This window comes from Ceratotherium simum, chromosome 8, assembly GCF_057802395.1.
Source record: "Ceratotherium simum simum isolate JZ-2026a chromosome 8, ASM5780239v1, whole genome shotgun sequence".
NCBI classification, from domain to species: Eukaryota; Metazoa; Chordata; class Mammalia; order Perissodactyla; family Rhinocerotidae; genus Ceratotherium; species Ceratotherium simum.
Genome location: NC_141907.1, coordinates 9,950,684 through 10,094,862, shown reverse-complemented (window position 1 = coordinate 10,094,862; position 144,179 = coordinate 9,950,684). Strand labels below are relative to the sequence as shown.

Here is a 144,179-nt window from a genome sequence, read left to right as displayed (position 1 = left end):
TGTGTGACCTTAGGCAAGTTACATAAGCTCTCTGAACTAAATTGTGGCTCTGCCATTTACAAGCTGTGTAGACTTGTACAGACTACTTCATTTTACTTAATTTCTCCATGCCTCAGTTTGCTTATTTATAAAACGGGGATAATAGTAGAGTTATTCTGAGGGTTAAACAAGTTAATATATGAAACATGCTTAGCACAGCACTTGACTTGTAATAGGCTTTAAATAAGCATTTTTGATATTATTATTATTATTTTGGTGAGGAAGATTAGCCCTGAGCTAACATCCATTGCCAATCCTCCTCTTTTTGCTGAGGAAGATTGGCCCCGGGCTAACATCTGTGGCTATCTTCCTCTATTTTATGTGGGATGCCGCCACAGCATGACTTGATCAGTGGTGCATAGATCTGCGCCCAGGATCCGAACCTGTGAACCCCGGGCTGCCGAAGCGGAGCGTGTAAACTTATTATGCCACCGGGCCAGCCCCTTAATATTATTATTTTTTTTTATCATCAGACTACCTATGTTTAAATTCTGGCTGAGCCAGCTGTATGGCTATTGGCAACTAAGTTATCCTTCAATGCTTCCAGTTTCCTCACCTGTAAACATGGAAATAATAATAGCATATCCCAAAGGTTTGTCATGACTGTCACAAAAATAACACATGCAATGTGCCTAGCACCTAGTAAGCATTTGATAAAGATGATCTGTTATTGTCTTTCCTCCTTGTTCTATAAAAGAATGTAGCTCATTTTTCCATCTCTGAGAGTCAATAGAAAATTTGAATTTGCATTATAGAAATGACTCTATATATTTCTATAATTTTATTGGAACACTTCCATTCTAACCCTAGCCCATTTCACATGGCTCTTTTGTTCTATCATGATTTGTTTCAGTAAAAACAATCTTGTTGAGGGGCCATGGGTTGTAGTGGAAAAGCCTGAACTCTGCAGTCAGTCGGAGCTGGTCTTGATTTTCTTCTCTACCCCATGTGAATTGAGGAGTCTTGAAAAGTTACTTGCCTCCCTGACCTTCAGTTTCCTCATCTGTACAATAGGCATAATAATGCCTCTCTCACAGTGTTGTCAAGATGATGGAATGAAGTAAAGTACACTGACACTCCTTCCCAAGTGCTTGCCACAGAGTGAATATGAACTGATGCTTACTTCCTTCTTTCCATAGACATCTTCCTCTGACCATTTCCACCACCTTCTTTTCCACTGCATGTAGTACAATAATGTAGTAAGGATTTGTGAATTCTGCCAGTTAATTTGTTTCATTCAGAGTTGCTGGGTGGCTTAATTCCCCCTTCCTAGCACTCCTGGGACTATGTGAAATACAAGAAAAGCATTCTTACCATAAAGTTATATTGAGGAATTTAATGAACAGAAAATGCTATATACCATCTGTATCAAAATTAACTATGTAGCTTGTGTGTAGACATAGAATTCCTAGGTGACCTCATTCTGTAAAACCTCTTTGCTCTGCCTGTGCATGACTCTTGGCAGTGTGAGATGTTCCCTGATGTTGGCCTCATGGCTTCCTTGCTATCAGATTTCATTGCTGAATGAAGGGACTTTGTTCTCCCCAGAGCCCACACTTGTAGTGGGTTAAGCTCATGGGCTCAGGCTGATTGCCTGAGTTCAAATGCCAGCTCCAATACCAACCAGGGCTAGTTACTACAACTGTGACTCAGTGTTCTCCTCTGTAAAATGCTTGCATTAGCCAGGGTAATTAATGCCAGTTGCTGTAACAGAGCAACTCTTGGTGGCTTGACACACTTATACTCTCTTTCTTTCTCACTTTACTGTCTGATGAAGGAGAGGGTAGAAGATTATGAATGACAGTCAATTAGGAGTCATACCTGGAAGTAGACGCATCCCTTCTGCCCACGTTCCAACAGCCAGAATCCAGGCACAGGGTCCTTTTTTGAATCAAGGGAGTAGTGGTGGGAAACATGGTGTTTCTGTGTGTTGGAGGAAAATACAGCAGTGAGATGAACTCCTGACATTGTCTTTGCTACAATGGAGATAACAGACCTTCTCTTTCCCATGGATGCTGTGATGATTACTCACGCTAAGTCCACATGGAGTATTTAGAGCACTGCCTTCTGCATGGTAAGCCCTCAATGTGTAATCTCTAACTCTACGCTTGCTCTCTTCATCAGCATCAGCATCAGGTTGTCTCATAGTCCTTCCCCATGCACACTAGCTGCAGGGACTCCAGAGGAGGTAGACATCACTCTTCTTGGAGCCATGATCTCAGGGCTACTGCCAGATCCTCGACTAGGGGACATGCTAAAATTTCCCCGACTTGCCACCTTTTGGTAATTTGTGCCTCTTGCCATTGCCTTGGGCTCCTCAGTTGGCTTTAGGCGACTGGTAGTTCCAGGTTAACTTCTTGCTGATTTCATGGATGTGGAGAGTGGGGAGGGGAACTTGATTAGCTTTTGGGGAAGAATGGTCACCAATTTAAGCTTTCCCATCCCTTTCCTTTGCCTAAGACTTATTTCCCATCTCCATTGGGTTCTCTGTTCTCCAATTAGTCCGCCAAAGAGTTTTAGGCTACTCTGGTTCATCATTCATTCATTCAAAAAATGCTTACTGAGTGTCTGTTATGCACTAGGCATTGCTGGGGAATATATCAGTAAACAAAAGATAAAAAAATCTCCGTCCACATGGGTCTAATATTGTGTCTGTGTCAGGAATGAGTTGGGGACCAACAGTAAACATAAATATAATAATGCTATATCAGATAGTTATGGGTCCCATGGAAAAAATAAAAATAAACATTGTGGGCAAGATAAGTGTTTGATGTGTCCCCAAAATTCATATGTTGAACTCTAACCCCCAATCTCATGGTATAGGAGGTGGGGCCTTTGGGAGGTAATTGGGTCTTGAGGGTAGAGCCCTCATGAAAGAGATTAGTGCCCTTATAAGAAAAGACAAGAGAGCTAGCTTGCCTTTTTTCTGCCATGTGAGGATACAAGGAGAAGTCACCTGTCTGCAACCTGGAAGAGGGCCCTCACTGGACCCTGACCATGCTGCATCCTGCTCTCAGATTTGCAGCCTCTGGAACTGTGAGAAGTAAATGTTTGCTGTGCAATCCACACAGTCTACGGTAATTTGTCATAACAGCCTGAGCTGACCAAGACAGAATATGTTGTTAGGCGTGGTAGAGATGGGGAGAGCTCTAGTTAATTTTTTGTTGTTGTTGTTTGTTAAAATTAATTGGGTATTTTTAGGGCAGTTTTAGGTTTACAGATAAACTGAGCAGAACGTACAGAGAGTTCCCATATACCCTTTGTTCCCCTGCACACAGTTTCCCCTATTATTAACATCTTACATTAGTGTGGTGTGTGTGTTACAATTGATGAAGCAATATTGATATATTATTATTCACTAAAGTACAAAATTTAAGTTAGAGTTCACTGTGTTTTACAGTTCTATGGGTGAACTGTAGTTTTAAAAAGGCGAGGTAACAGACACCTCTTGTGCCTACCTGACATCCTCTCAGCTCTCCTTTTTTTTTTTTTTTTAACAGTTTTATTTATTTATTTATTTATTTTTGTGAGGAAGATCAGCCCTGAGCTAACATCCATGCTAATCCTCCTCTGTTTGCTGAGGAAGACCGGCTCTGAGCTAACATCTATCACCAATCCTCCTCCTTTTTTTTTCCCCCAAAGCCCCAGTAGATAGTTGTATGTCGTAGTTGCACATCCTTCTAGTTGCTGTATGTGGGACGCGGCCTCAGCATGGCTGGAGAAGCGGTACGTCGGTGCGCGCCCAGGATCCGAACCCCGGCTGCCAGTAGTGGAGCGCGCGCACTTAACTGCCATGGCACGGGGCCGGCCCTCAGCTCTCCTTTTAATTCCACCTTGATTGAGCTATGGCTCTTCTACCTGCTTCCTGGGACACCTGCTGGTCACCACTCAGCCATTCTGATGAAGAAGTGTGCAAACGTGGATGTGCAAGGGTGTTAAGCATCTCACGGGGAAAACTTCTACCAGTGGCGGGTAGGAGCTGGTGGATGACAGCCTAAAACCACTGAACACATAGGCTGAAATGGATCTAATGTTCTCCTTGATCGCTTGATGACACAAGCCCAAAGAGGCTAAGAGATTTCTCAGGAACACACAGCTCTTCAGTGGATGTTCTGGGGATGAGATCCTTGGCCTCTAGGCTCCCAGTACAGTGCTCTAGGGCGGGAAATAAAGAATGAGAGAGCATGGTGTCATTGAGCTCCAGCTGAATGCACAGATCAAGGATAAGCATTCTGCTGTCCAATCTTCTCACCTTAATTTACATCACTGTTATTTTTTGCCTTGTTATTATTACTAAGCAATATATTCAAACTTTTATAAAAAGAAAATAAATACCTGCTTTTTAAAGAGCAGTTTCCAGTGACTCATTTAGGAGGAAATCTCCTTAGGAACTAGGATATTGAAAGATTGAATAATTTGAACTATGTTTGTTTTTCTGTCCTGGACTTAGATCCTGTGAAGGTTTCTGCATCGATTGCTCAGGTGGTTGAAATATCATTTTCATCCATTTTCCATGCTCCAGTTAAGGTCTCGACACCCAACCTTCCATTATCCTGGAATGACCCAGCACGACTTGCAGGTGACCCAGACTGACCACATCTCGGGAGTTTCAAGCCATTAGTTTCCATATTCATTTTGTCACTGGGCTTTTATGTGTGATTTTTGGTGACCATGAAATTGAGAGATGAAGAGGCCTGGATGCTGCCAAAAACCGTGCGGCCAAGGCTCCGTGTGAGTTCCCCGTGCTCTGCCAGCGCACTTTATTCCTGACTGTGGCTCTCCTCCCGTTCTGTCCTCAGCCTTCCCAGCAGTGCCAGCAGCGCTCAGCAGGCCTAATTGATTTGCGAGGTCCAAGAATCACGGGTTTTAGGGATTAGGCAGAACAACTGTCCCCTCGTGTGACCGGAAGTAAATGTTAAGTTTTCAGCTTCTGTTTATCGCTCCTTTATTCTGAAATACGGAAATGAGACAGAAAGAGTTAATAGTATGACCCCCAGAAATATTTTTTAATTTTTATAATGTGATAGAACTAACTTTTATATAGGGATTACTATGGGTCTGTTCCTCTTCTAAACACTTTACATAGAATATGTCATTTAACTGTCACTATAAACCTCTGAGGCAGCATCTCTCATCATTATCACCATCATCATCATCACTATTTAACAGACAAATAAAAGACTGGGATTTGAACCCCATCAGTCTGGCTCCAGAGTCCATGCTCTAAAGTGCTGCATAAAATATTAGAAGGCAAAGGGATCATCACAGCCAATCTTCTCATTTACTCATGTAGAAATTTACTCATGTAGCACAGAGAAGGAAATGGACTCTCCTAAAATCACACAGCTAGTTAGTAACTGCTCAGTTCCAGCCTGCAATTCTTTTCCTTGCTGTAGAATGAATCTCTGTCTCTGAGGTTTGGAGAGAAAGCACTAGACATCGAGGATTAAAGCAGCTATTGAATGACTTTTTATTCGGGATAGAGTAACCTGCCTAGAAAGGCAAGAAGGAGGTGGTGGAGCAAGTGGGGAGTATGTGTGTGGGGGAAGGAGGATGCTGAATTTAGAAATTGTGCTGCATTAGGCTGTGGCCAGGTTCCAATGATTTTTATTCGTTATTATTATTTTTATGGGAAAAAGAAACTGCAACAGTTTAGGCTCAGCTATTTGCCTTCAGGCATTGATTTGTCCACTTTGGACACAATGCCAGTTCAGCACAGTGGGTGTTCATGGGTGCTGTGTGTGTGTACGTGTGCTCAGGTGTTTGCACATGTCCTTCTCTGTGTGTGTCCATGGTGTTGGCATAAAAGGCAGTCCATCCCAGGACTTACTCACTACTTCCTACCTCCAACCCACCTCCCTAATGTGTCAAGAATTATAAATTAATCACCTGGCTGGTTTGCGCTGAACTTACTAGTGTTTATGAAAGGGAATTCATTGGATATGCCTGTTAATGGAACACGTGTAATAATAGTAAAGCCTGTGATTAAAAAGAAATTTAAGGCCCATGAGTTTCTAATAGAAAAACATGTCATTTGAGTGTTTATTTGCTGGTGTAAAATGGCTGATTTTTAAGGGGAGGGGTTCCTACTTTAATTTTAGAATGACCATGGTATTCACACTGAAAGGTAGCAAGGCTTTTGCAGAGCCCTTTTTGACTGTGTTTAGCAGAGGAGCCTTCGATAAAACAGAAGCTGTTTATTGTTTCATTCTCTGACGGAAAATATATGACAGAGTAGTTCCACTCATGGGTTTCTTTCATTCGTTCATTCATTCATTCATCAAAAATAGGTATTTTTTGATACGTATCATGTATCAAGCACAGGGCTAGGTGGGATTCAGAGATGAGGCCTTTGCCCTCAGATGGCCCATGGTTTGATGAAGGGCAGACATGTGAAGAAATAGTCCCAATACTTGTTCTGATGAAGGTGTGGAAAGGGCAATGAGGGTACACCAGGAGTCAGAGTCTTCTTAGAGGAGGCAAGATTTAAGCTTAGACTTATCCAGTCAATCAAGATAGGGGAGGCCAGTCCAAGGATACTATTGCAAATTCATGGGGTCTTGGAAGCAAGATGTGTTGGGGAGAATTATAAGTTGTTTCTACTTTTGAAGTGTAAGTGCCAGTTATCTAAAAAATAATTATTGCTTAAATTCTCTCATTCATGCATTTATTCATTCAGTTGCATGAAGATGCTGTTCTTGTTCATGTGTGTGTGTAGATGTATACATACAGACATATGTATATATATGTACACACGTGTATGCATATATTAATGTTCCTTGGTGAAGTGTGGTACCTTGATTTTCCTAAATTTTAGTGAGATTTAATCATCCACATTATTTTATAGTGAGGTGTAGAAAGTTCTGCATGTAAAATGAAGCTAGTTGATTTTGGCTTTTCAGAAGTTTGTCTGTGGGTTTTTAAGAAATCTTTTTATTTTCCAGGGAAACTTTGCATAATTTCTCCACAAATCCTATTTATCTTCCAAAATGGCAAAGACAACAAACTGCTATGGGTTTCACAGAATTGGAAGACTGCAAAATCTCTACACTTTTTCAGGACGTCTGAATATAGGTTTAGGAGTTTGGGATGTATTTAAGAGAAAAGTTTTAGTTTCACTTTTTATTTTTAGCCTTGATGTTAGATTTTAGGAAAGTCAAAACAAAGCCTGGTGCATTTGGAATTTCTAAAACTCACACAAATATGCATTCATTAATTGCTCATTCACTAAATATTGATCAAGCACTTATAATGAAATTTAAGAGGGGATGAGAGATGAAACCAATCCAATCTCTGCTCTCAAGAATTTTATAATCTCTTGAGGGTGAGGGGCAAATAAAAGGGTTAGGAAGAATGGTGGAGATTGTTATGGAAAAATTCTTGAAAAAGAAGAGGCATGAGCTGAGTCTCAAAGAACTAATGTGGCAGAAGCACGGATGGGCATTCCAAGCAGAGAAACAATCATGAACAAAGACAGTGAAGTGAGTCTGAACTATCATCTGATTTTTGAAGGATGGGTAACATGTCAGAATGAGATTGTAAGTTAATGTTTTGAAGTCACTCAACTCTGCTGCTTCTCAGAGAAATAATAGGTAAAATATAATAAAAGGGGATAAAAGACTCTACAATAGCTCAAAAATAGGATACACATCTCTGTGGTTCAGAAAAGGAAAAGAAATATGGAGCTGAGAGCTGTGATGGAGCCCTGATGGCCTCTGGATTCCCAAGGAGGCAGAGGAGGCTTGGAGTTAAGACCCTGTGGGGTAATTGGGACTAAACTGCCCTAATGGTGCCAGAATCACTGCTTCTCAACAGTGCTGGGATGTGGTTCTCCCTGCTGGTATGAAAAGTTGCTGCTTTTTAGTTTGTATGAAGTTGTATACCTTTCAATTATGGGACAAGAGAATCACCTGGCTCAGTGACTGTATCTGTGAGTGCTTCTAGGGGCAAGAGCTCCTAACTTCCCATATAAGAGTTAGTTCTTGCCAGGAGCTCCAAGGGGCCCGGGTGAAGGCAGAAAAAGCTAGACATGGAGGAGTAAATGAAGACAAACATATTTTCCCCACCCTCAGAGAGAAAAACAATAATACTTCCATTCAAAATGTACCTATAAACCAAAGTTATAAAACACACGAATATATTAAAAGAAGGTCAATAAAATCCATGATTGGATATGTCAGGGCACATGAAATAGAATTAATAAAAAAATCTGAAAAAGACTTGCAAAAAATATGTGAGGTATGATCAGGGATACATAAAGGAATATATCATGAACAAAAACAGGCTATTGTTAACCAAGAATATGTGTATATTAAAAAATTTCAAAAAATAAATTGGAAATTAAAAATATAATCATAGAAATAAAACACTCAATAGATGGAATAAACTCCAGACTGGACAAGGCTTAAAAACAATTAATAAATTGGAAGACAGTGTTAAGTAATTTACCTAAAATATAGAAGGAGCTATAAAGAAATAAAAATTAAAGAAATAGTGGAGAAAAGATTTTTGAAGATTTAATTCCATGAATTTCTCAGAGTTGAAGAAAAGACAGGAGAACTGAGTATGATGAATAAAAATAAATCTAAACTTAAACCATTATAATAAAATTGTAGAATGTTAAGTATAAAAAGACCAATCTTTAAGCTAACAGAGAGAAGAGGTAAATTAACAACAAAGTAATGACAAATCCACTGGCAGTGATTTTCTCTTTATCAGAATAGATGCCAGAGGCAGTGGAACAATATCTTCAAGGTGATGAGAGAAAGTAACTGTCAACTTATAATTTTATACCCAAATAAACTATCAGTCAAGAGGGAAGCTTAAAAAAAATTTCAGACAAAGATTAAGAGAATTTACCATCCACAGCTCTTACTAAAATAAACAGTGAATGATGTATTTAAAAATACTTTAAAAAAAAAAAAAAAAAAAAAAAAGGGCCGGCCCCGTGGCTTGGTGGTTAAGTGCGCGCGCTCCACTGCTGGCGACCCGGGTTCGGATCCCGGGCTCGCACCGACGCGCTGCTTCTCCGGCCATGCTGAGGCCGCGTCCCACATACAGCAACTAGAAGGATGTGCAGCTATGACACACGGCTATCTACTGGGGCTTTGGGGGGAAAAATAAATAAATAAAATCTTTAAAAATGAAGAAAGGTGAACCCAGAAGGAAAGAATAGATACAAGTAAAAATAGTGAGCACCGAAATGAACAAAATATCTTAGTGTATTTAATGAAGGTGAAAAATAGCTTAAAGAAGATAAATGTCTACAGAAAAAAAACTAAATGTCTAGGTAATAGAAAAAGAAGACAGATATTGGGCTTTAGAAGGATAGTTAAAACATGATAAAGTCCTTGACTTCTTTGTGGGTGGACAAAAATAGTGAATAATTTTAGATTTGTTAGAAAATTATAAAAGTTTAATGTTAAGTACTAAAATTGAAACACAATGTATATTATATTGCAAATCAGCAGTGAAAAAAGAAAGGGATGTGGACATCTCAGACAATGGAAAAAATTAGAACAAAAGAAGTAAAGAAATAGAATGATGTGACGGTTAATTTCATGTGTCAACTTGACTGGGCTAAGGGATACCCAGAGAGCTGGTAAAACATTATTTCTGGGTATGTCTGTTGAGGGTGTTTACAGAAGCGATTAGCATTTGAATTGGTAAACTGAGTAAAGCAGACCCTCAACCCCCAACCCCATGTGGGTGGCATCATACAATTCATTGAGACCTCAGAGCAAAAAGGTGGAGGAAGGGCAAATTCACTCTCTGCTTGAGCTGAGACATCCATCTTCTCCTCTCCTCAGACATTGGTGATCCTGGTTCTCCTGCTCTCAGACTCAGACTGAATTAACCACCAGCTTTCCTGGTTGTATAGATGGCAGATCTTGGGACTTCTTGGCTTCCATAATCATGTGAGCCAATTCCTATAATAAATCTCCTCTTATATAATATCTTTATATATATCCTATTGGTTCTGTTTCTCTGGAGAACCCTAATACAAAAGATAAATGGAAAACATAAAAAAGATAGGAGTTATTGTCTTGAATAACATGAAAAAATCCTGAAAGTTTGATTTTAAATACAAAAAGTCAGTTATAGAATGAAACATATGGTATGATAATATTAAATTTTACAAACTATGCAAAACAATGTTATTTTAAAATGAATAAATGTATATCTTATATGTATAAAAAATTTTTTTAAAGGACAAGCAAGACCAAATCAACATCAAGATAGTGGTTATATCTAGAGTGGGATGGAGGATAATAAGATGAGGAAGGAGTATAAAGGGGGCTTCAATTCTATCTCTAATGTTTTCTTTTCTTATAACAGCAAATTAAGCATATTTTAAGGTGTGTTCAATCTGGGTGAGGTGTACAAAGGTATCATATTTTCTATTTATTTAAATATTTCATACACGATTTGATGTGAGGACAGTGTGGGAAGTGTCTCTGGTTTCGCTCTTCCCTGGCAGTGATTTTAAGCCATGGTGAGATTGCTGTAACATCCTTCATCTGTGCCACTCTGCCTCATCTTCTCGTCTGTCAAGTCTTAGTCAATTAAAAGAGAAAGTCAGGATTGGTCTTTTCATGATTGAATCAACCAACTTCTCAAGAAGGCCTTAGTTTCTATGACATCTAAAGAAGACCTTATATACTGAATATTGTCCTTAGTGTCCATCATTTTATGGTCAATAAAGTCCATGAAGGCTGAGATTCCACCAGGCTTGTTTAACCCTGCATTCCCAGTGCCTGTGCCTTGGCATAAATATTGGTTTAATAAATGTATAGGCGAAAGGAAGGGCTGCTGGATTTACCCAACAACTAGTTCCACTCTTCCATATGCCCGACTCTTCCATACCTCTGTGCCTTTGCACAAATCATCCATCCCCTTTAGGAATGGCCTTTGCCTCCTGTCTACTGTGAAAATTCCTCTCCTAGTCTTCCTATTGCCTGTAGAGAGAAGCTTCATTAGGGTAGAGATCCTGTCTGTCTCTTTCAGTGCTGAATGCCCATCACCTGTTGCACTTGTAGAATAAATGTATTCTTATTTATGAGCTCAGAGTAGATGTCACATCTCCTTGAAGACTTTTTTGACATAGCGTCCTTAAACCCCACAACTTCTATTCCAGGCAGAGTTAATTATGACAATTTTTTAATGACACTATACTTAGTACATATATTTCCATGGCTGCAGTAATTGTCTCCCTCATTAGACGTTATTACTCAAGGACCAGGTTCGTACCTTTTTATCTCTACATTCCTAATTACTTGTCTGACAGATGTGTACAACAGAGCAGGCTTTTGATATGTACTTGTTGAATTGAGTGATATCCATTTGCAAGTAGTGTTCTGTGCATTTCCTGAAACACTCAAAATCCTCCTGATGGCACTTCCCTTCTCTGGAGGACAGCTAATTGATCCCAGCACACAGTTAAATCTTCTACCACTTCTGAGGGAGCATGGGATTAGATGCTTAAGATGGATGCCTAGGAAAGGTTAAGATAATGTGAAAAGTGGTGAGAGGGAGCAGTAGTTAACCTCATCTTATCTACCCAGGTCTGTGACCAATGAGTCGTTTGGGATTCGGCACAAGCTCTCATGCAGGGAGGACTCTTTTGCTCTCTCAGTCCCCTACTGCTGCCATCTGTTCATCATTACTGTCTGGTCTCTGCTGAGAATGTGTGATATTTAATATTTCCTCACCACTTGAACAAACATGCGGCAATAACAGAAAGGTACTTGGCCACAGGAGTAGAAAGATGTATTTGCATGAAAGAGTCAGTGTACACCTTGGGCCAGGCAAACAACTGCCTTCTTTTTGAGAAATTATAAGTCCCCATGTTTCAGAACCTGGAGAATAGGTACATTGACTTAGGTTGTATTTTTGGAAGAAAACTCTTAAAAATCCAAAATATCAAGAAGATTGGAAAACAAAACATAACAACCTCTTTTTACTACTGATGTGATTTTCTTTTAATGAGCAATCATGAAGTTTTCCCAGGTAACTTTTCAGTATTTTTAGAGAAATTTGAAACTCTTGCCAAGTACTAAGAAAGAAGAAAAGTATTTTGTATATTTGAAAAAGAGTTCTCCTAATTGAAAGACATTTTTTTTCCTAGTCCTTTTGGGGGTGGGGAGAAGAGGTTTCTGGTTTCACTTGCAGGTGGGGAAGTTCAATCTTCCTGTTTCAAGAATAACAAGAAGATTCAACAGGGACAAGCTCTCTCCCCTGCTTTGCACATACAACAAACTCTGGATTACTGATGTGATTGGGAATAGGCTGTTTGGGTTCACTAGGTATTTGGATCTGAAGTAGAGAAAGGTGGGGCCACCAATGGCATTTAGATACACGTGGTTCATGTGGTTCACGAGCCTTCTTTAGTGAGATGGCAGCTGGGATTGTGGAGTGAGGCAGGAGGGAGAATTGTTTCCAGTACTAGAAGAGAAAATAAACCGTTCTCTGATCTTATTCCTCCTCCTCATTCATTTCCATTTGTGAATAGTCAATACTTATCATGAATGCTTTTTTCTCCCCAACATCTATTATGAAAATTTTCAGACATATTGAAACGTTGAAAAAATTTTACAGTGAATACCAATAAACCTACCACCTAGATTCTGTCATTAACATTTTGCTCTGCTTGCTTTATCGGTCTCTATTCATCTCTCTCTCCTCTATACATCTATCACTCCAGATTATTATTATTATTATTATTTTCTGTGAGGAAGATCAGCCCTGAGCTAACATCCATTGCCAATCCTCCTGCTTTTTTTTCCCCAAAACTCCAGCAGATAGTTTTATGTCATAGTTGCACATCTTTCTAGTTGCCGTATGTGGGACACGGCCTCAGCATGGCCCGAGAAGCAGTGCGTCGGTGCGCACCCGGGATCTGAACCCGGGCTGCCAGTAGCGGAGCTCGGGCACTTAACTGCTAAGCCATGGGGCGGGCCCCATATTATTATTTTTTGATTCATTTTATTTTTTTAAATTTTTTGTTTATTGCAGTAACATTGGTTTATAACATTGTATAAATTTCAGGTGTACATCATTATACTTCTATTTCTGCACTAATTACATCATGTTCATCACCCAAATACCAATTACAACCCATCACCACACACATGTGCCGAGCCATCCCCCTCGCCCTCCTTCCTCCCCTGCCAGCAACCACCAATCTGATCTCCGTCTCTATGTGTTTGCTTATTGTTGTTACTATCTACTACTTAATGAAGGAAATCATAGGGTATTTGACCTTCTCCCTCTGACTTATTTCACTTTGCATAATACCCTCAATGTCCATCCATGTTGTCACAAATGGCTGGATTTCATCGTTTCTTATGGCTGAGTAGTATTCCATTGTGTATATATACCACATCTTCTTTATCCATTCGTCCCTTCATGGGCACTTAGGTTGCTTCCAAGTCTTGGCTATTGTGAATAACGCTGCAATGAACACAGGGGTGCATGTATCTTTACGCATTGGTGTTTTCAAGTTCTTTGGATAAATACCCAGCAGTGGAATAGCTGGATCATATGGTAGTTCTATCCTTGATTTTTTGAGGAATCTCCATACTGTTTTCCATAGTGGCTGCACCAGTTTGCACTCCCACCAGCAGTGTATGAGAGTTCCCTTCTCTCCACATCCTCGCCCACACATGTTGTTTCCTGTCATGTTAATTATAGCTATTCTGACGCGCATGAGGTGATATCTCATTGTAGTCTTGATTTGCATTTCCCTGGTAGTTAATGATTTTGAACATCTTTTCATGTGTCTGTTGGCCATCTGTATATCTTCTTTGGAGAAATGTCTGTTCAGGTCTTTTGCCCATTTTTAAATTGGGTTGTTAGTTTTTTTGTTGTTGAGATGCATGAGTTCTTTATATATTTTGGAGATTAAGCCCTTATCAGATGTATGGTTTGCAAATATCTTCTCCCAATTGTTAGGCTGTCTTTTCGTTTTGTTGATGGTTTCCTTTGCTGTCAGAAGATTTTTAATTTGATGTAGTCCCATTTGTTTATTTTTTCTATTGTTTCTCTTGCCCGGTCAGACATGGTGCTTAAAAATATGTTGCTAAGACCGATGTCAAACAGCGTACTGCCTATGTTTTCTTCTAGAAGTTTCATAGTTTCAGGTCTTACATTTAAGTCTTTAATCCATTTGGAGTTAATTTTTGTGTATGGTGTAAGGTAAGGGTCTACTTTCATTTGTTTGCATGTGGCTATCCAGTTTTCCCAACACCATTTGTTGAAGAGACTTTCTTTTCTCCATTGTATGTTCTTGGCTCCTTTGTCAAAGATTAGCTGTCCATAGATGTGTGGGTTTATTTCTGGGCTTTCGATTCTATTCCATTGATCTGTGTGTCTGTTTTTGTGCCAGTACCATGCTGTTTTGGTTACTATAGCTTTGTAGTATATTTTGAAATCAGGGAGTGTGATACCTCCAGTTTTGTTCTTTTTTCTCAGGATTCCTTTAACTATTCGGGGTCTTTTGTTGTTCCAAATAAATTTTAGGATTCTTTGTTCTATTTCTGTGAAAAATGTTATTGGAACTTTGATAGAGATTGCACTGAATCTATAGATGGCTTTAGGAAGTATGGACATCTTAACTATGCTAATTCTTCCAATCCAAGAGCACGGAATATCTTTCCATTTCTTTGTGTCTTCTTCAATTTCTTTCAGCAATGTTTGATAGTTTTCTGTGTACAGATCTTTCACCTCTTTGGTTAAGTTTATTCCTAGGTATTTTATTCTTTTTGTTGCAATTGTAAATAGGATGGTATTCTTAATTTCTCTTTCTGCTACTTCGTTGTTAGTGTATAGAAATGCAATTGATTTTTGTATGTTGATTTTGTATCCTGAAACTTTACCGTATTCGTTTATTACTTCTAAAAGTTTTCTGGTGGATTCTTTAGGGTTTTCTATATATAAAATCATGTCATCTGCAAATAGTGACAGTTTCACTTCTTCCTTTCCAATTTGGATCCCTTTTATTTCTTTTTCTTGCCTGATTGCTTTGGCTAGGACTTCCAGTACTGTGTTAAATAGGAGTGGTGACAGTGGGCATCCTTGTCTGGTTCCTGCTCTTAGAGGGATAGCTTTCAGTTTTTAACCATTGAGGATGATATTAGCTGTGGGTTTATCATATATGGCCTTTATTATGTTGAGGTACTTTCCTTCTATACCCATTTTATTCAGAGTTTTTATCATAAATGGATGCTGTATCTTGTCAAATGTTTTCTCTGCATCTATTGTGATGCTCATGTGATTTTTATTCTTCATTTTATTAATGTGGTGTATTATGTTGATTGATTTGCAAATGTTGAACCATCTCTGCATACCTGGAATAAATCCCACTTGATCATGGTGTATAATCTTTTTAATGTACTGTTGTATGCGATTTGCTAGTATTTTGTTGAGGATTTTTGCATCAATGTTCATCAGTGATGTTGGCCTGTAGTTTTCTTTTTTTGTATTGTCCTTGTCTGGTTTTGGTATAAGGGTAATGTCGGCTTCATAGAATGTTAGGGAGTTTCCCCCCCTCCTCAATTTTTTGGAAGAGTTTGAGAAGGATAGGTATTAAGTCTTCTTTGAATGTTTGGTAGAATTCTCCAGGGAAGCTGTCTGGTCCTGGACTTTTATTTTTGGGGAGGTTTGTGATTACTGTTTCGATCTCCTTAGTGGTGATTGGTCTATTCAAATTCTCTACCTCGTCTTGATCCAGTTTTGGAAGGTTGTATGATTCTAAGAATTTATCCATTTCTTCCAGATTGTCAAATTTGTTGGCATATAGCTTTTCATAGTATTCTCTTATAATCTTTTGTATTTCTGAGGTGTCTGTTGTAATTTCTCCTCTTTCATTTCTGATTTTACTTATTTGTGCCTTCTCTCTTTTTTTCTTGGTGAGTCTAGCTAAGGGTTTGTCAATTTTGTTGATCTTTTCAAAGAACCAGCTCTTGGTTTTATTAATTTTTCTATTGTTTTTTTAGTCTCTACTTCATTTATTTCTGCTCTGATTATTATTATTTCCCTTCTTCTACTGATTTTGGGCTTCTTTTTGCAGTTCCTTTAGGTGCATTGTTAGATTGTTTATTTGAGATTTTTCTTGTTTGTTGAGATAGGCCTGTATTGCTATAAACTTCCCTCTTAGAATCACTTTTGCTGTATCCCATAAATTCTGGCATGTCGTATTTTCATTTTCATTTGTCTCCAGGTACATTTTTATTTCTTCTTTGATTTCTTCATTGACCCAGTCATTGTTCAGTAGTGTTTTGTTTAATCTCCATGTATTTGTGGCTTTTCTGATTTTCTTCCTATAGTTGATTTCTAGTTTCATACCGTTGTGGTCAGAAAAGATGCTTGGTATTATTTCAATCTTCTTAAATTTATGGAGACTTGTTTTGTGGCCTAATATGTGATCAATCATGGAGAATGTTCCATGTGCATTTGAAAAGAACGTGTATTCTTCGGTTTTTGGATGGAATGCTCTATATATATCTACTAGGTCCATCTGTTCTAGTGTGTCATTTAAGGCCAATGTTTCCTTATTGATCTGTTTGGATGATCTATCCGTCAGTGTAAGTGGAGTGTTAAAGTCCCCTACTATTATTGTGTTACTGTCTATTTCTGTTTTTATGTCTGTTAATAATTGCTTTATATATTTAGGTGCACCTACATTGGGTGTGTAGATATTTACAAGTGTTATATCCTCTTGTTGGATTGTTCCCTTGATCATTATGTAATGCCCTTCTTTGTCTCTTTTTACAGTTTTTGTTTTAAAGTCTATTTTGTCTGATATGAGTATTGCTATCCTAGCTTTCTTTTCATTGCCATTTGCGTGGAGCATCTTTTTCCATCCCTTCACTTTCAGTTTGTGAGTGTCTTTAGGTCTGAAGTGTGTCTCTTGTATGCAGCATATTTATGGGTCTTGTTTTTTATCCAATCAGCCACCCTATGCCTTTTCATTGGAGCATTTAGTCCATTGACATTTAAAGTAGCTATTGATAAGTATGTACTTACTGCCATTTTTTAACTTTTTTTTTTCTCAGTGTTTTAGTAGTGCTACTCTGTTCCTTTCTCCTTCTATACAGAATTGATGGTCTCTTTAGTTTGACCTCTGTCTGAAAGCTCTACTCTTTAACTCCCCTCCTCCCTCATTTTCTGTTTTTGATATCATATCTAACCTCTTTTTTGTGCATTTGTATCCATTACCCTCTTATCATGGAAATAGATAATTTTTCCTATTTGTGGTCTTCTCTTTTCCCCTTAAATCAGTCCCTTTAACATTTCTTGTAGCACTGGTTTCTTGGTGACAAACTCCTTTAATTTTTGCTTGTCTGGGAAATTTTTGATCTTTCCTTCCTTTTTGAATGGTAACCTTGCTGGGTAGAGTATTCTTGGCTGTAAGTTTTTTCCTTTTAGCACTTTAAATGTATCGTGCCACTCTCTTCTAGCCTGTAAGGTTTCTGCTTAGAAGTCAGCTGATAGCCTTCTGGGGTTTCCTTTGTATGTAACTTTTCTTTCTCTTGTGGCTTTTAGGATTCTCTCCTTATCTTTAATTCTGGACATTTTGATTATGATGTGTCTTGGTGTGGGCCTCTTTGGGTTTATCTTGTTTGGGGCTCTCTGTGCTTCCTGTACCTGGATATCTGTTTCCTTCCTTAGGTTAGGGAAGTTTTCATCTATTATTTCTTGAAATAGATTCTCTGCCCCTTTGTCTTGCTCTTCTCCTTCCGGGACACCCATAACACAGATGTCAGTGCACTTGTGTTGTCCGTAAGGTCTCTTAGACTGTCCTCACTCTTTTTAATTCTTTTCTCTTTTACCTGTTCACCCTGGGTAATTTCTTCTAGCCTTTCATCCCACTTGCAGATCCGTTCTTCTGTATCCTCTACTCTGCTTTTGAGTTCCTCTAGTGAATTTTACATTTCCAGTATTGTATTCTTCATTTCTGATTGGTTCTTTTTTATATCTTCCATTTCTTTGTTGACATTCTCACTGAGTTCATCTATTCTTCTCCCCAGATCAGTGAGCATCCTTAACACTCTTTGTTATAACTCTCTGTCAGGTAGGTTGCTCATTTCTGTTTCATTTAGTTCCTTTTCTGGGGTTTTGTCCTGTTCCTTTACTTGGAATGTATTCCTTTGCCTCCTCATTTTGCCTCTTTCCCTGTGCTTGTGTCTACGTATTAGGTAGGTCAGCTACGTCTCCTGCTCTTGGATAGGTGACCTTATATAAGTGATGCCTTAGGAGGCCTGTAGTGTGCTTCCCTCAGTTCTCAATGTTCCAGGGGTGACCTCCACGTGGGCTGCGTGTGTCCTTCTGTTGTCGCCTATTTGCTCTCCCTGTAGGCGCCCAGGGAGTCTGAGTCATGCTCCTGGCCAGTTGTTGTAATGCTCAGCTGCTCGTAGTTGTTGTGGGCCCTTCAGTCTCTTTATCAGGTGTGGGGAGCCCCAGCACAGTTGGCTGCAAGCTCTAATACCACATTTGTGTTGCAGTATTTTCTTTTAAGTGAGTAGGCCCCCAGCGTGGCAGGTTGTTAAGCTCAGGGCCTTACAATTGCTATAAGCCTCCAGCCTTTAGGTCTCTTGTCAGCTCTCTGAGGATTGCAGCTGGGTGGGGCTGGCCTCAGGCACGGTATCACCCAATTGTTTCCGGCTTTGGAAGGTAGGGCAAACCCCCTATGTGGGTCTTTGAGAAGCACAAGTCCTCTGCAGCTGACAAGCCCTGCCACCCACAGGTCCACACACACAGTCAACACAGTCCTGCCCCGTGTGCGCACCCCGATCTCCTGAAGTGGACCCAGTCTCTCCGCGGTGGGAGCCCCACACACTCCACCACCGCCCCACACTCTCCACCCACTCCTTGTGCATGCCCTGCCCCACTGAAGTGGGCTCAGTTGCCAGGCTGCAGAGAATCCAGTCACCAATCTATGCAGGCCTACAAGTTGACTGAGGCCTTGTTGTTGGGTGGGGCCAGTCTCTAGGGTGGGCTGCCTGCCCTGGCTGAGCTGGATTAAATTGGTGCCTTAGTGGGTGGGGCAGACCTCGGCTAGCAGCCCCCAGGGAGAACTCCAATGGCATCTGTGTCAGCACGCCCACGTCAGGCCACAACAATGGCCTCCGCCAATGTCCCAGTCCCTGGAGAGGTCTCACCTCTCACCGAGATGCACTCAGGGCCTATCAGGTGAGTCTCTTTTCACCAAAGCACTGTGCACCTTTCTTTCTGGTGATTTTAGGTTGCTTTCTGAAACGGGTGAGTTTGCGCCTGGGCCCTTTAAGAGCCGGTTTTAATTTCTTTGTGAACCAGCTTTTCTGGGGGCACTCCCCACTGTTTTAGTAGCAGACAAAGTCAGATATTATGCCACTCATCTCGATTGTGCTGGGTCCACAAAATGCCCGCAGCGGGGGTGCTCCCCGGCTCAGGGCCCCGCGCCTCCAGGGAGGGCTGTGTACCTTTGGGCTGCTCCCTGGCGGCCGTGAAGGACTGTGGCTTGTGAAGGTGGCGTTTTTCCTCTCCAGAAGGGGATTTCTGCCTCTTCCACCTCAATTAGGATTGTCCTTTGTTGCAGGAGTTCCTCTTATCCAGTTTTCAGTTCTGTCTCAGGGGTAATTTTTCCATGAGTAGCTGTAAATTGGCTGTGTCCACTGGAGGAGGTGAGTTCAGTGTCTGCTTACACCGCCATCTTGACATTTCCCCCTATTTGTTGATTCATTTTAAAATTTCCAGTCACGAATTGCTGTCCACTGTCACCCAAGATAGAAAGTTTAATTATTTGAGACACCTTTTCTATTACCCCAAAGACCTACCCCAGTGATTGTAGCAGGCATTGTGCTGGGCCCTGGAGAGTCTGTGTTCAGATATGGAATTTATTGGCCACTGGGAGGCAGAAGTTAAAAGATGATAAAGACAAATAAATACAAAATTACACGTTGTGATTATACTCATGAAAGGTAAAACAACTAGAACGAAATGCCATTGAGAAGACAGTCTCCTTTCCTTCAATCCACCATCCTGCTACCAAAATGACATCCTGGATCACTGCTTGGATGATGCCATTGACTTCCCACAGCCCATGGGATAAAGACCAAAGCCCCCAGCTGGATATTGCAGTACTTTTGTGACATGACTTGACAAGGTTTATTTCAACTCAAGAAATATTTATTGGTTTCCTACTATGTGCTGGGTGCATTGGTATAGATGTTATGAATATTAGAATAAGCACATCATGGTCCCTAGCATTGAAAAGTTTATGATCAGGTTGAGGAAACAGATAATTTCAATATGATGCTTAAAATGCTATGCAAGCATAGAGGAGGGGCAACCCAGTACAACCTTGAGTCTGGGTTAAGGAAGCTTCCTAAGGGAAAAAATACTTGCTTTGAATTCTGAAGAATAAAGACATATCCAGGTGAAGAAAGATGGGAGAGTATTCCATCAAAGAAAACAAAATATTTAGGCAAAAAAAGCTGTGGGGTAAGGAAACAACAAACCATTTGGCATTTACTAGAGCATAAATTGTGAGGTTAAGTGATGAGGCTTGAAGGCTGGCTCACAGAGGGCCTGAAAGAGGGTGAGACTTTTATCCTGTAGGGAAGGAGGATCAACTGAAGCAGTTAGAAATACAGTACAAAGGATGGCTAGAGTGTGGGGGGAATGGGCAACACTGTAAGCAAGAAAAGAATTTAAGAGTGTGCTGCAGTCATCCAAGGAGGACAGGCTGATGTTACTGGTAGTAACCATGGAGAAACAGGGGACTAATTTAGAGAAGCCTTAAGAGGTAAAGTCAGAAGCATTTAAGGAATGGAATGGGTGAGCACAGACATGAAGGAAAAGGGAAAGTCAAGAATGAATCCCGATTTTCTGACTTGGATGGATGGGTGAGTGAATGGTGCATCCAATAATTAAGATTGAAAATATTAAGAATGAGAGGAAGATAATGAATTTAATTTTGGAGGTTAAGCTTGAAGTGCTTGGGAGAACCCAAGTGGAGGTGTTCACGGCCTGGTGGACTTATAAATTTGACGCTCAAGAGAGAACTTTGCACATCTAGATGGATGCTGGTTAAAAACATAAAAGTGGATGTGGCACCTCAGATTTATCCCACCTAAGAGATGAGGGAGCTGGAACATTTTTATGCCATCTGTCATCAGCCATTGATTGAAGGCTTCTGAGGAGTTGGGTGAGTTACACACATCTGGCCTGCCTTTATAGTTAGATATCAACAAGAAAATAAGTTCAAATTCCTTGTCTTTACTGACTTGACTTGGCTAGAACCTGGATCTCCTGATTTCTACTTAAGTTATCTTTCTTCTGCATTCATCCCCACTCCATCCTCATAGGTACACTATGCAGCCATCTGTTCATCCAGTCATTCATTAATAACCTCAACAAGCACCTGCCATGTGCCAGGTCAGGCTAACTGCTGCCTCTGGAGATGCTGGGAGTAGAAGCTTCCACATACACATCCTTGAAGAACCTCAACTTCACTCACTTTCAACTGTTTTCACTTCCTGAAAGGGGAGTTATGTTTAGACTTGGAGGAAGACCTGAAGATAGGAGAACCAGAATGACATCTCCCAAGGGCCCTGGGAACTTGAATGACTCGGTGTTGAGGTGATGTGGAAAATGATCTCTCTCTGAGACAGCATGCTCTACTTCAGCTTATGCAAAACCATAAAGAACTCCCTGTCTGCATTTACAAAAGGAAAATTCATGTTTCCAATGGCCTTTAACTCCTAATCTTTAGTGGTTACAAGAGGGTATTCTAGGCAGTAGAGTGCTTAATAAATATTATATTGTTTGCTAATGGCAATGTTATTTGGGGGTGATATTTCCTTCCGAATGTGCTAGCCTGGTTTAACAAATCTGCTGTGTGTAGTTTCACCTTTCATTGTGTTGGTTGAAATGTCTCAGGGGCACCTTCAGCAGAGGCCAAGGAACAGCTCAGAAATGCAGAAGTAAATGAGTCTGCCGGATGCATTAATCGTTTTTGTCTGTTCTGACTTCCCCTTTGTTGTAGGAATGTAACCAATATCAAGGGGCTCCGCTATGTTAAGTAAATGTGTGCATTCTCACTGTGAAGATGTGAGATACTTGAAGGGCTGGCAGGAGCATTTCCCTGTACACTTGTCTTGTTTTTATACCCTTTTGTATGCACTGATAATCAGTTCTAATCTAACTCCTCTCTCATCCAAATCCAGCTTTTTAGAAATGGTGTAGTTGGATAATTGACAAATCGTATAGATATCTTTTTCATACTTTCCCTTGCTCCCAAAAGAACTGAACGCCACTTCTGGGTAATTGTTACCTTTAAGGTACAAAGGCATGGAATTCATGAATACAGTCTACTTGGACTCAGACTGGATATTGAATCCTGTTCAGCCTCTGTCTGTTCTCTCTCCACCTCATTTTCCTCATCTGAAACACGGATAACCACCAGCACCTGGTGTAAATGCTTAGATCTCCATTGTCCTTCCTCCCTTGTTCTCTCTCTCTGCATTCCTTGCCTCTCTCCCTTTTTTCCTTCCAATATATGTTGAGTCACTCTTTTTCTTTTGGATAATCTGTATGAGCTTTCAAAATCATCCAAAAGAAAGTTCATCTTAAAAGCAGAAAAACAAAGCAAACTTTCTTGACCTCATGTCTTCCTGCCACTGTCTTATTTTACTTATCCCATTATAGTCAAATTTCTTGAAGAGTTGTCTATACTTGGCATCTCTAACTTCTCATTTCCTACCTATTCTTTAGTCTTCTGCAGCCTGGCTCCAGCCCCTACTGTTCCACTGAAAATATTATCCTGGAGGTGAAAATACTTCCTGTAGATCAACTAAACATCATGTTGCATTTACTGAGGCAAATTTGTGTTGATAACATTTTCCATTTCTTTATGGGTTTGTGTTTACTAGTCCATTCAGGGAGAAATTTATTTTTTCCTGGACATTTTGCATGTAATTTGGGTAAATTCTCTTGTCTTAGGCCACTAGTTATTGTTCAGTAATATGAATCCATGAGAATATCAGAATCTTGGTCAATGGGGAAATAAGTAAGATTGCTTCCACACTAAACTGTGCTTTTTCTTAAAAAAAAAATAGAATAATATATTAAAGGAGGTAAGCATAGAAATTATAACATTAGTGCAAACGATATATTTAAGTAGGACACCCAATTTAAAACAAAATATACAGGAAAACACACCTTTATAAAATGATTTGTTTTCACTGATCCTTTAGCTTTCTCCATCATTGTTTAGTCTAGCTCAGGTTTTCTTTTTGACTTAATTAATTATTAACTATGAATGTTTCCTTCAACCATCAGAAACTATTTATACTTCTTGGTCAAATTTCTGCTTGGATATATAAACATGTGAGTGTACAGAAAAGGGTCACAAGAAGAAATTGATATGAACTCATCTAGTTGATTCTCTCGCTAATCTGAAGTCTGTTGACTTCAACTCCTCTTGGATCTATGAAGCCTAAGAGCTCAAACTGCTGGTTATAGCATTAGGAACAAGGCTCTTAGGCTCTTATTTTTCCCCGACTCCTGGTTTTAGCCATTCTTTGACCTTAAATTTAGTTTTAATTTTGATTACAGTTATATGGACAACATAGTTTGAAGATGTCAATAGCTCAGTAGGACTAGAATAGTGTGGTTTCCCCACTATACGTCTACCGGACCTCACTCTTGCAGCAGCTCTCACAATTTTTGTTGCCCCTTTGGACGTTTGGCTCCATGTAACTCGATAACATGCTTATCCTGTTGTTTCTGAATTTGTCAGTTTCAGGCCTTACTGGCTGATTTCCTACTATGGAAGACAAGACCGAGCTGTCTATTGTGCCTCCCCTCAGCCAACATGTACACTTCTCACCATCATCCACCTACAATTTTCCATTATATTAGATTGAACCCTATGAAATTGCCATTGTTCTTGGTCAAAAATGTTTGAGTGTTGGCAATTTCATTACCTATAGTTATACTATAATTTTAGTTAAAACAAAACTCAATATTTTTAATAGCTGAGCCATGTGGCATATTATAAATCCTTTCACTCTATTGGAGAACTTTTATTTTGTTTGTTTGATCGATTGGTTGGTTTTTAAAAGATACTTTATTACTAAATCTTCCTCAAGCTCTGTCCCAATTTGCTGAATCTCCTCCTCTTAACACCATCAAACAAATGTAGCATTAGATTTTTATCACCTGGGAGACATCTTTGTTCGAGTCTTCTGATTTACTCTAGTGGACTAGTTACTTGCTAGAACTGCCACTAGGATCCTCTTAAACCATCATTCTAGGAATGCCCTTGTCTCCTGTGTTGGGGTCTCTTTTTCCCATATCCATGACTTTCACATTTTTGGTCCATTCTCCTTGGTGCAGGCCCTACTTATCTAGTTTTCTGAGAAAAGGAGAAAAAGAGGTAACTTTTGTGGGATCTGATTTGTCATTATTATCTGTTCACACTAAACTGATGTTTCACTGCTTAAGTCGATATTAGTTAAAGTTCTCTAGAGAAAGAGAACCAATAGGATGTGTAGGTAGGCACATAGATAGATAGATAGATAGACAGACAGATAGATAGATAGGTAGATTTATTATAAGGAATTGGCTCATGCAATTATGAAGGTTGGCAAGTCCCAAGATCTGCAGGGTGAATTGACAAGGTGGAGACCCAGGAAAGCCAATGGTTTAGTTCCAATCTGAGTCCAAAGGCCTGAGAACCAGAGCCGATGGGGTAGTTCCCGTCTGAAGGCCAGCAGGTTCAAGGCTCGGGAAGAGCCCATGTTTCAGTTTGAATCTGAAGGTAGAAAAAAAGCCAATGTTGCAGCTTAAAGGCAGTCAAGCAGGAAGAATTCTCTCTTACTCAGGGAAGGGTCAGCCCCTTTGTTCTGCTCAGGCCTTTAGCTGATTGGATGAAGCTCACCTACATTAGGAAGAGCAATTGGCCTTACTCAGTTTACCAATTTAAATGTTAATGTCATCCAAAAAAACCCTCACAGAAATACTCAAAATAATGTTTGACCAAATGTCTGGACAACTATGGCCCAGTCAAGTTGACACACAAAATTAATGATCACAGCAACCACTTTCCTTGAGTAATTTGAAGGCACTTCTCCACTGTCTTCCAGATTCAAGAGTACCTCTTGAGAAGTCTGATGCCTAATTCACTTTTGGAATCAGTCTGAGGCACACGGCTGGGCTGTTTGGCCCTGGTCCTCATTAACAGGTGCCATAGCTGGGATTTTTGTAGAGGGATCTCTGACATGAGTACCTTTAGATAATATTGGGCTGGTAGGATTTCTTTTAGTATCCTATCTGGAGGGTAAAAGCCTGGCTTCTAGAGACTTGAGAGCCTAGGAGATATCAATAATTAGAATGTAAACTTATATGTAATGTCTTTGCTTTCAGTGCACCAAACCTTAACTTTGCATGATGTCCCCTGGTCCATATCTTCTGTTTCATCTTCCCTAGAGAGTATAAACTTGCATTTACTGCCAGGGTTGGAGTGGTGGGAAGATATGAAGATCCAATGGCTTTGTAAAGAGATTTTTAACCTACCTACCTATTTTCACTTTCACGTTTACGCCCATCTCCATAGCATCCTGGGGATACTAACTTCTGAACCTTATAGAGAAACTGTAGTGCAAGTTGGCTACCTCTCATCAATCTTGAGTCTTCTAGGTCAGTTATTACTCATCTTTCTGTTTTCTAGTTCCAAAAATTCTGTGGCTACTGTTTATTTCCAGTTCTCTTTGTCCTTAGTCTATGCTTTAAAACATGCCTTTATGGTTATTTTAGTGAGGTGTTCAGTTGAAGTGATGCTAACTGTGTGTTCAGTCTGAAGTCTTCACTTGGAAGTTAAGTCTTGCTCCTTTTCTTACTCTCTGGCCAAAGGTGGGGAAGGTGAGGAGGAATTACATGGTAGTGTGATGTTTCTAAAATTCAAAGTCGTTGTTTTTCTCCTAATCAAAATGAATAATTTTTGCTTTTAATCACCTAACTAAATTGCTCCATCCTTCGAGTTGAACATTTGTGAAAAAAAATTCCAGGTGTACTTATTAAATTATGAACTCTACAATATAACTAGAACTTTTATAAGTAATCTAAAAATATTTCCTAAACATTCATCATGTACAAAATCTTATCTAACTATATTCTCAAACATTTTATGATCTGGTATGAAAAATTGGTCTGTAAAGTAAAAAGAAGTAATGAATCAAGATAGCAACACAGGGAGTTTTATTAATTTCTACATTACTACATTCCACATACCAAGATGCAAATAAACCATCATTCATGTGACTATATGATGACCTCTTCAGATCTAGATTCGTTGGAATCCATGAAGAAAGTACACTTTATGATGATTAAGTGCCTTCCTTAGCATGTATTTGTGATTTCTACCTCTTTGGGGGTTTTTAAATTAAAGCCATGTTGTCTCTCAGAAGTAAGTTAAGTGTAGCCCAATCTGGAAATGATGAGATTTTTAGTGACTGTTTTTGTTATGACTAGGTTCATTTACATGTGACAGATGATCTCAAATTTCCTAAACATAGCCATTTTATGAAGATAGACCAGTCTTTCTTGTTTAGGTAACAGAATACTGGGTACAGGGCTCATGGCATCATAATTACCTGACATCAGGACTCTCTGTCTTGCCACTTCACGATCCTCAGGATGCCATCTTATTGTCCAAGATGGCAACATCAGCTCCAGCCATCGTTTCATCATTCCAACCAACAGGAAAGAGGAAGGGCAAAGCAGGAGTTGTCTCGTCATTTTGGGAACACTTCTAGGAAGCTACACACATCCCATCAGTCAAACCTGGGCACATGACATTTAGGTACAAGGCGTGGTGAAAAATGAATGTATTCCAGGCAGCCTGGAACCCAGTAAACATCTGGGCTTCTATTTCTAAGGAAGAAAGGTAAAACAGAAATAGGAGAGAAAGAGCAGTCTCTTTCACAGGAACACATATATTCAACTTACGATTCCACACTTTTTGTAATCTGGAAAACACTGTGATGACAAGAGGTGGTGACAAGTGACCAGGATGATGGGCATCATGTCAATGGCAGGACCAACAATCGAGTATCTGTTTTATGGCTATTGATTCTATGCTGGGATCCAGCTTGGAAGTTAATGAATATGCTTAAAAATTACATATTTTGGAGTCAGCCCAGTGGCATAGTAGTAAAGTTCTGTGCTCCACTTTGGTGGCCCGGGGTTCACAGGTTCGGATTCAGGGCGTGGCCCACTTGTTAAGCCATGCTGTGGCAGGCGTCCCACATATAAAGTAGAGGAAGATGGGCACGGATGGTAGCCCAGGGCCAATCTTCTTCAGCAAAAAAAGAGGAGGATTGGCAACGGATGGTACATCAGGGCTAATCTTCTTCACCAAAAAAAAAAAATGACATATTTTAATTATAAAATATCACAGACACACAGAGAAGTCTGACACCCATTATCCACCACTCAATTTTAACAGAATTTGTCACTCTTGTCCTTCCAAGAAACAGAAGTGCCACACCTCCTCCATCTCTCTCCCTCTCTGAGTGTTGAATCTTTACCAGTGACGTGGGCTGTTTGCATTGGAATCCAGCTTATTTCACTTGCAACATTATGTGGGTGCACATGGCGATCAGGGGTAGCTTGGCTAATAGGGGACCAAAAGGCACTGTTTTCTCAGGTGTGATTACTGATCCTAACATGATACAATCCAATTAATGATGCTTGTTTCTATTAAAAAATATTTTTTTCAGCTTAAAAAAATTAGAATACTATTTGCACACATATTTGAAGGGTATAACCTGTGATATAATTTAAAGAAAAATGAACTCTAAAATATGTATACATATATATAGCAAGAGATGTATGTTTATTAACTAATCTACTTGACTGCATTTTTTACTGTTATAAATCATTGCCTATCTTGTTTAAATTTTTTTTTTTTTTACTTAAGAACCGTCCTTTAATGACAGATCTTACAGTTCTAAGTGATACAGCTGCAGATACTGCCTGTCTTGGGTTGGGTTCCCTGGAAACAGACTCTGAGACTCAGAGATTGCATGCAGGGGGTTTCTCGCAGCGTGTGAGGGAGCCAGGGAGGAAGAGTTGAGCAGAAGGAGAAGTTGGCCTGAGATGCAGTTGAAATAAGGTCTCAGTTAATCCCACAGGGGTTCTGGAGCTGGGCTGGCCCTTTGGAGCTGTGCCATTGAGGCTTCTGTACCCTTGCACAGGCCAGTGATTGGACAGGAGCTGCATCTAGGAAGGGGCATAACCTTGGACGAAGTAGTAAAGGCTGTGAGACCCCAGAGCCAACCTTCCTCCATCCTAGGGGGCACCTGGGGGGCACACCGCCCCCTCCACTTCTGGGTGGGGCACATCCCCAGTTCTTGTACCTTAACCAGTCCCACTCTTCTTATATTTTGCTGTATTCTTGGCCAGTTCTAAACCTGATTCTAAAAGGATGGTTCATTTTCATCAAGCACAATTGATGTCAGGGTTTAGTGTAATACTGTTCAAACTTCTTTAAAAAGAAATCTGAAGGGGCGGGCCGTCGCTGAGTGGTTCAAGTTGTGCACACTCCGCTTCGGCGCCCCAGGTTCGTGGGTTCGGATCCCGGGCGTGGACCTACATCACTCACCAGCCATGCTATGGTGGCAACCCACATACAATATAGAGGAAGACTGGCACAGATGTTAGCCCAGGGGGAATCTTCCTCAAGCAAAAAAAGAGGAAGATGGCAATAGATGTTAATGCAGGGCGAATCTTCCTCAGAAAAGAAAAAAAAAAAAAAGAAAGAAAAAGAAATCTGATAAGGAATCTCAATTAAAAAATAGATAAAGGGGGTGCACTATTTGTGACTGAATTTTTTTAAGAAGTTATTAAAAATTTTAATAAAATATCTTTTAATTTTTTCGTGGAAAACACGTTATTGTTTCTGGAATCCCTCAAGCATCTTTAAGGAGGCAAGGTTCTGAGACTATGGTCTATTGGAAATAGCCTGCTTTTGGAATCAGATGTACCTGAATTTGGACCCAGACAGTTAGTTACTCGCTGTGTCACTTTGGCAAGTCACACAACCTCTCTGTGCTTCAGTTTCCTGAATAAAAAAAAACACTTCTTCCAAAGTCTCTTTGGACTTCCAGACTCCCTGATTTGTGAGGGAATGCAGCCAATGCTTCCAGTGGAGTGAATCTAAGAGCTGTTGTAGGCTTGACCAATTTCCTGGCCATCTGTCAATAGAATTAACCTATCATCGAGGGTTTCTTCATTAGGCAACACTCACACCACGAGTGCCCTGGGAGAGCTGTTGAACGTGACTTCATGTCAGGACCTCCCTACTGCCAAGCATGCCTGAGGAAAGACTTAATTCTTTGGCTCCACCTACAGTAGAGAGCAAGGGAAAGACCTGAGGGGAGCACAGGCAGGTGCCAGCAGGAGGAAGTGCAGCCTCAGAGCCTGGGTCCTGATCACATTTCAAACACAGGGGTCCGTGTGACTGGATTGCCATTTGCCCAGTGCACACCCACCCTGGCCGTCTCTAATGAGTGGCCCCCTCACTCCATCAATGTGGAACACAGGAGACTTTAATTAAGATGGAGGGGCAGCCCACAGGGAAGATATTGGAGTCTGTTCAGCTCCTGAGCTCAGTAAGCATGACTCATCCCCCTGAGCCAGGGGCCGGCACATTGAGACTTGAGTCCCTGCCATCAGGTCCCCTCGCACATATGCTCCCCTCTCTTTCTTTCCATTTCTAATTGAGAGAAGATATGCTTTATTTGAAGTGAGAATCCCCCTGTGTCCATGAATGTCCTCCACTCCTGCAAATTACCACAAAGGGAATAATAACTCAAGTGGTGCAGACAGAAGGCCGTTTAGTGATCTCATAGAGGAGTCTGCCGGGCAAAGCAGGGGGCAGGGGATTAGGAGACCTTGGCTGCAGAATGCTGATTCTGAGCTACATGAGCTTTCTTCTCCTGCTTCCAGCAAGAAAGAGCATGGCCTGCACTCTCCACCTCCTGGGGCTGTGGGTCAGGTGCGTGACGTGGGAGATATGTAGGGGCACTCAGCCCATGGAAATCCAGGACCAATCAATCTGTCAACAAAATCTACAGGATATTTATGGAACATCTGATATACGAGTGATGGAAATCCAGTGTACATTGTGATTCATTATTTAAAAATATTCTTTAAAACATTCTGTGGGAAAAAAAGTTTGTCCCCTCTAAAAACTGAGAGTAAGTTTCTGGCATTATTGAGAATGTGAAACTGGTTGGAAACATGCCCATGTGTAGTGTGGTAAGGAGACAACTTAAGCATTTTTTCCCCCTGAAGTGGCAGTTTCATTTATTCATTCAGGTGTTTACACTGTGAGTAATGACTGGGTTAGGTGTAGCAGCTTCATCTGCACCTCTCTGATCTCTCACCTCCGGGGCCCTGCTTCCACCCAACCCCCTCTTCATCATTTGTCCTGGCTTTGTACCTGCAAAACAAGAGAGAGGCTGGCAGGTGGGCATTTCTCATCTTGCAAACCATAGCCATCAATCCTGTTGTCCTTCCCATCCTAGAGCAAGTGTGTTCTTCCTCTTGACCAAGGCTAATTCCTTCACTCAGGGCTGGTGACAGACTTTGCAGGGGCCCAGGGCAAAATAAAAATACTAGCCAGGAAGTCAATCTCCCCCTTGTCCAGCCTATTGCCTCAATCCACAAGGACGGGGACCCCTAAGCAATTGTCACCTCCACAGCAGAACATGCCCAGTACTGGGGTCGGGGGTGCGCAAGAGGACTGCACTGCATTGTTCACTGAACAAGCCCTGGTGCTCCAAGATGCTGGAGGGAGGCCCCTGCTGAGACAAGAGGGTGATGGCACACAGGGCTTTCCCCTATGAACATAATCTGGTCCCTGCCTTGTGCAGAGAGTGGAAGTGGTTGTGGATGGGTGGGGGGACACCAGGAGGGACCCAGGACCCCAGCGGGCAGCCAAGAATCCATCCTGGGGAAGTGGAATGGCTTGTTTGCCAATGCTGCATGCCCCAGCACTTGCAAAACAGAAAATCAAACATAAAATTGTAAGGAGTTTTAAGACAGCAACCACAGAGCTTTAAACAAAGTGCAGGGACCTTCTGAACTGCACAGGTCATGTGCTCACAAAGTTTGTCCTGACCCTGCCTCTCCTCTGGAAACCACTGTCTCACATGTTCTCCTAGAGGGGATTGTGCCAACGACGCCCTCTCCTCCTGTATCTCACTCCATCTCCTTCCACTGATTCTTCACCCTTTGAATATATGTCCAAATTCCACCTATTTGTTAGATGCCTCCCCACCTTTTCTCTCCATTGTCCTTTTGACTGCTCCCTCTCTCTTCACAGGTGGACTTCTTGAAACAGGAGTCAACATCTATTAAGTGTCTCTACTGCTTCATGTCTCATTCACCCTTAGTTGCTTCTAATGAGGCAAACTCTTTTCTCAGTCCACTAAAACTGCCCTTGCAAAGAACATCATCGAACTCTTAATCACTCAACCCGAAGGTCAGATTTTCAGTTTTTCATCTTCTCTGACTAAATATATGATATTTGACAGCGTTGCTAATGGCTCCTTTTGGTATCCATAGCCCTCTCTCTTCTGGCTCCTTCTCCTCAGTTTATTCTCTCTCAGTTCTGGAGGCCAGAAGTCTGAAATCAAGGTGTTTGCAGGGCCACGCTCGCTCCGAAGCCTCTAGGGGAAGATAATACCTTGCCTCTTCCAGCTTCTGGTGGCCCCAGGCATTCACTGGCTGGTGGCAGCATGGCTCCAATTTCTGCCCCTGTCTTCACACGGCCATATTCTCCCTGAGTGTCCATGTTTCTTCACATGGCATTCTTTTTATAAGGACACCAATCATATTGGATTAGGGACCCACCCTACTGCAGTATGACCTCATCTTAACTAATTACATCTGTAGTGACCCTATTTCCAAATAAGGTCACATTCTGACCTGGAGGTTAGGATTTCACCGTATCTTTTTTGGAGGACGCAATTCAAGCCGTAACATATTGTAAAAGTAAAGTAATATTGATAAAAAATGCATGTCATTTAATTTCTCCATCTTCAGTTTTTCATCTATATAATGGATATAATAACACTCGCTCTGCCCACCACATGTATTAAAGATCAAATTAAATATTGAAATGGAAGCCATTGGAAACTCAAGCACACTCTGCAAGTACAAGGGTTTATCACGATTGTGAATATGATCGCCTTTCATTTTTTTGTGATTGCTGGGTTGTGCGTTCTCAGACACACTGCTTTCCACTCTCCATGTGAAAGGTACTGATTAGGGATTGCAGCACATCCCTGGGGTTGCTTTCTTCCAGAATGCCTTGGCAACCCCACGTTTCTTAGCTCTGACTGTGTTTTCCTAGCTAGCAGGTACTGCTGGGCTATGAAATGGGGTGAGATTTTATGCCACATGGAAGGGCACATTGGAGGAACAGTGGGGAAGGTGAGCAGAGGGACCAGGGCTTTAGGGGGTTAGGGATATAAGAGCCAAAGCCCAGGTCAAAATGCAGTGCTTCCTTGCTCTGTGACCCCACTCACCTCCTGCCCTCACAGCTGGAGCCACTTGACCAGTCAGTCCTGGTTCTGGACCTTGGGGGTGTTGGGCTCTTGCACAGCTGAATTTGAGGTGCTTTCAGAGTCCATATCAAAACAGCCTTCCTGATCTTGCCGGGAATAAGCTGCCTCGTGGCTATTATAATAAGAGTATTTTCTAGGCTCTCGGTAACCAGCCTCTTGCCTCCAGAGCCCTTTTACTATATTCCTTTCCAAAATGACCTCCCCTGTTGGCCTTGCTGTGGTGCCTGAATTCCACCATTACTCACACTTGAGTCAAAGCACTGAACTGCCTTGTTAAATAGCAAGCCAGAGGAAGACAAGCTTTATTAGCCACAGAGCCCGCTGCTTGTTCCCTGCAGCTCCTGATCAGGCAGACTCTATGTAGTGCAGCAATATCTGTCCAAAGTTTCCCATGGAGCGATAATCTAAGATGCTCTGCAGGGGGAAGGCTTTCTGGTAGCACGTGGAATAGGGTGGTAAAACATAGCTTCAGATCCTGGCTGTATCACTTGCTAACTGAGTCATCTTGGCCTTTATCTTGGTTTCCTTAGCTGTAAATCAGATTTTCCGACTCTAGCAGAGCTCCGTGAAGAGTGAAAGGAATAAATGAGATAAAGTACACAAGGTACTTACAGAGTGTCTGGCATGCGTGTACACGCTTGCACACACACACAAGTTCAATAGTCTGTGGAACTGCATGTGAAAAGCAGTATATTAGTCATTTTTAATAAAACCAAATTGGAAGTACAGTCCATTGTTCTGAATTCTCCCCATGTCTAACACCCTTTATTCCTCACCTTTTTAGACCATCACTCTGCCACTAGCTGACCCTGCTCCCCTATGAAAATTTGCTCTGTGGTACAACTGGGTTTTTCGTTGGCTTAATACAACGAAGACTTTTCTGTGGCCAGAGCTGCTTAGAGATGGAGTGGAATGCCTCACAAGATGCCCACTATTATAAGGAATGTGTAAGCAAGAGCCTGGATAACCACTTGGCAGAAATGTCAATTTTTAATTATTTATTTGACAAATATTTACTGCACACTCACTATATACCAGGCATTACACTAAGCACTGTGAAAACAAAAGCAAAGAAAACTCGTGGGTCTAAAACTCTGGCTGTGGTTTTAGGCTGGAACTATAGCTACTGCTCAGCACACATCATGCTACTTCTCAGTGCTTTCTCTTTTTATGGTTTTTTCCATTTTATTCTGTTTACAGCTTAGTGAAGGCATCTCTCCTTCTAGAAAGTCTTATCTAAGTTGCATTGGTTTGGGTTCAGTCCCCTTTTTGTGTGTTCCCAGAGTACCTGGATTTATTGTTGTGTGCTACGATCCTTGATACATGGTGGGTTCTTTGGGTCCAATAGGATAATATTTTATAGTCTTAATATCTCAGCAATTAGCACAGAGCTTGAAATCAAGTAGATGTACAAATGGCATTTGTTGATTCAATGTGATATGAGAATATACCTGCTCAGATGATGACCAGAGAAGGAAAGATATTTTCTTTTATTCTTATGGCACAACACATTTTTTTCTCCTTACGTAATTTTTGAAATTATAAAATCAATACATGTTCCTTAGAGAAAATTTGAAAAATCCAAAATAGAGGATTAAGAGAATAAAAATCTACTTGCAATCCTACCACCCAAACATATTGATAACATTTCCTTCTGACTATACATTGTATATCTTTTATATACGCGTTTTTTAAACTATTGTGTACTATTTAATGTATTGCTATGTGCAAAAATAGAGAAACCTCCAAATGTCCATAGGTTAGCACAATGAAATTTTATTTCTCACTCATGTAAAGTCTCAAATGAATGTTTCTGGTTGGAAGGTGTCTCTCCTCCCAGTAATGATGCAGAGGCCCAGGTTCCTGCCATCTTGTGGCTCTGCCATCTTTAACCCAGGGCTTCCAAGAGCATTGGCTTGGGGAAAAGAGCTGGAGGATCTTTAAGGGAACTTTTTCTTTTTTTTTTTTGTGAGGAAGATCAGCCCTGAGCTAACATCCATGCCAATCCTCCTCCTTTTGCTGAGGAAGACCGGCCCTGAGCCAACATCCGTGCCCATCTTCCCCCACTAAACATGGGATGCTGCCACAGCATGGCCTGACAAGCGGTGGGTCGGTGCACACCCGGGATCCGAACCAGGGCTGCCAGCGGCGGAGCACGCACACCTAACCACTATGCCACGAGGCCAGCCCCTAAGGGAACTTTTTATAGGAAGACCTGGAAGTAACCACAGCACTTTCTTTCATAGTCCATTGTCTAGAACTTAGTTGTAAGTTAATATTATGTTAAGTAATAAGTTAGTAATATGGTCACAGGTAACCCCAAGAAATGTTGAGCAACGTGGTATGGTTGAGAGACCAGAAGGAAAAGAACATAGGTTTGATGAACTTATAGCAGCCCTCCCACAAATTCAAATAATTCTCTAAGTACATATTTTATAGATTATGTTTTTAATAAAAATAATCATAAGCCTTTTCCCATATTATTATGGTCATGTGCTGCGTAATGATATTTCAGTGAATAATGAGCCGTATATATGATGGTGGTCTCATAAGATCAGTACCATATAGCCTATGTATGTAGTAGGTGTGTAGATGGTGTCTAGGTTTGTGTAAGTACACTCTATGATCTTTGCACTCTGACAAAATCACCCAGTGATGCATTTCTCAGAATGTATCCTCGTTGTTAAGTGACACATGACTGAACGTAATTCTTCTAAAATTTAAATAAACATTATGTTTCTAATGCTACAGATGAAGACTGTGAGAGGTGAGCCTCCTCAGCCAATGCACGTTAGAGCTGCTCCTCAACTCTTCATCTCCAGACTTCTTTTATGGTGCTTTGTAATGACACGCATTCAGAACTGCAAAGGGAAGAAGGATAAAAAAAAACATTCTCATGGCAGAAACCAGGAAAATAATCTAGAGAGTATCTTGAAGCTTGATTGAGTAAGAGATACCACTGCTTAGATGTTTCAAACCAGACACATACATATATATATATATATGCTTATATACTTATATATATATTTATATATACATACTTATGTATATATATGACAGAAAAAAATAAACCAAAAGCTCTCAACAAAATGCAGTATGGACGAGGCCTGGTGGGTTGTAAGTGTTTAGAGTGTTCATCACTTAAAGTAAGTAGTTGGTTTGGCCCATGGCCACTGTTCTTTGAGTTAGCTTTGACCCTTGACAACTCGGTTGACTGATTGGCTAGCATGCAAAGCCGTTCAACCCATGCTTGAGATTTCCAAAAGAACTGACCTTGCCTGTTTGTGAAGAACAACATTGACTCTTGGAACCAAGAAAATGTTTTGTTAGGCTGACTATATCTCTTTCTCACAATATCCCATTGAGGGTCATGGGTTCTTGAGGTGTGAAAATAACTGGGAGAATTCAGAATTCGGCTGATACCTATTTGCTGGATTCTGAGCCTACATAAGGCTTGTAGAAGCCAAGAACATGTTTATCAACACACAGAGCAATGTTCCATTCCTCCTGTAAAATGACCTCTCGATGTGATATATGTATATTGAGTGCCCTGCTGTGACTAAGAGCTATCTAAAAAAGAAAAAATATAGCCACCTCCTGAAGCATGTATAAATTGCTTTTTTAGACTCTATAAAATTTTAGCTAGCACCAAACATAGAACTTCATTCATCATCCTGCAAGTGAGGATTGCCAAGGGAAGCCAGCTCTTCCTGAGCTGAAAGTGGCAACACTCCAGGATTGGCAAAAATCAAATGAATCATTTCCTGCTTTTAGTTTTAGATAAATAATCAGAAAAGATTGTCTAGATTGTGATCCAAAAGCCATTTTTCATAGCTCTGAGGACACAGAATCCTTAAGAAATTCATGTAGAAGCCCCTTTTTTCTAATTATTTTATTGTATAGTACTGAAGAGATGGTAGATAAATCCATCAAGTCCAAGCTAAATTTTTTACACAGTGAAGACTTATGGTCTCAGTGTGGTAAGTATATTAAGCATGTCTTTTTATTTCTGTATTTTAATGCTTTGACATCTGGGGCCTTGCTGACCCTGGAGGGACTGCCCCTCCCAGGGTTAGAAGATTCCTAGAGACAGTAAACTACTCACCTGGGAGTGCACCTTTTGTACGCAAACTGAACCATCCAGAGCTCATATCAGCAACCACCTCCTCTATGGGGCTTTCACACTCCAGGCCACTATCCACCTGCCCTGATCACCTCAGGGCCAGGTACCAGACAACAAGGGACAGTCCCTATACCCTAGAGCCCACTAAAATTATTCAAAGTAGCCAATCCTAAACCTGCTTACTCTACCTCACCTGCTCCTTCTGTGGAAACCACAATAAAGGGTCTTTCACATGTTTCTCTGCCTCTGCCTCCTGACAGACCCTGGTGCTTTCCCGTGGGGCCTCCCATGCCATGACATGCCCTCTCCTCTTTAGAACTGTGATTATAACAAACTGTCTTTTCAATGGTGGTTGTTAGCATATCTCTTGGCCTTGCCATACCTGAATAATAATAAAACCTACATTTTAAAACAGTGAAGTGAAAGAGCATGAAAATCAGAATCAAAGACTTGGGTTCCAGTCCTGATTCTGTCACTGCTCTCTTGGGAGATTTTGAGCAAATCACCTAACTTCTCTGGGCTTCAGTTTTCCTGTCTCTAAAATTAGCTAGCTGGATGTCTCAAGATGGATTCTAAAATTTCTTCAAATGCTCAAATTTGATGAATTTATTCCTTTAACATGCAATAGGCTATTTATTCTATAGACTTCCACATGATGTGATTTCTTCATTAAGCATTTACTGAGTATCTGCCATTTGATAGGCACCAAACTAAGCACTAGGGATCCAAAGATGGATAAGAAAAATTTCCTACTTTCAAGTGCATAATGCTAGTTTCACATCCATGATGATACCCGTAAAGATATAAGAAACATCCCTGCTGGCTCTCTGGAGAAGACCTGCCATGCCCCAAAGACACTGGAAAGCAGTCACGTTAAAACATTAAACATAAGCTGAGAAAACACAGAATTAACATTGAATATATAGACTAGATATAATGATGAAATGCCCTTAACTTCCCTTTTCCATTGCACATGTGCAGACATTCATAAACTGCATAGTCAAGCAAGAGGAAAGGATGTCATTTGGCTCCAGAGGTTTCCATATTGCTAAGCTTCTATCTGAGCTTGGAAGTTTCTTAATTTTTGATTCCCTGTTATTATACTTATTGCTCAAGGACTCCAGTTTCCTTGGGGAAATACTTTTCATACTAATGGTACCTTCTACCTTATTGCACGCACAAAGTGTTAGATGCTCTCCTCAAGTGTAGAGGAGATTTTTCTGGGATTTCTGGGTTTTTTTGGCAAGAAGAGGATAAATTCCATTCCAAATTCTACTTTTCAGAGTTTTCATCCATTACATTTGCCTCCTCCTGATTCTATATTTTCTTTATCTTCTGTGGCCCCCCCACTGGCATTAGCCACAGTTAAAAGTTTCTATTGCTGCCTCTCTGGGATTTTGCTGTTCCCCCTTTCGGGTACACTTTCCTAGGCTTGTAGCAGGGATAATATTTTCAAAAAATATTAAAACAAGGTATTTTTTCCTTCCCCATAAACTACGTTGCCTAGCAATTCCCTCCGCTCAATGAATCAATGCCATTCATTGCTTTGGGGAAATTGTGGCTACCAACTGGAACAAAGAATTCATTGCTCAATTTTGAGTTTCATACTAGATTTTTTCAAAAGTGCATAGAGAGATAATAGTCTTGACAGCCTACTTTTCATGGAGAGAGAAGAGATTTTTTTTTTTTTTTACTTTAAGTTTCTCAAACTTCCATTTACATGTAAAAAATAAGGCTGAGTATCTAATCTATATTTGCCCTTAGCCATTGTGTAGAGAAGACAAGGAAGAATATGTAAGTTTGTTTCAAACAGGAAGGGAACAGCTACATGAGGAGGAGAGCCAGGAGGCGAGGAGGAAGATGCTGCCTAGGGCTTGTTGAAAGCAGCCCAGAGTGTTCACTCTCTGAATCTGCGCTCACATTGGGGAACACACTGGACATATCATTGGTCAGCTAAGGGAGAAACTGAAACAACAGAAAGCTTGCTTCAATTTCCTTTTGAAATTCTGGAAGGAGAATGTTTGAGTGTCCAACATGCACAAAAGGTGACAGCAGTCAAGCAACAGTGAGGTTTGGCCGAGGCCGGAGAAGGGATCTACAATGGCACCTCCAATTCTCCTCAAAGACTGCAGGGGACGTGGAAGGAATCTATAAGTTCTAAGGTGGCCCTGTATGGGACAAGGAAGGTAGTGAGAAGCGAGAGACTGGAGGGTTCATGGTGGCATGGGCATAGGGTTGTGTAGAGAGGCTGAAGGATGGACAAGCCCAAGGAACCCAGCCAGATGAACAAGACAGTGGTGTCAGAGGATCCATCATGCCAGCAAGAGCAGAGATGAAGAGCCCGCCATCAGGGGCAGATGCCTGAGCTTCCTGGGGGCAATCACTCTAGAGCAGTAGCAGGTACTTCTTCTGCAGAAGGTCTGAGGGTAGAAGCCAGCCGTTAGAATTTAAAATGACTTTGAAACGGGAAGTATGAACTCTCCTTAAACCAGAGGTTAGTGGGAGCCAGCAAAGAAGGATAATACACAACCCAGACCCCCCTCTCCTGCTTTCATATTTTTGCAAACTTTCCTCTGGCATCCAGCTGTATGGAGAGATGGGAAGCAGAAGAGCTCTGGGGGAGAAGCACTAAGAAGTGAGCATTTACCCCAAAGAGTCAAAGTTTACCTATGTGATATTTGTCTTATGTTAATTAGTTGGCCCTCTCTTGCAGCACAAATGCTTTTAAAAAAATCTGTGTTTAGTGAAAGAAGGGTCTGAAAAACACATGAAAATACACATCTATACGTATAATTGTAATGAGACCATGTGGTCCAATAGCATCATTCTACAAGCATGAACACACCAAGTGTGACTTGTTCTAGGTTGCAGAGCCAGTTCACAGCAAGGCCAAGACAGATCCAGATCCTGAGGAAGTTGGGAGGGGGCTGGGAATCTTTTCATGACATTAGCCCCTCTGAAATATTGTACATGTGCATTTTGGTTATGGCAGTTCTGCTATCGTTCTCGTAAGACTTTATGAATTCTTAGAGTTTTTTATAATATCTTCCTCCAGTTTCAATCCTTAGAAGCCTCTAGACATAACTAAAATGAAAACATTTTACTATCACAGTACTTTGTAAAGTGTTATTCCCAGACCTGCAGCATCAGCATCACCTGGGAATGTGTCAGAAATTAAAATTCTTAGGCCCCATCCCAGACCTGCTGAATCAGAGACCCTGGGGGTGGGCCCAGCAATCTGTGTTTCAACAAGCCTTCCAGATACATTCTAGGGAAATAATGTACAGCATGGTGACTGTAGTTAATAATAAGGTGTTGTACATTTGAAAGTTGCTAAGAGAGTAGACATTAAAATTTTTCATCACGCACAAAACAATTTGTAACTATGTAAGCTGAGGGGTGTTAACTAAACTTATTGTGGTGATCATTTTGCAATATATACATATATAAAATTATTATGTTGTACACTTTAAACTATTACAATGTTGTATGTCAATTATTTCTCAATAAAATTGGAAGAAAACCCCAAATCAATAAACAAAAAAATAAGCCTTCCAGGTGATTTTGATGCACAACAAAGTTTGAAAATCCACTATATTATCATACTATAATCAGCAGTATATCCAGAAATTTATCTATTTCTTCTTATACAGGCTCATAAATAAAATTCATATACATACTTTTAAAACAGAAATATGGCTGCCTATTAAATTGGGTAGATAAAAGAGTATTTGTGTTTCTATCTCTTTCTTCAAAACCCATTAGAAACAGAAAAAGAAAATAGAATTTAAATCAAAACGTATCTGCTGAATAATGAAAGTGTGGATTGGGTCAGGAAGGGTACTGAGCTAAGACACATTTGCTTTCATGTTTTGAGCAAGACACAGATTTCTCTCCAGGTAAGTGTCACATTGGGCATTAGGATTTCCACACATGAATTCTGGGGGGACACAAACATTGAGATCATAGCAGATGTCCTCACTAAGGGGGTATTATTTAAATAAAGACTAGAAGAAGGTGAGGGAGTGAGCCATGTAGACATCTGAGGAATGAGCATATCAGCAAGAGTGAAGAGCAAATGCAATCAAATGGCTATGGTATGAGTGCCCCTGGTGTGACTGAGATGCTGTAAGGGGCCAGTGGGGCCAGGTGGCTTGAACAAGGAGGACAGAGTTGGAATAAGTCCCAAAGTGACAGAGGCAAGGTCCCATAGGACTTGTAGCTTGCTGTAAGGACTTTGGCATGTCCTGAGTGATGTGGGGCCCCCAGAGGGTTCTGAGCAGAGAGGGACATGATGTAGGTACTGTGTTGAGCGGAGACTGTAGAAACAGATTCAGAGACCATTGCAACAATCCAAGTGAGAGATAATGGTGTTGGTGGAGGAGGCGATGAGGAGGGGTCAGATTCTGGATATTCAGTCTTACTTTACAGTATGACTATTCATTTCACAACTTTTCACCATAAAAACTTTTGATAAAGAATCCCACTTTTTACTGACTCTGTTTATTTGATATAACTTTTTTACTTAAAAACAAATGAAATAAATGTGTTATAAGTAATGGTATTGCCACATTACACTTTAGGCAAAGGCATGCTCAGCAATTTAGTCAACCCAAAGTCTCCAATCAGAATATCATCTGGAAATATTAGAATTGCACTTCATGTTTGCAGAAACCAAAACCATTTTGTGTGGGATGGAGAGGTTGCGCTTTCCACAACTCCTCAGTCTGTTGTGTGCATGCTCCATTTATGAGTGTCTCTAAGAAACTTCAAATTTATCTTTTAATTTGTCCTAAAAATGTTGCTCTGTTCTATAAGTTTATTTTTAAGAACAGTTTGAGTGAAGACCAGCAAAAGTTAGAAAAATTAGTGAAGAAACTAATGCCCAAAGAAGAGGACACTTTCTAAAGTGTCATCGCCCCGTACACTGTCAAGATTTCTCTTCCCCCTTTGGCGAGTTCAATAAGCTATCCTTGCTTTACATTTCATGTACAACTATATTTATTTACTTTCATATTAACATTTATTGCTCATATAAACATTTTTAATTAATTTTTAATATAAATATTTCTTTTTTATTTTTTCATTGATTTATTTTTTGATTTGTAAAAATTATTTGGGTACCTTGGGTTGGGGTGGAATGCATAATAACTTTCCCATTAAAATGAACAAACATTAAAAAAAAATTAGTAGCAGATTTTCAAGTATAAATTAAAGTCATTTAAAAAAGACAGGCATATTCTGAGGATGGAGCTCACAGAATTGGTGCTAGTGTGTGAAAGAAAGAGAGGAGTCAAGGATGACTCCAAGGCTTGCACATTGAAAGAATGGAGTTGACATTAATGAGATGAAGAAGGCTGTAAAAGGAAGAGAGAGAGTGTGCAGGGGGAGATAATATCAGAGTCTCAATTATGGAAATATTAGGTCTCAGAGACAGACAGATAGATGATAGATAGATAGATAGATAGATAGATAGATAGATAGATAGATAGATAGAAATATATGTTAAGTGGGCAGTTGGAAAGGTAGTCTAGAGTTAAGGGAAGTGGTCTAAACTAGAGATATAAATTTTAGTGTCATTAAATATAGATTAAAGCTATGAGTCTGGATGTAGGTGCAGAAGAGAAAAGCAACTTTGAATAACTCCTGGTGTCTCCAAAGTGAAAAAGCTGGGGAGATGAGGAGGAGACAAAAAATGAGACCAGGGAGCAGCAGTTTCTGAGGAAGGAGCAAATCACATGTGTGGGGAGTACTGGAAGGCAGGCAAAGAAGAGGGTTCCAGAAGACACGAGTGTCCACTGCTGTTATAGGTCAAGTAAGAGGAGGGCTGAGATTTAAACATCAGATCTAACAGTTGGGAGGACTGATGACAGTTTAACAAGATAGTTTTGGAAAAGGGGTGGCGTTGAAAGTGGCTTGAAGTGAAGACATTGGAGACATACGCAAAAGGCTACAAATGATATGATTGTGTTTATATGATATTCCAGAAAAGATAAATCTATAGGGACAGATCACTGGTTGCCAGCCTAGGGTTATGCGGGGAGACGACTACAAAGAGGCACAAGAGGAGTTTTGGAGGTTATGGAGCTGTTCTATATCTTCATGTTGTAGTGGTTACACGATTATGTCCATATATCAAAACTCACAGATAATAGGAGTAGAGATTTAGAAACAGTGAGTATAGACACCTGTTTTAAGGGGTTTTGTTCTAAAGATGAACAGAGAAATGGAGCCAAAGCTTGAAAAGAAAGTAAATTCAAGGGAGATTTTCCTTTAATTAGATAAAGGAAGGCTGTGGAAGAATTTGAAGTCTGATAGGAATAATCCAATAAAGAGGGAAAATTGGTGATGTGGGAGAGAGAAGGAAGAATTGCTAGAGTGACGTCCTTGAGTAGGCTAGAAGGATGAGGTCTAGGACTCAGGAGGAGAGGCTGGCCTGAGACAGTTTGTCTGTGACAATAAATGCTGGGATTGGGTAGATGTGGGGGGGCGAGGGAGCATGTACGAATTCTCTTCTGACTGCTTTTATTTTCTCAACAAAATGGGAAGCCAGAGAGTTAGGCAGGGAGAAGGTGGCAGAGTTTTGAGGAGAAAGGAGAAGATAGGAAGCAGTTGTCTTGGAGAGTGGGAAATGGATGGTAGGAAAATGTATCGTGCTCGCCATGGAATTGGAGCTATGAGTTAAAGGGAGTTCAGGGAATGTGATTCTGTGGTTTTCTCTAGCCACTGAGAAAGGTGAGAGCTGGATCTAACCAGGGCTGTGGCTCTGCCAGAGGAGTACAACATATAGCGAGATGGGCAAGAAGTTGAGGGTGACTTCAAGGGGGTGATTTTAATGACTGACTGGCCTCTCCAGCTCCAACTGTATCAATCCCCTGCTATGGACTGAATTGTGTACCCCAAAATTCATATGTTGAAGCCCTAACCCCCAATGTGATGGTATTTAGAGATGGGGCCTCTGGGAGCTAATTAGGTTTAGATGAGGTCATGAGCGTGGGTTCCTTGTGATGGGATTAGTGCCATTATTAGAAGAGACACCAGCCAGCTTACTCCTTTGGCACCTGAAAAGGCCATGTGTGGGCACAGCAAGAAGGCAGGAAGAAAACTCTCACCAGAAACCAAATCTGCCAGCACCTTGATCTTGGACTTCCAGCCTCCAGAACTGCGAGAAAAATAATTTCTATTGTTTAAGGCACCCAGTCTATGGTATTTTGTAATGGCAGCCCATGCTGACTAAGACATCCCCCTTCTTTTTACCAAACATGCCAAGTACTATTTATGTACTTGAGACGTCTTCTCAAGACGTCTGTGTTTTCCTGCTCCTTTGCTGAGAACGCTGTCTAATTCAGTTATCTGCATTTTTTTCAAGTGTGTGCTCTAATGTCATATTTTCAATTGGGTTTTCTCTAGTCACCCATTTAAAATTGCAGTCTCCTCCCTACATAATACCCCTGTATTTGCTATCTCCCTTACCTGCTTTATTTTTCTCATAGCATATAAACTTTCTAACACTCTTTATACCTTACTTATTCAATTTTTATTATCCGTCTCTTCCCACTAGATTGTAATCCTGATGAACTCAGGGGTAGTTGTTTTTAGCTCGCTGCTGTATCTATAATGTCTCCAACACTGCTTGGCATGTTAACAGGTATTCTGTAAATAGTCGTTGAGCCAATGAATGAAGTCGGGACATTTTTACTATTTGACATTATGTCTGAATTAGAAATTAACATTCAAACATTCCACACTGTTGTTGATGCCTCTGTTGAGTTTTGGTTTCTCTTCTTGGGTGCTGAAGCATTCCCTGCCTCTGTGGTTAAAGGTATCTCCTAGGAATGATTTTAGGTACAGCCTACCTAACTTCTTAAGGCTGTATATTGAGAGACTATAATATGTGGTTCCTGCACAGAGCTCTCATTAGAGAGAGTATCCAGGGCTTAGTTGATTCCAATTCCATTTTCATCTGTGGTTGTTTCTTGCAATTCCAAACCTGAGGTTGACTTTGGAACATCGTCTTTCTTGAGTTCCCACAATATTTGCTCTAGACTAATGAAAAAATGAATGATCATAAATATAATTACTCTGAAGGCCTGAGGATATTTTTGGTACACTTGGAAGGATGATGGATTTGAAAGCAAAGAAATTGATGGCAAAGGACTTTAGGTAATTTTTCTGTCGGAGATTATGGACACCAAAAATAAGTAGCATTTCTCATCCTCATTTATGTTCTGAACAAATGGAGAAATAAAAAATAAGGAATATGACATATATGGGCCAAAATATAACCTTAAATACAATTAAAAATTGAGCGGATAGCTTACTGCGAGGGCCAAAGAGGCCTGTGCCCAGGATGAGCTAGACGGTACCACGTTACCACTGTAGTGGACAGCATTGGTCTCGGCCTGTCCAGCAAGAGTAGGACTCCCCTGATGACAGCAGAGGCCATTGGATCCCCAAAGTCAGCCTTCTCCAAAGAGGAAAAATAAGGAAGGCCAGGACTATACTCAGGGGGCTCTCATGACATTTCTTTCCTGTGGAGGGAGCATTTCTTAAATTTATCTGTTCATCAGTCTTTTGATCATGTAGGGTCTTATGGGACTGTGAAGCAAGGAAGTCACTTTGAGAAATGCTGGTATTGATAATTGAGGTGCCCTCCGTCTCTATCATTCCATGGACTAGTACAAGCGTCAGTTCTCTTTGTTAAGTTCTATTAATTCCTCCCATTGGCAAACATTTAATGAACACCTATAATATGCTGGGCGCTGTGCTAGGCATTGGGCGGGTAAGGATAGGAGAGAAGAAGACACAAGACAAATAGGACAAAACCTGGCTTTTAAAGAATCTATAATCTAAGTGGGTGAGATGGATACATGAACTCTTAAGACCACTTGTGGATGTAGATAGAAGAGATGTTACAGTGTAATATGAAGGATGCCTCTTAATTTTATGTCAGTTGACTTGAACAAGACAGAGAGAAAGTTCTTGATTTTGTTTCTTGATATTATCTTGATTCTAAAAGTGGAAAATAACCTCAGAAAAAATCCAGTTACTTACTGTACTGGTGAGTTGAATTTTACTTAAGATTTTTACTAGACTACAAAAATAATCCCATGGGAACCAAGTCACACATGGGCTCAATCTCTTGCAAAATGTGGGTCAAAGTAATGTGGAGTAAACAAAGGGATCTGAATTCAAATCCGTGCTTCATTAATAGCTGGCTGTCTGACTTTAGACAAATCACTTCACCTGTCCCCAAACTTTGCTTGCTTACTGTAAGATGGGGGTGTTATGACAACAGCCTTCTTATCTTCCAGCATCCTGAAGGGCAGGTAAGAGAAGGGATGTGAAATCCACCTAAATGGATCCACCTAAATGTAGCTAAACTAAAGTAGCTACATTATCACATGCATATGAAGTTTTCTGGGATTACAAGGAAGTGTCCACAGCCTATTTCATATCCTTGATTCTGAATTTTAATGCAATCTGGAAATATACAGATAGTACTCATCTCAACCATGGTTCATTTTTCTCTCCTAAATTTTGGGGTAAGGTCTATGATTTTTTATGAGAAGTCTTTAATATGTGGATTATTTAAAAGGCACAGAGAAGATCACACAAAAATCCTATGAGAAAAATATTTGTTTTATGCCTAATTTTACAAAGTCAGTTTTTCTTTAAACGCATTAATACAGCATTAATACTGAAAAATAAACCACCACCAACAAAAAAGGCTTCTGGAAGGAGAGATATTTTACCCAAAATATCAGCATGAAGAGATTTTTATGGCTAGTTTAAAGCCCCCTTAAATTAGGGAGTTGTAATGGAAAGTCTGACAGGCTCAAATAAGGCAATTCAAAAATATATTCTTAACACTTAACACATACGGTACATGAAATATATTTTTAACATGCTAAATGTTTATTACAGATTAAATACTTAAAAATGGAAAAACAGCCCAAATGTTTCTTAAATATTTGCTTAATATAGTCAGAACACATTGCGAATTGTAACCGTGAAGAGTACACGTTAAGTGTTTAACTAACATCAAATGCAATGAAACGTTTCATGTTGAAATGTTAAGCAGGCGATAAAAATGTCATGTGAGACGACAGATTACAGTTTCACCCCAATTCTTTCTAATTAAGGTGAAACTATGGAGAGACTCTCAACTGGCTACAAGTCCTGAACTTGTGAATATCATGGTCTGATTTGTGCCTTGATCCATTTTCCCTCCAAGAGGCCTGTTTAAGGGCATCTGAAAGAGATGCCCAAGCGTCTTGAAAGAAAAGGAAGATATTGCCTCCTCTGGGAAGCCCTTCCTGAGTGCTTTCAGGAGGGTTTAGGCACATCTTTTCTGCACCTTGTGTCAGCCTGCATTATATGGCAACACATTTTATCACATTAAGTTGGACAGAGAGTGCTAACTCTATCGTTACTTGTGGGGTGACCTTGGCCAAGCTGCTTATTAACGTCTCTGTGCCTTAATTTCTTCTCTTGTAAAATGGAGATGATCCTAGGACCTAGTTCATTGGGTTGTTGTGAGGATGAAATTAACTGAAGTGTGCAATGGGCTTAGAACAGGTCCCAGCACACAGTGTTAGTTCAACACTTAACATGTACTCTTCATTCTAAAATTTGTGATGTGTTTTGGCTATAGTAAGAAAATAGTTAAGAAACATTTGGGGTTCTGCCCATTTTAAAGTACTAAATATGCAATAAAAATATAACGTTAAAATATTGTTCATGTATAGTATATGTTGTGTTAGTTTTTTAATTTTTAATGGTTGTGGGATTATCTATTTAAAAGTTCTGTTCATCTCCTCCACTGGACTATCATTTCATCATATTTTCTGCTTATTTCTGTTGGTGCTATGTTGTAGGGGCTCAATAATTGTTTACTGTATAAATAAGTGAATGAATGAATGAGTATAGATACCACACTAGATGCATGTTTGCTTAATCAACCTGATTAGTTTATTTTTTTTTTTTGCAGTTTCTAGAGCTTCAGAGATTCCTGATTAAATACCATTAATTAGAGAAACCACTTCTAAATTGCAAAAGGCTTGCCTTTTGAGCCAAAAAACTCATAGCAATTAATGTCTCCATAAATTAATGTCTCAAGCAAGGAAAGTGGAAAGGAGTTTTGGCAACAGCTGCAGATATTGGGAAAAGACTTCCTACTTGTGTGACCCTGGCCGGTTATATCAACTTGCTGTGCCTCAATTTCCTTATCTGCATGGTGAGAACAATAAAATATCCACTTCACAGGCTAAATGAGTTAACACTGAGGAAGTGCCTAGAACAGTGCCTTGCATATAGAAAATACACAATAAATGTAAGTTAATGTTAATATATTATAATTATCACACAATTACATAATAATTATATAAATGATAATTATATAAATACTTATATAATTATAAGTAATAATTATAATATATTACATGTATTACTAAATAATACTGTTACTATTATTTAACATACTGAAGATATTCTATTTTGTTTTTGCTCTTGTATATTTTCATTCTTATTTTCCATCTCTATTTTTGTTAACAATCTTCTGGAGGGAGCGAGATTGCATACTTTAGTTCCACTGAAACTCCCAAAGTCTCTCCGCACGATTCTGATTGGCATAGCTTCTTGAAAGATGGCTACTTTCCCCTGTCTCCTCCACCTTCGCACACAAATATTGCCACCAAGCGAGGAGCCAGAACGTTAACTTCTTAGGTGAAAAATCTTCTTAAGAAAACTGATAAAAATTCTCCTTCCTCTTTTTTGAAAGAAAATATTGGTGGCTTAAAAACAATTAAAATGAGACAAGTAATTGAGTCCAGCTGGCTCAGCTGCCAGCAGAAGTCTGTCTCGTAGAGTCAGTGTGGCTCAGAGCACTTGGAAATTAATGGTGTGGAATTAATTTGAAGTTTACAGCAATTTTACACACAAGTGCTTTTACACTAATCTCAAATTTGGAGATTGTTGGCATTGGCATTGGCTCTGATCTCATCCTTTTATCTCTGCGTCACTAATAGGCCCATTATTTTATTTAGAAAATTTTCAAAATTTCAAGATAAATTATCACAGTTTATAACTTAATCTTTTCTTTTCTCAAATTCCTGTATTGTTGTTGTTTAACTTTAAGAAGCCTTTCCTTGCCTTTCTTTCTTTATCCTAAACATATCAGTGATTTCTAGGACTGTGGGCTAAAAGTCAAATAGTTTCTGAAATCCAGCTAATAATTCCTGCAACTAGTCTGCTTCTAAGGCAAGCGCAGGGAGGGCTTATTGAAATTTAGGCACTTTACCTCGTATACACTTGACAAAACTAATGAAAGACCTTTGAGGACTGTGAAGCATATACACGTCACAGATTTTTAAAATAACAGCTTTATTGAGATATAATCATATACCATAAACTTCACCCTTTTAAAGTGTACAATTCAGTGGTTTTTACTCTATTCACCGAGGTGCACAACCATCACCATTATCTAAGTTCAGAATGTTTTCACCATACCCAACAGAAACCCCATGTCCATCAGCAGTCACTCCCCGTTCCCTTCTCTCCCAGCCTCCAGCAACCACTAATCTACTGTCCATTTCTACGGATTTGCCTGTTTTGGACATTTCATATAAATGGAATCATACAATGTGTGGCCTTTTGTGTCTGGCTTCTTTCACTTAGCATAACGTTTTTTAAGTTCGTCCATGTTGTAGCATGTGCCAGTAATTCAATCCTTTTTATTGCTGAATAGTATTCTGTTTTGTGGATATACCACATTTTGTTTATCCATTCATCAGTTGATGGGCATCTGAATTGTTTCCTTTTTTTTTTTTTTTGCCTATTGTGACTAATGCTGCTATAAACAGTTATGTAAAAGTTTTTGTGTGGACTTTAATTTCTCTTCTGTAAATACCTAGGAGTAGAGTTGCTGAGTCATATGTGAACATACAAAGGGAAAATGGCCAGACTGTATATAAAAACAGGACTTGGACCTGTAACCTGCAGCAAACTGCCTGGGAAATCAATCTATTTATCTACAATAAACAGCACAGAAAGCCAGCCTGCTGTAAGTAGAGCTTGCAGAAAGCAGATTTCTATCTTTAGTAACACTCCAGGAAGATAAATAATAACTTCTGTAACAACTGACCCCAACCAACCAGGGTTTGGTTAATAACTGACAGCTTGCCTAATTTTTGTCCTGGCTTCCAGTGTAGGACCAACCAGAGAAAGCCAAATATGCACCCCTAACCAATCACATGGGACTCTGAGCTTCTAGGTGGCCCACCTCCACCTTTCCCATGCCCACAGCCTCCAATCAGGCACACATGCAACCTTCCCTGTTTTCCACTATAAAGCTTTCCCTCTCCTCTGCCTTGCTTTGAGTCTCTGCCAAACACAAGTGATGGTGGGTGACTCCCTTGTTATAGAAAACTCTGAGTTAACAGCCTTTGCTTTTCTCATTTGGTTGGTCTTCTTTTATTTCATTTGTTTACTCTGTGTTTAACAATTTGAGGAACTGCCAAGCTGTTTTCCAAAGTGGTTCACACGTCACAGATTTTAATTCTCCTTTGTCTTATTATTGGTGCAAGCAAGGGGCAAAAGGAAAAGAATGCAGAATGACTGAGTTTGCTGGAGCCAATGGTTTCATTGTGGTATTGTTCCATTACCACGGTGGATAACAGAGCTGACTTCAAAAGCTGAGACATTTGGTTTTGGGAGTCATAGTTGGATTCTTGAGGAGGTTCAGGTGAAAATGTTTAGGAGTTAGTTGAAAGTTCAGTATTCGAGTTCAGGAGAATAGTCTAGTCTGGAGAGAGTGACTCTTTTACTTCTTTTTTAAAGTCACATGTGCTTTTCCAAAGTCCTTCCTGTTGCCTCTCACATCTTTACTCTGAGATTCTTCCTCATTGAAGGTCATTCTTTGAATCAAGTTCCTCCATGATTGTAGCTTCCTCTTGGCTCATTAAAAAATGTAATAATTCTTTTTTTTTCCTTAATAACTGAGTACTAGTACAGTGATTTGCAGCTTTTGGTAGGAAAGGTCTGGGAGACAGGACCATAAACTAGGGAGGTAGCATGGGATGGTGAAAGCCTGGAGACACCAGTACCAGCTTTTACGAAATTGGTGGCTTTTTGTTTGGTTGCTTTTTTTTTTTACAGTTATTCAGAGCTAACAACGTGACATGTGTTTCAAAACTATCTCCCTATTTAAGCCTCATTTTAACTCTAAGATGTAGTTTTTTTAATTCCTAATTTATGTTAGGGGTTTTGGTCATTTTATGTCCACTGGTATATCCCAAGTGATTAGAACAGCGCCGAGCACATAGTAGGTGCTCAAAAAATTCCCATTGAAGGCGGACATAGGCTCTTTTTTATTTGCCTACATCACACAGTAGCTCCCAGGTGGTAGAGTTGGAATCCAGCGTCAGGTCATTTACTTTCAAAGGCTGTGTGTACTGCTCTATCCCACATTGTCTCCAGTTTCCACGTCATTTTGTTGAGGGGAATACACCAAATCAGAGTTTCCCAAACTGGTGTTCCACCTGCAGGACTTGATTCATCTGTATCTTTATTGACGTTTTGCTCAAATAAATTGAGAAATGCTGAGTGATCGGTTAGATCAATTTCTTTACCTGTGGATTCTCGATGTCTTCCATATGTTAAGGCACGTTGTGAGTCACCAGGGGAAAAAGTTGTACATTTGTCTATAGAGGTCTCCTACATCTCTACCCTTGTATATACATGGGTGTGTGTATACGCATGCGTGTGCATGCACCATCTATTATCATCTCCTAGGAATGCAGTTTTAGAGTAGATGGTCTCAATTTCTTGAGTTCCTTTTGATTGGTTACTTCTAGCCCTATAATTGGTTGACTTGAATTGTGGTAAAAGAACAAATTAAGGTCAAATCTTATTATAGAAAATATGGTTAGAAAAATATTACTATAACAAAAATATTTTAAAGACCTGGCCATAGGCCTAGAGTAATAGGGGTTTGCTGATTTCTTTAGAGTAAAATTCACTGCTACAAATAATTTAATACAATAAATGCTTTTCTCCTGCCTTATTTTTACAATGAGGGGGGAATAACTAGCACCTTGTTGTGTGGTATTTATTCTTCCAATGAATATTCATTAAATGTCTCCCAAGCAATGCAGTGCCCTGTGGGGGACACCAAGGTATGCCCTCCAGGTATTCATAATTTGTTGAAGTGATGAGAAGTATGTACGATTATAGAGTTAGTGGTAAAGCAGGGAATAAAATTCTCTCTATAACAGACACACAATTAAAAAATTAAGAAATTACTCAAGACAAAAATTTAAAAGATATGATAAGATTGGACTTGAAGACCAAATAGACTAGGTCATAAGCTTTCTGAGGCAGCACTGATGTTGCTATTACACCCTCTCTGCTTGGCCTGGGGCTGGCAGAGAGTGGGTTGGAGTGAGACAGCACTGCAGGTAGTTACCACCCTAGCCTTGTTCCTCTTCTCTCTTCTGTCCAGGGGCTTCACAACTGAGTCTGCTCATAGGCCCCACCTAAAGATGCAGTCACCCTGGCTTCTGAGCCACCTACTTTCAACTTGCCACCCTCCACGCACAGGCCCTGAGGCTTAAGGGAAATGAAGGATGTCGATTCTGTAGTAAAACACAGCAGGGCCTCAATCCTGGCACCACAACTCTGCTACTTTAGCCTTCATAAACCTCTCTTTCTTCCATTGTGAGATATATATATATATATATCTCCAGTCCATTGTGATGGAGATATATATATATATATATATAATTTATATATGATATAGTATATATCATATATAGTGATATATCATATATAGTAATATATATCACAGGATATATATCATGTCACATATATATATAATGATACATATACATCACAATGGAAATATTATATATAATTTATATATATATATATAATATTTTAAAGTTTTATGACAATGATTAAATGGGATCGTTCATGGAAAGCCCCAAAGCCCGTCAATGAGTGCCAGTTGTTTTTACTATTCGGTTAGACCTTTAGGTTCCACCATGGCTGCTGGGTTCCCCTCTGCCCATCTCCTCTCCAGCCCCCTGCTGTGGCAGAGCAGGAGTCTGAGAGCTGGCACCTCTGAATCATAGCCTTTCTTCCCCTCCTGGTTGGGTCATTTTGTCAAACCAGACTTCTGCCTGTTTTTCCCTGCTTTGTTTTCTTTGCAGTTACCCTGCTAGGACCGTAGCCCCCTCAGATCAGCGTTCTCTGCCACACATGGGTTGGCGCTCTTATATTAGTTGGCATTCTTTTAGTTGCAATGGACATAAACCACTCAAATTAGCATAAGCAGATAGTAATCATAGTGATGATGATGATGATAGGAAATTGAAGACTCATAAAACTGAGAAATCGTGGCTGCATTGAGGGATGCAAATTAGATCAGAAAAGCTCTATCCCTGCATCGTTTGGCTCTGCGTTTTGCTGTGTTGGCTTCATGTTTAGGCTCACTTTTTCCTCTGTGGCAGTTAAGATTGTTTCTGATATCTCTAAGCTTATAACATTTCAACTAATAGGAATCCCAGAGAAAAGAATGTAGCTCTCTCTTCTCCATTATCTATATCAATCCCCTAAAACCTCTCTAATTGGCCCACTTTGGTTCCTCCTCTTGGACCCACCATTATTCCAAGACTTGGCCAATCATGGCTATGCCCCCTACAGCTGGAAGGGTGAAGCCATGAGATTGATAACCCCATCAGAATCATACTTTGCAGGGAAAGGGCAATTCCCAAAGAAAGGTAAGCAGACCGAAAAAACCCCCACACACACAAGTATCCATGATATGGACACCACCTTATCTAGTTCTGCACTGACTTGAAGTTTAAAGTCTCTGGGTTTCTGGTGATGAGAATGGTAGGAATCCTATAATAGTTAGCCATGCTCTTTGTACATCACAGCTTGGGCCTGCCTGGCTGGCCTCACCAGGCTTGCATGCTTATCTGTTTAGGAAGAGTCTCCTCCATAGCTTTCATTAGATCCTCAAGCATGTCCAGGACCCAACATGTTTAAAGCAACACTGCCCTAGAGAGTAGATCCAAAAATGTGGATCCAAAAATACTATGTGCCAAGTTTGTTCTAAGCACTAGGGACGCAACGTTGCATAGGACAATGCTTAAGGGGCTCTCAGCCAGGTGGAAATTTCCCCTCCCTGCTGGCCCCCTGCTGCTGACATCTGGCCAGCAGGAGATTTGAAGGGAAAGTTGGCTTTAGGGAGGCAGAAGGGAATTTGCCTCAAAGTGAGAAAGCCCAGTGGGAGTTTGTGGCAAAAGAAGACAGTCAGTGAAACAAATCGAAGGGTGGGTTGGGGAGGGGAGGAGCATCCATGTGATGTTGGAGCCAGGGCCAGGTAAATTGTGATCTCATTGTGGGGAGACCTGAATGCCACACAAAGGGCTCATAGATCATAGGATTTCAGAGCTGTGAAGGTCCTTAGACATCACATGGAGAAAGAAATTGAGGTGTAAAAAAGATGAAATGAGGGGCCAGCCCAGTGGTGTAGCGGTTAAGTGCGTGCTCCTCTGCGGCGGCCCAGGGTTCGGATCCTGGGCGTGCACCGCCGCACCGCTTGTCAAGCCGTGCTTTGGTGGCATCCCATATAAAGTAGAGGAAGATGGGCACGGATGTTAGCCCAGGGCCAATCTTTCTCAGCAAAAAGAGGAGGATTGGCGACAGATGTTAGCTCAGGGCCGATCTTCCTCACAAAAAAGAAAAAAAAAGATGAAATGATTTACTCTAGGACCCACAGGGCCAGGAATGCAGACACCACACTGGAATTCTTGTCTCCTCACACCTCAGCTCTCTCTCTGCAGTATGATGTTGTGTTGAGATCTTCTGGCAAAAGTCTCCACGAGCCTTTGTGTGCCTGGCAAAAGCCCGTTGTTCTTTGTGTCTCCTTCCATTAACCCTCCCTCTGTGTGGCCAACTCCAGGAGAATGGGTGGATGCAGTAGAAATGATTGACCCCATAATGAAGTGTGTAGATGTCACTGAGAAGCTGACCAGGAAACTGAGGACTCAGTGAGGCTGGACCACCATGTCCTGGCTTCTCCCGCAGGCCCCTCCTTCTGGCAAACCTCCCCAGGACCCCTCCCATCAAGCAGGACCCTCTCTAGGCACATTTCCTCCAGGGTCCTCTGAGGGAGTCAGAAAGAAACAGCATGCACTTTTGATAGTCCTGGTCTTGTTCCAAATGAGAACGCCTGCTCTAGAGAAATGCAGATGCCTTCTGCCTATTTGTGCCAAAAATGTTCACCCCACCTACAAAATTACAGAATTATTAGTTCTTGAAAATGCACTACTTCTACCCCTTCCACTGAAATTCAATCCAACTCAATTAAAACATTGTGGCAGCCTCTACAAGGGTACAGATGCCCTGGAAAATGATTTTGGGGGTGTTTTCCCTGGCTGTGAATAGTTCTTCAATGTGGAGGCGACCACACACGTGCTTAAAAACGAAAACAGTCCTGATGGTAATGGAGCAATTCAATAATATTAACTTGCATTTTGAGAGCAACTTTCTTTTAAGGTTAAATTTTGTTTGGGGTGATCATGAGTAGATATAACCTGGGCTTTGTCTCAGCCCTAAGCTCTCTCATTCTCTTTGCTCACTCCTCTCTCCTAGTGCTTTCCTCTGCTGTTTTCCTCAGTTTCTCTCTCAGTCCCAAGGCCATCTTGCCGGTGACTAACAAATAAGCCACTCTGATGGCACAATAACTGTTACTGTAGGAATTCTCCATCCAGGCAGTATTTTCAAGGGGCTGCAGACCAGGCTGGTGACCTCACACCAAGTGCCATTGGATTAAGGCTCCATCCCCTTAATAGACTGACCAACTTATCACAGAGCAGGGTTCCATTCCTTAACTTGGAATTCTGGATCCCCACACTGACCCTCACCCATCATATCTCGTATGTCCCACCACTTCAACCAAGCCTGGCCTTTTCCTCCTCTGCCCTGAATTCAGAACCTAAGTGACCCCATGATCTCCTCTCCATCCATTAAAATCCTTCTCATTAACCATGGCCTGATGCATTCTCCTTTTTCTCATCCTGGAGCCCTTCCTGGAGTTTCTATAATTCCTCGCCATTACCTACTGCTCCATACTACTGGGTTTGTTTTATTATGTTAGAGAGTGTGACTTGCTTCCAGCTGAGTATAACATCCTTGAGTCAAGGACAGTTTATGATATGGCCTGATATTCTTCTCATTTGTGTTTTATGTACAGTAGGTGTTCAATGGCTATTTGTTGATTAGTGGATTTTCATGAACTGAAATTCTCACCTCAGTAAGCCAAGCTTTTGGAAGTAGATTTAGGACCATATGGGTTTGTATGACTTGATCAAAAACTCACAAAGCCAAAAAAACCCACTTGGAGGACCATAAAAGAGTATGGGCCCTGGAGTCTGTAGGTCTGGCTTGTAGCTGGGCTGTGGCAGAAACTAGCCATGGGATGATGGCAAAAGCACTGCTTTTTAAACCCATTTGCTTACCTGTAAAATGGGAGAATAACAATAACAACAATAAAATGTGTATCTCAGACTGATAGTGAGGATTTAATGAAACCATAAAGCAGCTTTCTCAATACAGCATGAGGTCTGGACTTAAACTCCCTGGGACCAGCACTGTTATTTCCTAACTGGACCAGCTCTGTTATTTCCTAACTATGTGACTTTAGGTAAGTTATTTAACCTCCCTGTGTCATAGTTTCTTCATCTGCAAAAGACAGGTAAAAATAATAATAATATCTACCTCTTAGGGTTTTTATGAAGATTGAATGAAAATAATTTATAAGGTAATTAGAATGGTGCTTGGCATTAGCTTGTTAAATAACTAAACTAAACAATAATAATACGCATAAGTGACTTATGACATGCAGGCACGCAGTTCCGTGCTCAGTGACTGTTGGGCTCTGTTACTTCTACGAGGAAAGCCACTGCTGCCGCCACCACTATTACTGCTACTCCTAACAGCAGACCCTTGAACCAGCTTGTGTAGTGAACACACTCAAATCCCACTTTTAATTTCTGGATTTCCATGTGATAAATTGTAGGTCTTTGGTTTTCCTGTATTATTAAAATTGATTCAGCTCTTTAACAGTTTTCTCTCTTCATTTTATTTTATTGTGGGTTTTTTCCCTATTTTATCCATTTCCCCTCTGGACTGTGTTTTCGTAATCTTGACTCAATCAAATAAGAAACTTGGGATACTTTTGGATTCCACGCAATGGTAGGATCTTTCAACTTCTCACCACCTAACATTTCAAGTCTTCATGCATTTGCAATACCATCTCTTTTCCAGAAAAGCCATCTCTGTTGCTTGTGTGACAAGGTTCCACTTATCCTTCAAGACAGCTAAAGCATCTTGTCAATTATTCCTTTCACTCCCTGCAGAATAATTTCTCCATTATCTGCCCATTGTTGTGTGCAGTTTTTATATGGCATTGACTGAAACTTCAAGAGTAGTGGGACCATTGTTTACCATTGCGCTCTCTGCACCCACAAAGAAGTTGGCATAAAGTTGGCACATGTATTAGTTAGGAAAAAATAGGATATGCTGAGTAACAAACAACCCCAAATTTCAGTGACTGAACACAACAGTTTATTTCTTATCTTTGCTAATGTACCATGAGTGACAGCACGAGGTGCTTCTCCACGTAGTCACTTAGGGACCAGAGCTGAAGCAGGGTTGACCATCTCCTAGCTATATGATCTGGAGTTTATAATCTCCTCTGTGCTGTGTCAGTGGAAGAAAGAGAGAGACTCAAGGTTTATGCATAGTCTTTTCATGGTCCCAACCTGGAAGTGATACATGTAACTTCCATTTATGTTTCATTGGTCATAACCAGCCTCACAGCCACACCTAACTGCACAAGGAGGAAAATACAGGAAGAAGATTTAATATTTGGTGAATATTGCTGTCTCTGCTACAGAACTCAATAAATATTTGTTGAATGTATGAAGGGGGCATTGTGGCCCAATGGAAAGTGCACCTTCCTTGTGTCAAACAACAAGACTAGACAAGACAGGGCTGGCCCGGTGGCGCAAGCGGTTAGGTGCACGTACTCTGCTGTGGTGGCCCGGGGTTCGCCAGTTCTGATCCCGGGCATGCACTGACGCGCTGCTTGTCAAGCCATGCTGTGGGGGTGTCCCATATAAAGTGGAGGAAGATGGGCACGGATGTTAGCCCAGTTCCAGTTTTCCTCAGCAAAAAGAGGAGGATTGGCAGATGTTAGCTCAAGGCCAATCTTCCTCACACACACGAAAAAAAGACTAGACTAGACAGTACAGTCCTGGAAAAGCCAGTTGGTCTCCTGGAGTCACAGCTTCCTCTTCTGAGAAGTGTGAAAAAAATACATACCTTAGTCTCAGTTTTATTTTGACTATCAGAGATAATTTATGCAAAGCAATTACACAAGCAGTGATATACAGTAAAATAACTGTGGTTTGTTCCTCAGGTCAGTTGTTCTCCATTCCCCTCACCTGTATACCTTCTCCCCTCTTTCCATCTTCCTGCCCCAGAAGGTTGGCTCTAAGAGCTGCTCCACACAGGCTCTTTTGCTTTCTGCCTTCTAGTTGAGTTCAGCCAGTGGCAAGCACAGAAAGGAGATAGAAGAGAAAGAGGAGATGGCAATTGATACATTTATTTCTCTCCCTCCATCCCTGATTCAGGATGCTTCTGGCAGTGTCAGACAACCCTTTTTACAGGGATCTTTAGGGTTCTAGTCTCAACTGGGCTCACTCCAGTATCACCGTTTCCTCTCTTGTCCCTTCAAGCTTATGTGTGGTTACAGCTTCCTGCTGTTGCTAGTCTCTGGGTGCTTCAAGCATCCCGTGTGGTTTCTTCAGCCTTGACCACACCTCTGTAAATAGGCTCTTCTTTAAAGTCTACTCACAAATCCTACTGAGAATGACGTCTTCTCCCTGCCGTAATCCTGGCTCATAATTTTTTTAAAAAAATTTTTGTGAGGAAGACTAGCCCTGAGCTAACATCCCGTGCCAATCCTCCTTTTTTTGCTGAGGAAGACTGGCCCTGGGCTAACATCTGTGCCCATCTTCCTCTACTTTACATGGGACGCCACCACAGCATGGCTTGACAAGTGGCGCATCGGTACGCGCCCGGGATCCAAACCTGCGAACCCTGGGCTGCCGAAGCGGAGCACGCACACTTAACTGCTGTGGCACCGGGCTGGCCCCGATCCTGGCTGATATTTTACCCACTGGACACTGAACTCCTTGGAGGTATAGGCATTGACTCATTTTTCTTCATAATTCCCAAACCCAGCACAGTATCGAAGGTAGATGATAGATTCAATTTTTTAAAAATAAGCTATTAAATATAAAATTAATAAATAATAATGCTAGTTAATATTCATTGAGTGCTTTCTATGTCCCAGGCACTATGCAACATTACAGACAATTTCAACCATCTGTGAAGTAGGTACCATCATTGCCCTTCGATTTCATATGACAATATTGAGGTCCCAGAAGGTTGAACTACCTGTCTTTCATCATCTAGCTGGAAAGTGGTGGATCTGCGACTTGAACCCTAGATGCCTGATTATGGGTTTCCTGCTCATAACCCATATCCTAAATTAGTTGCTAGCTCTTAAAGGGAGGTTAAAATATTATGGCGACATTTCTAGGCTTCCGAGATCTTTTGGGTAGACAAATAAAGACTTCCTTTGACAATTCTTCAGAAAGCATGGAAAATAAGGCCACATTTGTTCCTTGTGGGGTTCTAGGTCTATGGCTTAATTGATGTACAAATGAAATTTCAGTGAAAGCACAGGACGAGTTTGCCTGGGGCTTTTCCTTTGCCTTCTCCAAGGTGCTGCCTGGTTAATGAGGCCATCGAGAGAAACTAAGGCGCTAAGTCTGTGGGTGGGATTTGGGGGTATGGGCGATAGCCCATAATGGACGTCTGTGTCTGAATCTTTCATGGGTTGGGGCTGAGGGTAAATGGTGGTCATTTCAGCCAAGATGGGAAAGCTAATGAGAAGAGAGCTAACTGCATGGCTTATGAGTGGAGATGCAACTTGGAGCCTGAGAAAATGCCTTGAGACCCTGCTTTGAGACTCTCTCTCTATGTCAATCTTAAGTGTACACTCCTGCTCCCTAAACCAAGGAATAATGAAACTTACCAATACAGAAAAGCTACTAGGTCATCTCACCAGAAGATCATTTATTCATTCAACAAATATATATGAATGCCTACCTGTGTCAGGTGCCACAGGGCACTGGAGAGGCATCAGTAAACAGCACACCTCAATATTCCACACTAGTAGAGACAGTCCATAATCATGAAACGTACGTGAATTTGATCTTATGTCAGAAGGTGATACTGATATGAGCTACAGAGAGAAGTGAAGCAAGGCACAGGGATAGGGTATACCAGGAGGGTATAGTTTTATACAGGTTGGTCAGGGTAGTCCATAACGAGCAGGTGACGCTGAAATGACTTGATGTGGTGAGGGAGTGAAGCCATGGGGTGTCTGATGGAAGAGCCAGAAGGAAGTGCAAACACAAAGTCTCTGAGGCTAGAGCTTGCCTGGTGTGTCTGCGGCTCAGCAAGGAGCCCAGTCTGGCTGAGCAGAGTGCTTGAAGGCGAGAGTGGGAGAAGGTGAGGCAGAGAAGGTTGAATGGTGCATATCGTCAGCCATTGAAAGGACGTCAACTTTTATTGAAATTGAGAAAGGAGGCCATTAGAAGGTTGATAACTGAAGAGCAGATCTGGATTAGTGTCAACAGAATCTCTCCGGCTGTAGCGTTTGGCGAGGGCGGAGGCAGAGACAAGGGCTAAGCTTTGCTTTTGCGTTAATCCTATGGAGATATGATCATAACTTGGATGAGGGTGGTGGAGGTGCAGGTGGTATGAAGCGGGTGGAATCTGGGAAGATTTTTTTCAGAACAGAGGGAATTTTCTTTCAGTGTGCCCTAGAGGTCTGTCCTGGCCCTGTTCTCACTAACATTTACATCAACTGTAGGAAATCTGATCAACACACACATTCACAAGAACTGAATGGAGCATACGTCCTAAATTGGAAGGTTGGGTGACAGAATGGGGGTCCTGGATGGGTAAGACAAACTGGAGCAGTGAACTCAAGATAAATTATTCTGTGGTAAATGGTTTGCTTCCCTAAACCAATCATATAGATAAATGAATCATGTCATCACACTGACACTCAAGGATTTGTTTGCTGTAAGCTTGATATGTATGATGCAGCTCTCAAAAAATTGAATGTTGTATCACTAAAATATAGTACTTAGGAAAAGAGAGATGAGAGCTCAAGTCTTCTCTACTCTAATTAAACTGCATCTCATATATTGGCATTGTTCCATATTCTCAAAAAGATAGGCAAGCTGAGCAGAATTAAGAGAAAAGTGAACAGAATAATTATGAAGAGACATAAAACTATGTATCATAAAAATGATTCAAGGAATTTCAGATATCATGTTTGAAAAAGACAATAATTTTACAGGGGTGGAGAGGTGATAAATAGTTTTAAATAGTTGATGCTCAGCATGACTAACAGAGAATACTTAGATTTTCCCGTGAGAGTCCAGGGTAAACTTACTGGCAGAAGCCCCAAGTGGATATATTTCAATTTTATGTAAAAAATGTCCAGCATTCAGCCTTGTTCAAAGATGAAATGATTTGAATTAAAAAGTCATGTGTCCTCTATCACTGGAGGTGTTCAAGCAGAGGCAAGTCAGGCTATTAGACTGGATGATCTTTCAGAAATCTTCCAGCCCAGAGATCCTAGTCGTCTATGATTCTGGATTTGCTGGAGCCACGGCACTTGTATCTTAATTCTTGTGCTGGGTTGTAAACTCCATAAAGACAGTACACATTATTCATCTTTGTTTTCCCTGCAGCACCCAGAACAATGTTTTACTTATTTTCAACACTAAAAGAATTCTTGGAGAAAGAACAAGCATATGGTTTGTGAAACTATTATAGACTTGATTTCAACACTATTTTAGACCCACACTAGATTTGTAGTATTTGTGTAGGAGTAGTATCTAGGAACATACTACTTCTATTTTTGACTGAAATATACCAGGAAGGGGAAAGAGGGTTCATTTTTAATTTTAATCTCATAATTGAATATTTTAAGCCTCCACTTGCTTTCTTTTTGACTACAGCCCTACTTCTGGAGGGTGTGCCCAAGCAGAGAGCCAGATGAGCTGAGGAGCCAGTGCAAGGATGTGGTGGTCTCAGTGGGACAGCCAGAAGTGGAGGGAGCCAGGAACAGTGCTCAAGCTGCAATCCTTAGGGCCTGCAGAGGGTCAAAGCTGCATGAAGCGAGTCAAAGGCTCAATCTGTGAAGCTGGAGGAAGGCCTCAGCTAGAAGATGGGCTCAAGGACAGTATACCAGGTAGACCTGGCTCAGAAAGGCATCAAACTTAAGAAGGGATCTGCAATTACTGGGAACAGCTGTCAGTGGTGTATGGAGATCATGACTTATGGTATGAGTCATCTCCGTGGATTTCCTTCTAACCCACATTCTCATATATGAGCTACTTTGTTTAGTCCACTTAGGGCAATGGGCCTGCTGCAAACTGCTGGTGCTCAGAATGGCACACAGGTCTTGTTCTGTGTTCTCTCCATCTCACTGTTTCTTCTCAGAGTCGACAAACGAGGACCAAGTCTGCGACTGTACTTTCTCTATGAATTGATTTTACTGTAGAGAGAGGACAGATGTAATGCAGTTTCCAGGAGCCAAAATTATGTCCCTTTGTGTTTCTTTCTTCTTTTGTTCATAAGCGTTATGAGAATCAGGAACAACCGGAAGATGGTCGTCTTGGTTCTATCTCACCAGGGTCTGGAACCCAAGCTCGCACGCTCACTGAAGTTCAGGCATCTGCCATCTTTTAGGATTTTCCTTCTCTTGACAAGCACGTTATTTAAATGAGCCTCTCCAACATTTTGGGACCACATAGTCATGACCTTCTTAGCACTTATGGGGTGCCTGGAAAAGAATCATTTCTGGGTCAGTTTTGTCAACAAGGCTGGGGTATGAGGGTTGGAGTCAAGTGTTCAGAGCCTTGTTATCACCACAGACTGTGTTTGTCAGCAGGGAATGTACTGTTTATTTTCCACTGAGTAGGTTTGACCCATTCCCTTCTGCTGTTGCACCATTTCCCTGAAGTTAAATGATGGACCCTGAGAAGGCCTACTATTCATCCAACATCTGTTTCTCCGATTTTCCAGGCTCCTTGTTGTTTTGAAGTGCATAGAATCAGTGTTTTAAGTGCATGTGGGCATAATATTCAGTATATTAATACACACTAGAGACAGTTCTGCCTACTAGAAAGCCAGGTACTACAGGGTTATAAAAGTCATTTGATACCTTGTAAAGCCCAAGACACCTCACCAATGCCCAGGCCCTGTTACTTGATGTAGTCAGGTGATAACATGTGTACACTTGTACAGCCTTCTCCAGCAAGTGCCAAAAGTTCATGCTAAGTACTACATAAATTATCACCTAATTAAGTACTGTTATGGTTTGGATTGGGGGGAAGTGTAAACTTGATTCTCCTTGGAGAGCAATATGCAGAAATATGATGTGGAATTAATTGTATGGGTCCAGGTCAAAGATCAAAGTACAAGTGGAATTGGCTTTGCAAAGGGAGAATTTGAAAAGGATTTTTGTTGGCATCTCAATAATCTCATTTTTCATTATTAAGTTCCTGCCAGCCTGCAACCCAGTTCCCCTGCCCCTTCCTTCCTCAGTTCTCTGTAAATGGGCTCACTAGGCATCCTCTCCCTCCCCTTCTGCAGTCTCTGTCTACCCTAGTTCCTTGGCCAATTCAAAGCAAGGTAGCAAGGACGTAAGCTAAATTAGAAGGCCTTGGGTTAGAATGTTGGCTCTCCTAACTACTGGCTGACCTCAGGCAAGTTACTTAACCCTGGGAGCCTTAGTTTCTTCATCTGTAAAATGGGGATAATAGTCACCATATCATTAAGTTGTTGTGGAATAATTTGAGATAATTCCCATAATGCACTTGCATGATGCTACAAGGGCTCAATAAACATTAGCCACTACCCATCATCTTCTCTTCTTTCTTAGGCTAAGAGCGGCACCGAGCCCTTTGATGAAGGAGAGTCATCGCTCTTAGTCTTGGGATTGCAACTTATTCTCTACCCCAGATATTGTGCAACTTAAGGGGTCCATTCATTCATTTATTAATTCAATAGATTAATTTATTAAACCCTTTTTGTGTACCAGGTACTGTGCTATATGCTAGTTCCTGAGGCTGCAAATTTTCTGAGCTTGAATCTCTTCTGTGATCCTGTTTTTGGAACACAAGTACTTTGAAACAAAATATTTACTTTGGTCCCTTGGGAAGCTGTCCTTGCACACACATCCCTCTCCCCCAAGCTATATTAACGTTCCCATTGAACTCCATTATTTATCTACGAAGGGCTGTGCAGCAGAATGAATAGGAAAATGGGCTCTGGAGTTCAACTCTGTCATCTTGGGCAGGTTATTTCATTCGCCTATGACTTAGCTTTTTTATCTTTATAATGAGGCTTACGATAGCACCTACCTCATTGGTTTTGTGCTCGTCACTTACCAGTTTGTTCTCAGATCCATTACTTACTTTTCCTTTGAAAACTTATTCCTCAGGCTCTCTTGCCTCCCAGCTGTATTCAGTCAACAAGAGGCACTTGCAAGAGATTGGAGGGCGGAGGAGGGGAGAAGCCAGGTGATTGGAGTCATTCCTCCATGGTCCCAGCCCCTTCTGAGTAGCATCCATTGTGGCTCCAGTTTCTTCTGGTTGCCCTGGCTCCTCAGCTCTGCTAACATTACCCTATCCCTGTGTCCTCCTAACCTACATCCCCCTAGGTGTGGTTATGTCTTTGTGCTTCTGCTAATTTTTGGGTTGGCTTACCATTCTCTATTTGGTTATTCAGATTTCCCAGTACATTTGTAACTAGGTTTCTGTATTAAATTCTTTCTATTGGATTATCTGCAATGGGCTCTATTTTCTTCCCTGATATAGGGTTTTGTGAGACTACAATGGATTTGTATATACAAAGCTTTTTAGGTAGTTGCTGGCACATAGTAAGCACTCAACACATTTTAGTTATTTCATTTTTGGGACCTTAACGATGTTATACTACAAATGTTGATTTATTTGATATGTATTTCCTCTGTGAGTTCCCTCTGTGAAGGAACCCACACCCCAATGTGCATTCCCGCCAACATTGGCAGGGCAATCCTTACTGAAGTTGAGATTTGCTCTATATTCACTAGATTTCTGATACTTTTTAAAACACTAAGATGTTCTCCATTGTCAGGCCTTACTTGAATGTCCATGTAATGTGAACTATGTGATTAAGCCCTAAGACATAACATTTTCTATGTTTATTATAGATGGACCCTATATCATTGGTCCATATTCCTTCAGAAGAGTAGAACTTCAATTACCAGAGCCTAAGCATTTGAAATTACACTATGCCAGAGTTTTATCTTTCCTAATATTCTATAGAAGGAGACAAATAACAAAGAGAGGCAGGTAATGCAACTGTTGTTAAGTGAAGTTTTACTATGATCCAGGCACTCTTTTGAATGCCTGAGACACCCACATGGATAAGATACGAATTATAGTCTTAAGGAGACAACTGTCCGCAGAAAAGACAAGAATCTCTATAATTATGACAAATAGGGAACTGCGCTCATACAAAAAGGGAGGGAGTGATGATTCTGCTCGAGTGGAGATTTAGGGAATTTGGGAATGGGGCTTCGGGGAGATGACGATTGAGTTGATAGCAGAGATGTTTTTAACACTAAACTTCAAGTTCCTGGTCTCTGAGATTTCTTTAACTCTAGATTTCTCTGATTAGGTTGCAGTCTCCCACAGCATTCAGTCACCTGCCTGTACAAAGAGAATTATGACTTTTAACAAGGACCCTGAGATTTTGCATGGTTCAGGGTCAACAATGCAAAAGTATATTTTGCTTGGTATGTTTATACTTAATACTAATACTGGTTTTACTGTAGCTACTACTACTGCTATAGCTACTCCTACTACTATAAGTACTGCTACTGCAACTACTTCTACCATTGCTATCACTATGATTATTAGAACTGCTTTCTACTGCTATTATGACTACTACTAGGTAATACTTATTTTTCCAGGCATCATTTTAAGTTCTTTAAATATTTAAGATAGGAGATTTATCAATTTTTAAGAAGGAGTTTCAAGAGTATTGCTAAAAAAGGATGATTATTTCACTAGAAAAACTCAGTTAATACAATTATCCCATTTTCCAAAGTATGCTGATAATTCAAGTTCCAATTACGAGTGGTTGCCCTGTTTCCCTTTTCTTCAAGTTTCTTGGTATTATTTTATGAAGGATAATCATCTGTTCCAACAAATTGGTAGCCTTTTTTAGGTCAATAACTAAATCTTCTTTTCTTTTATGTCTTTCCAAACCACTTTATATAGCATTTTGAATACTAAATCATGCCAAGTGTCTGACAGATGATAAGCTAATTGTGTACAGTTCTCGCTTGTCATGAAATTTTCTTATAGTTCCTCAAATGTAATTTAATGCCTTGAAGTTTAATGCCTCTGTGCTTGCACATGTTCTTCTCTCAAACTGGAACCTCCTTTTCTCCATCTTTGGCCAATCTCTGGGTGTTCTTAATGTTTAATTCAAAGGTCTTCTCACCTGAAAATCATTTCCCTAGCTTAAGGTCTGGTTTAGAGGCCGCCTTTCCACTCTCAGAACACACTGTGCTTGCTCTTTTCTATCATATGTTACGTGTTCAATGCACTAAATACTGTGATTTATTATATATTATTATGTACTCATAGATTTATTTATTTTCAATTCTTCTATAAACTCTTCAGGAGAACTAATTTTTTATGCTTGGTACTAACTACCCTTCTTGGCACACGGCACATATTTGTGGAATAAACGAATGAATGAATAAGTGAAGTTAGATCCAGGGATCATGCTGAGGAGGGAAAAATTCATTTTCCCAGTCTGAATCTTTCTATGAACAAAATTCATCTGGTTGTATTGTAGTACTCTTTTCATTTCCAAATGCAGCTCTATTAAAAAAAATATATGTGTGACACTCTGACCCATCCTATTTGCTATAATGGCCTTAGGGATAGAGGTGGAAATATTTCACTCAATTTGGCAGAGCAAAAAGAACGAGATTGGAGAACACATCAAACATCAACAGCTCAACTGAGGGAACTGGAGCCTTTATTTCCAATCCAAGAACTGGATATGTTCTCAGGGTTGGAAGGACAGAGTGTCACAGTGTTGTGTGAGACTCTCAGCTGGCAACATTAATGAGAAACGGCCTCACTCAGGTTTGAAGGGTGTGAGCTCAGAAAGGCCTTGTGAGGTTGAGTCTGTTTTAAATATCTCTCTGCCTGAATCATCTTGGTACTGGCTCCTCTAAACTCATGGTGCCTTGGACAGTTTCCTCTCTCTGGAATGAAGTGTGTATGTTGGCTAGAGCAGACTAGGCAGAGGCAATCCTGGCTTAGCTGATTCCTGGAGGGATGTTATAGTTAATTGGGTAAGAAAGTTTGAAAGAAGTGACTCAGAGGAACAACAAGACTTTGCCTTCAAACTAGTTACCTTCAAATGAAGTTACCTTCATTTACCTAGAAGCCATCTTTTGGCTTCTAAACATTTAAAGGAGTTTGGACTGAGGTGTACAGTCTGGAAGAAATCTCATAGCCCGTTACAGAAAAATGAAAGCTGGGAGAGAGTATTGGGGTTCAAGAGATGGGGAGGAGCAATAAATACTACTCCCTCCCACCCCCACTCTGGCTTCACTGTCTGAGTTGAGAAATAGGACAAAAGAATAAGACAGGTAGAGTCAAAATACCACATCTTGATTGATAGTGGCAAGATTAGACTGGAGGACATAACTTAAGGAGACAGCCAAACAGTCTGCCTGTCATAGGCAATGCTGGATCATAAGACTTGGGGTGTAGGACAACAGAGGAGAACAAATGTGCCCTACGGTGAAGAAGAAGGAACTGGTCTAGGCATGCTTCCCTTTATTTTCTCTAACACTCACCCACAGAATGTCTTTCCTCTTCCAATAGGATGTAGTGATTGAGAGGACAGTGAGATCAAGAACACTGTTGATGGATCTCCTATATGGAAGGAAAGATTGGGAATGGGAAGAAGAAGCAACCTCTCTCTATCCCATCTGAGCATAAGGAACCCACCATGTGTCCCACACATTGCTTACATGATTCAGTGTGGCCCTCACTACAACCCAATATGTGCTAGGTACTGTCCATATCCTCAGATTCAGGCACAAATCCATATCCCAACTATGTGGATTTGTAACTGGGCTCCACCATTCGCTAGCTTTGTGACAGTAGGCAAATGACGTAATTCCGTGACTGAGTTTCTTAAAGTGCAAGATGGAGTTAACAGCAGTACCTACCTCACAGGGTGTCATGAAGATTAATTAATTAGAACACGCAATATAGAACATAGTCTATACATTATACTGCACTTAAGAAGCAGCATGTGTGTGATATTATTATTTTGATAGATGAAAAACAACAATAATAACAACAACAACAAAGCTCAGAGAAGTTGGATAATTTGCTGACAGTGCCATAAATAATAAATGTCATCATAGAGGTTACTGAAATTCGGATCTGTCTGACCCTGATGCACATGCTTTTTCTGTTTCATTATGCATCTCTCAAAGTGCTTCAAAATGGTTAAAAGTATGAAGTAATAGTGATGTCCAAGTGGGATAGTTATGCTAATATTTAATGGACTGATTAAGTTGATCCCCCCCACCCCATTCATGGTGACAATGTCACCTTCATTAGTTACAGCTTGGCTAGGTGCCCTGGTTACTCCCACTGCTTAGAACTCTGCTGGTGGCAACTCTACAAGGTTAGAATGATCTCTCCCTAACTCTGAGTCCTGCTTCATCCCCTGGACCCTGGAACAGCACCTTGAGATCCCATAATGTCCCCCTAAACAGCTTCTTAGCTTTCTGGCTTTGGCTGCCTATTTCATGGGTGTTGTGATTCAGTTCATTGGGTTGATTGGGGAATAGACAATTCTTTTGTGTTCTGAGCACCCAATTTAAACACGTGGGGGAGGAGGGCATTTCCCCCATGCTAAGAAGCAATCTCGGGACACCAGCTGGATATCCCACAATTCAACTCAATTCTGCCACTATCCATGCAGAGATAGCATCAGATTCCACAGGTTGAGGGCTCAATCGTACAAGACTTCCCTCCTCCCCCTTCAAATGCCAGTCACAAGCCCAGGCTGTTACCTGCATTTTTGACCCACTGACTACCGATTGGAGGGCTTCCACGACCTCCTCAAATGTCAGTCACAAGTCCAGGTTACCACCTGGACTTCTGACCAACTAGCTATAAATCAGAGGTGCCCAAGACTCCCTCATTCTATGAGTTTGATGAATTTGCTAGAGAAGCTCACAGAACTCAGGAAACGTTTTACTTACTCGATTATCGATTTATTATAAAAAAGATGTAACTCAGGAGCAGCCAGATGGAAAAGCTGCATGGGGCAAGGTATGGGGAAAGAGCTTGGAGCTTTCATGCTCAATCTGAGTGGGACACTCCCCAAATCTCCACATGTTCACCAACCTGGAAGCTCTACCAACCCTGTACTTTTGAGTTTTTATGGAGGTTTCATTACATAGGCGTGATTGATTAAATCATTGGCCATTGGTGATTGATTTAACATCCAGCCAGCCCCTCTCCCCTCCCATTCTTAGGTGGGGTCCAAAAAGTCACCTTGTTAATATAACAGAAGACATCTTTATTGCTCTCATCTCCTAGGAAATTCCAAAGGTTTTGGGAACTGTGAGCCAGGAAACATGGACAAAGATCAACTATATATAAGAAATATATGAATGACTAAATGTCATACAATGTCATATAAGAAATGTCATTTCTTATAAATCACAATATCAAAACAACCTGCCATCCTCTCCATTATTTGCAACTCCTACCACCTCTTCTCCCTCAGGACCCGTGGTCAAAATTCTTTATCATCAGAAAAACATAAATAATGATGACAGTAAATGTTTAATGAGTGTTAAGTGTGCACCAGATATTTTTCTAAGTATTTTATTAAAGAATATTATCTTCATAATAAACATTTGAGGTAAGTAATATTTTTCCTATTATACAAATAAGAAAAACGAGGCACAGAGATGTTAGGAGACTTGTCCAAAGTCTCAAAGCTAGTAAGTGGTGGAGATAAAATGTAAGCCTAGGCAGTTTGGCTTCAGTTTGCAAGCTCTTTGGCAGCTATATTGCCTCTCATGCAATACTAACTTGGGGGACACACCAGGAAATTCCTGAGCCCCTAACAACCATCTCCCACTAAAGTTTTGTCCTCCATGCCACATGCAATCTCCTACTGACGCTTCAAGACCCAGATCTCATTCTTCTCTCCAGACTCCTCTGCCTCTTCCAACCAACTTTGACTGCTTCCGTTTTGGTGCCACTGTTGCTTCTGTCAATCATTTCTATTGTAACACATATTACTGTAGCATATGTTTTATTAGTGAGATGTCATATTTTATTGAGGTATACCTTATATTCAAAGAAATATAAAGATCTTAAGCATACAGTTTAATCAGTTTTGACAAATGCATACAATCTGTTTAACCCACACCACTCTAAGATATAGAAGACGTCCATCATCTCGGAAGTTCCTTCATGCCCCCTTCTAGCCAATTCCTGCACATCCTTCTTCCCTAAACCAGCCACTCCTCTGATTTCTTTTGCTTTTACCTTAACTTTGCCTAGAACATCATATAAATGGAATCATACAGTATGTACCCTTTTGTGCTTGTTTTTATTTCACTCAGCTCAGTGTTTTGAGATTTATTTCCTATTGTTGCATATATCAATAGTTCCTTTTATTATTGAGTAGCCATTTCATTATATAAATATATTGAAATTTGTTTATTTAATGAATATCCTGAAATTTGTTTATTTTTCTGTTGGGACATTTGTGTTCCTTTTTTCAGCTTTTGGCTTTCATGAATAAAGAGCTCTGAGCATTCTAGGGCAAATATTTTTGTAGACACAGAACATAAGTTTTCATTTCTCTTAGATAAATACAGAGAAGTGGAATTCATGGATCAGAAGGTAAAGGTATGTTTAGTTTTATAAGAAACTGCCAAGCCATTTTCCAAAGTGATTGTATCATTTTACACTCTCACCAACAATGTATGAAGGTTCCAGTTGCTCCTTATCCTCACCAACACTTGGTATTTTCAGTCTTAAATTTTAGCAGTTTTAGAGACTGTGTAGTGGTAGCTCCACACGATTTTGATTTTCATTTTCCTAATGATTAATGATGTTCAGCACTTTGTCATGTGCTTTTTGATGGTTCATCTATCTTCCTTTGTGAGCTGTCTGTTCAAGTATTTTGCTTCTCACCCGCCTCTGCCATTTCTATATAGGTTTCTTAAGTTTTAATTTTTGTGTTGTCAGTGTTGTTTATATATTCTGGATACAATCCTTTGTATGACTTATACTGAAAATATTTTCTTCCATTGTGTGGCTTGTCTAATCATTTTCTTAATGCTATCTTTTCATGAATAGAAGTTCAATTTTGGTGAAGTCCAATTTATCAATTTTTTTTTCTTTTATGGCTAATACTTTTAGGGTTCTGCCCAGAAAATCTTTGCCTGCACCAAGGCCATGAAGATAGTCTTCTATAAGTCATAGTTTGCCTTTTATCTGTAAGTCTGTAATCTATTTTGAGTAATTTTTTTTGTGTATGGTGTGAGGTAACGGTTTATATGTCTTCCCCCCCGCCCCCTATCTAGTTTTTCCACCAAAATTTATTGAAAAAATTTTGTCAAAACTTAATTGATTGTCTAAGTAGGAGTATACACGTGCTTGTTCCCACTCTTAGGAGAAAGGCTATACACTGACTGATTTTTGAATGTTAGACCAACTTTGCATTTCTCAGATGAACTCTTAATCATGCAACATTGTGTTTTTAATATATTGTTGGATTTGAATGGCTAATATTTAAAACTGTTTTTTCTGTTTAATCATGTGTAATATGGTCATTAGTTTTCTTTCAATACCTTTGAATGGTTTTGAGAGCATGGTTATGCTGGGCTCATAAAATAAATGTGTAAAATTGATATTACTTTTTACTTATTTGATAGAATTTACTACTGACACCATTTGGATCTGAGCTTTCTTCATGGTATGCTTTTTAAATACTAATTCAATTTCGTTAATAAATATAAGGTTTTATAATATAAAGGCTTCTATTTAATATATAAATTATATATGTATTTATATATAAATATATAAAAATTTTATTTAATATATAAAATATAAGATTTTCTATTTCTTCTTGGGTCTGTAGATCTATGATGATATTCCTTCTTTCATTCCTGACACTGATAATTTGTGTTTTCATTCTTTTTGTTTTCTTGACTAGTCTAGAGAGAGATTTATCAATATTATTAACTTTCTCAAAGGACAAACATTTGGTTTCATTAATTTCCTCTAGACTTATTTGTTTTCTATTTTACTGGTTTCTATTATATTTATTTTATTTCTTCCTTCTAGTGACTTTAGGTTTAATTTCTTCTTCTTTTTCTAGCTTCTCTGACAGAAGCTTAGATTGTTGACTTTAAACCTTTATTCTTTTCTAATATAAGCATATAGAGCTATAAAATTTCCCCTAAGCAGGGCGTTAGTTGCATCCCAATGCATATTTAGATATATCTTAATTATCATTCAGTTGAAAATATTTTCTGATTTGGCTTGCTATTTTGTCTTTGACGTTGGTTAATCTGTAGTGTGTTGCTTAACTTTCAAGTATTTTGAGATTTTCCAGACATCTTTTTGGTATTGATTTCTATTTTAATTCTGTTGTATTTAGAAAATGTACTCTGTATAATTTCAATTCTTTCAAATTTATTGAAACTTTTTGTGGCCTAATAAATGTTCTGTCTGGGTGAATATTTCATTAACAAATGAAAAGAATGTATATTCTGGAGTTGATGGTTCTAGTGTTCTCTAAATACCTAATAAGGTAAGTTTAGTTGATAGTGCTATTCAGATTTTCTAGATAATGCCTAAATTTTTGTCTGGCTTTTTGCATCAAATACTGATACAGTAGTGTTGAGATCTCCAGCTATTATTTTATTTTTATCTATTTGTCCATTTAGTTCTTTAGTTTTTGCTTCATGTATTGTAAAGCTTTCTCATTTGGTAAATGTATATTTAGTATTGTTATTTCTTCTTGATGAATTTTCTTGCTATCATTTAAAAATATCTCTCTTTATCTCTGATAATATTCCTTGTCCTAAGGTGTATTTTATCTAATATATACATAGATATTCAGCTTTCTTATGATTAGTGTTGGTATGACATCTGTTATTCCATTCTGTCTTTAATGTATCTTGTCTTTCAACTTAAAGTGCATCTAAAAATATACAGCATATGGTTGCATCTTGCTTTCTGTTTTTAATTTAATTTGAGGATTTCTGCCATTGATTGGTGTTTTTACTCCATTTGCATGATTACTCATATTTTAAATTTATTTTAATTTTTATTTTGTCTATCATTTGGTTATTTGTTTTCTTTTTGTCTACAATGAATTAATACCATGTCTTTCACATGAGAGCCTTGCAAAAATATATTTCCATTTGTCCTTCCTATCCTTCATGCTATTTTTGATATACATTTTACTTTCACATATGTTTTTTCCTTTGAGTCAATTATTTTAAGTAAATTAAGAAACAAGAACAAAAGTATTTTATATTTACCTATATATTTACCATTTCTGGTACTCTTGTGTGTGGGTGTGCATGCATGTGTGTGCATGTGTGTGTGTGTAGATCTAAGTGTTCATCTGGTACAAATTCTCTTCAGCCTGAAAAACTTCCTTTAATGTTTTTGCATTTGGATCTGCTGGTGATAAATTCTCTACTTTGTTTATCAAAAATATTTCTATATTACCTCTAATTTTGTAGCACATTTTTGTTGAATATAGAATTCTAAGTTAAAAAAATTAAGCACTTCAAACGTGTTGTTTCATTGCCTTCTGGTTAACATTGTTTCTGACAAGTGCTCAGCACTCATTCTTACTGTTCCCTTGTTGATAATGTATCTTATTTCTACAGCTGTGTTTAGGGTGTTCTTTTTACCTTTGATTCTTTTAGAAATTTTATTATGATGTGCCTAGTTGTATCCAAACTTCTTGGAGTCTGATGATATTCACAGTTTATATTTTTTCATCAAATTTGGAAAATATGTGATCAAATATCTTCATTTATTTTTTGTCCAAATTTCTCTGACCCCCTTTCTTGGGGGTTCCAATCACACGTCTCTTAGGCCACTTGTCATTGTCCCGCCAAGGCTCTGCTCATTTTTCAGGCTTTTCTTTTTCTTTGCTTCAGTTTAAATTGTTTCTATTACCCTGTCTTCAAGACACTGATATTTTCTCTGGAAGTATCCAATTTGTCATTAAACCACGCCATTGAATTTTTCATCTCAGATACTGTAATTTTATTTTTAGGTATAGAATTTTTATTTAGTTCCTTTTTATAGTTTCCCTTTATCTCCTTATATTCCCTTTTCTATTCCTTTACCATGTCATGTTTTACTTTACTATTTTGAACATATTTTACAATAATTACTTTAAAGTCCTCATCTGCTAAATCCAACTCTGCTAAATAGAAGTAGATAAGTCTACTTCTACTGACTTGTCTTTCTCCTGCTTGTGGGTGACATTTTCCTGCTTCTCTGCATTTCTAGTAATATTTTATTTTATGCTGAAGATTGTGAATTCTACACAGTTGAAAGTCTGGATTGTGTCTTCCTTTAGGATTGCTGAGTTTTGGTCTGATAGCCAGTTAATTTACTTGTGGATATGCTTGAACTTTTTGGAGGACTTTCTGAAAGCTTTATTAGAGTGAGTGAAAGGAATCCTTACTTTAGGGTTAGAGGAGCACTACTCCTCAAGCATGGCCTTTCCAGTGTCCTAGCCGAAGGCCTGGCTTATTCAGCAACTTCTCTCCACTCAGTCTGGCTGGACCTCCAACATTTCTCAGGTCTTTGCTATCCATGCAGTCTGTTCTTCTCACAATTCCTTGGTCACTAGTCTTTGCCAAGTGTTATGGGATGAATTGTGCCAGCACCCCACTCAAATCCATAGCTTGAAGTCCTAACCCTCAGTACCCTCAGTACCTCAGAAAGTGACCTTATTTGGAAGTAGGATCATTGCAGACATAATTAGTTAAATGTTAAGATGAGGTCATACAGAAGTAGGTGGACCTCTAATCCACCAGGTGTCCTTATGAAAAGGGGATATTTGGACAGAAACATGCACATAGGAAGAATGACAAGTGAACATCAAGGCAGAAACTGGGATGACGTGTTTACAAGCCAAGAAATGCCAAAGATTGCCATCAACCACCAGAAGCTAAGGGAGAGACATGGAACAGTTCTTGTCCTTATGAACCTCAGAAGGAACCAACTCTGCCCACATCTTGGTCTCAGACTTCCAGCCTCTAGAACTGTGAGACAAATTTCTGTTGTTTGAGCCACCTAGTCTGTGATACTTCATTATAGCGGCCCTAGAAAACTGATCTACCAAGCCTTACAAAATTGTCCTATAGTATACAGTTTAGTAATTGACCTGGGACTCAGGAAGACCCCTCGGAATAATTCTGGGTCTCATTCTCCACACGGTTTCCTCCTTTTTCGTATTCTGTATCCCAGATGCCAATAAATCCATCTGTCCGTTCCATCTCTGTCTCCTCAGTTCAGCAAGACCATGCTCTGCTTGTGCTTTATCACCCTGCAGTGCAGGCCAGAAAATTCTTCCAGGAAAGAAGCTGTGCAAATGTGGGTCACTCCTCATGTGTTACTCTTCTCTCCCAGGCAGCACAGTGCCCCCCATGACTGTTGTTCAATGTCTGAATTACTTCATGTGTTTCAAACTGTTTTAAAAGTTTATGGTAGGAAGGTAATCCTGTAACAATTGCTCTATCATGACTGTTTAGTATACTTTTTTATATGCCAGACTACCCCTTTATATGGATGACTACACGAGAAATAATAACTTGTTATGTCCCCTTTCAACATTGCCCAACACAGGGAGCATGCATTCATTCAATTCATTCCTTATTCCTTCTGTCCTTGACTTTGCTAAGCACTCAGAGAAGAAAATAATATCCATTCTTTTCAAGTGGGAAGGACAGATAAGTAAAATTATTATTTCGATACAGTTTAATAAGTGTATTGAGAGAGTAGGACAGGGCGTTATGGGAGAGCTGGAAAGAAATGCTTATCACAGCCACTTGGTACTCAGCAAGTGCTCAACAAACGCTTGTTAAAGTACCAATTATGTGATAAGCTGTGTTCCGAGAATGTGGAAAATAGCTGCAAACAAGAGAGCCCAAAGTGTTTCTTAATCAAATCCATAAATACAAAATACCTTGTTAATAAATTAATTTCATAGACATTAGTGCCTACTATGTTGCAGGCACAGTTCTAAAAATCTTACCTACTCTCTAAAGCACTTAGTGAAAATGATTTATCACTCATAGTATTTGGAAACAGAGTTTTATACTGATAGTATACTGATAGATATTGATATATATATATATAATCATTATATATATATATATAATGATTATATATATATATATATTATACCGATGTATACTGATAGTATTTGGAAACAGAATTTTAAAACCCAAGTTCTGATTAAGCACAAAAATGTAATAAATATAGCAGATTTTAGATAAAGTGAACGTGAGTCAGACCACCTCGGGGGAATCTTCCAAGGAGTTGCTCAGGAACCAATTTCACGATTCTTATATCCTGTCATCAACTTAGAGAATATAAAAGGTTCAAGAAAATGGAGCGAAAGAATGCTGGGGGTTTTTCTTTGTGGAGAGTTTCTCCTGAAAGTGAATTCCAATCCTTTCTCCTGCCAAGAATAAAATCCTCTCTCATGCTTGGAGGGCTTCAATGGGACCACTCATAAAGCTTCAGTTATATTCCCTGAAGCTGGTGCACACCAAGAACTGAGACATTCTATCACTCAGAAAAGCTATAGCAACCTGTGACAGGCAAAAGAGAATAGAGTACAGTGCTTGGGAAGTAACCAATGGAGGAAGAAGTACAAGAGCATGTTTCATGGACCAGACGGTGACAGAGCGATCCCCGAGCCATTTCAAGTCCTGCCCAAGAGGGCTGCCTGGGAGTGCATTTGGACTCAAATGGCACAATGGATGTGGACCTCATCCCTGAGGAATCTAGGGTGGGGGGAAGTAGCCAGCTGAAGGAGAGGCATTGCCCACGTCAGAGGCGTTGTAGTTGGAGGGTCCAGCAGAGAAGCTTCCAAACAACTTTCAAAGCATTCATGAGGAAAGAGTTACTGCTGTCCATTTGCCAGGTCCAGAGAACATGAAGTCACTCACTCCAACAAAACTGCCCTTTCTCCTCCTCTTCTCCTTGGCGGCCCGTTCTCTTTGACTTTTATGAGGTGTGGAGCAGCAGCTAGTGAGTGGGGGAGGAAATGGAAGAGAAAGAGGGCAGAAGCCAAACATACCTTTCTCTAAGGACAGCTGCCCACCTAGCCTTAGCTGGGGGGTGGGGTGGGAGAAGAAATCTAACCTTGAATGAAGACAGAAACGTGAACAGTTCCTTGGGCAGACACTTTCGGTAACTGAATTGAGATTGTGTTTTGTGAATTAATGTGGCTGTAGAACTACAAGAGGGAAGTGAAAAGTTACAATTCCTGACAATTTTTCATCTTCTTCCTCTGAATAAATTTGAAAAAAGGCCATAAGAGACAAAAATTCAATGTTTTTGATTACATCTGGTGAGTTGTGCTTGTGTAACCAACTGGCAACACTCTGAAAATTCTCTTCAACTACTGACAGTGATTTCATGTATTTCTTCCCCAATTCTCAGACCAGGTGAGTTCTTTCAATATTATTCACACAAATTTAAAGCCCATTGCACGTGGAAGATCAAGGATTTTACAATCTGTTTGCAGAGTTGTCACAAGACTCAAGTCTGAGTGTTAAGGACTCTGAGTGTCAAGGAATCCCTTTCTCTGCTCTAAGACCTTTGTCAGAGATCTTCGGTGGGATTGCTGTGTATGTCGAAGCAGGAGGGGGTCAATTAAATGACTTGGAAATTTTCTTTCAATGTTGATTTTATTCCCCAAGGACAGGGATGGAGAAGGGGGAAGTAACTAAAGAGTCCACTAATGATGATGGACCGGTAGGCACGAGGGCCAGAAATAGCCAGAAGCTACTTTTTGGTGACTCCTGTTGTACAAACTGTCTCTCTTGGCTATTTCTTGGGTAACTCTCCCAAGTTAATTCCACTTGGAAAGACAAACAACATAAAAGTGAAAGAAAGTTCCACAGCTGAGGCTATGGCATTAGAATTATCACCCAACAAAATTGCTGTCTGCAGCCAAAGGACACCTTGTGACAGTGTCAGAGCAAGCACGGCGGAAAGCAACCTGGGGAAAAAGAGAAGGCTGTCTAGACAGATTGGAACATCTCGTGTGCCTAATTAAACAGTCCCTTAGAGCCGGTGCTGTGTGAAAAGTTTGCTTGCTTATTAATTACTTGTGGAGCACACCTTTAAAGAGGTGCCATGCACTTCATCCTCTTCCATGGATTCATGGGGTTTGGGAGCCCAAAAGGACCCTAGGGCTCAAATAATCCAATCCTGTAAGTTTCCAGAAGAGAAAAACTAAAGATCAGAGAGATCAGAGAGGATGACAGGGCTGAGCAGTGACATGGCGGCAATGACAGCAGTAGAATCCAGGTTTCCAATACCTGGTCCGGCTCTCTTTCTGCAGTGCCAGCCCGACTGTTATGTCGACAGACGATGTGACCATCCCGAAGATGCTGTTGGGAAGGCGCCTTATTGTGATTTATTTCCCCCCGACTATCTTCTTTATTAAAATTTCCTTATTACTGGTATTCCTTTGGGCTGTCAGGCTGGCTATCTGCCTTAAAACTATAAACACCCCTCAATGGAGCAACACAACCTAAGCTTGCATTCTCCTGGGAGCAGTCCTGAGACAAAGATTTGAGGAGTTTCTTTTGGAGCTGACTCTGGGGAGCCCCGGTGTGGGAGTGGGAAGGGGGAGGTAGGGAGGACAAGGAAACCAAGAGAGGTAAGTTGTTGAAGAGGTGACTGCTATGGGCAACCAAGGCTCAAGCCCTTTGAGAAATTCCTGGAGGAAATGTCAAATATACTTCAGAGTTGTCCCAACAGAAGGGTGAGGATGTTAGGGTGGTTATCCTCCCGCTCCCATCTGTCTCTGGTTGACAGCTACTCCCAGGGGCCATAGACTCTTTCTTTTCTTGACTATCCTGCTTGGGCCAGGACTAAGGAAGAGAGTCACCGATGTTTGTAGTAGGTCCTTGTGGGCACATCCTGGAGGAATATGGGTAAGGCACTGATAGCATCTGTGCTGTCAGAGTTGCTATCTATCAGTCCTTCCCAGCTTAGTATAAACTAGACTGTCTGAATGCTTGTTCCAAGACATCTTACGACAGAGCAGTGAGGAAAATGGTAGGTTTTTTGGGAATGGGAGGAGTTGTGGTGAGGAGTTTGGGTAAACAGAACGCTGCCCAGAGTAGCAGGCTCATGTGGTTTAAGATGAGTTTACAACGCAGGGTTCTGGAAGTCTGACCTGTTTATGAGTTACTTGACACTTTTTAATGAATTATAGCCAGAAATTTATAGTCACTGGCCTGCCCACAACCTTCCTCCCCACTTCTACTCCCAGTCCCAATTTTAGACAAAATATGGGGAATCGGAATTAAAAACACCATGAAATTCAGCTTAATTTAAATAATCTTAATCTATTTTAATTCAAGCCAAACATTTCCATTCCATTTTATTTTATGTGATTCAATTCAATAGGATCAAACTCTTATTGATTACCTTTTATGTGCTCAATAAATGTGCCTTTTATAACTTTGCTTTGAGTAAATCACCTTGAGGTAGTTTTGTTAAAAGCCTGGGACATCTTGTGTCTGTCTATTGATCTCAATCTCCAAATATACTCCTATCCTGCTTATCAATCAATCAACAGTACTTTGGGGGAGAGCAAATTGGACTTCAGATCAGATTTAGTTGTGAGGCATTACTTAGTGCCTATTTAGTCTGCAAGTCATTGGGAAATCTGCATCATTAAACCTTTGTTTCTGAAAAATGAGGTAGTCCTACATAGTCTACTAGGTACCTCTGTGTATTCTGTGAGGGATACATGGAATAATAGATAGGGAAGCACTTGGTAGTCTGTAACACACTTCTTATATTTATTCTGCAGACATTATCGCAGTGCCTGCTCTACACCAGGTTCTGTGATAGTTGGATATATAGTATGGATATATGAAACACAGTGATCCTCACTTTCATGGAGTTTACAGTATAGAGATATTCAATAGTAATACTACTATTTACAACACAGTGTAGGAGGCAAGAAAACATATACCATCTCTGTTTTTATGGAGTTTATGATCTAGGGAAGAGGAGGGAAAGTTAATGAAAAATAACATGGCAGTATGTGTGGTTCTAGTGTAGTCCTAAGGTGCACAGAGAAAGAATTATTTGAAGGATGGGTAGGATTTCAATAACTGGGAAAAATATAGGGGCAGCAGGCACTGTCAGAGCTCTGTCCAGCTCTCCTTAGGTCCCCATTACTGGCTGTTTGCTCTGCTCTCCCAGCTTCCTTGCTCTTTTGCCTCCAAAGCCTGCACCTGAGTCTCTTCTTTGGAGGCCTGCCCTTGGCTCTCCTCACACTTGCGAACAGCTGGAAGTACCTGGGAGTTTACATCCCTGGGACAGCCCTTAGTCGATAACTAATTAGTATGGAAGTATGAAAGCTCAACTGTCTTGCCTAGGATTGGGACACAATTCGAGGCATAATTTGTATTGAAGAGCTCCCCAATGGGATTACACTGAAGTTACTGTCTCTGGGACTTTGCCTGAAATCACATCCTTGTCTGGCTTCTTCTCCTTCACTGCCATGCTTGCCCCATGCTTACTGGTTTCTCTTGGGCCTCCTTGCTTAATAAATTGCTTGCACACAAATTCTTGCCTCATTGTGTGTTTCTGGGGAATGCAACCTAAGACACAGCACATTCCAGCTGGAATTAATGGCTTGGGGAAGACTGGGAGTTTAGGAAGGTGGAAGGTATGATTGGGGAGCAGCATGGTTTATGGCTTGTCACTGGAGATTGTGAATTTGACATTGAATTATGTCAAGTTCACTCACTCATGAAACATTTGCTGGGCAATTCTTACAAGCCCAGCACTGGTTGTAGCCCTTGGGAAATATGAATGGAAAAAAAACATGAATCCCTGACTTGATGGAGCTTATAGTCTAATGGGAGAGAAAGAAAATAAATAATAAACGTAAAAAGTAAATTAATTTTCTATGTAGTATGTTAGAAGATACGGGCTGCATGAAGAATATGGAGCTTTATTGATTTTGTATAACTTTAGGGAGGATTTTGCCAATGAGTCATGGTAAGGTGATTTGTGATCTTGGATTTGCAATTGTTCTTTATCAATGATCTTATTTCAACAGCTAGAGTTTTAGAATATACCTTAGCAATGACTTATGGAGAAACTATCTTAAGATCGGGGGGAGGATTATTGTATTATTTATGTGTTGTTGTATAACAAGTTATCCCCAAACTTAGCAGCTCTGAAGAACATTTATCTCATGGCCATTGTGAGTGAATGAACTTGGGTGAAGCTTAGCTGGATTCTCTGGCTCAAGGTTTCTCACAGTCAAGAGGTTGGTGGGGCTGCAATGGTCTCAAGGCTTGACTGGTACAGGATCAGAGGATTTGCATCCATGCTCAATTGCATGCCTGTTTGTAGGTCTCTCTGGCTATTGGCCAGAGACATCAGTTCTTTGTCACATGGCTCTGTCTACGGGGCTACTCACAACATGGCAGCTCACATCCCCCAGAGTAAGCGCTCTAGGACAAAAAGAGAGAGAGAGGGAGGGAGGGAAGGAGAAAGGGGAGAGGGAGGAGGAAGTGGGGGGGAGAGAAAGAGAGAAAATGAGAGTCATAAAAGAGGGGAGCAAGTTGGAAGTTACAGTCTATCTGGATCCTAATCTGGAAAGTGACATCCCATCACTTTTGCTATATGCTATTCGTTAGAAGTGAGTCACTAGATGCAGTCCACACACAAAGGATAACACAGGAGGATGAACACCGGGAGGCAGACATCGCTGGGGACCATTTTATAGGCTGCCTACCACAATGATACTTTGTTTATATTCTTCACATAGAGCATTCACACCAGATCCTTGCTTTCTGAGAATGGGGACATGATGTCAGGTGATCTCCAGCATATTACTGGACTGATTCTTGCGCAAAAGTTTCAAGGCAAGTTAACACAATTCAAACCCTTAATCTTAGAATGTAATAATACTTGATTGCAGAAAACTCATTTCATTCTCTAAAATATAATATTTATCATACAGATATGCTTTTGCATTTGAGTATGCAAAGTTGATTACTTGACATAAAATTTAAAATTCCTAAGTTCTTTTGGGAAATCCTGCAGTGTGGGCTGCACGGGGTGCTGATTCTCAAAAGCAGAGAATAATCAACTTTAGAATAGAAGTGGCTTCTTTCTTTCTTGATGAATGTTACTGCTCTTCCTCAGGATCTCCTGTCCCAGCATTGTAATGCGTCAGCTACTACTCCGTTCTGTCTCCTCTGGGTTATTTGTTTTGGTAATGAACTTGGTATGGGCATTAGCATCGGAGTTGGCATTGGTTCTAGCTATTAGGTGGTTATACAAAGGTGACTTTGGGTCATTTCTACAGAGATCTTATTTATAATGAAAATGATTATAAAAGTTGGGTCTGAAAGATAAATCATTGAAAATCAGGAGTTCCTGAAACTCCAAAATCTTGCTTTGAGACTTGCAAAGGTTTAATGATGAACATAATATTATCAATAAAGTTGTTAAAAAAATATACACTATCCCAACCTCATCACCCACGTGATCTACTCTGGGCTAGTTGTCTTTACTTTGGAAATTTCCCCTTTCCCCACATTTACACAGATAGAAATAACTTCAAATTGTGGAGTAGCTTTGAGGCACAGATTTTGGGAGGAGAAATTGGGACTGGGAATTATTTTCCAGCCTAACCTTCCTCTTAGTGAATACACATTTGGAATTTGTGACCAGTTGAAGGGTCATGTAAATGAAAGTGAAATATCAGGGTAGGCAAGAAAACACAGCAACACAAAGTTGAAAGGCTGGGAGCATTTCTGAAGGAAGAATGTAAATCAAGGGTTCCTTTTTTTCCTTTTATGAGAGGCCACCCGGATGGTCAGAGTGCCAAGCAGGCCATGATGTTGTGAGAAATAACAATGGAGACTGCAAGATGTCATAATACAAACATCATCTCAAACAGGAGGGAAGGCTGCCTTGAAGGAAGCCCATCTGCACATCCTGCTCTCTCCCCCTGCCGTGGGTCCTCACTGTCCTCTCCCCTCTTCCCCATACCCCTCTTCTGCCGGTTGCTTCACATGATCCTGGTTGGGCCTGGATGGCCCCCAGACACCTGGTTGAACAATAAACACGGATGACTGCGGTGGTCCTGTCAGCCCAAGCTCTTCATAAAATAACTGCTGATCTACAGCCCTGGCTGGAATTGATTTCCCAGACTAGCCCACATCTTTGCATTGACAGTCATTGAAGTCTGCCTTACATTGTCTTCCTCCCATTTTTGCAAGATCTTAAGTAGCCAGGGCTTGTGAGGACCACAACTCGTCCCCAGAGTCAGTTACAAATCAAATGCTACGCTTACAAACTCTTACATTTTGAAAAGAACACTTTGCAGTGATTAAATATTTATGCATGGTACACACTTGAAGCTTTGATGATTTATTCAGACTTTGTAACTTAGAGTAAAATATAAATTTTTGTCCAGTGTGACATATATGTATATGAAAGATTTCTTTTCTCTGCGTATGAGGCGTCCAAGATGCTGGATGAAAAAATGCATCTGTTTTCCTACATGCTTGTTTTTTTTTTTTAATGGTCTCCATAAATCCAGGGAACTCCTTCTTGGACTGCTAGACTCTTTCAATAGAAGCATGTTTTCACTGGGATTTCCACGTTCATAATTATTCCTCTCATTTCTCTGCTGTGAGAAGACAAGCTGGTATTTCATTGCTTTGGAGAAGTTAATAATATGGTAGGCAAAACATCAGGAAAAATTATAATGAATGAAGCTATACAAATCGGAGGGAAACACATGTCGCTGTTCTAAAATGTTCCTGTCGTAAATCCTGGAAATTTCACTATAGTCACAAGCAAATAACTCTTTAACGCATAAACACTCAATTAATTAAATGTAATATGCTAGATAAGTTTGAATGAGTTCTAAACAGAGAAATGGTCAAATAATGGTGCTTGAAACCACTGGCTAATAGGAGTTCATCTCTTGTTCTAAATTTCTCAACTGGAATGAGGCCCATCCACAGGCCTCTTTAAAAGAACTTCATGCACTGTTTATAAGTATAATATTACTGACTCTTTATTTAGTACATAGTGATCAAGCCTGACACCCAGACTTAAAAAAAAAAATCTTTTCTCGTCTTAAATTTCTATGTCTAGGGATGTCTCCAGAGCAGTTTTTTGAAGAGTTCTGTTTTCTCCATTATTTCCAATTTATGGAAGCATGGGTTTATTACCCTCCTGTCCCTCTTAAGTTTCTTGAACCGTTTTTATATGGTGCTTAAGGGGACACATCTCACCTGACTGATATTTTGTAATCCCTATATAGCTACTTCTCAAATATGACTCTGAATCTATTCCTCATAGAGGGGCAAACATTTTGAGAAGTGGAAAGCCTTTTCTGACACCAGGCTGAATTAGATGTCTATTCTGTGGGCTTTTATATCACCTCATGCCTGTCACAGTATTCACTGTATTTTATTGAAGGTAGTTTTTAGTTTCTCTCTGCCTTCTACATATTTTGGGACGGTATCTCTTTCATCTCTGTAATCTTAGCAGCTAGCACTTTGCCCAGCACAGAATGTTACATAGAGTAACGTTAAATATAGCTTCATACATGCACTCACTCATTCACTCGTTCATTCAGCAGATATCTAGTCCATGCCTGGTCCTGGATCAGATGCTGGAGGGCCATGGTGAACCAGCCACAAAAGGATCCTCTGGATCTTAGGGTCCACCGTGTTTAGGAGAACTAAAATAAAATAATTTTATAAAAGGAAAGGACCTTGGAGATTTGTTCTTCAAATCCTTCATTGTATAGCAAGGAGACATCGACCTGAGTAAGAATGTGTCTTATTTTTAGTGTCAGGACTGACTAGACCCAGAACTCAGTTCTTTTTCAGTGTGTTTCCCCCAAATTATGTGGTCTCTACTCACTAGCTTTAAATTGCGCAACACTTACAAAAACTATGTAACTGGCATGGGACAGATGAGAGAAAGAGCAGGCCTCTTTTGGGAAGAGTCGTTGAGCCACTTTTGTTCTTAGACACAAGAAAAATCAAATCCATTGATACAGAGGCCTTGACTTAGCCTTAAATTTTAAGAAACTTTTAAACTAATTATAGAAGTGATAGCTCTTAGTATTAAGCTTAACGCAAATACTGTATAGACGTTTTTGAACATAGAAGATTTTTCTATGAAATAGAGAGAAGAAAGGAAGGAGGATTTGTATGATTCAGTTTTGCTGCGTTAACAACAACAAAAACCCCCAAATCCCAAAGATTGTGACAACACACATTTATTTCTCACATGTTGGCGACTATGGGTCACCTGCCATCCAGGAGCCAGCATGAAGGAGCAGCTCTTATTGAGGGCCTGCTGTTTTCATGACAGAGAAAAATGAGCAGACTAGAGCTTGCAGAAATCCATGCAACGGATTTTAAATCTTCTGTGTAGACAGGGCACGTATCAAGTCAACTTGCAAATGACATGGCCAAGCCCGACATCAGTGGGGTTGGGAGGTGTGCAATCCACCTACAGAAATGCAGAGAACATGTTTAGGAACAGCAATAACATCCACCTCAGAGGAACAGGATGTTTGTGCACTAGAGTGATGTAACTTTTTGACCACCCTTGCTCTTTCCCAGCCCTGAATAGCTTCAGCCATTTTTCTACAGGGTGGACTTCTGCACACCTTTAGGACAAATACGGACATCTGAGGAGACAGGGTTAGTCTCTTTCTCCTTGGGGTGTTCAGCGTCCAGGCCTCTCATGAAATTGATCACATGTGTTCTATTCATTTTGTTTCCTAAGAGCCTGACACTGTCTCAACTATAGTGTGGACTCTTCAGCAATGCTTATTGTGCAGAGTATGGCAGAATGTTTGTGATTAGGAAATGGGTTAAAAGTAAGCATATTGTGGTTGTAGGGGGTGGAAACGATGTTTACAGGTGATTCCAGAAACGAAGGCCCATATTTTTTAATTCTCTGCATTAAGAAATGGCTTCCTGTGTGACTGTCTTCTTTCAATCCCTCTCTTACTAGAAACACAAGCATGACATAATCAGAAATTCTCTTTATGTATATTTCTGTGGTGTCAAGTTAATATCTAAATAGCTTGAGATGCCCAGAGAAAAATCAACCCTAAATACTAATTGTGCTGCCTAGTACGTAGAAGATCCTTCATAGATTTTTAAAAACTAATTTGCATATGATTAAAAAAATGAAAAAGAAAGAAATGGAGATTTTAGTAATGAAATCTAGTGGTATATTCTGAAACACTTTGGCAAGAGGAGCTAAGACACAACGAGATTTCTAAGGTTAATTCCTCTTAAAAAACGAAAAAAGCAGAAGCAAAAAGAGGAGGAGGAGGAGGAGAAAGAAGGAAGATGCTGCATGGAAAAGGTCTGAAAATTTAGTAATTAACTGATCATTGAGCTGTATTGTAGATATCAAGCATGTTCTGCATATATGAGTGACTCTGAATATGAAAACACAGGGATCCAGAGATCCATCTTCCTGGTTCTATGACATGTACAGAGTCATTCCAGAAGTCTCTAGAATGCACAATACTTCAAGTCCTGTCTACTCTTAACCCCACGCTCTAGTCACTGAATTTTCTATCCTATCTCCTGCTGAGAATACTTGAAGACCAACCTCTATGGGCTGGCATTCTTTGTCGTGTCACAGATGCTTTGCAGTTTAAAGGAGTGCTGTCTTAGGAAGAAGAAAGCAAGCAAGAAGGAAAGAGTAAAGTAGGTGAAGGGATAGGAGTGAGAGAGGTCACTGGAGAGAGAGAGAAAGAAAAGAGAGATAAAGAGGAAAGAAAAAGGATGGAGATCCTTGTTTTGAATTCAAAGAAATGAAGTTCTAAATGATGTGTGTTTATCTATTGCTTATGGAGGGGGGAGGAAGGAGAGAAAGAGAGAGAGAGAGACGGAGCCAGTGAGAGAACGTTAACTAGCTCTTCCCCTGGCAACTTACCCTTCACCAGATGTTAGGACAATGAAAGGAAAGAACTTCTCTAAAAGGAGGTGCGGCCTGCTGTGTTTCTCAAATGTATCTTCCTCCAGCCTCCTTTCTGTACATCTTTTGAGACTACTTGTCCACAAAACACACGTTGATTTGGAGTCCCTCACTTAAGCCTGCAGTGGGAACTTGTCAAAACATCTGCCCGGGACTGCCTGCTCCTTCGTGGGCACTGTTCCTGTCTCTCAATCCCTCCATATAGTTTCCATGAGAGACGCCAGGTTCACGTCACATCGCTCTCCCCCTTTGCAGCATCAATTGTTTCGAGAGTGAGCACCTGACAAAATTTGGGCCATTCAGGGGGCTTCTCCAGGAATTCTAGAATCAAAACTGAGATTAGTATCTCTTCAGGTACCTGGAAGTGACAGCTGGGACCTTGTGGGTCCCAGCCAGGGAGTGAGAGAGAAGGAGGAAGCAGATGCATGAGGAGAAGAGGTGGGCAGTGAGGCAGGAACACTGTGGAACCTTCTGCAGAGCATGCCCACTCTGACTCTGCTCTCTTCCCGTTGCAATAACCCAGATCTGGAATCCTATCAGATACCTGACATCCTTGCATGGAATCCTCTTAGTGGTTTGAGCTAGTTTACTCAGGATTTCCACTGTATAAATAACAAAGGAACACAATGTAATAGAATGAATACCATGTAATCACATAAAAATATATGCAAAGTATTTAAAATAAATGCAATTCCAGTTTTGCTTGCATGAAAGGAATAATAAAAAAGGAAAGAGGAACATAGAACCATAACAGTAAAGTGTGAGTGGGAGGGGGAGAGAAGGCAGTTAGTAAGACATCAGTGAAGTTCTAAAGATTTAACAGGAGCAGATTGCAGTTCTACTTACAGAATGAAAGATTCTTTGTATTATCCAAAAATATTATCACATTTATTCATTCATAAATGTGTTCTTTTTTTTTCTTTACTTATCCACAAAGATCCACGTGAAGACATTATCCTTGTTGTTGAAGACACACAGATGTGTAAGATATGGTCTCTGTCTGAAGGAGTCTTATGTCCACAGGTATAAATAACTAAAAATATACAAATACACGATGAGTGCTATTTTCTGCTTGTCTGCTGTCAGATTTGTTCTGCACCCTTCCCCTAATCTGCTTTGTATCACAAAGCAGGCCAGGCTCCCTCATCAACTAGCCTTTCAGGAGATTGGACAGCGGGGAAAGCGAGAATTCCAGTCTTTTTGCCTTCCTCTCTGCTTCAAGAAACACGTCTGGCAGTAGTCAAAGCTCCCCTATTCCAATCGTTGTGGGCAGCCCCCCACTTTAGGGTGGATGTAGATTCTGAGCTTTGGTGACACAACTCCACCATTTGACCCTCTGACCCAATAGGGATATTGGCTTCCTGCCATTGCCAACCTCTGGATGGTCTTGCCATCTCCTGTCTGCCCTTTTTGCCCTACCAATGCCACTGTCACTAGTTCCTTATATTAAATTACTGCATTGTACTCTCTAGAATGGCTTCCTTTTTTCTTACTGGACCCAGACTGATACACCATCTAAACTGAGCGTCCTAATAGAAGAAACCAATGACGGGGGCAGGTCAGAAAACTCTCCATAGTGGAGGTGACTATGAACTAGCCTTTGAGAAGACAATAGGATTGATCACACAAAGAACAAAAGAGTATTCTAAGAAAAACTAATAGTAAGTGCATTTTGCCTTGAATTTAGGGTTCATTGGGTAGAATTGTTTATATAGGAAAGCTGGGGCCGAGCTGTGAGGGTCCATGCATATGATATATGTCCAATTATAGTTTGGATGTGCTCTAGGTACAGTGAGAGAGCCGAAATATCAGGGAAGCAGGGAAAGGTGAATTCAAGGGAAATAAACAAATGTGGCTAATTGGAGCAAAGAGAACAGCCAGGAACAGAAAAGGCATATAAGTAAAAAAGACTTTCGAAGGCCAGAGTCAATAATATTCTGTTATGTTTGTATTGCTCTGTTATTGCTTTCAGAGGGTTTACGTATTTACTGTCATATGTAATGTTCTTGTTCCTTTATTTATTCTTTTATTTAGCCAACACTTACTGAGCCCATGGCCTATGTCAGGCTCTGTCCTAGGGGCACACAGAGACAAAGAAGCCTTGACCTCTGCCCTAGCAGTGCTCGGAGCCTGGGGCCCGAAGATGAAGAGGAATGAAAGGCAGGGCATCACTATACCAGAGCATAAATGTGCTAGGGAAAGGGGGTTGGTCAGTGAAGCTGGAAGTTTTGAGAAACTTGCTAGGTATACAGATGGAATTGGTAAAACTTGGTGATGAGTTTGGGGTTAACAGGGAGGGAAGAATTAGGAATAAATTTACAGAGTTTCAGCACTGCCACAGAGTGGGAAGATGGTGGCATGGTGTCAATCCTATGACAGACGTGGATCAGGTTGATGAATAAACCATGGTGCTGACAGGTTATGGTGGTCATTGAACGACTGAGGCAAAGCTGGAGTTCAAACCAAAAGACAAAGCATTGATTGCTGATTGTTTTTGTTTTCATTTTCATCTGGTAGATTATTTGGGATGGGAAAGAGGTAGAGACTCAAGGCCATCAGCTCTTGTAAAAATGCATATTCTGTTTTGAAAAGGCAAGAGCTGTAGTTTCTCACCTCATTGAGGTTAAAACCTCATTCCATCACTTAATTGTTATGTGGCTTCAAGCAAATTGCTTCTCAGCTCCAGTTCCTTCACCTCCACAGGGTGATATTACTGGAAGAGGTGGGTAGGATCGGCTCTCTCCAAGTGCTGACGTTCAGATCACTGAGAAATTGGAACAGAAAGGGCCTGGTTACTTGTCTGCACATGGTAGGAGTTCCCGAAACGTTAATTTCCATTCACCACACACTTTTTCTTTTTAATCCCTGGTGTAAGTTTTCGTATTTTAAAACATCAAGGGATAAACTTCTTTTTTTTTTTTTTCAAGAGGATGCACAGCTACCTTCCTCATGAGTAAGTGTGTTAGGGAGAATTTCAATGGAAAATTCCATATTTTGAATGAAAAAAAACCAAAGGCCTTAGGGTGTGTCCCAGACACTCAAGCATAACTAGAAATTAAGTACATATTTAAAAATGCTCTTGGTTCCTCAAATACTTGGAGGTATTTTCAGGTATTTGGGGTTCTTCCATGTATAAAATATACAGTGTTTTTGTAATACTGGTAATTTGGTGACAGATACTGCTGAAGTTCCATATAACGGAGTATATAAAAACAAGGAAGCAGTTAAGGCATTTTTAGTTCCCTCTGAGGCTTGCAAAAATTGCTTAAATATAGCTATCCAAAGCAACATGCATTTTTTATCAAAGCCAAATTTAAATGTTATTTAATGCTCAACCTTTTGGCCAGGAATAGATGTCAAATTTTTCTTTTTATTGTTATTTTTAATTTAAACAAATGTTGCCTTGGATTGCTTTCCCTTTAGTAGAATGTTTGTGAGTCTCAGAGGAAACTCCAAGCATGCTTTCTTCTTGCTGTAGCATGTACAAAGGATACTGGCTTCTCTAGTTGAAGGAAATGCTGCAAACATCAAATGCATGCCATAGTGAACGGCTTGGTCATTTCCCACTTTCTTCTACTTCATGTCTCTGCCATTTGGGATCCTATCCACTTTTCAGGGCCCAGCTTAATTTGCTTGTTGTGGAAGGAGCCTAGATTTTGGAAAGATAATTGTAATAGTGATAGTCCTGGGCTCTAAACTCAGGCAAGTTCTCCATTCACATCCCTAGAACTGCTTGCTTAAGGTTGCTGAGCCTCACTCTTTCCTTCCATCAAATGGGAGGCACAGTACTTCATATGGTTGCTGAGAGAGAACAAATGTAATAGCCAGCTGTTATTACTGCTGCCCAACATATATTCCCCTTTCTTCTGGGAATAGACTTTAATTATACTTTGGATATCCCCATGATGAGACTGTCCATCAAGGCAACCAGCCTCTGCTAGCCAAGAGGTAGCCATGTGACCAAAGTGAGGCCAATCAGAGGTTCTCTCTGGAATTCGAGTCTTGAGGGGAGGGACACCAAAACAGAAAACATTTATGGCCCATTATGCCCTGTGAGCAATTAGCTCATGGCCCTGGTTCCCCCTTGGATCCTGTTTCTTGAGGGCAAGATGTCTGTGTGTGGTCTCACTACTTTGTGCCTGGTGGACCCTTTGCCTTGCTGATTTACTCATCCTAACAGGTGTGTGGCCCTGCAGGACAGCACACATCCTTTAGGGCTATTTCTCCAATAAAATGGCATCTAGGCCAAATGTCTTTGGGAATTCCTGCACTCTGCAGCTCCTTGGGCTGAGAAACCCCATGATATAGACAAATTGAATCAAAACGAAACAAAATGTTTTAAACTTGCTATATTGTAAATTAATTTGACCACTGAAATAAACCCCTATCTTTAATATTTCTTTGGGTAGGGCTGCGGTGGAGTTGTAGGGAGAATGGTTCTGCTAAGAACACACAGCCACAGCCATGGCATTTTGTGATCTTCTAGACCTGAGGTGCATAGTCCCAGTGTCTTTGGATCACCCCAGTTTTCTCAATAGAATCCAGTCTGATTCATTACCATTTCATCTAAGTATTTATTTTTTCAACAAATATTTATTGAGGATCACTATACTTAACAACTACTTTGTATAGACCCTCCACCTAGAACTTGGGATCTAAGTATGACTACAATGCAGTTTCTGCTCTCTAGGGGATGAAACAAAGGTGATGAGGCCAACACAAAAGTGGTGATTTCAACAAAGTAAGGGAAGCGCAGGCACGTAGCAGACATGGGGTGACACGGGTATGCAGAAGGAGGAGTGTCGTACCTGAGTAAGGATGGTTGGGGGAAGGCATTGTGGATGCCTCTACACCTGAGCTGATTCTTGAAAGTGAATAGGAGTTATTTATCTCGGGAATATACTGTCATAGTCTTGCTAATGTGTGCAAAGTGTTTACATTGAGGGAGGCCCTTTATGTGGGTTTTCAAATTTAGTCATTATAACAACTTCACCATTAGGTATTGTTGGTACCAACACGTGGTACCGCCATTTTACCACGTGTAAGCTAAGGTGTAGAGAAATTTGTACCTGAGCCCCATGCCTCCAGGCCTAAGTATTTTCTTTTTCATAGCACCTCATGCCCACCTTTTCTATGGCTCTTACCACATGGTTTTGAGTATCTTTCCCTTTAGCAGGATGTTTGTAGTCTATCTAGACTATGGGGATAGTCCTTGAAAAGAATCACCCTTGTCATTTCAGTGTTTGCAGGACTAGGAGTACTGCCTGGTACTTTTCAGGCTTTTACATAATTACTTGTTTATTGTCAATCTTATAAAAATTAGTCTTATGGCAGTTATAAGCTTACCTGTCATAGCTCCTGAATCAGGATAAATTCTCCATATTTGAAGACTTGACCAATATTTAGCCGAATTTCAGACACTATATATATAGTATATATATACATTATACACTATAATATATACATAATATTATAATATAATATATATATAATATAATATAATATATAATATAATATATATTATATAATATATAATATATAATATAATATAATATATATATAATATATATATAACATAATATTATAATATAATATATATTATAATATATATTATAACTATAATATATATTATATATTATTAATATATGTATAACTATATACCTGTATAGCAGGTACAAATATTTTTTGAGTAAGTCTGAACTGAGATAAGGAATTCTGGATGAACCTCACATCCAGAGACAATAGTGCCTGGTTTCTAAAGCAGAGAGGAGGATGTGAGGTTCTGGGGCAAATGGTAGCACCAGGGCCCGTGTGTCATGACAGAGTCCTTTCCAAGGCTGGGGCAGACCCAGCATGGCCATTGTCAGTCGTGAAAATCTAGTCCAATTTCAATGCTCAGCACCACAGATGATGGCATATTCTTCTATTTGAGGTTACCATCTGAAATATCTTACTTCTATTAAATCTAATGACCTGTACTCTAGTAACTGTGGTTTTTCACTAATTAGATTGCTTAACTGGGGACACTGAGATTCAGAAAAAGTAATTGACTTCCTTGATCAAATGTTGGGATATAATGACTTGAAATACCTTCTCTTTCCTACTACAAATATCAGTGCAGCTCTTATCTAACATGTATTCTAGAAAATTGTAACCAAAGAAAAAGAAAAGAAATAAGCAACTGAGGGCATGCTGTGGCAGCTGAGCTTTAGCCTAAAGCAAACTGGGAATGGATTCTACGTTTCCCATGCTGCCCTCCTTTGATGTCACAGTAAGTCGGATATCAAGACTCTCAACTCTTAAGTTATATAACTTAAAAAAAGGAAACATATTCTTTATTTCTCTCCAACGTTTTAAGTTTCTAACGTTCATAATGCACTACAGTCTTGGATTGTAATTACCAAGATAAATGATGAACATATTTTTTAAAAAATATGTTCCCTGGCAGAGGCAGCCTGACAGACTGCTTTGGTCTGTTTCCACGTGTCCTCGATGAGGTGCGTTGGCAAGAGCCTTTGAAGAAATTTTCGTCTCTCTTGAGCCCAGATCCTAATATTCTGTAAAATGCCTCTACATTTTCCATATGGAGTTTTCACATGTTCCGTGTCTTCTTGGGCCAAAAAGGACCAAGTTGAAAATCTAGATTAGCATTTTTACCTGAGAGATTGTTATTGCCCTCATCACTGAGTTCATTACCTTCACCTTGTCCTTTGCTTCTACCTGACCTGTTTTACTCATGGTCATTTTTAAGGTAGTTGATTGATATTTAAAGCACACACACACACCCTTAAAAATGTAGAGAACCTAGAAAGTTGCAAAAGAAGTCAAGTTTAACGTCCATATTCTTAGGGTGGTGCTAATATGTCCTTGAACATCAGATAATGTTTATCTACCTCATTCACTGGTGACCTGAGAAAAGATTTTACCCATAAATATTTGATATGACAAACCCTGATGTTGAAACAAAGTGCAGCAGCTCTTTCCTCCAAGTCTCCCCATGTAGCCTTTTCCAGGTCATAGGGAGTAGAATCTGTAGGAAAGGGTGCTGGACAAAGAGCTAGGAAGCTAGAGGATTCAACTCAGCCCGTATGTCCCTAACTAAACTGCTCTGTAATCATTGGCTAAGTCTCTTGATCTCTCGATTAGTTCCTTCAATTTTACAATAGCCCTTATTCTACCTGTTTCACAAGATATTGCATTAAAATGCAAATTCTCTTAGGATATGTCAAATATTACACATTAATACTTATTTTACCTCACTATAAGCAAGTAATCATTTAAACTTAAGAAGTTTATTGTCTATCAAAAATGGAAATTCTCATCTCCTTCTTTTAATTGCATTCTATCTGCTGATCAGGAGGAAGCAAATTCTTTTAGATAGTGCAGTAGACCCAAGCTGCTTGTATATGGACAGCGACCTTCATTTATCAAAGAGTAGATAAACCAGAGCATGCCAAGTAAACAATAAAATAGAGAAACATTTTAGTTTGACTTTCACTGCGTTACCTTTGCTTTCATCCCTTTTGATTAGTGGAGTGTTTGAATAGTCAATATTCACAGACTTAAATATGTTCTTAACTTCACACAGTGCATGAGACAGTGGCCTGGGTGGGTTATGTTTCCTTAATGAGGGCCCAGTTTGGTTTAGCTAGTCTGACTGACTAGGAGAATGCCTGCTTTATTGAGATAGTGACATGCCTCATTGAAGAGCTTCCTAAGTCAGTCAAATGCATATGAGTGCAATGTGTCCTCCAACGGGCAAGACCTCTATTGCCATTGCCTGCTTTTTGTTTAGAGTTGTCAAACTATAGTCTTCATTGGTGTTCTTCCTAGAAAAATTTCCTTTTGGAACAACCTCCTTTCGGTAGCAATTTGAATAATAGTGTTTGTTATGTGTTGATTTGTGTCTCCCCAAAATTCATATGATAAAGTGTAGCTCTCAGGATCTCAGAATGCACCCTTATTTGGACATAGGGTCTTTACAGAGGTAATAAGTTAAAATGAGGTCATTAGGTTGGTGGACCATAATTTAATATGACTGATGTCCTTATAAAAAGGGGAAATTTGGACACAGAAATATACGTAGAAGATGATGCAAAGAGACCTAGGGAGAAGATGCCATCTACAAACCAAGGAGAGAGGCCTGGGATAGATTCTTCTCTCACAGCCCTTGGAAGGGACCAACCCTGCTGATACCTTGATTTTGGACTTCTAGCATCTGGAACTGTATTATGATAAGTTTCTATTGTTTAAGTCACTCAATTTGTGGTACTTCGTTACAGCAGCCCTAGCACACTAATATAGTATTAATAACAATGTAATTAATAGTAATGGTTAATTCTAACTAGTATGTGTTCAGTGCCTACTACATTTCAGGTCCACCACATACATTGATGTCACTGAATGAAAAGGAGCTAACTTTTTGGATTATGGGGAGAACAAAATTCTTAGCAGAGAGAATAGTAAATTCAAAGGCTTTGACGAGATATGTAGCTTGACACATTAAATAAACAGAAAGGCTAGTGTAGTTAGATTAAAATGACTGAAGAGGAGACTGATCCCAGAGAGATGAGGGAGATAAACTGGATCAAAATCATGTAGGACCTGCCCAGGTGTTCTAAAACAGATCTTGGCTCACTGGTATAAGCTTACATATGGAAGACCTCTACCTATAATGTGTTTCTCATATCAAGACCTTTCTACAAAACACAGTGTATAGATTTGAAGAAAAACTTATACTTTTTAGAATCCCTCTTAACGTCCAATAACTCAAGGACTTCTTTCCCAAACCCTGTGGCAGGTCAGAGGTAAATGAAGCAAAGAATCGAGAGGATAGGGGGTGATTCTTATTTCAAATCAGATAGCCAAGGCCCAGAGAATTTAGACACACACTTAGGAAGAGACTGAGTCAGGGCTGGAGCCCATAAATCCTGACCCTCACATCAATATGACTGTCCTTCCTCATACTGTATAAATAAGCGTGCCACTGGGGCTTTAGTAGAAAGCAATCTTCATAGGAAATGTCCAGCTACTGAAATCCTACTTCTTCTTCAAGGTGTCTGCACAAGTACTACTTCATCCAGGAAATCTTCCTGTTTTCCTATTGAACCCAATATTTCCCTCCTCCAAAATCCGCCTCTCTAGGACATCGCTTTATATCTTTCTATGTGCATGTCTTATTTGCCCCATAAGAAAGTAAATTTCATTCATTTAATATCCTCCCATTGAGCATGGCCTATTTATATAGATGTATAGCCAATGAATCAATTTGTGTGGAAGGATTGAATAAAAGTGTTAAATAGACCAGAAATTCCATTCCTAGGTATCTACCCAAAAGAAATGTTCACACACAGACTTCCATGTGAATGTTTATAGCAACTTTTTTCATAATAGTCCCAGAACTAGAAGCAACTTAATGCCCATCAACTGGGGGATGGACAGACAAAATGTGGTATATCCATGCAATGGAATAAAGAGGAATGAACTAGTGATGCATGCTGCGTTATGGATGAACGTCAAAAACATGCTAAGTGAAAGAGGCCAGACACAAGAGACCACATATCACATGATTCCATTTGTATGAAGTGTCCAGAAAAGGAAAATTTATAGAGATGTAAAGTAGATTAGTGATTGCCTGGGGCAAGGGGTAGAAATAGGGATTATTATAAATGGGCACAAGGGATCTTATTGGGGGAGAAAATATTCTAAAACTGATTTATGGTGAAGGTTGCACTACTTGGTAAATTAACTAAAAATCATTGAATTGTACAGATGAAGGGGGTGGATTTTATGATATATAGAATACACCTCAATAAAGCCATATAAAAAAAGAATAAAAATAATATCCAAGACTACTGGATGTAGGATAAAGATGAACATGGAGGAGGACATAACTCTGTCCCCTCTCCAATATACCCACATTACATAAATATCCCAATACAACACTCCATATTCTGGAGTTAAAAAAAAGTTGTAGAACAGTCTGCCAGAGGGCGGAGTCAAGATGGCGGCGTAGGCAGACTCTGAACTCACCTCCTCCCGTGGACACAGCCAATTTACAACTACTTGTGGAAAAGTTACCCCTGAGACAGAACTGAAAACTGGATAAGAGGAACTCCTGCAACAACGGACAATCCTAACTGGGGTAGAAGAGGCAGAGACTCCCTTCTGGAGAGGAAAAACGCCACCTTCACAAGCCGCCAGCTTCACGGCCGCCGGGAGCAGCTCACAGGTACGCAGCCTCCCTGGAGGCGCGGGGCCCTGAGCCGGGGAGCGCCCCCGCTGTGGGCATTTTGTGGACCCAGCACAATTGAGACCAGCAGCATAATATCTGACTTTGCCTGCTACTAAAGCATTGGGTAGCACCCCCAGAAAACCCGGTTCACAAAGAAACTAAAACTGGCTCTTAAAGGGCCCGCGCACAAACTCACCCGTTCCAGAAAGCATCCTAAAATCACCAGAAAGAAAGGTGCACAGTGCTTCGGTGACAAGAGACTCACCTAATAGGCCCTGAGTGCATCTCGGTGAGGGGTGAGACCTCTCCAGGGACTGGGACATTGGCGGCGGCCATTGTTGTGGCCTGGTGTGAGCGTGCTGACACAGACGCCATTGGAGTTCTCCCTGAGACCTGCTAGCCCAGGGTCTGCTCTACCCGCTAGAGCACCGATTTAATCCAGCTCAGCCAGGGCAGGCAGCCCACCCTAGAGACTAGCCCCACCCAACAACAAGCCCTCAGGCAACGTGTGGGCCTGCATAGATTGGTGACTGGATTTTCTGCAGCCTGGCAACTGAGCTGACTTGAGCGGGGCAGGGTGTGCACAAGGAGCGGGTGGAGAGTGTGGGGCGGTGGGAGAGTGTGTGGGGCTCCCGCCGTGGAGAGACTGGGTCCACTTGGGGAGGTTGGGGCGCTCACATGGGGCAGGACTGTGTTGACTGTGTGTGTGGACCTGTGGGCGGCAGGGCTTCTCAGCCACAGAAGACTTGTACTTCTCAAAGACCCACATAGGAGGTTTGCTCCACCTTCCAAAACCTGAAACAATTGGGTGCTCCTGTGCCTGAGGCCAGCCCCACCCAGCTGCAATCCTCAGAGAGCTGACAAGAGACCTAATAGGCTAGAGGCTTACAGCAATTGTAAGGCCCTGAGCCTAACAACCTGCCACGGTGGGGGCCTACTCACTTAAAAGAAATACTGCAACACAAATGTGGTATTAGAACTTGCAGCCAACTGTGCTGGGGCTCCCCACAGCTGATAAAGAGACTGAAGGACCCACAACAACTACAAGCAGCTGAGCATTACAACAGCTGGCCAGGAGCATAACTCAGCCTCCCTGGGCGCCTACAGGGAGAGCAAACAGGCCACAGCAGAAGGATACACGTAGCCCACATAGGGGTCACCCCTGGAACGTTGAGAACTGAGGGAAGCACACTGGAAGCCTCCTAAGCCATCACTTACATAAGGTCACCTATCCAAGAGCAGGAGACGTAGCTGACCTACCTAATACGTAGACACAAGCACAGGGAAAGAGGCAAAATGAAGAGGCAAAAGAATACATTCCAAGTAAGGGAACAGGACAAAACCCCAGAAAAGGAACTTAGTGAAACAGAAATGAGCAACCTACCTGACAGAGAGTTCAAACTAAGAGTGTTAAGGATGCTCACTGATCTGGGGAGAAGAATAGATGGACTCAGTGAGAATGTCAACAAAGAAATGGAAGATATAAAAAGAACCAATCAGAAATGGAGAATACAATCCTGGAAATGAAAAACTCATTAGAGGGACTCAAAAGCAGAGTAGAGGATACAGAAGAACGGATCTGTGAGCTGGAAGAAAGACTAGAAGAAATTACCCAAGGTGAACAGGTAAAAGAGAAAAGAATTAAAAAGAGTGAGGACAGTCTAAGGGACCTCTGGGACAACATCAAGCACACTAACATCCGTGTTATAGGTGTCCCGGAAGGAGAAGAGCGAGACAAGGGGGCAGAGAATCTATTTCAAGAAATAATAGATGAAAACTTCCCTAACCTAAGGAAGGAAACAGACATCCAGGTACAGGAGGCACAGAGAGCCCCAAACAAGATAAACCCAAAGAGGCCCACACCAAGACACATCATAATCAAAATGTCCAGAATTAAAGATAAAGAGAGAATCCTAAAAGCCGCAAGAGAATGTCAAGTTACATACAAAGGAAACCCCATAAGGCTATCAGCTGACTTCTCAGCAGAAACCTTACAGGCTAGAAGAGAATGGCATAATATATTTAAAGTGCTAAAAGGAAAAAACTTACAGCCAAGAGTACTCTACCCAGCAAGGTTATCGTTCAAAATGGAAGGAGAGATCAAAATTTTCCCAGATAAGCAAAAATTAAAGGAGTTTGTCACCAAGAAACCAGTGTTACAAGAAATGTTAAAGGGACTGATTTAAGGGGAAAAGAGAAGACCACAAATAGGAAAAATTATCTATTTCCACGATTAGAACGTAATGGATACAAATGCACAAAAAAGAGGTTGGATATGATATCAAAAACATAAAAGGAGGGAGGAGGGGAGTTAAAGAGTACAGCTTTCAGACAGAGGTCAAACTAAAGTGACCATCAATTCTGTATAGAAGAAGTAAGGAACAGAGAAGGGCTACTTAAACACTGAGGAAAAAAAAGAAAAGTTAAAAAATGGCAGTAAGTACATACTTATCAATAGCTACTTTAAACGTCAATGGGCTAAATGCTCCAAATAAAAGGCATAGGGGGGCTGACTGGATAAAAACAAGACCCATATATATGCTGCATACAAGAGACACACTTCAGACCTAAAGACACTCACAAACTGAAAGTGAAGGGATGGAAAAAGATACTCCACGCAAAATGGCAATGAAAAGAAAGCTGGGGTAGCAGTACTCATATCAGACAAAATAGACTTTAAAACAAAAACTGTAAAACGAGACAAAGAAGGGCATTACATAATGATCAAGGGAACAATCCAACAAGAGGATATAACACTTGTAAATATCTACGCACCCAATGTAGGTGCACCTAAATATATAAAGCAATTATTAACAGACATAAAAACAGAAATAGACAGTAACACAATAATAGTAGGGGACTTTAACACTCCACTTACACCAACGGATAGATCATCCAAACAGAAGATCAATAAGGAAACATTGGCCTTAAACGACACACTAGAACAGATGGACCTAGTAGATATATACAGAGCATTCCATCCAAAAACCGAAGAATACACGTTCTTTTCAAATGCACATGGAACGTTCTCCAGGATTGATCACATATTAGGCCACAAAACAAGTCTCCATAAATTTAAGAAGATTGAAATAATACCAAGCATCTTTTCTGACCACAAAGGTATGAAACTAGAAATCAACTATAGGAAGAAAATCAGAAAAGCCACAAATACATGGAGATTAAACAAAATGCTACTGAACAACGACTGGGTTAATGAAGAAATCAAAGAAGAAATCAAAAAATACCTGGAGACAAATGAAAATGAAAATACGACATGCCAGAATTTATGGGATACAGCAAAAGCGGTTCTAAGAGGGAAGTTTATAGCAATACAGGCCTATCTCAACAAACAAGAAAAATCTCAAATAAACAATCTAACAATGCACCTAAAGGAACTGCAAAAAGAAGCCCAAAATCAGTAGAAGAAGGGAAATAATAATAATCAGAGCAGAAATAAATGAAGTAGAGACTAAAAAAACAATAGAAAAATTAATAAAACCAAGAGCTGGTTCTTTGAAAAGATCAACAAAATTGACAAACCCTTAGCTAGACTCACCAAGAAAAAAAGAGAGAAGGCACAAATAAGTAAAATCAGAAATGAAAGAGGAGAAATTACAACAGACACCTCAGAAATACAAAAGATTATAAGAGAATACTATGAAAAGCTATATGCCAACAAATTTGACAATCTGGAAGAAATGGATAAATTCTTAGAATCATACAACCTTCCAAAACTGGATCAAGAAGAAGTAGAGAATTTGAATAGACCAATCACCAGTAAGGAGATCGAAACAGTAATCAAAAACCTCCCCAAAAATAAAAGTCCAGGACCAGACGGCTTCCCTGGTGAATTCTACCAAACATTCAAAGAAGTCTTAATACCTATCCTTCTCAAACTCTTCCAAAAATTGAGGAGGGGGAAGCTCCTAACTCATTCTACGAAGCTGACATTACCCTGATACCAAAACCAGACAAGGACAACACAAAAAGAAAATTACAGGCCAATATCACTGATGAACATAGATGCGAAAATCCTCAACAAAATACTAGCAAATCGCATACAACAATACGTTAAAAAATTATACACCATGATCAAGTGGGATTTATTCCAGGTATGCAGGGATGGTTTAACATTCGCAAATCAATCAATGTAATACACCACATTAATAAAATGAAGAACAAAAATCACATGATCATCTCAATAGATGCAGAGAAAGCATTTGACAAGATCCAGCATCCATTTATGATAAAAACTCTGAATAAAATGGGTATAGAAGGAAAGTACCTCAACATAATAAAGACCATATATGAGAAACACACAGCTAATATCATCCTCAATGGTGAAAAACTGAAAGCTATCCCTCTAAGAACAGGAACCAGACAAGGATGCCCACTGTCACCACTCCTATTTAACATAGTATTGGAAGTCCTAGCCAGAGCAATCAGGCAAGAGAAAGAAATAAAAGGGATCCAAATTGGAAAGGAAGAAGTGAAACTGTCACTATTTGCAGATGACATGATTTTATATATAGAAAACCCTAAAGAATCCACCAGAAAACTTTTAGAAGTAATAAACGAATATGGTAAAGTTGCAGGATACAAAATCAACATACAAAAATCAGTTGAATTTCTGTACACTAACAACGAAGTAGCAGAAAGAGAAATTAAGAATACCATCCTATTTACAATTGCAACAAAAAGAATTAAATACCTAGGAATAAACTTAACCAAAGAGGTGAAAGATCTGTACACCGAAAACTATAAAACATTTCTGAAAGAAATTGAAGAAGACACAAAGAAATGGAAAGATATTCCGTGCTCTTGGATTGGAAGAATTAACATAGTTAAGATGTCCATACTTCCTAAAGCCATCTATAGATTCAATGCAATCCCTATCAAAGTTCCAACAACATTTTTCACAGAAATAGAACAAAGAATCCTAAAATTTATATGGAACAACAAAAGACCCCGAATAGCTAAAGGAATCCTGAGAAAAAAGAACAAAGCTGGAGGTATCACACTCCCTGATTTCAAAATATACTACAAAGCTATAGTAACCAAAACAGCATGGTACTGGCACAAAAACAGACACACAGATCAATGGAATAGAATCGAAAGCCCAGAAATAAACCCACACATCTATGGACAGCTAATCTTTGACAAAGGAGCCAAGAACATACAATGGGGAAAAGAAAGTCTCTTCAACAAATGGTGTTGGGAAAACTGGATAGCCATATGCAAAAATGAAAGTAGACTCTTACCTTACACCATACACAAAAATTAACTCCAAATGGATTAAAGACTTGAATGTAAGACCTGAAACTGTGAAAGTTCTAGAAGAAAACATAGGCAGTACGCTCTTCGACATCAGTCTTAGCAACATCTTTTCAAACACCACATCTGACCGGGCAAGAGAAACAATAGAAAAAATAAACAAATGGGACTACATCAAACTAAAAAGCTTCTGCACAGCAAAGGAAACCATCAACAAAACGAAAAGACAACCTAACAATTGGGAGAAGATATTTGCAAACCATACATCTGATAAGGGCTTAATCTCCAAAATATATAAAGAACTCATGCATCTCAACAACAAGAAAACTACCAACCCAATTAAAAAATGGGCAAAAGACCTGAACAGACATTTCTCCAAAGAAGATATACAGATGGCCAACAGACACATGAAAAGATGTTCAAAATCACTAACTATCAGGGAAATGCAAATCAAAACTACAATGAGATATCACCTCACGCCCGTCAGAATGGCTATAATTAACAAGACAGGAAACAACATGTGTTGGAGAGGTTGTGGAGAGAAGGGAACTCTCATACACTGCTGGTGGGAGTGCAAACTGGTGCAGCCGCTATGGAAAACAGTATGGAGATTCCTCAAAAAATCAACGATAGAACTACCATATGATCTAACTATTCCACTGTTGGGTATTTATCCAAAGAACTTGAAAACACCAATTTGCAAAGGTACATGCACCCCTGTGTTCATTGCAGCCTTATTCACGATAGCCAAGACTTGGAAGCAACCTAAGTGCCCATCAAGGGACGAATGGATAAAGAAGCTGTGGTATATATACACAATGGAATACTACTCAGCCATAAGAAACGATGAAATCCAGCCATTTGTGACAACATGGATGGACATTGAGGGCATGATGCAAAGTGAAATAAGTCAGAGGGAGAAGGTCAAATACCGTATGATTTCCTTCATTAAGTAGTAGATAATAACAACAATAAACAAACACATAGGGACAGAGATTGGATTGGTGGTTACCAGAGGGGAAGGGGGGAGGGAGGAGGGTGAAAGGGATAATTGGGTACATGTGTGTGGTGATGGGTTGTAATTAGTATTTTGGTGGTGAACATGATGTAATCTATGCAGAAATAGAAGTACAATGATGTACACCTGAAATTTTTACAATGTTATAAACCAATGTTACTGCAATAAACAAAAAATTAAAAAAAAAAAAAAAAAAAAAAAAACAGTCTGCCAATTCGTATAACTATCAATAGTACCTGAAATCAGCTTTGCTACTTGTGAATCAATAGTCCTGTTTCTATTTTGTCTGTGGTGGGATAATATTCATATTTCATCTTAATATAAGAATAAAGACGTCATGCCACAACCGAGTGATCTGTGGTCTCCCCTCAACTAATTTTTTTTAATCTAAATGTATGAATAGAAGAGTAATCAATGAGTCTTGATAGCAGTTAAAAAAGAGAGAGATTAAGTCTACCAATGAGAAAGCCCACTGGAGAAAATGGCATTGGAGCTGACATCCTTGCTCTAAATTTATTCACTGGATGTTTTCATAGAGAAGACTGTATGTGGTATGCCTTCTCTAGAAATAGCTCATTAAGGCTTTTGCATAATGGATGGTGAAGTAGTTTGCAAAGGAAAACATAATTAGTCACGCAACTGCATCCTTCAACCTGAATGACAGGACCATTTCCTAAAAAACAAGGCCATTCAAAATAGCATTAGCTGTGCCCTCTGCTAGTGGAAAGGAGACTGGATCTTTTCACTGTAGTGCATTTCAACGATCCAAGGCAACATTCTCTTAGACTCCAAGAATTGCCCCCAAGATCTACAAACTCTGTATAATGTTAGGGTTCAAGCTATTTAGAAAGGGAAATGCTTGCAGCCAGCTGGAAGAAACTATTCACTGCTATCAGGTAGAGGCACTTATTATTCTTGGGCGTATCAGCAGCAATCTTTGCCATGGTTTACCAGCCGACTTCCCCCTGATATTGAAGTGAAGCTCAGGGGAAGTGCCCCAGTCTCTGGCACGCTTTGCCCTAGCCACTTTCATTTTCAATACTGGGGTGAGAGTCTAGTAATTATGAACATTTTCTTGCCAAGACACGATTTTGGCTTTTTTTTCTGTATAAGTTTCTTGTGGTATCATAAGACCAACTACTTCAAAAATAGTTTAAGATAATCTTCCGGATAATCGGAAATTCACAAGTTCCGTATATATTTCAACCTGGTAACTGGGTTGGGACTTGTGACATGTTGATTATGAAATAACCAGAATGCAGTTGATATCAAAGAGATTTGGAAGTCATGGAAGATAAGAGCTGTTGAGGGTTTTAGAATTCTAAGTGTAACTCTTTCATTTTGAGAAGAGGACCTTGAGGCCTGGAGAAGTTGATTGCTTTTCTAAGGTCGCGTTCATCATGTTAGTAGTAAAGCCAGGACTAAATTGAAATTGTCTGCACTTTCAGTCCAGTGCTTGTCCCACCACACCAAGCACCCTGCAGGCCAAATCTCTCCCTCTTCTTCCTAGTGTATTTACTCCAGTAGATGTAGCACTGTCTTCTAATAAAATCTGTATGCTTTTTTTTCCTTTTAGAAAATTCCCATGTGTAATTTATTAATAGCATCTCTGAAGAACAGAATTAACGATGTTATTTGGCTGATGTTCCAGATGATGGAGGAGCCAGAAGGCTGCTACAAGGAAAGGCATTTGTATGGTCTCAAAATGTTAGGATGCTACATAGACTCTTTCTGGAGTAAAGCAGGTAAAATCCTTCATTTATTTTTTCAAAAGGTAAAACATGAGTTATTAATGGATCCAATGGAAACTTCTTAGCCATAAAATCAGCCAGAAGTTTGGGAACAGAATCTTTACTCTTAAAGTCACCAAAATTGCTCCTTTCCAGGTGCATCTACTTGATAGCAACATAGGATTCATAGAGGTATTTGGGGAACCAGGAGGTACTCCTACAATGATGCTTAGGTCTCTGGACAGCATGACAAGGCAACCAGTCATTCATTCATCTGTTTATTTATTCAGTGAAGATGTGTTTAATAATGGCTATAAGTCAGGTGTAGTGTTGGGGTCAATACACAGACATTTTAAACTGATAATAAAGGTAAGCATTTTGTCCCTTGACAATCAGCTTGTTATAAGGAGTTGTTTAAACTATGTATTTTCTCTTATTTTCACTATGAATCTTTGCATTTAGCACATAGCTCACCCATGATTAAAGAATTCCTAATTTTTTTAAAGGAAAACTTAGAGAAATTGCCTAGATATTTGTTTTTGTTTTATAAAGACTGTCCCAGCACTGGTTAGGTTTCCACCTGAAGCAACCCTGTCAACAGCACTTTTTTATTATAGCTTTTATTACTGAATAACACAGCTGAAATGGGAGCAGGTACCTGAGAGAGGGGCCAGGGAGAGTGATCACATGGACCTCTACTAATTATGAGCATATTGATCACTAGGGACAGGGCTTATTCATCCTGAGTCCTCCACACTTAGAGTGCTAGGTACTCCATAAATAGTTGTTGAGTTGAGTAGAATCCAGAGAGGTAAAGATGGTTTCTGCAAGAAGTTTCCTGATGTTGGTGCCCAGTAGAATAATCCTTGATTTAGCAAGGCAGGAATTAGCACAGAGCAAATATTTGGGGGAAGGAGAACTTGCATAGATTTTGTAAAGTATAGTAGAGTTGTCTCTTTAGATAATGGCTTGTTTGAAAAAGTTTGTTTCATTTTCAATCTTTTTAAAATACTCATAATTTTCTACTGTCATCAGAATAAATTATATAGAGTAAATTGAGTCACAATGTAATATTTTGGATTCATTTGTACAACAGATATTTTGAAGTGCATTGCGTGGGCCACTGTGATAGAGTCTAGGGACATGATGAAGAGAGAAAGTAAACTTGGTCCCTACTCACCTGGTCCTTACCTTGTGGAGTTTGGTGGAGGAGATTAACCTTATTTAGATAATCACACAAGTAAATGGAACACTCAAACTGTGGTATGATACCTAAGCAGAGTTCAGGTTGCTCTGGTTCTTTGAAAGATACAGGTGCTATAAGAACTGATGATGAGGGATTTTACGTGGTCATGGAGGTGAGAGATATTTCCCCTGAGGTAGAGATGACTGAGCTGAGATGTAGTAGTTAATATCATTTGCAAAAGTCCTGTTGTAAATTAGGTAGTTACTTTTGAGCATAAAGAAGAGAGTGACATGAGATGAAGCACAGATAGTTGTAGGACTTTGCTTTATTCAAAGAATTATGGGGAAAGATTGGAAGATTTTAGACGTGAGACTGGAATGATTAAAGTTGACTCCTCCCTGAAGAATGGACTGTAGGAGAGCAATAGTGGCAGCAGGTAGGTCAGTTAGGAACTTTTTGTAGCTTGAGCTTAAGGGTGATATATATGGAGAAACGTGGACAGAGAAAAGAACTATTTAGGAGTGATTACAGAGACAAGTAATAGTGGGGTATGAGAAGTAATGAAGACGGAGAGGCCTGAGATAAATCCTAAGTGTCTGCTTGCGTAACTAAGTGGGTTAGAGTATTATTCATTACCACAATGAACACTGGCAAATGACCAGGTTTGGGGCAAAGAGTGTGAGTCTGGCTTTGGGCATATAGAGTTGGAGTAGCTTGGAGATATCTAAGAGATGATAGCAACTAGGTAGGTAGACATAGGGGACTCTAGATGTACATATGCTCTCTTCCAAAAGTGGGTCAGATGCTACTGAAGGCCCCTGAGATTTACATCTTACATCATTTGCCCAGCAGAGAGACTAGTCTTGATGTGTCTGGTCCCAAAACCAAAAGTTCTAGAGAAGCTTCTTGTTGTTCTGACTGTTGTCAGGTGCTCTTACTTGGTCAAAATAATTGTAGCAGGAAGGAGGTATAGATAGGGTTATGGAAAATCTGATAGTTTCTATGAGAGTGATATGGCTCTGCAAAAAGGAAATTACCAAGAGGAGGGGAAGAAGGAGGACAGATAATATCATAAAATTCCACTCTAATAGTGCTAGGATAATTAGTTGTATGAAACTAACTTTGTGATGGATCACTATTTCCAGTATTTTGGATATTCCCAGGAGCTCTGGGGTGTGAGAGAGGAGACTAGAGGGCTAAAAAGCAATAAAGGCAGTCTAGGGAAATATGAAAAGGAATGCCCTGCTATGAGTATTATGTTACACGGTATTATCATTATATATTTATGTGCCTGTCTACTTTAACAGACTGCAAAATTCCTGAAGGTTGGGATCATTCTTATTTATCCCTGTGTTTCCAGTGACTAGAAAAATACCTGCTCAAAAATTCTTGATGAATTAGTTATTGAATGAATGCATTGGTAAAAGCGTGTGTAAAAAATTGAGAGTAATATGACTTTAAACTAGCTCATTAACCTTCTTAGACTTTAGTTTTACATCTGTATAACGGGCTTCTGATCTGTTCTGTTTGTCATAGTTCTAAAATTCTATTTGTTCTTTTAAAACATAGTTTTGCTGAATATTTAAATTTTGATTATCTGTACGGATGTTGTCCAAACAGATGATAATTTCAAATTCTGCGTTAGTTTTCTGCTCTCCAACCTATTGAAACCTGAGGTGGTGGAGAAAGCACATGGGCTTTGTATCAAATGCATGTGAGTTCAAATTATAGCTTCTCCATTCACTAGCTCTGTACCTCTGGGTAATTTATTTAACTTTTATTAATTTTAAAGTTTTTAAATTTCTAGAATAAGAATGATAACGTTCAAGTTGCAAGGCTTTTGTGATGGGTAGAGAGAATGGATTTATAGACTTTGAAGCATAGGAGGCCCAAGAACACGTTAGTTATTATTTTTCTCACCTTTATGCCTTGATGAGAGTGGGCATTGGGTTTGAGTAGTGGTAAGAACAACATATTTGTCAGTTTTTGTTAAGTTGATCACACTTCACCCTTTTATCTGTTCTATGTGGTTTTGGATAGGTTGATTCAATTGGTCTTAATCAATATTTCCACAGAACATCAGTATTCCACAAGCTAGATTGATAATCTCAAATAATACTGATCTTTTCCCAATTATCAGGAAAAGAATTAAGATTTTTTTAAATTTCAAATTTTTACTTTATATATTTTTCTTTAAAAATTTAGGACTTCTCCTGCTTGTTAAAATAACCCAAAAGTCTTTTTTCATGGATTCATGTTTCATTCAAAAAGACGTTTCTGAGTACCTACAACCTAGCAGCACTGTGCTGTTACTGTAGATATAAAGATGCAGAAGAATCAAGTTCTCCTTTCTGGATCTTATAGCTAAGAGTGTGGAGTAAGTGGAGAATTTTTTGAAGTGACAGGGACACTTACATTGAAATTTGAAGATAAAATCTAAGTTAGATGGATGAAGAAGTGGACGAAGGGCGTTCCAGGAAAAGTGCCAAGCAAGAGAGGTAGGGAGGGCGAATCACTCTCTTTAGCCGCGGTGGTAGCTTTGGGTTATAAACACGTAGTCATTTGTTGCCAATAAAATTATGGTATTACGGGCTTTGAGGACAGATTAAATAGACAATGGCATTCCTGAAGGAGTACTAGGAGACCAAGTGAGAACCACAGGTTAAATCGCATCACTCTGGGGTGAGCTTATGAAAATCTCATTTGTGATGTGCCTAATACTCTGGCGTCTCCTTTCAAAGCTGTGCTTTTCCACAGTATCAGAGGGCTGCTTTGATGCAGCATGATGTAATCTTGATGTATTATCCTTGGCTATCTGTGTGCCTTTTGTTACAGTGAGCATTCATAAGTTAATACAAAGATTTCTATGATCTTCACTTTCTTTTAATAATTCAAAATGAGATAAAACATATGGAAACTCATGATAATGGCAAAGTGCCAAAATTGGATTGAAAACGCAAACAAAGGGAAGCTAGACTAGAACACATTCCAGGAAACAATATAAATGTGAAACTTATAATAAAATACGTATTGGTAGTCACTCTGTGCCAGGTCTTGTATTATTTGATTCTCACCGTAACTGTATGCAGTGAGCACCAGTACTCTTCTTCTTTTACAGATGAGAAATTGAAGCACAGAGAGGCTAAGTGATTTTCCCTAGGTGGCACAGCTAGTAAGTGGTGAAGCTTGGATTTGAATCCAGGCACCCAGGCTCCAAAGCCAATGCCCTTAATCTCTATTTTTATACAGTCTCTTTTTATATGAAGGTAACACTACTCTTTACTTTTACAACATGAGTATTTGTTATCTAATTGGTTAACTTGATCACTGGCTCAGTTTGCCCTGTAAACTGTTCATGTGTCAGTCCCTGAGCTATGTACTGGAGTGGCAATCAAGGATAACGGATGCTCTCTATTCTTAAGGAACTCATCCTGGTTGGGGACAGTTTACAAGACATTTTTTACCTGTGTTACGTTACTTGAGCTGCACAGATGGTCAGAAGGATGGTATCTGTTTCCATTTTGCAGAGGAAGAAGCTGAGGTTGAGAAAGGTGATGTGATTTCTTTTAGAAGAGTTTCCAGCAGTTAGTAAGTGTCAGCGTTTGGGTTCAAACTCAGGTTTTCTAACCAGGAACTAATGCTCTTGGACACTTCCAACAAATAAACTGGTAGTTGTGTCTCACTATTGGATAGCTGGGTGGTCTTGAGTAAGTCACTTACCATTTTGGGGTATCAGTTTTTCCATCTATCAAATGAAAGGCTTGATGACATATTTAAGGTCAATTTCTGTTCTGATTTATTACAATCATAGTCATAGAAGTACCAATTATCCAAGATGGGGATATTGATGATTCAATATGTGATTTTGAAATGTTACATTATTAGTTTGTCAATTTAGTGCACTTTAGTTAAAGTCAATAAACATCTACAGTGAGAGATAAGAAAAGAGAGATGAGTACCTCTAGTTACAAAGATCTCAGAGTCTCATTGGACTGAGAGATAGAAATTAACTAACTGTACCTGGGGTCCAGGTTTGAGTCTATACTTTGAGTATTCCTAGAAGTCAAAATCCTAGTGAAGGGCTAGTAAACTTCTAGGTGGGCTGGCTCTGAGGGAACTAGGTGTCTTCTAGGGGAGGAAATGTTCTTCATAAAGAAAACTTTGGCTTGAAGACACAGCCTTGACAATCAGTGTCAAACGAAGTCCTGCTGATCCGTTTGTTCTTGGCCTATGTCCAAGTCACAGGCAAATGAGAGAGCTACTAGTGAGAAACTAAAAGAACATTTTATCCTTCTGTAACTAAAACTCTAAGACATTGAGGAGCAAAGCAGCTCTGCTTTAGAACCTGCTATCAGAAGGCAACATATGGAGGGAGTATTCTGTGTTGCTCATATTAGCATAGAAGGCGTTTTAGTAGGTCTAAAATTAATCTCCAAAGAGATATATCCAAGTCCCAATTCCTGGAACCTGTGAGTGTTACCTTATTTGGAAAGAGGATTTTTGCAGATGTCACTAAGTTAAGGATCTTAAGATGAAGACATCATCCTGGCTTATCTGGATGGGCCCTAAATCCAATGACAAGTGTCCTTAAAAGAGACAATCCAGTACAACAGAGGAGGAGATGATGTGGAGATGAAGCAGAGATACAAAGCTAGGAAGCCGAGGAACACCAGCAGCCATCAGAAGCTGGAAGAGGCAAGGAAGCATTCTTCTCTGGAGCTTCCAGAGGGAGTGCAGCCTGCTGACACCTTGATTTTGGACGTCTATCCTCTAAAACTGTGAGACAATAAATTTCTGTTCTTTTAAGCCACCCAGTTCATGGTAATTTGTTATGGCAGCTATAGGACACTAATACAGACATTGAGGCTTTGGGAGAATATGTTGCCCGGCAGATGTGGTAGGACCCAGTAGAAGTGAAAGTGGTACCCACTTGAGAAGGCTGTGGTTATTTAAATGATGCTTTGTCTGGTGGAGTTCCCCTGGTAACTGTAAATAGGAAACATTCCTTGGAAGCCCAAGTACAACTTAATGGGGAGGTGTTTTTTTCAAGGGAAGACTGTGAATGTGATCCCAATTATACCCAGCATCTGGTAAAGGCTGGGAAACCATGGATAAACTCTCTAGAACCCAAAGCAAAGCGAACTCTGAACTATGATCTATTAGAAAGGCACATATGATTAACACAAAAGACTGTAGCAAACAACACCCATATATTTAATATTATAATATTTAATCTCTCATTGGCACAAAATTCTATAATCTGGTTCTACTCCGTCTTGTACTATGTCATCTGGTATGTTTTCCAGTGTCTCTGTAGCTGGAGAAGAGAGAGACAGAGGACACACACTGACTCTCAACTTCCTTTAACTGAAAGTAACATACATCACTTCCAATTATGGTCCATTCACCAGAACTAGTCAAATGGCCCCAAACTGACTACAAGGGAGGCTGGGAAATATACGTGGTTGTAGAAACCGTGTATATTTGGCAGCATTAATGGTCTTTGCCACATATAGGAATGAATTGTTAATCTTGATTAATTTAATTTTCCACTATAAGATCTGAGCTATTGTTGGGCACGCAATGACCTTAGTCAGTGATTACCTCTTGACCTAATTTGTTCTAATGTAAACTTTATTTAATGTTAAAGTTGAACCCATGGTCTCTCTGAGTTCCACAGGACAAAATCTGATATGAAGTGTTAAATTTTCTTAAGTTCTGTTATAATTAAGCCAGGAAAATAATCAATGAACCCTTTTGGATAAAAAAATAAAATGAGAAAATTTCCAATAGTCATAATGAATTTTAGAAATTGCTATAGTTTGTAGTTAAGGTATCATTTTGGCATTGAGGCAATTTAAAAAGAAAACATTATCAGGGGTTTTAAGAACAGCGATGATGGAAAAAATGTGGCTTGCTCCTCAGTTGCAGCACATTCTACACAGTAGGCTGGGAGTTGGTCCAGTGAAAACCAAGAAATGCAGGTTTTCTGTCTATTACAAAGGAAAAGGAGGAATAAATGACCATTTCTGTGTCACCTACTGTTGGACAGGACTGTTGCTAGGTGCTTTGTGTTTAATTATCTCATTTCGTGATGGCACCAACCCCATTTAGTAGGAATCATTCTCCTCAAGGTACAGCTGAAGAAACTGAGGGAAAGATTTTAAATGACCAAGGTCACACAGCTAGTAAGTAGAAGAGTGAGCCATCAAACTGGTCCCTCTACATTTGATTCTCTCATTCTTTGCTCCTACAGCACATTGTCTTCCTTGTTAGAAAACCAATTTCTCATACTTGATTGGCAGTGGTTGCTGTTGGGAGAGCAGGGTTGCTTTGTTTAAGCACTTTGTGAATAAAAAAATGGAACTCAGATCACGAGCTAAAGAAAAACCTGTCCCTCTTATTTCTTTTACAAATAAGCTGTTTGTTTTCGTCAAGGACAGGTTTTAGTTTCACGGGATACGACTTTGTTTTCAACGACTCATTAAAGAAAGATGACTTACTGCCCTGTTTTCTAAATCTAGTCACAGACCACAATCACTTGCAGGAAATGGAATGTTTACTTGAGTTTATTATACAAGGCTCTGGATATGAGCTGTGGGATTTTTACACCTCATAGCAACGGTATTACAATTTATTTACAACTTCATGTTGGCAGCTGCACAAACTCTTATGAAAAAGGACAATCACACCTTGGGGACCAGTAATTATAGGCAAAGGTATAAATTGGGCAAAGCAGTGTAAGCATTTGGCACTTAAGTTGAAGAGAATAGAAATGGCTCTGGCAATTGGACAGAAAGCCAGTCTCTTGTTCGTTATGAGGCCATGAACTAATTAAACTGAACTTGTCAGAATAGACGGATGAATAGATTGAACTGGATTTTGGCACTGGCTGGTCCCATGCTCATGAAAACCAAGTTGTTTTAGTGATGTCATCATTTGGAACTTCTAACTATGATATCACTTTTGACAGAATTAATGTGGAATTAATACCATATGTACAAGCATTAATAGGTATTGACTTTGAACAGTCAATGATCATTCAAGGTTGGTTTCCAAAGGAAAACTATGAGATATGTCTTTCTAGCTTCTCCAGTTATCAGATATCAAACCCAGATTAGACATGGATTTCAACATTTTTAATACAACTCCTCCGAGACAAATTCACATATGTGTTTCTAAAAAATATTTGCGTAAGAACATGGTTTAAAAGATGTTTTATTTGTAGTAATATTGAAGTAGGGGATGAGAGGATTTAAAATTAACTTCACAGTTAGCTTAAAAGGAATTGCCCAGAGGGTTTTTTTAATGAAACTTTTGGATTTTAGTTAAAATTACAACTAAGACATGAGATGTTCTTATTGATCAAAGTAGTGGTTATGGTTTCTAATTTTCCAGAGTAAATTGGCTCTGTCTTCCTTTTCTCACCAAAGCAGATACTGGCTAGGTGAAGTCTATCTTTTTTATGTCCATCACAACAGGTTCTTTTGAATCTTAGAGGTAGGGTGGGGTGTAGTAGTATTTATTCATTAAGCAAATATTTATTTAATCCCTTCTATGTTCTGGGAATTTTTTATATCTCTTCAGATTCCTTATAATTAATTCCTTCGTTTTAATGTAAATGAAATCTAGAAAGTGTTACTGCATCCATGCAACACAACAGTCTGGGTATATGTGAGTTAACAGATGTGAAAAGGAAGGTGAAATGAACTCAAGATAGCACCGTGAATAAATGGTGAAGCTGGGCTTAAGCCAGGTATTCTTTGGAATAGTGCCATGTAACTTAGTTAGCAGGATTCTCTGCAGGACACTTTTTATAGTTTATCTCATTAAACACAATGGTCCACTTTACAGTTAAAGAGACTGAGGGTCTTTCTCAAGGTAACTGAGAATTGACCTCATATTGTCCAACTCCAAAGGCCATGCTTTTTCTAATAGGGTACCTGGACTGCCCAGTACATTTCCTGCTTTCCAGGCAAGAAGCAGATATATCAGATGCAGAAGAAGCAGGTAAATCTTGTGTTCACAGTAGAAAGGCAACATGGTGGACTAGGAACCCTTGGTTTCAGTCCTGACTTGGCCACACACTTATTGCCTCACTTTGGCAAATCCCGCCACCTCTTTGTGTGTGTTCCTCCTCTGGGATGCCAACACCTCCTCACAGGGGTTCCTGTGAAAACCTAAGCCAACAGCAGTAAGTGCTATGAAGTACTGTTTAAATGTTTGTTATTATTATTGAAGTGTTGTGATGTTTCTCATGGGGCAGGTCAAGAGTCTTTGGGGGTGTAAATGAGTATTCTACAAAACATACTTGGTTTCTGAGAAAGTTTAGCTACCCAGTGCAGTATTATAACAAAGGCTATCCTTTCTCTTCGTAAAAATTAGAAAGAAGGCGGGTCCGGCCCCATGGCATAGCGGTTAAATGCGTGCGCTCCGCTGCTGGCGGCCCGGGGGCTCGGATCCCGGGTGTGCACCGACGCACCGCTTGTCAGGCCATGCTGTGGCGGCGTCCCATATAAAATGGAGGAAGATCGGCACGGATGTTAGCTCAGGGCCAGTTTTCCTCACACACACACAGAAAAAAACAACTTGGAAAGAAAGAAGAAAATGGAACCCACAATGCCCGGCAGCATGGAGTTTGGAATAAGGCTCACCCACCAACTTTGTCAATCAGTAGCTGTGGTCCCTTGGGCATGACAATCAAATTTTCTAAGCATAAGTTTCCAAAAAGTGGGAATAATAATACCACCCTCTGTGGATTGTTGTGTTACTTTGTTAGGGCTGCCATAACAAAATACTACAAAATGAGTGTGTTATACAACAGAAATTTATTGTCTCACAGTTCTGTAAGCTAGAAGTCCAAGATCAAGGTGTTGGCTGGGTTGCTTTCTTCTGACAGCTGTGAGGAAAAATCTGTTCCATGCCTTTCTTCTAGCTTCTGTTGGTTTGCCGGCACTCTTTGGTGATCCTTGGCTTGTAGAATTATCACCCCAATCTCTGCCTTCATCTTCACATGATGTTTTCCCTGTGTGTGTGTCTGTGTCCCAATTTCATCTTTTGAAAAGGGCATAAGTCATATTGGTTTAGGGCCCACTCTAATGACCTCATCTTAATTAATTATATCTGCAAGGACCTTATGTTCAAATAAGATCACATTCCGAGGTACTGAGCGTTACGGCTTCAACATATGAATTTGAGGGTGAAATAATTCAACCCATAACAGTTGTATGGATAAAAAATGAGATAATGCACAAAAAATGCCTAGTACATTTGACTCATGGTTAGTATTCTGTGCTAGTAGGGCTTTACTCCTGTTGGTTAATGATGCTTTGGAGTTAGGGGGAGAATTTAAAATGTGGAATTGATCTCTTTATGGCTCTGTACAGAAACTTTACCATGAGGACTAGAAGCTGTGTTTGTAGTCATTAATTACTGTTTTCTCACAGTTCCCTTGGACTTTTTCCTTAGTTTGTGAGCTTTTGAGGGAAGTCCAACCCTTCATACAGACCAATATGTCCTGCCCAGCCACCTGCTTTGGATTCAAGTCTTTTCTTCCAGACAACTCCCAGGAGTTTATAACAGATGTGTAAAATGTTCCAGGCTACCTTTTCATCATTTATATTAAAATTTAAAAAAACGTAGATGAAAGGTTTTCCCTAATGCATTCTATACAAAGAGCATATTAGTGTTTCATTAGAAAGAGCAGGTTAAGTTTTACAAAGAAAGTAATAAATAGACGTAAATGATAACAAAAAGTAACCATTTATTGAACACTTAATCTCATATAGGCATGCCAATACACTAAGTTATTCACACAACAACCTTGGATGGTAGATATTATTGTTTCTATTTTATAGATGAGAAAAATGAGACTTAGATTAAATACACCATTGAAGGTCAATAGCTGGCAAGTGGCCAAAGCAGACCTCGTGGTCAGTTGTGTTTGCTCAGTCTGTGCTCATCCCACAATCCAACAGAGAAAAGGATGCAGTGAATGTCTGCTGAGTGGGAGAAGGAGTTCCTGCTTCCCGGGACTGAACCTATTGCCACAGTCGTCTAGCATTTTTGAGTCCCAATTTCCTCACTGGAAATATGGAGACAATAATATCATTTGCATGGGGGGTTTTATATGGATTGGATGTGAGAACCTAGGATACAGGATTTAGCTTATGCTGGAGGGTCAACACATTTTATTGAAGAAATAAGACAATGTACAAATGAATGAATGAGTAAGAAAATGCATAGAAATGCTGTTGAGGACTAAACACAAGTTTAAAAGCAAATATCAGGGAATATGATTGAGCATAGAATTAATTTTTTTCTACTTTTAAAGATATTTAAAACGCAGAACCTATTACAAAAGAAACCAATTCCGACTTGGAAGCACTTATTGAGAATTTGTGTGGGTGAGGCAATGTGTTAAATGTCGTCAACAGGGTCTTATCTACTCCTCACAGAGACCGCATTAGGTAGAGGTCCACGACCAATTGACAGATGAGACACAGAGGAGTTGAACAATTTGCCTCAGGTTACCCAGCTTGCACATGTCACAAAGCCATACTTTGAACCCAGGTGGGCTGGTTCCAGAGACTGCTCTCGGCCAAACATTCATGGTCTAACTAATGGGAAGATCCACACACCTGAGAAGAAGAGATCAGACTTAGACACTTGGATTTGCTTCTTGCCAGTTTGTGAAGTATTGAGCAAGATGCTTAAACCCTCCAGGCCTCAGTTTCCTCCTCTATAAAAGGGAGATTACTATCTACCTCACAGGGCTGGAGGTAATTCTTGTTAAATGCTGTGAAGAGTTGCTGACACGTAGTAGTGCTCAGTAAATGTTACCTGTCAATCTGGTAGTTATGACAGTTGTGCTATATGGGAGGACTAAAGTCACAATGGGATGTTAGATGAAGACCTCTAGCCTTACTCTCTGTTATAAGGCTTAGGATCTCCAGTAATATTTGAACATTTCAGGTCTAGGACAGCTGGCTTGACTCAGAATCTTAGAAATTGGTAATCTGAAAAATAGTCTTACAAAGAAACAAAGCTGGAGATTTTCCTGGTAAATCACTTAAGCTCTCTTTGAGGAACACATATTCATTTCTTCAGATGGTTTGAGGCTGACTGATCCTCTTTAAAAAAGGTTTTTGATAATTTTACAATAATGAAAATGTGTTAATATTTATTACATTCTTGGTACTGTTCTAAGCACTTTACATGTATTATCTTATTTAATTCTTAAAGCAAGTCTATGAAATCATATTCTTATAGTCTTCATTGTATGGATGAAGAAACTAAGGCATAGAAGATTTAAATAACTTGCCAAAGTCACTTAGCTGGTAAGTGGCAGAGCTGGGATTTGATCCCTAGATGTCTGACCCAAGAGCCCATTCATATAACCACTTTGATTAGCCAGTTCTATAGCACTAAGATTCATATTTGTCTAAGTGAGAATTGCAAACGTTTCTCTCATTTTATAAAATCAAAATTAATTCTAATTTCTATTCTTGGATAATTCAAGTTTATAATATCAATGGACTGAACATGCTACCCGCAAAGTATCAGTTGTTAAAAAAATCACAATTTATGATAGTCTCCCTGTGGTAGGCATAATAATGTCTCCCCCTGCCCCCAAAGACGTCCAGGTCCTCATCTTAAAAATGTGTGAGTATGTTACTTTACATGGAAAAAGAGACTTTGAAGATGGGATTAAGTTAAGTGTCTTGAGATGGGGAGATTATTCTGGATTATCTTGGTGTTCACAATACAATCACAGGGTTATTATAAGGAGGAGGCAGGAGAGTGAGAGAAGGAGATGTGAGGATAGAAGCAGAGGTGAGAGAGAGAGAGAGACATACATACATACAGACAGACAGACAGAGAGAAAGAGAGAGACAGAGAGAGAGATCTTAAGATGCTGAGCTGCTGGCTTTGAAGATAGAGAAAGGGGCCATGAGCCAAAGAATGCAAGCAGCCTCAAGAAGCTGGAAAAGGGAAGGAAACAGAGTCTTCTCTGGAGTCTCCAGAAGGAATGCAGTCCTGCTGACCCATTTTGGACTTGAATTGTAGAATAAAAAAAAAAATTGTGTTGTTTTAAGCTCTTAAATTTGTGGTAATTTGTTACAGCAGCAAAGGGAAACTAATACGATATGGCACGATCAGTGGTTACTGCGCTAACTGTATGGATTCTCCTCTTTTCCCCCAACCTCCATAGTTTTTTCCCTTGCTCAAAGATAAAGGAGAATGACCCAGCAATTTCACTCCTAGACATATGGGAAAAGGACATGAAAATATATGTCTACACAAAAACTTGCACGCAAATATTTATAACAGCGTTATTCATAATAACCAAAATGTGGAAACAACCTAAATGTACATCAGTCGGTGAATGAATAAGCAAAATATGTTTTATACATAAAAGGAGATATTATTCAGCAGTAAAAAGGAATGAAGTAGTGATAAATGCCAAAATATGGATGAATGTTGAAAACATACTAAGTGAAGTAAGCCAGTCACACAAGACCATAATTATATACTTCCATTTATATGAAATGTCCAGAATAGGCAAATCTGTAGAGACAAAAATCATGGTGGTTTCCAGGGGTTGGTGGTAGAGAGTGGGAGGTGGAGAGTGACTGCTAATGGGTATGAAATTTTTGGGGGAGTGATGAAAATGTTCTAAACTTAGACTCTGGTGATGGTTGCACAACTCCGTGAATATATTAAAAATCAATGGAGTATACACTTTAAGTGTATTTTATAGTATGAAGGTGAATTTTATACTATGTGAATTATTTCTCAATAAAGATCTTAAGAAGAAAGATAAAGGAGGCAGCCATGTATTTATACTCTATGCAATACGTACTCCCATGTTTTGTTTGATTGGTGTATTAGTCAGGGTTCTTCAGAGAAACAGAACCAATAGAATATATATATGCTAAATACTTAACAAATGTTTGTTCCTTTCCCTAGTACAGAACAGAGCCATTTAAGCAAGTGATTTCCTGAAACACATGACCCTGGAGAGCCCAGCGCTGTAGTTAAGAAAAGACCATCCATATTATAGAAACACCATTCCTCGTAGTTCTGACATGAGCTGTGCAATTAAATGCCAATTTTTAGTGTGAAAAGATGATGCCTTGTTCAAATTAGGATAAACTCCAACTAGGTCTAGAATACACAAAAATCATGTAATCCAAGATTTTACTCACCTGAGGGAACAAAATATTTTTGCTGGCCCCAGTTCATCTTCTTTCACACATTTTACAATGTGTGGTATTTTAATCAATGTCAACCTGCTGCAGTTTCAGAATAGAGGCTTTGGAAATGCCTGATACCTTTTTCCCTTCAGTTGCCCTGACAGCATTTAACTCAACAAGAAGCTGTATACCTCTTTCTTCACTGCCACACAGTAAATTCAATGCTAATTAAAGAGGTTTTTGAAATTTAGATCTGCACTTAATGCACGAATATAAAAAAAAAAAGGTTAAAATGAAATGGTGTTTTATATGCATCTATATGCAGGGATATGAAATTGATTATGAAAAGAATAGGGAGAATGACTTAGTTCAGAGTTCTTTAATGGTAAGAACAGAGGAAATATATTGTTGTCAGGGCTTGGCGAAAAGAAAGGGAGAGTAGAAGAGAAGGCATCCGCAGGAACAGAAATTATCCAGGAGATCTTGGAGTTTCGGGCTTATTTTGAGCCTTTTTGTCAACCAGCTCACTGATCATTTTGATCTTGGATCACGCATTGACCCTTGTTCTCAAGTGGATCTTTTCTCAGAAGTGAAGCCTCCAGCTGCTTGATCTGGTGCTCTGCTCATCTCCAACTCCTCTGAGGACTAAGAGTTGACTAGTAGGAACGCTTCCGCCAGTTCTTTCGCATCCCTACATGTGGAGAGACATCCATAAGAGTAACAATTCTAGCCTCTCAAGTTGCCTCACTCAACTCCTCCTGAAGGTGTTTGTGATTATTAAGCTATGAAGGAGAAACTGGACACACATAACCTGGTCCCATTCTCTCCCCCTTTCTCTCTTGTAAATCGGATTCCCACAGGGAGAACTTGCTCTCTCTGCTGCACCGAGCAGGACAATTTTTGTAGAGATTTGCCTCCTGCATGGTGGTCCAGCACAGCTTGTGGTGGGCTGTGTAAGGCTGTATATATCTGGGGTTATCGTGAGAAAGTCCAATTTCTCATAGATCTAGCTTTCACGAGTAATAAAGTTGATATTTTATCTCCCATCTTCCAATATCTTTATTTTATGTATAATTGCTTCAGAACTTGGGTGGGAAAGAGATATGCTATTTTTTGGGAGCCCTTTGCTATTTGAGACATGCTGTTTGTAGGAGGACATCTTCCCCACTCCCCAACCTTGATCTTCCTGTTGTCTTTAACTTGGCTATTCTGGTCTCTGTGCACTTACTTCATTGTGTCCTTTTCTGGCCCTCAACTTGGCAAAATAGGATGATATGCACATTTTTGAAAGAATTGTCTAACAGGCATGTGATCATGACCATTTTGTTCATTTAAATTAATTTCTGTATTTTAAAAATCAAGATTTAGGGGCCAGCCTGGTGGCGTAGCAGTTAAGTTCACGCACTTCATTTTGGTGGCCCGGGGTTCGCAGGTTCAGATCCTGGGCGCGTACTGATGCACCGCTTGTCAAGCCATGCTGTGGTGGGGTCCCATATAAAGTAGAGGAAGATGGGCACGGGTGTGAGCCCAGGGCCAGTTTTCCTTAAGAAAAAGAGGAGGATTGGCATCAGATGATAGCTCAGGGTTAATCTTCCCCCCAAAAGAAAATAAATAAATAAAAAATAAATCAAGATTTAAAGGGGAGATTTGCTCTAATAAAAGTTTAAATTTTGGAGATGCATTCATTAATCCAATTGGTCATTCTATGAATATGGATATTTATTAAACATCTGCAACATACCATGAATAGAATGTAGTCCTGATCCTCAAAGGCCTGACATTTGAATGGGAGATAACAGTTATCTAAAGAGATGATTATGGAGAACATTCTATCAAAAATGGCTTGGTCAAAATGACATAACAAGGTGCTTCTGCTCCAGTTGAGGGCACATTTGGCCTGAGTACATGTCATATCCCACCATAAATCAGAACAGCCTAATTCTTGAATTGTAAAAGATGATCAGAACTAGGATGACTGAAGTCTCTTCACAGGTAAGGATTTTGTTTTATTTTTCTTTGTATCGCCTCAGCTTAGAAGCATATCTGGCACATAGTGGATATCATATATATATATATAAATCTATTTCATCCATTCATCATCCGTCCATTCTTCTATTCCACAAATATCTGAACACACCCTGAGAAGTGACGAGTAAATAGTTATAAGTGACAAGGTGTCTTATCTGATGGAGTTTATAATTTATTAATGCTAGACTTTAGAAATCCTTTTATTTAAGTGCATTTACATTTTAATGCACATCTACTGAATGCTTACTGTTATAAATCATATATAATATATGTTATATGTTATAAACATCACCTAATGTTTATGTGACTGTCACCTCCCATAGGATATTTATATCTCCCTTTTAAACTATTACTTTTACTTCCAATTCCTTTGAAGTAGGGTTTCCTATACAAAAGGAGGATTAAAGGCGGGATACAGGGCTGGCCCCGTGGCTTAGCGGTTAGGTGCGCATGCTCTGCTGCTGGCGGCCTGGGTTCAGATCCTGGGCGCGCACCGACGCACTGCTTGTCCGGCCATGCTGAGGCCTTGTCCCACATACAGCAACTAGAAGGATGTGCAACTATGACATACAACTATCTACTGGGGCTTTGGGGGAAAAAATAAATAAAAAATTAAAAAAAAAAAACAAAAAAACAAAGGATACAAAGATCTAGTCTCTAGTCCTGGGCCCAAACTAAGGAAAAACCAAGTTAAAAATTATTTGAAGAAAGTTCTAGAAGTGTGTTTAACATTTCTGAAAAGTAAATTTAAAATTTCAATATCAAAAATATAAATGAATACACTTAATTTTATGGTTTAGATTGTTTCAGACTAAGAGTCAATAACAATTATCGTAAAAGAGCTACCAAGGGGCTAAATTCTTTCCATTGAGTTGAATCTCTAGATGCTAACTGCAAGTGCAGTGGGCTCGAATCTCTGGACCATATCTCAAATTTCACCACCATATTTCAGGCTTTTGTCTTTGTACTAGCCTAGGCTGATGAGTGTGGGCACATTCCTGTACAGGCTGTGATGATTTCTAAGGGAAAACTCTGATCTTCCCTCCATGCTAAGCCTCACTAAGGAGTGTCCTCATTGCCACCACACCTCCACCCGCCCGATGCAGCTCTTTGTCTCAGTCCTCTTATTGGACCACTTCCCAGGGTGTGAGCTGCCTTCAGTAGAGCTGGTTAAGATCATGTCTAGAATGCTTATCCCTCTTTTGTTTTTTTTTTTATCTGGGGACTCCCAGAGGATGGGCACTCTTCTTTTAAATCCCCAAAACAAGATGGATTGTTCCAGACAATTGCTTCCAGACAATGAGGGCTTCTCTTAAATCTACCTCTCTAAGAAAAGTCACTCTTAGAGATGTCAAGGTTGATTAACCCTTCCAAGGGATGGGATGACAGATGGAGTGATGTCAGGGAGGAGGTTAGAAGGGAGACAACTGCGACAGAGAAGGTAGGGTTAGTGTTGGCTTAGAGGAGGGACATGCCTTTATCTGAGACAGAAAGGAAGATGGAGGACAGATGAAGATATAGAAATATGAGGCACAGAGACAAGTTGGAGATTACTTTTTTCTGTAGACTAAAGAAATTACAAAGTACTTAGGTTCAGATTTGTATCAGCTGCTAAAATAATGCTGTGTAACAAATTGCCCCAAATCTCAGTGACATATGACAATAAATATTTATTTCTAGCTCATCAACAAGGATCAGATCATCTAGGAAGGGCTTGGCAGGGCTTGGCTGGGCTCATTCATGAGGCTGCAGTTTGGCTGGGTTTGCTCATGTGTCTACAGGTTGGCTTTGTTCCACATGTCCCTCATCCTCTTCTGGGGCCAGGGGGATAGCCTGGGCATGTCTTTTGCACAGCTATAGCAGAGGGCAAGAGAAGCAACCCTAATAGTACAAGAATTTTTTTGAGTTTGCTTGTATCATACTCACCAATATCACTTTGTCCCAAAGCAAGGCCATAGTGGGACATACTATTAAGTTACATGGCACAGATATGGAGGTGGGGAGAATTGGGATCATTATGCTACTCTACCAAAAGATCGTTTACCCTTACCTATCCTCTACCTCCAACTCCAAAAAGTCTTAGTACATTTGGCACTTAAAAAATATAGCAATATAACTACAGTGATACTAACTCTCAGAATTTGAAAATTCTACCAATAATATTTTAGCCACTGATTAGCACCACAAAGAATACTATATTTAAAGGGGACCTTAACGTCTATATATTTTCTTCTGTTTATGTTTCAGATGGGGAAACTAAAGACAGGAGAGATGGTTAGTGGAAAAGCTGGCATTAGAACATAAATTCCAGTCTATTAAACTTTCCACTTTATTTTGGACTATATGCAGCTCTGTAATGGCAGAAAGAATTAAGGCCCCATTTTACAGATTGTTAACTAAGGGATGAAGTTACATCCTTGTGGTCAGATAGCAATTCAGGGCCTCTCCATTTTATTTGACTATTTGTACATTCTGTTCTCCTTCTCTCATTGTAGGGCACTCAACTAATTTCGACAGAGGAAGAAGTGAATGTTCACTTGGAAGCCACAATGCTGTGAAACCGAGGTGTGATGTAGAATTTACAAATTAGATATTAGCTTGTAACGTGATCTGGCTGTGAGGAAAGCCGACCCTGCTGCGGCTGGCCTGTGTGAGGAGTCAAGCTGCAGGAAGGGGAATAATCCCCCTTTATATGGCACTGGTGAGACTGCACCTGGAAAACAGACCCCTGTTCCAAGCCTCGGTACCCAGGCCATGTGGATGGGGAGAAGGAAACTGTATGATTCATTCATAGCTGGAGGAAATGACCTAGAGGGGAGAGATTAAAGAGCTTAATGGGCTTGCCTTCCTCCCCCAACAAGGGACCCCGACAGCTGAGAGGCCCATGGGCTGGCCCACTGTATTGAGTTCTTTGGGTCCTTGAAGTAGCAGGCCCTGTAACATCTGGCTCTATCATCCCAATCCCATCTCATGTCCTCTGCCCCCTCCTCTTTATGCTTCTTTCACCTCTCTGGACTCTTAGCTTCTCAGATTTTCCAAAATCTTTCCTACCTTTGGGCTTTTGTACCTGTCCTTCCTTCTGCCTAGCAGCTGCTTCCTGCCACCCCTTTTGGATATCAGCCACAACGTCATTCTTCAGTGAGCATTTCCTGGACTCCCTGGCAGGATGAGGGCTTCCTGTTAGCTGCTCTCCTAATACTTGCATTTCTCCTTGCTCCTCTCATCTCACTTTGAGTGACTTGCTCAGTGTGTCTCTCTATGGCACCAGAAGCTATGTCTATTTTGTCCACTGCTGTATTATGTCCTGGCATGTTGCAGGGGTCAATCAATATCTGCCAAGGGAGTGGAGAGCAATCAGCAGTTGTGGGTGGTGGCAGTGCCTCGGGCCTGTGTGCCTTTTCTTGTGCTTTGCTTCCTGCCTGGGATGCTCTGCTTCTTTTCTTGACCTGTCCAGAGGCAGCAAGAAGAGCGCTGGACTCAGAGACAGAAAATGTGCTTCCAGTTCTAGCTCTCTTGCTTATCAGTCCTATGATTAGAGGGAAATCATTGACCCTCTGCAAGCCTTAGTGTCTTAGTCTGCAAAATGAAGAGAGTAATGCCTTGTCTGCAGGGATGTTGTAAGGATTAAATGCAAAATCCCTTTGTAATCATTGCACATTCACAAATACAAGGTCAGGCTCACCTTTAGACTAACCTTTGTTCTTTACCAGTCATATCAAAATTTCTCTGAATGTTCATTTCCTCTCTTGGGATATGGAATAATCATATTTGTCCCATATACAGAGCTGTGGCAGGGCCGGGGCAGGGAGGAGAGTGGGGCAGACATCAAATGATGGTGAGGACATGGTCAACATGGGCAGGGGTAGTCACACCAGCTCTATGCCACCCCTTCCATCATGCTACCACAGAGCCGGGCAGGGCGGTCCCCCCTCATTGGACTGACATGACCACTAAGGTATAGAGATCTCTGTGTGCTCAGGGATGTAAAACTGGCAAATGCACTTAATTAAACTTGAATTGAATCTCTTTAATAGGATATATAAGGGCCACGGGGGTCTCAGAGTCAGCAGCCTTCATCACTTTTGCAGCTTCTGGTTACTCACGTGCCTGGTAACTGCCCCCTGGGTGGCAGTGCCTTGCACATAGTAACTGTCATCTGTATTTGGCAAGAAGAAAGAAATAATTGCCATTTAAAACAAAAAGTGAGTATAGCTTCATTCTGTCCCCTCAGGGAGTGTTCAAATTAATTCAAGTTCAGGAATGTGATTATCTTACTTAGGAAAGCAGATTGATGGCTGGCCTGGGGTGAGAAAAAGACCTGTGGACTTGTTCTGCATCTGGGGATGTGGCTGAGAGTGTGGATTCTGAGTCACGTGGCTGGAGATTGACCACTCCTGAGCAGCAAGGCACTTTAGTCTCTCAGTCTACAGTTTCCTTACCTGTAATATGGGGATGGGGATTGTACTTACCTCAGTGGGTCCTGGCGAGGATTAACTGTGGTAAATACCTAAAGACTATAGAATAGTGCTTTGTATGCAGTGTTTGAACAATAGATATTAGCTCTCTTTTTTTTGTAATTACAATTGATTCTTATTATTCATGGATTCGGTATTTACAAATTGACCTGTTGCTAAAATTTATTGTAACATCAAAATCAATACAGTGCTTTCACAGTCATTTGTGAATATATGCAGAGTGGTGAAAAATTTGAGTCGCTTGTCACAGGCGTTTCCAATTGAGGTGAAAAAAGGCAATGCTCTGCCTTCCTGTTTCAGCTCTCATACTGTAAAGGTGTCCTATGCACATTCTATTTAGTGCCATGTTTTTGCATTTTTGTGCTTTTTTTGGGGCACTGCTTAAGCTGTTTAAATGGCCCCCAAGCCCAGTGCTGAAGTACTGTCTAGTGTTCCTAAGAGCAAGAAGACTGTGATGTGGCTGACAGAGAAAATACGTGTATTAAGTAAGCTTCATGAAGGCATGAGTTATAGTGCTGTGTGCCCTGAGTTCAACGTTAATGAATTAACAATATATACTAAGTAATATGTCTTTAAACTGAGACACATATAAAACAAGATTATGTATTGATTGGTTGATGAAACTGCTGTGACTAGAGATTTGTAGGAACCTAACCCTATATTTCCCCTAGGAGCAACGGCTCAGTATTCACTGATCCAGTGTTTGTAGTGACTTTGTAGAACATAACAGCAAGTAATGAGAATCTATGATACTTTGACATCCATCCTCCCAAGAAAAGGATTGAGAGGTTGGGGTTTGGAAGAATGAGGAAGATGTAAGTGTGATCTCGCTCTCCGTCTCTCTCTAAAAATATAGATAGATATAGATTCCAAGAACTGGTGGGAGCCCAAAGAAGGATGCAGACTATGAAAATTCTCTCTAGCTGGGAATGGCCCATACCTGAAATGAAGTCTCTTTATCTTGATGAGACCGAGATTGATGAATTCTCACCAGCAAGGGCTCCTCCTCACCCCTACCTCTGGTCAGAAATCAGGCCATTTCTCCTGGAGAGTAAATGCACCACGTAGGTTTGTGGTTAATACAGTATTGATGCTCTGCTGCTTTTCTGATACTAATATAGTCTGATCCACACTCATAGGTTATGATAGAGAATTAGGAGGAAAAAAGCAGCTTTTGCCTGCATGCTCTAGGCTTTAGCACCTAAGAGGTGAAATGATTGTGTTCATGCTAAAAATTCATTAAGTCCAATTGGATGACATAAGGAACACAATGACTTTGTGTTTCTTCTAAGGCCCTTCACTTAAACTGAAGAACAGACCTACTTGTTTCTGCTCAACATCATCATGTAGGGTTGTTTTCTTAAGACATTGGTGAACTTCTAGCAATTTCTGTCTAGGGACGTTACTGTCTGATACAGACTCCAAAGTGCCTTGGGGAACTTTAAAAAAAATTGTGACCTAGAAACTAAGAGGGCTTGGGGGTGTCCATATTGGACTCTCATATTTGTGAGACACTTTGTGATTGCGTATGCTATTTCATCTAATGCAAATAATTATGATTTTTGGATTTGAGGTTAGCAGCAGAAATATAAATTTGCAGCTCTTAAATTAATCTTAGATCACAATTCTCTTCCATCATCCCTCTTCTCTCTTTTCCTTTGTGCCCGTCCCAGCCTGTACTTCATTTATTCATTACCTTTCACCTCTGTTGAGCATTTACTACATAGAAGGAGCTCTAAATTGCTAGATGCTAAGGTGACAAAGTCCTACCTTATAGAGACAGTTTATTCAGTATGCTTGTTTTCTCTTGGCTCTACTCTTCCTCTTCTATCTTACCTAATAACTACTTGAGAAGTGTCTATAATGGGATCAGGGAGAAGAGGATTAGAGAATTAAAAGTCAATCATGACAGTTTCTTCCTTCAAGTAATTCATACCCTAGTGAATTTGCTTCTTATTCCTTCATACTGCATCTTAATCTTCGTGCTTTATTCTTCTTAAGTCTGCATCTTCATGTGTGAGCATTGCCTGACTTTTTGCCATTACCTCTCATCTCATTTCCCTGTACTCTCTGCTTGGGCAATTTCATTCCACTTCCATGGCTTGCATTATCAGACCTTTAATCACCACCAAATGCACTGCTTTAATCCTGACCTCTCCATCTCTGCCAAAGTCTGGACATGTATTTCCATCTCTCTGTTGTGCATTTTTCCTTGGAGAAGACCAGTGAATTGCCACATGCTGCGCTGCTTATGAAAAGGAGGCTTAGGAAGGAGCCTATTAATTGAATGACAAACTAGGTTCATGACACATGACTTTAAGGAACTGTAGGAAATTTGCCAATCCAAGAACTCTGATGTTTTTTATAAAATATTTCAGTAATGTAAGCACTTGAGAAGACGCTGGGAAACATGAATTAAAAAGAGATTTTTATGATGAGCAATGAAAAAATTGCTGGTGTTTTATTAAACGTAATTACTCTAATTTAACTCTAAGTCAAAAGAAGTGGATACATTTGAGAACAAACAAAACCTTTGAACACAAAATTCCTTCCAAAATAAAAATGCAAATTTCAAAGTGAGTACATTAAAGCCTTCTATTGTTTATTAAATGTATTTCTATAATCCCACCACCAGAGAGCTTAGAGCAAATGCTCATGTTTGATCTAAAGATTTCAAATAGACAACTCAACAAGTTTAAACTGAAATCTTTATCCACCCCCACCCTTAAACACACCTGTTCTGCCTCCTTTTCTCACAGTCTTGCTTGATGGCACAATAAAAGTAATATATGCACTCTTTGAAAAATTGAATGTCAGTAGTAGGTAAAAAATTAACGTCATTCCCCACTACTACCTTTCTTCCAGAGTCTCACTCCTTAGTAGGATTATTTATGTTTTTATTTCTTGTAATTGTTACTGAAGTAATATTAAATAATTTATTGTTACATATTTCTTTGTTGACTCTTTGCTGTGAAAAATTAGGACTTTGGGTCCCCAATTTTGTTAAATGTTATGATTAAAACTGTTTCTCGTTCCACCAAATTTAGAGTGTATTTTTTGATGCCGCACCATTTGCAATGCGGAAATGAGGCCTCAACACACTCTTGACTTCCTCTCCTCCTCGTATCTCCCAAGTTGTGTCAGCTGTGCCATTACATATCCAGTATCAGAGTTTTAACATTAACATCCTGTTTTATGATTATATTTAGTTGTTTTTTCCTTTTCTGAAGTTGATTCTAAAAATTTGAAAGCAAACAATTAGCCTTTACAATATTATGACAACATCAATGAAAGAAAAGTAACGGTGCCGTAGAACCAAGTGGTAGGATTGGACTAAGAGGGAAGGAAACGTAATTGTATGTTATTTAGGATTGACAGAGAGTGCTTCCAGAACTAAATTCAAGCAGACTCTGTTTTCTTCTATTCTGATTGCTCAATATCATGCTGCATTTTAGTTGGCTTTATACTTAAGCCATGATGTTTATATAGATCCTTTAATTTTTCTTGGTGTTACTAATTGCTTTCTTTCACATGCTGACAGAAGAACCATACATTTCCTTCCCATGTCCATAGAATTTCCTGGCTTTTTATTATATTCTTTGTTTAATAAAGTCTACTTTCTTCTTAAAGATAAAACTATTAAAGTGCTCTGAATTCTGTTCAAATTTGGACGTTGTGCTTTATATGCCTGTTGCAGAGCTATTTTTCTCGAATTTTTTTCCCATTTTATTCTTATATTAATCAGGTTAGGTTTAATGCTGCAACATATCCAAATTTCAGAGGCTTAATTTTGTATGTCTATTTTTCACTCACATCCCAGCCCAAGTAGGACTAGAAAGGAGCTCTGCTTCATGCAGATACTCTGGAAATGGACATTCCCATCAGATGTTTCAGCTATCTTCTGGATCTTGATCTCCTCTGCAATCAGCCAGTGGCAGGCAAAGATTGGTGATGGGGAAGGCACACGTGCTTTTAATTTCTTTGGGCTAGAAATGGCACACGTGACGTCATCATGTTCCCTTGACAAGAACAGTTATGTGACCCATCTAGATGGAGGAATGCCAGGAATTGGATCCACTGTTTGCCTGGGAAGAGGTGGAGAACACAACCTCTACCAACAGTCCTGAGTCAGTCCCTTGGCTTCTTCTTTTTGTATCTTCTTTTGTTTTGTTGGAATACATAATCAAGATTTTTTTTTCTCTCAGAAGGCTACATGAAGACAAATGTTCTGAATCCTTTCATGTCTAGAAATTTCTTCATTTTACTCTCACACTTAGTATTTTGAGTAGGTATGGAATTCTGAGTTCAAAATAACATTTTTTCCTTAAAACATTATTGCCATTGCCCTGCTGTCTTGCAGTATTTTTTGATTTTTTATTCTCCTTCATTGTCTCTCTTCTTTTCTTCTAGAACTCTTTTAAATGGAATATGGGTCTTCTGGGTTGATCCTTTAAGACTTTGCTTTTATCTTATATTATTTTCCTTTTCTTTGTTTATGTTTTGTGCTCTGGGGTATCTTCCTCAAACCATACTATTAAATATGTATTTTTTAAATTTCAGCCATCGTATTTTAAATTTCTATGAATACTTTCTTGTCCCTTGATTAATCTTTTTACATCAACCTATGCTTATCTTATTGATATGATCTTTTCTCAAATATCTCTTGGAATCCGCATTAGAATCATTTTGACATTTCTCATATTCTGTGGATTATCTCTGTTTATCTGGTATTCTTTTTGTCCATCTTGATTTTTTGTTCTGTGCTCTTTTTTTCCCTCACATGGTTGGAAACTCTAAAATAAGTAGCTGAAGGGGATTTTCTTTATGGTTAGATCTGTTTCTCTGATTCCTCGAATGTTTCTCATATAATTTTGTGTATGAGGGAGATATTCTTTTAATATTCTGGGGAACTAATTAACACACGAGAAGCCCAAACCTCTTCCAGAAACATTTATCTATTTTCTCAAAAAGCAAAGCTCATTCTACTTAGTGTCTGTGGTATGCAGAATAATGGTTTCCTAAAGCTTCCTGTTTCTTAATCCCCGGCCTCTGTGAATATGTTGTGTTGCGTGGGGCAAGGGGGACATTAAGGTTGTAGATGGAACTGACGTTGCTAATTTGCTGAGTTTGAGCTGGGGAAATTATCTTAGAGTATCCTAGTGGGCCCAATGTAATCATAAGGATCCTTCTAAGTCCAAGAGGGAAGCAGGAAAGTCAATGTCTGAGTCCAAGAGAGATTTGAAAATAGAAGAAGAAGCCATGAGTCAAAGACTATGAGTGGCATCTGGAAGCCAGGAAAGGCTAGGAAACTGATTCTTCCCTGCAGCCACCAGAAGGAATATAATTTTACTGACACTTGAGCTCAATAGGACCCATTTCAGACTTTTGATCTCCAAAACTATGAGATAATAAATTTTTGTTGTTTTAAGCCACCAAGTTTGTGGTAATTTACAGCAGCAATAGGAGATTAATACAGTCTTATATTAGTGTTTGACACAGTGGACCATTCTCTACTTCTTTTTAAAAATCTCCTCTCTTGGATGCTGTGCTCTCATGCACTCCTGTTTTCCTATCACCAATCTGGTCCCTACTTGTCGGTCTGCTTTGAAATCTCCTTCTCGTGACCTCTAAACGTTGAAGGACCCCATGGTTGGGAAATGAACACATTTTTACCTTTCTTTCTACACATTCCCCCTGGATGATCTCATCCATACTCTTGGTTTTAAATATAAGCTTTATGGTGGTGACTCCAAAAGGTTTACCTTGAGCTGAGACTTCATCTGTACATTTATGGAATTGTACAGTCAATTGGCTATTTGATATCCCTACTTGAGTATTTCAGAGCCTCACTCAAGTTTGATATTTCAAAAATGAAGTCATGATTTTCCCTTGAATTTTATGATTCCTGCCTCACCCAGCAATGGCCACAGTAATGCTGTAAAACAAACTTCCACCAGTACATCCAAACTGCCGTAATATTTTTTTCTGGAGTGAAGAAGTCTTCACTCATTCAATAAATATTTATTGATAGAGCTCCTCTTAAGTGCCACACACATGATTTCTCTTGTTGACCCTAAGTAAGGCTCTGTCTTTATTCTCTATCAGAGCTGGTTCACTAACTTCATGGAAGAACTCTTGTTCTAAGAACCAGAGCAATTTTAGTGAATAAAACACACCAATCTTTGCACTCATGGAGCTTACAATCTAGAGAGGGGAGCAAACTTTTTACCTGGTTTTCCTGCTTCCTCTTGTGGCTTCGAACATTCTGTTCACCTCACTGACGCCACAGTTATTTGAATAGTGAGAGAGATGATGTCACCCTCTTGCTTAGTAACTTTGATGGCTTTACATTATGTACTGGCCAACATGCAGTTGCTTTATTGTGGCCTACCAAGCCCCGTTTGACCTCTCTTCAGCTACCACTTACGCTCATCTCAGCTCCTTTACATCTCACATACTGTGCTCCATCCACATCCTTTCCCTTTCAATTCCAGAACACATCAAGTTCCTTTCCAGCTTAGAGGCTAGCACATGCTGGTCTTTTACCTAGAATAATATGTTCCTGGATCTTTATAGTGCATTTCAAGTCTCAGCTTAAAAATCACATTCTCAGTGGCTTTGCTAAAGACCTTAACTTATACTTAGACTTCTCATCTTTCCTGGGGACTTTGTTCACTAACTTTTCAGGGGACTATCAATTTGCATGTATGTAAGTATGCATTTACTTGTTTAATTCAGATCGTTTCTTCCAACTAGACTGTGCGTAGGATCCATGTTTATTTGACTCACTTCTGTGTACCCAGTGCCTAGTACAATGTCTAGCGTGAAGTAGGCACTCAAAAACTGTTTTTAGATTAAATATATTCATGAATGGTGGTATTTCAGGCATTGGTAAAAAAGTATAATGGGGTGATGTGAACATTATGGAGCTGGGCCTATAGTCCCAGTGGTGTCTTCTTGGCATCCCTCAAACCACAAAATGCAGGCTTACTGGTAAACTTGGCCTCATTAGAAGAAATTATTTTGTAATTAGGTAAAACTAGGGCAGGGCAGGGTGAATGACTTGTGTAGGGTAATACAGGAAAATCACTGTGGAGTTGGGAGAGAGCCAGGTCTGTAGCCCAGACCTATCTATTGGAGGCGAGGTTCCCAATATAGGTCCTACGGGGGCAACTCAATGTTCCAACTGCACTGTGACCCACTCGCCCAAGAGGGGGCCGGAAAAAGAAAGGCTCCCACCAAGTTTGAGAGTTTCCAGGCCACTTTGCTTATGGTTTGGCTTGGGGTTCCTGCTTCCCTTTGCCATTGCCCCTTGGGCTCCTAACCTTAAATCAAGCTCTCAATCTTTTCTCCTGCTCAGAATGAACCAGTGACTTTTAATTGCATTTTTCCATTCGGGGTCTTTGAAATCGGCATTGCTTTGCTTTTGTGGGTTTAACTTGACCTTTAATGTTCTCTTGGCAGATTTCTGTTATTGGAGGGGATGGGATTTTTTATTTGTTAGAGAGAATGGAGTCTAAGCTTGGGACTTCAGACCCTTAAGCTTTCCGTTAAAAACAGAGAGATGACTAATAACTATTTAGTGTGTAATGATGGCTTAGCAGTATTTACCACTGATTTAGGCTCTCTGGCTCCATTACCTAGGATATTTTCCTGACTTAAACATTCCTCAGTTCTTTAGCCAACAGCTGTCCACATTTTTTTTAAGTCCCCAAACCTCCAGAAATTATGATTTCACATTTCTAATAGGCTGTTTTCACTGTTCAATCAAAAAGGCTTCTTGTGCCTTGTAGCGTGTGTCCCAAAGTGAATTTAATACAAATCACAAGTGGAGAACACAAGCAAAGGATAAAGCCCAAATCCTTCCTAATGGGGCCCACACCCAGCACCTCCATCCCTGACTGCCAGCTGGGTCTGAAGCAGGTGTGTGAAGGCACGAGGGGTAAACATAGAGAGGAAAAAAAAAAAAAGCCACAAAAAGAAAAAATGATTGAAGGAACAGGAATGTGTGATTCAACCTTTTTCACCTTCATCAACTTTTGGAATCTTCCTGGTGGGAAGAGAGAGGAGTCCACATAAGAACTCAAAGGTAATTATTCCCTTAGGATAATACTTCAAATGAATGCCTTAGCATTGTAGTCATTCATTAATTGTGACATTCAAGAAATATGAATTGATTTGAGGGTACAAAGACAACAGAGACACAGACTGCAGCCTCAGTGGCATATATATATTTTAAAGTTTATAGTATAGAGAGATAGTAAGGAGTGGAGAAAGCACTGGTGGTTCAGAATCGTGGGTTTATAATGATAATAATCACAACAATAAGTAATTTGATAATTTATGCCATTCACAGAGAGGTTTCCATGTGACAGGCATTATGTTAATTGCTTTATAACATGTGCCCTTTTAATTCTCTTTATAAGCAAGAAAGGTGGGCAATCGTATGACCCCCTATAATACAGATAAGAAAACTGCAGCTTTGCAAGACTTTTTTACTTGGTTGTGGTCACAAAACCCAAAATTGGTGCATTCTAACCCCAATCTTTCTCACCTCTTATTCTACGCTTTTAACTATGATATTAGTGGAAGTTTTCAAGGGGTGGAAGTTGGAATTTCCACTGACTTTTCTAACTTCATCACTCTATGACCTTTGTGATGTACACAACTCACAATCAGCGCAGACTCTGAGAGATGGTGCATGTTCTGGGCATCAGGCCTGTGAGGCCTTGGGAAAGTTAGAGCTCTGAGCTTGAGGTCAAATGGCTGTGACTTTGGTCTTAACTCTGCTTCTCACAGGCTGCAAGACTTTGTTTTCTTCTTCTTTAAAGTGGGAGTTATCATACCAAATTTCACTACATCTGAGGATTAGGGAGTGGGAGGAATGAGCTAATAGGTAAGAAAATATTTTGTAAACTATACTGAGCTTTGAGGTTGTAAGGAAGTACCATTATTACATTCACATTAGACAGTACTAGACGTGGCTTCTGATTCCATGAACTAATGAAATAATGTCAATTGTCATCCATCGACTGCATATTATGTGGTAGGCGATGTGTTTACTACTCAGTGTTTTAATTTAATCCTGGAAAGACATTCTTCAAAGTACATATTATTACTCCCCATTTTACAGAAAGTCACAAGCTCATAGAGGCAAAGTAACTAGGCTTTTGGAATGAGGCAGTGGATAAGTTGGGATTCAAACTCAGGTCAGTCTGATTTCACAGTTCTTGCTCTTTCTGCTATGTTGCTTTTCTTGGACATATTTGTTTAAAAAATACCACGGAATGATAGAACTGGAAGCTGTCTTAGAAATTATCAAATTTGTCAAACCACTTATGGAAATTTTTTAGGAAGCAAATGCAAGGCCCTCTGCTTGCATTCAATGTATAAGTCATGGATCTTCTGGTCAAGTAGCAAAAACCCAATGACAGCTGGCTTAAACAGAAAGGGGACTTCCCTGGTTGCATAAATGAAAAACAGTTTCAGGCACGGCTGAATCAAAGGACTCAGTCATATCATCAGGATTCATTTTCTTCTCCTCTGAGCTCTACTTTCCTTTGCTTTGGCTTTTTTTTTTTATGTTCTTTGTGGTAGCTCATGATAGCTCCAGGCTTACATCATCCTTGCTGTGGGTAATCTTAGGAGAAGAATTCTCCCTTCAGTCTTGAGTTGATTCTTACTAGCCTCAGGTAAGTCATGCACCCATCGCTGACACAGTTACTGTATTCAGGGGATAGATCATGTGGTTAGTTGAGGCCTGACTCCCATGTCAACTCCAAAACTATATGTACTGAGTATAGGGGAGAAATTGTTTTCAAAGAAAAAGGAAGCTGTTATTATTGGAGGAAGAGGGTATGAATGGTGGGAAGGCAAAAACAACAGGTATCCCCCATGCCTGTGAAGGCCCACATCTATTTGGGGAAGTCATTCAAGTTGCCTCGTTCTTGGCCCCTATCTTGAAATTTCCCCTTGGCATCTCAGAGGAAGACTCTATGGCTCCTGTTTTGGCATAGAGCCACCTGATACCCGCCCCCCGCCCCCCCCCACACACACACTCAGTATGATACCTGGGAATGTTGGTGTGCCAATCATACAAGAGATCTTTAGCAGGTAGGTCAGTGGGAATATGTACACAATACACATGTAGGATGAGGAAAAATACTGAGCACTAATACACTCCTGGCTGGCATTGCTGGACAATGGCAATCCCACACACACAGGTGACATAGAGATTTTCCACACAGACTACTTCTGCATCTCCTCAGGTAAGAAGCATTGATCCCATTTTCTTTCTTAGAACTCCTCATTCATATGAAACTCTTGAGCTGTGAAGCTGGAAGAGCCCTTTAGAGAAATCTAGCCCAAGTCCCTTTTTGGACTTTTGACCAAACTGAGACTGAGTGATCTAAGTGGCTCTTCTAATGCTACACAACTAGTGAGAAGCACAGCGCAGCCCAGAACCACAAACCCTTGACTTGACACTCCCCACCCCACCCCTCTGAAGGACAGCTGGATAATGTAGGTCTTCTGAAGCACATGCTATATGAATAAGTGAGAACCTGGCATCAAGCAAAGATGGCAATGTCTGCTGAGGACTCACACATTCTTTCTTGGCCTTGAATGTTCCCATAAACATTGCAGTACTGGAGGAATGGTTACAGACCCAGACCTCAATGTTTGTGCTCCTGTTCTGCCTTAGATTAAGTTAAATATTGTTTGTAGATGATACAGATAAATAGGCTCAACCATGAGCCTGTCTGGATGGTTAAAAGGATGCTGTTTATTTCTCTAAGAGGTTGCCCAGCTGTGTAAGAGGGCTGTTGGACTATTGCCTCATTTCACACACAGCCTTCCTATTTATTTCATGACTTGACTTCAGAGAATGCACTTAACTGGCTTGCCTGGTTGTCATTTGTCATGCTTCTACTGGATTCAAGTGTCCCAGTGGCAGTGAACTTGTCATCTCCCTCCCTCCTGACCCCCTCTCCCCAGTGCCAAGGATTGTGCCAGTAATCTGTGGCTGCTCCATCAATGGAAACTGAATTCAGTGTATGAAAGAGTGATTGATTAATTAGAAAATTAGAGGAGGTTCTCAGGCTTCAAGTGTATGAAAGTGTAATAGATGAGTGACAGGGAACAGTTGGTCTCTGTGTCCAGCAGGCAAAGAAAACAATGAAAAGAGATTTACGTAAAGCTGTTGGAATGTAGATCAGCCATTAGGAAAGACGAACTGCCAATGATTGTGAAACTCTTTGAAGTGCTTTTGGCTGTAGGAAGGGCATTGGATTTAAGAACTTTCTTGACAATTTATTAGCTGTGTGACATTGGAAATAATCATTGACTATCTCACCTTCTCCTCTATAGAGGGGTCTGAGGTGACAACTAAACTCATGAGGCTGTTGGGAGAATAAAAATTAGGTAATGCATGAAGACCCCAGCATAAAGGTTATGTGTAGTAGTTGCTTTACATTCTAGCTCCTATCTTTCTCTTTCCTTCTTTCACCTTAATATTTAATCTTTTCTTTTTATGCAAATAAGTAAAACTGGTTTCCAAAATTAGATAATAAGAGGTGATGAAGGTTTGAACTAAGAAGTATAAATGGAGCAAAGAAAATGAGAAACATTGAGAAACATTAAGAAAATTTGAAGGGACAGGATTTGATGTGTGAGTGGGTGTAGAAGTTATGAAAGAAGAAAAGACAGTGCTGTTCTCAGAGATAGGACACACTGGAGGGAGGGATAGTGTGTTATGCTATCCAGGTAGATGGATAGATTAATAATCATATAGTCAAAGAAAGGATTTGCCTTCTCCTGTATGAGCTCAAATCCTCTTAGAGTCATTTTTGCATGTTGAAGAGCCTAAACCAGAAGTGAAAAGTTTTTGTTTTTCTTCCCTTAACCCCATGAGACTCTCCTGCTGTGACTTCTACACCTGGCTTTGCTTCAGAATCACCTGAATTGCTTCCTAAATATACAGCTTTCCAGGCTCTGTCTCCAGAGATTCTGGCTCGTTGATCTGGAGCGGGGACCTTGGCTTCTGCATTTATAGACAAACTCCAGAGGTGATAATGATGCATGGCCAGGATTGAAGATTAAAAAACAAGAAGTCAGTGTTCACTGTCAATGTTCTATCAGCCTAAGACGTATTGTTAAAGTGCATCACCTAAGGAACACACGGGGGCACTCTGAGAGAGTGAGTTCCCCATATTTTGCATCTGTCTTTGTATGTCTTTTGACTATCTGGTGGTTGGATCAAACCACTTTTTCATTTTCTTCTAGTCTCCAATCTCAAGGTCTGGGTCTCATTGGTTCTTCTGGGTTGGAGCATCCCTGATGGGGAGAATGGGAGGAGCTTACCCAGCATTGGCTTCTTTAGGGCTGGCACAGGAGTCAGGGGTATCTCTTGTGGGCATCTCTGGACCTGAAAGCAAATGAACACCCGTGATCATCCTTTTATTATAGCACTTCTTTAAATGTTTTCCGTAAAGTAGATGTAATTGTTCCTCTTTCACAGATGAGGAAATCAAGCTCTCGAGCATTCAATAACTTTCCTAAGGTTCCAACAAGGGAAAGTCAGAGCCCGTATTTATATCTGAATTCCTTCCCTTTTCCATTCTTTTATTTTCTCTTCTCACCATACCATCTGTCTGCTTCTTGCACTACATTATGAGCTTTTTGAGGAGAGGGCTCATATATTCAGCTATGTTTTCCTTTTGCATCTGGCACAGTACTTTGCACATAGTAGATATTTTTTAAATGTCTAGTGAGTAAATAAATAGCACATTCATTATTCTTAACAGTCTCATTGGTTATTTTTCTAATTAGAGTGAAAGTTCCAAGAGCATAATAATACATCTTGTATCCTTCTTAGTTTCACCGGTGTGTGGACTGTGAAAAATTGTACAATTAACACCAAATGCTCATGAAATACTTGTGAAATGAATGTAAACTGAATATCTGGCACAAAGGACAAGCATTAATTTCTATACCCTAATTCTCTACTGGCTTATTGCAAAGGCTGAGAGGGGTCTGGGTCCATGACTGACTGAGTACAGGCAATTGCTAGTACCATCACCATTTCCTTTTCTGATTAGAGGCTATCAAAGATTGCAGCTATAGAAGTCAGCCCCAGTCCAAAGGTTGTCCCACTGCACCACAGTAAAAGACTGCTCTGTTCTAGTCTGCTCTGTCTCCACAAAGTCGTGATTTCTCTACTGGCCTCAGAGGGCATGCCTGGTGCCTACCAGAGGAATGGTGGACCAGGATAGGAGGCTGCAGCTTGCTCTCTGCCCAGGGCACAGCATGGAGCTGATGACTTGTACTTAGCTAAAGCCCGTGCCAACCTGGGTAACATCTTTTTGGGTGCAGACCTGGAGTTACAACTTTAATAATTGTACCAACTCAGCTCATTGTACAAAAGATTGGGAAAAATGGTTTAATATTAAGCACACAGGTTTACTCAATTTTAGTTCTATCAATCTCTACAAAGTACCTCCTTCAGTAAAATGTGACCCAACTACGTTCCTCGAAATACTTATTTAAGTATTGATGCCCTGTTAGGTTGGACTTGGCCACTGAAATTCTCTTAGGTAGGCTCCATCTTTCTCACCAACTCCCGTGGTACATATATGTCAATGATTTTGCCACAGTCTACCCAGGATTACTCAGTCCTTATCTTAGACCTTACAAATTGTGAGTTATAAACTGTCAAGTGAGCATAACATTTTTCAAAATGATAATTATCATTAGTATTTTGATAAAATATGTAATATTAAACATGTATTTTGAAAGGAAATATTAAATGTGAACTCTGGAATCATATTCTTTAGGCTTGAATCCTCACTTACTAGTTTAAGGTTTCCCAATCTCAGCATTATGGACATTTTGGGCCAAATAATTCTTTGTTGGGGGGCATTCTGTCCTGTACACTGTAGGATGTTTAGTGGCATTCCTGGCCTTTACCTACTAGATGTAAATGCACCTTCCCATTTATGATGATTAAAAAGGCCTCCAGACATTGCCAAATACCTCCTAGCTTGGGGGTGGGGTGAGGTGGGACAGCCGGTAATTGTCCTGGTAAGAGAACCACTACCCTAGCTGATGACCTTGGGAAATGTTTAAACCTCTGTGGGATTCTATTCTTTTAACTGTAAGAATTTATATAATATACCCCAACTTATACTGTTGTGAAGGGATATAACACATAAATTCATCAGCCTGCAGTTGATATAGAGTAAGAGCACAATAAATATTAGTTACTGATATCAGTTATTTATCATTGTTTATGTATCAAAGACACGAAGTATAGTTAGACTATATAGGGCATGCTAAAATTGGGAAAACAAAAATGAAAAGTTTGTTTTCCTAAATTTGTATAGGAAGATTGAATCACAGTTAGATTTAGAACAGTCAAATCTAGTTATTTTCAGGTGTTAATCTGAGTGACACTGCCCAGGTCCTACCCTACTAATCCTTAAGGAAAATTTCTGATTTTTAATCCTAATATCCAATTTGTTCATACAGAACTTACTTTAAGCCTTAATATGATGTAAAACAACAACAACAACAAATTGAGTCCTCTTAAAAAAACTACTGAATTTCAAATAATTAAACTCTAATTTGATTTATCCATTAAATATAGAGCCCACTCGGGAATTACCTGAGTTATTCCCTTGGAAAGCCATCCATGGCCCAAGGAGATCCAAGGATGAGCTTCACAAGGTATATAAATCTCCTGAAATTACATGAGAAATCTTGAGTGTATGTGCATTTTTGCCAGGTTCCATAACATTAATCCAGTTCTCAAAGGGCTTCATCACTCCCCAAAAGCAAAGAATTACTGTTCGACCTGTTGAGTTAGAGTGAGAGGTCAATCTGGTTGTCTTCAGAACTCTGCCACTGACCTTTAGGGTGATAATCTGTGCTGCCTGGACTTCAATTTTCCTGTCTGTAAAATGGACATGATGGAACTAAGTGACCTCTAAAGTCCCATTTCATTATAACATCTTATAATTAAAAAATTTAGCCTTTAAAAATCTTAATCCTTTTGCAAGTCTATATTATTAACCTTCTCAAAGTACCGTCAACCTAAAGCTTCTCTAGAAACATTTGCTTCTCAAAATTCTCAGATTCATAATGGTAATCATGATTTTACTATTTTTTTTTTTTTTGCTACATACAGAAAATATACATTCAAGAATGAGGTTTATGAAGTGTTCTACCAAGTGACAGACATCCTAAGTGGCAAGAAAGTCAAAACAGCATAAAGAGACCTATCTGGCTTGGTACAGAGACCTTATGACCTATTAGGATCCCACTCTTGATTTTCGGCAGGAAAGAAAGCAATGAAGCGGGTGTGCTTTTCACTGCAGAGTTTCTTTTGCCCCCCAAAGCACCTCTCTTTCTGCAAGTACCCAGTAGGAATGAGAGGATGATGTTGACCATAACTCTGTTGCTTTGATTTGGGAAAAACTCATAAAACATGAATTTCCTAGTTTTGGTGGTCCCTCAGTACCCAATAATCTAAAGATTGTTCCTTTCGCTAAAGAGTAAGTGGTGCACTCATACTAAAAAAAAAAAAAGAAATAAAAAAAAAAAGACTTCAACTCTCAGAGGCTCAGTTGTGCTCAGTGGCGAAACCTTAGAAGACAATTTTTTTTTTCCTCGAGAGCATGCGGTGAGAAAATAACTAATTTCTACTCCAGAATTAATTATTATTAATTAATAAATTATCTTTGCCCATGACAGATTACAATAGGAGTATATTTATTTATTTATTCATTTTGTGAGGAAGATCAGCCCTGAGCTCACGTCTACGCCAATCCTCCTCTTTTTACTGAGGAAGACCGGCCCTGAGCTAATAACTATTGTCATTCCTCCTCCTTTTTTTTCCCTTTTTCTCCCCAAAGCCCCAGTAGATAGTTGTATGTCATATTGCACATCCTTCTGGTTGCTGTATGTGGGACACCGCCCCAGCATGGCCAGACAAGCGGTGCGTAGGTGCGCGCCGGGGATCCGAAACCGGCTGCCAGTAGGGGAGCGCGTGCACTTAACCGCTAAGCCATGGGGCCGGCGGGGTATATTTATTTTTATGTCATCAATTCTATCATAAAACTCAACTTGGGGAAAGGAGGAAAATAATTTTAAAAGGCTTACACTATAGGTTTATAGCGAGAGTAATTTATTTAGGGGATATGGATTGTTGCTAGTGTGTCATCAAGCCCTGTCTATAAAACCCAAAGATTAAAAGTTTAGATCTATGATCTATTGATCCTATAGTTTATGGTAGAAGGATGCTTGAAAGTGCAGTTTCATTATAGACTTTGGTAGCTATAGAAAACCAGAGACAATCCAATCTCCTTCTTTTTTGATCTTTTCCTCCCCAAAGCCCAGGTGCATGGTTGTATATTCTAGTTGTACATCCTTGTAGTTCTTCTATGTGAGCCACCACCACAGCATGTTTACTGACAGACGAGTAGTGTGGTTCTGCACTGGAGAAGTGAACCTGGGCTGCTGAAGCAGAGTGCACCGAACAGTAACTACTAGGCTATCAGGGCTGGCTCCAGAGGCAATCCAGATATGAACAAGAAACAAATTTTGGTTGAATAATAGACATTGAAGAGGGCAAACTAGGTAGGAGTTATAGCAAGACAGATTTAATTTCAATTAAAGAAGATTTCAATAATTTCCATTGTTCAATAATCATAGGCTACCTAATTTGGTCAGGACTGAGGGTTCCTAGGATGTGGGGCTTTCAGTTACAAATTCAGAAAAGTTCTAGGGGAAACCAGGGTGAGTTGGTCACCCTAACCACAGATTGAGAAAGTTTTTGAAGTAGTGAGTGCTCCATCATTAGAGGTGGTCAAGTAGAAGCTGACCAACCAGTTCTCCGGAATGTATCAGAGAAGCTTTTGTTTTTGGGAAGGAGAATGAGCTCAATAACCTCTGCGTGAGCCATCCAAGTCTGAGACACTGAGAGAATCCACAAAGAAAAATAATCTGTGGTAGAGCCAACCTCATTGCTAAACCCTCTGGAGTTATAAATCTTTCCATATTTAGAATTCATATTTAGAATTCAAGTGAATTGAATCTCCTAGAATAATCCCTAATCCCTTGGGAGAATTTCTGCAATAAAGCTATCCATCAAGAAAATATTCTAGATAGAAGCAGACTGTTCAGCATATTTACAATGAGAAAAGCAAATCATTTGAAATAAAAAGATTTATGTTTAGTTCTAAGTCCAGCACTCAGAGGATTTAGACAATTTGTTTAATCTCCTTGATCATTGATTTTCTTATTTCTAAAATGAGGATAATAATATCAAACCAGCCTATTTTATGGGGTTGTTGGGAGGATCACGCAAGCTTGTGTATGTCAAAGCATTATGAACTGCAAAACACATCCATTTTTGTTGTAGATTTTTTTTTAACGTGATTTTCCGTATCATCCTGAGATGTTGACAAGGCTGATATTGTGCTCATAAACCAAATGGGTGTGTAAAAGTTGCATTATTTAAAGTAGGCTAAACTATGATGACAAAAAGATGACATAATATATAACAGATTGATCTCAATAGCAGATTATTTCTGGTTGGTGTAAATTGTTCATCACAGTAATTCATAGACTCCGGCACCTTCCAGCTTGTGGTTCTGGCTC

At 39.9% G+C, this 144,179-nt stretch overlaps 2 long non-coding RNA genes across 2 annotated transcripts; one reads left to right on the top strand and one right to left on the bottom strand.

Annotated features, from left to right (window-relative positions):
• Positions 1-88,289: 88,289 nt before the first annotated feature.
• On the bottom strand, positions 88,290-97,938 carry LOC147916387 (uncharacterized). Its single transcript, XR_015552859.1, has 3 exons — positions 97,877-97,938; positions 89,991-90,141; positions 88,290-88,410 (listed from the first exon to the last, which is right to left on the bottom strand). It is a non-coding gene; the product is annotated as an uncharacterized LOC147916387 (long non-coding RNA).
• LOC147916386 (uncharacterized) lies at positions 97,366-125,880 on the top strand. Its single transcript, XR_015552858.1, has 3 exons — positions 97,366-97,608; positions 105,480-105,648; positions 124,542-125,880. It is a non-coding gene; the product is annotated as an uncharacterized LOC147916386 (long non-coding RNA).
• The last annotated feature ends 18,299 nt before the right edge of the window (positions 125,881-144,179 follow it).